Here is a 144,179-nt window from a genome sequence, read left to right on the forward strand (position 1 = left end):
GAATAACAGGAATTGTCCAAGTCTGCAAAACAGCTATTAGTTGCAGCAATCACCTCCTTGTCTGAATGAAATCTTTGTCCCGCCAGCCATTTCTTCAAATTGGGGCATAAATAGTAGCCCAGGGGAGCCAAGTCTGGAGAATAGGGGGCGATGTGAAACGAGTTGGAATCCTATTTCCATTAATTTTGCGACCACGACTGCTGAGATGTGTGCTGGTGCATTGTCTTGATGGAAAAGGACTTTTCTGCGGTTCCAATCGCCGGCGTTTTTCTTGCAGCTCGGTTTTGAAACGGTCCAGTAATGATGAATAATATGCACACGTAATAGTTTCACCCTTTTCCAGATAGTCGATGAGGATTATTCCTTGCGAATCCCAAAGACAGGCACCATAACCTTTCCGGCTGAAAGAATGTGTAACACCATAGCTCTACTGCTCTACTGATTTATTTTGCCTTTTTGTTTTATTTAATATTACATCACTGAGTTTCTGTAAATGTTGTTAGATTGAACCCATACCATGAGAGTGTTTATTCTTTTCTCTGGTATAAATTTGAAGTCTTTTGGAGTGTAGGAAGTGTAATCTATGAGTAAATTATATGTTTTGTCTTCCTCATATAATCTATTTGGTTATCTTTAAAATTAAATAAATTTATTTAAATAATTTTGTTTAGAACTACCTATATGTGCAAATGATATGTTTTGTTTAAAATGATTATTTGCTGTTATGTAAACTGCTGACCTTCACTTAGGATTCTTAGTTATTCTGTATGGAAAAGGTAGTGTGGTTCCCCTCGAGAATGGAACTGTGTAGCGCGCACAAATTGTTGTTGGCTAGTTAGAAAAGGTAGAACCAAGAGTCAGTCGGGGACGAGCTACCAAACTGTGCACTGCCCATGTAAAAGTTGTATATTGTGCTGGTTCCGAGAGAGGCTTTTCCTGCTGCTTTCCAATGCCTCGGATGGATGGACAAATAGCTAGAACTATTCTAGAATTGGTATCTATCATCGCCACCAAGAAATTACAGAGTCCAGAAATTCTACCTGCAATTGCACCTATCAACATGTAATGGCCACCACATTGCGCAATCACTGTAATGGAGCACTATAGTAATGTACAGTGAAGGATCAGCTCATTGGATGGTTTAATGTGCACAAATATAAGATAACTTATAACTGAATTCATGTACCTACCTTGATTTTTTCCCTATCACAATACCTCTCAGGTTCCTCTCCATTTGAACTATGATTACCGAGTGTCCTAGTTTGTGGAAAAAATGAAAGCCTCAAAGCCAAATAGTTAATTCAGTAATGTTGTTTGATCTTTGGCAAGAAGGGATTATTCAGATTTACTGTGGATTTAGTGAAATTGTGGGAGGTAGTAAATGTAGCTTTGTGAAAGCCTCCCAGTGATGGAAACAGTCCAATTTAAAGTTTTGTGGAGTTTCAGAGTCACCTATTTAATCATTTTCTTGAAAGTAGAAGACTGTGGTAATAAGGACAATTTTCTGTTTCTTTTAAAAATTAAAAGTTCTTAAAACTGAAGCTTATAAAGTTTTGCTTAGTTAATGATCATAGTGCTGCCTGTAGTAAATTCTAAAAGGTGAGTCAGTTTCTTGCAAATTTGTCAACATTGTGTCTCACTGTAGTAAAAGTGGAAAACTGCAATAGTGGAAAGTTATATACTCATGTTTGCTAAGTACTTGTTTCTTTTGGGTAATGAAAGTGCATATTAATAGTGTAATAGGATCCACAGGTTAACCTTTATGCTCATGATAAATAACAATTAAATAGAAAGACCACTATTTATGAAATCAATAATTTCTGTATTCAAAAAATAGTGAGAAGTAACCTGTTAGTGAATTCCAATTAACTTTTATTTTAATTAGTAAAGTATTTAACTGAGAGAGACTTAACCTGTGACCAGTTCATAATTTTGCAGTGAACTACATTTATAATTTTATGTCAACTAGGAAAGTGTTTGGAAAATAATGCTTAACCTATGTCCAATTCATGATTCTGAAGTGAATATTAATAGTAATGTTATAAAAATGTTATAAAACTTATTCGGTTTGAATAAGCCCTGAAAGTAATAGTGTGTTCCGTTATCTGTTACATTTATGCAAATAGTCTGTCCTGCTCTGTCAGCTTCGAATCTTAACCGTGAACATATGCAGGTGTCAGAGTTCATTTCACTCGCGTGTGGCAAAATATAGGTTGTGTTTGTCCATTGAAGTTACTCATACCTATTTTCTTAAACAAGAATGTTAATCATTCTCTTGCCTAATTAGGCTGGCGACCGTTTTCTTTATTCTTTAAACAGTGTAGACAGGCAAAATATTGTTTGTCACTGTTCGAATATTAAGTAATTCTGACTTATTTTCGATAAGGCACCTGCGTTAGGTACAACACGGTCAACATAACAAAATTCCTCTCAGAGGGTAACACTGGTCTGTTGCTTTATACCGTAATTACTCTAATAAAATAGTTATATTTTACAAACTGCCTCCAGCTTTGAGGTTATGGTATAGCAGTAGTGGACGGAAGTGTTGCCGTGTGACAGGACGTTGTTCAATTTGCACCTACAGACGGAAAAAAATTACAAGTAGTTAGTATTTTACAAACATAGAGTGAACAGAAAACGTCCAGCGGCACTAACTTGTAACTTACTTGACAGAACTGGTAGTGAAAGTTCTGCTTAAACTGAGAATAAAAGTTATCAGTATTTAACAGTAACTAAAATGGACAGGACACTAGAAATGCAACCGAGAGCAGCTCAGACAGCACATCAACAGATGGCACTACGCGCGAATTAAATTACGTACGATATCATGCGGACGTCAATAAACAGATTGCAGCAATGAATGTCGCGCGTACTAAACAAGACAAAATAGGCGATGTTGTCGAAAACAGTGGCTATTCTAACGAATCGAGGGATATGTTTGAATCACCAAAAACAGAAAGGGGTGTAGGATGTGAACACGAAAATGCGGTAGAATCTAAAAGTGAAAAGACACTAGACCTGACTGACTTGCTTGCTCCCTGCCGCCGTTGGATAAGCAGCTGAGCAGCAAGTCGTATACTCCTAGCTCACTCATTTGTTACATAGTTTAATTCTTAATTTCTTTGCGTGTTTTTGGTACTTGCATTGTTTAGTTCATAAATTTCGGGCGTATTATAGTATTTGAGAGTGTAGCATCGTGTTTTAGTACCTGAATAGTGTAATTTCGCTTAGTCTCCTTCCGGCGCCGAGCAGTGTCAGCAGTGCGCAAGTAGCAGCATTACTGCATTTACTAGGCAATCTTGTATTTTAATAACCGTTTAAATTTTGTCGATTTGTTTGCGCTCTCTGTAGATTAGTTCAGACGTTCTTAGCAAAACAGTTTTTAGCATGGATAGGAACTGCAACTGCTGTGTTCGGATGCAGGCTGAGTTGGCATCCCTTCGCTCCCAGCTTCAGGCAGTGTTGGCTTCGGTCACACAGCTTGAGGCTGTTGCCAATGGGCATCACTGTGGGGGTCGGGATGGGGGTTTGTCGGGGACGGCCAGCTCGTCCCACGCATCCCCTGATCGGACTACGACTGTGGTTGCCCGGGATACTGCCCGCATTGAGGCTGATCCCTCACCTGTGGTAGAGTGGGAGGTCGTTTCAAGGTGTGGCAGGGGGCGAAAGACATTCCGGAGGGCTGAACGGAAAGCCTCTCCAGTTTGTCTGACGAACCGGTTTCAGGCTCTGTCTCAGGCTGATACTGATCTTCGGCCTGACATGGCTGCTTGTCCTGTTCCAGAGGTTGCCCCTCAGTCTGCAAGATCCGGGCAGTCGCAGAGGGTGGGCTTACTGGTAGTTGGGAGCTCCAACGTCAGGCGCGTAATGGGCCCCTTAGGGAAATGGCAGCAAGAGAGGGGAAGAAAACCAATGTGCACTCCGTGTGCATACCGGGGGGAGTCATTCCAGATGTGGAAAGGGTCCTTCCGGATGCCATGAAGGGTACAGGGTGCACCCATCTGCAGGTGGTCGCTCATGTCGGCACCAATGATGTGTGTCGCTATGGATCGGAGGAAATCCTCTCTGGCTTCCGGCGACTATCTGATTTGGTGAAGACTGCCAGTCTCGCTAGCGGGATGAAAGCAGAGCTCACCATCTGCAGCATCGTCGACAGGACTGACTGCGGACCTTTGGTACAGAGCCGAGTGGAGGGTCTGAATCAGAGGCTGAGACGGTTCTGCGACCGTGTGGGCTGCAGATTCCTCGACTTGCGCCATAGGGTGGTGGGGTTTCGGGTTCCGCTGGATAGGTCAGGAGTCCACTACACGCAACAAGCGGCTACACGGGTAGCAGGGGTTGTGTGGCGTGGGCTGGGCGGTTTTTTAGGTTAGATGGCCTTGGGCAAGTACAGAAAGGGCAACAGCCTCAACGGGTGCGGGGCAAAGTCAGGACATGCGGGGACCGAGCAGCAATCGGTATCGTAATTGTCAACTGTCGAAGCTGCGTTGGTAAAGTACCGGAACTTCAAGCGCTGATAGAAGGCACCGAAGCTGAAATCGTTATAGGTACAGAAAGCTGGCTTAAGCCAGAGATAGATTCTGCCGAAATTTTTACAAAGGTACAGACGGTGTTTAGAAAGGATAGATTGCATGCAACCGGTGGTGGAGTGTTCATCGCTGTTAGTAGTAGTTTATCCTGTAGTGAAGTAGAAGTGGATAGTTCCTGTGAATTATTATGGGTGGAGGTTACACTAAACAACCGAACTAGGTTAATAATTGGCTCCTTTTACCGACCTCCCGACTCAGCAGCATTAGTGGCAGAACAACTGAGAGAAAATTTGGAATACATTTCACATAAATTTTCTCAGCATGTTATAGTCTTAGGTGGAGATTTCAATTTACCAGATATAGACTGGGACACTCAGATGTTTAGCACGGGTGGTAGGGACAGAGCTTCGAGTGACATTATACTGAGTGCACTATCCGAAAATTACCTCGAGCAATTAAACAGAGAACCGACTCGTGGAGATAACATATTGGACCTACTGATAACAAACAGACCCGAACTTTTCGAATCTGTATGTACAGAACAGGGAATCAGTGATCATAAGGCCGTTGCAGCATCCCTGAATATGGAAGTTAATAGGAATATAAAAAAAGGGGGGAAGGTTTATCTGTTTAGCAAGAGTAATAGAAGGCAGATTTCAGACTACCTAACAGATCAAAACGAAAATTTCTGTTCCGACGCTGACAATGTTGAGTGTTTATGGAAAAAGTTCAAGGCAATCGTAAAATGCGTTTTAGACAGGTACGTGCCGAGTAAAACTGTGAGGGACGGGAAAAGCCCACCGTGGTACAACAACAAAGTTAGGAAACTACTGCGAAAGCAAAGAGAGCTTCACTCCAAGTTTAAACGCAGCCAAAACCTCTCAGACAAACAGAAGCTAAACGATGTCAAAGTTAGCGTAAGGAGGGCTATGCGTGAAGCGTTCATTGAATTCGAAAGTAAAATTCTATGTACCGACTTGACAGAAAATCCTAGGAAGTTCTGGTCTTACGTTAAATCAGTAAGTGGCTCGAAACAGCATATCCAGACACTACGGGATGATGATGGCATTGAAACAGAGGATGACACGCGTAAAGCTGAAATACTAAACACCTTTTTCCAAAGCTGTTTCACAGAGGAAGACCGCACTGCAGTTCCTTCTCTAAATCCTCGCACAAACGAAAAAATGGCTGACATCGAAATAAGTGTCCAAGGAATAGAAAAGCAACTGGAATCACTCAATAGAGGAAAGTCCACTGGACCTGACGGGATACCAATTCGATTCTACACAGAGTACGCGAAAGAACTTGCCCCCCTTCTAACAGCCGTGTACCGCAAGTCTCTAGAGGAACGGAGGGTTCCAAATGATTGGAAAAGAGCACAGATAGTCCCAGTCTTCAAGAAGGGTCGTCGAGCAGATGCGCAAAACTATAGACCTATATCTCTTACGTCGATCTCTTGTAGAATTTTAGAACATGTTTTTTGCTCGCGTATCATGTCATTTCTGGAAACCCAGAATCTACTATGTAGGAATCAACATGGATTCCGGAAACAGCGATCGTGTGAGACCCAACTCGCCTTATTTGTTCATGAGACCCAGAAAATATTAGATACAGGCTCCCAGGTAGATGCTATTTTTCTTGACTTCCGGAAGGCGTTCGATACAGTTCCGCACTGTCGCCTGATAAGCAAAGTAAGAGCCTACGGAATATCAGACCAGCTGTGTGGCTGGATTGAGGAGTTTTTGGCAAACAGAACACAGCATGTTGTTATCAATGGAGAGACGTCTACAGACGTTAAAGTAACCTCTGGCGTGCCACAGGGGAGTGTTATGGGACCATTGCTTTTCACAATATATATAAATGACTTAGTAGATAGTGTCGGAAGTTCCATGCGGCTTTTCGCGGATGATGCTGTAGTATACAGAGAAGTTGCTGCATTAGAAAATTGTAGCGAAATACAGGAAGATCTGCAGCGGATAGGCACTTGGTGCAGGGAGTGGCAACTGACCCTTAACATAGACAAATGTAATGTATTGCGAATACATAGAAAGAAGGATCCTTTATTGTATGATTATATGATAGCGGAACAAACACTGGTAGCAGTTACTTCTGTAAAATATCTGGGAGTATGCGTACGGAACGATTTGAAGTGGAATGATCATATAAAACTAATTGTTGGTAAGGCGGGTACCAGGTTGAGATTCATTGGGAGAGTGCTTAGAAAATGTAGTCCATCAACAAAGGAGGTGGCTTACAAAACACTCGTTCGACCTATACTTGAGTATTGCTCATCAGTGTGGGATCCGTACCAGGTCGGGTTGACGGAGGAGATAGAGAAGATCCAAAGAAGAGCGGCGCGTTTCGTCACTGGGTTATTTGGTAACCGTGATAGCGTTACGGAGATGTTTAATAAACTCAAGTGGCAGACTCTGCAAGAGAGGCGCTCTGCATCGCGGTGTAGCTTCCTCGCCAGGTTTCGAGAGGATGCGTTTCTGGATGAGGTATCGAATATATTGCTTCCCCCTACTTATACTTCCCGAGGAGATCACGAATGTAAAATTAGAGAGATTAGAGCGCGCACGGAGGCTTTCAGACAGTCGTTCTTCCCGCGAACCATACGCGACTGGAACAGGAAAGGGAGGTAATGACAGTGGCACGTAAGGTGCCCTCCGCCACACACCGTTGGGTGGCTTGCGGAGTATCAATGTAGATGTAGATGTAGATGAATACTGTCTGCACAGAATGACAATATTAAAGCAAAAATCGCAGCACAGGATAATGATATCAATCAACAAATGCAAGCGCAAAGCAACAATCTTAATGAACAAATCGAGAAGGTTGATGTAAAAGTAGACATTGTGAGTAATGAAATTAAAAACCTTAAAAGCGAAATTACTGCCATCAATGGCAATATTGCCAACATACAAGGACAGATTGATGACATTAATGAGAGATTTGACACTGAAGTATTTAAAATTAAAGGTCAAATAGAACCCTTAGTCTGTACCAAAGTGGATGAAAAGGTATTCGGTATTAAATCCGAAATACAAACAGAATGTAACGCGGAATTTGCACAGATTAAACAATCTGTAACAGAATCAAGGAGAGAACTAACCAAATAGATTGTTACTTGCGAAAAGAAGTGTGACCATAACACTTCACAAATCCAAGGCAAAATGTATGACTTGGAAAGAAAAATACAATCAGGACCTACACCTGTGCCTTGCATACATGGTATTGAAAACAACTACTTATCGTCAGCTGAAGGGTGAAGTGACGCATAGCTCCCATTACACGTTCGTGGTAGTGTTGATGGTATGACTTTAGCTTCGCGTCATTATGGAAATGGAAACTGAACCAACGTGTGAAACAAAAGCATTACCAAATTACTTATTTTTGAAGTAGTGCCTAGAAATGATCTGAGCCCCACGAGAAACGTTACCTTACTGATGAAATTCGTGATATGGTTCGTCTTGCGGCTGCTTGTCGCCAGCAGCGTGTGGAATGCGGCTGCAGACGGTCGTGAAATTTTGCGTGAAGCCAGTGCAAACCTTTGGAAGGTAGGAGAAGAGATTCTGGAGAAAGTAAAGCTGTGAGACTATCACAGCTTGCGAAAGATTAAGGTCACAGGTTCAGATCCCGGTTCAGAATACAGTTTTAATTTGTCAAGAAGTTTCAAATCAGGGCACACTCCGTGGCAGAGTGAAAATTTGTGGTGGTATGATAATTCTAATGTGCCAGAGTCCGCACTTGGTAGCTGATTGGTCAGTACGACGGAATGTCATACCTAACGGCCCGGGCTCGATTCCCGGCTGGGTAGGAGATTTTCTCTGCTCAGGGCCTGGGTGTTGTGTTGCCCTTATCATCATCATTTCATCCCCATCGACACTCAAGTCGCCGAAGTGGCGTCAACTCGAAAGACTGGCACCAGGTGAACGGTTTACCCGACGGGAGGCCCAAGCCACATGGCATCTCCAATGTGCCAAAAATACATTATGTGCACTTGAATACAAAAGTATGAGAGGAGGTGGTGGTAGTTAGGTTAGAAGAGAATATTCGATTATTTAGACACTTCGTCATACCTACAAATCTTGTATTTTAGTATTATTGGCGACAGTACTCGCAAGTCATGTGAATCATGGATGAAATTCTGTTTGAAGTTAGTTACGTTGTATATCTCAGTAATGGTGCTCAGAACGTCTGGCGAATATTTCACTCGCTCCATGCCAATAAAGAACAAATAGTTAGGTTTGTTCCCTTATTTATGGGATATGCTATAGAAATCTCATATATCTTGCAGTATTCACATGTAATCCAGAGTAGAAATTCTATGAGAAGTAACATATATTGGTACTGTGTCTAGAACAAACATCGGAAATGCAAATGAAATTTCAATTTGTCTTTTTTGAATTAAAAAGGATACATATTAACTACTGACAGCCAGGCCTAACAAAACTCTACCATCTAGTGAGCAAGATGTATGAGACAGGCGAAATACCCTCAGATTTCAAGAAGAATATAGTAATTCCAATCCCAAAGAAAGCAGATGTTGACAGATTTGAAAGTTACCGAACTATCAGCTTAATAAGCCACGGCTACAAAATACTAACACGAATTCTTTACAGACGAATGGAAAAACTGGTAGAATCCGACCTTGGGGAAGATCAGTTTGGATTACGTAGAAATGTTGGAACACGTGAGGCAATACTAACCCTACGACTTATCTTAGAAAATAGATTAAGGAAAGGCAAACCTACGTTTCTAGCATTTGTAGACCTAGAGAAAGCTTTTGACAATGTTGACTGGAATACTCTCTTTCAAATTCTAAAGGTGGCAGGCGTAAAATACAGGGAGCGAAAGGCTATTTACAATTTGTACAGAAACTAGATGGCAGTTATAAGAGTCGAGGGGATGAAAGGTAAGCATTGGTTGGAAAAGGAATGAGACAGGATTGTAGCCTCTTCCTGATGTTATTCAACCTGTATATTGAGCAAGCAGTAAAGGAAACAAAAGAAAAATTTGGAGTAGGAATTAACATCCATGGTGAAGAAATAAAAACTTTGAGGTTTGCCGATGACATTGTAATTCTGTCAGAGACAGAAAAGGACCTGGAAGAGCAGCTGACCGGAATGAACAGTGTCTTGAAAGGACGATATAAGATGAACACCAACAAAAGCAAAACCAAGATAATGGAAAGTAGTCGAATTAAATCGGATAATGCTGCGGGAATTATATTAGGAAATGAGATGCTTAAAGTAGTAAATGAGTTTTGCTATTTGGGGAGCAAAATAACTGATGATGGTCGAAGTAGAGAGGATATAAAATGTAGACTGGCTATGGCAAGGAAAGCGTTTCTGAAGCAGAGAAATTTGTTAACGTCGAGTATAGATTTAAATGTCAGGAAGTCGTTTCTGAAAGTATTTGTATGGAGTGTAGCCATGTATGGAAGTGAAACGTAGACGATAAGTAGTTTAGACAAGAAGAGAATAGAAGCTTTAGAAATGTGGTGCTACAGAAGAATGCTGAAGATATGGTGGGTAGAGCACATAACTAATGTGGTGGTATAGAATAGAATTGGAGAAAAGAGAAATTTGTGGCACAACTTAACTAGAGGAAGAGATCGGTTGGTAGGGCATATTCTGAGGCATCAAGGGATCTCCAATTAAGTATTGGAGGGCAGCGTGGAGGGTACAAAATCTTAGAGGGAGACCAAGAGATGAATACACTAAACAGATTCAGAAGTATGTAGGTTGCAGTAGGTACTGGGAGATAAAGAAGCTTGCACAGGATAGAGTAGCATGGAGAGCTGCATGAAACCAGTCTCTGAACTGAAGACCACGACAACAACAACGTATTTTATTTTAAATTGTGGAGGGTAAATATCAAAAGGGGGGGCACCGTGTTGAAAATTTCTACCTTCAACTACATCCACTTAGCAATGAAAAAATAATCTCATGTCATATCAAAGCTTGATGTAATTTGTTACGGAACTGCGAAAATATCATATGATATTCTCTGTTTTTCAATAACTTTTAGTTTCCGTAGAACGTGAGGGGCAGAGGTTGAAGCAAGCATCATGTTTTTGTTTCCCCGTGAAGGTATGTCAAAAACGTTAGAGAAGAAGAATACTTCCTACAGTAATGTCAAAACCTGATGACTGAATGTGTATATCAAGACTCTAATCTTTCTATGTGAAGCCAAAAACTTTTCACTTTCCACTCAGTGTACTTGATTCCTGGCTAAGGGAACTTAAAGACACCCGTCTCATATTCGATAATATGAAGGGACGGCACGACAGATCCTTAAGACCATTTTGAGTTGTGGTGCAATGATGCATGCACTTAAGCAAATATGCTTCATACTAATAAAGTAACTTGCAGAAAATTTGTATGAAAAGAACATGTATTCAGTTCATGAACAAACTGAAATGGAGTATGTGGAGGACATGTGTGGTTGAACGATGAAAATAGCGTGAGTAAAGTACAGTGGCTCTAGGATGAGAAACGAAAGATATTTGAGAAGAAAGTATAAAAGCATGTTTTTTCAAAAGCAGAACAGAGGCAAAAATTTGGGGCATAGTACTTAGAGTTCCAACTTTGAAGATATTATCTAGGTGAGTGGTAGTCTAAAGAAGACGAAGCAAGTTAAATACAGCGTTGGCAGTTTACCTGAGCAAAACATACGTCTTTCACATACTGGAATGAGATCTGACCAGAAAGAACCTACAATTCTACAACAACGAGCTCAGTCAAATGAAATTTCTAGTGAATGAGGTTAAACGGAGTAATATTTATCATTACAAGTTGAGTCTAATGCAGTAATGCGAGAGAAGATATATTTATATGCGTTTTGTACTTTGGAGGTCACTTTCTTCCCACGCACACCAGCATATGAACAGCGTTAAAACAAGTAGCTTAACGTGCCAAGCGTACTGATAGGTCTGATACTTCGGGGACAATTTTTTCGACTGTATAGGTCTTGATTCACAGCTATACTGTAATAGTCATTGTGAAAAGCAAGAGAAAGTAAACGCAGAAAGTGACTCAGCAGCAGATCTAAACCAGGGAGAGAATGCTGTCGCGAGTGTTCTGAGCAATAAGTGCACGAGATGTTCAACTGCTGATTAAGACGATCTACCAAATCGGGACACGGAAACGGGTTACTCTCACCAGAGGTCAACTTTCTCATTGCCTCAGCTGTCGAGCTAACAGCGTGTGATGTTAACAATAGGAATGTAGAAACGAGGATGTAGAATTATCTCATCACCCAATCAGTTTCAGAGGCAGAAGAAGTTAGAAAATAGTTACAGCGGTGAACAGTACACAAATGACACGTCGTGCTTGCCGCCTGATAAACTGAGAGTAGGTCGGGGAAAGATTTCATACTGAAGGTTTGGAGGATCAAAAGGAGAGTTAGAATTGGAGATTTAGGATCAGCAATGATATATTGTTCACTGATGAGATTTTTCTATGTAAAGGCCAGTTGGCGTTGCGAAACCATTAGTAATTATATGCGTATTTAATTTTTTTATGAACAGTGTCGTTTAGGCATCTCACCCCAGGCATCGGGATTAAATGACAGTTATATTGCAAGGAGATTTCAGCACTAGTTTTGTGCATGTATGATACAACATAACTACATAAGTAATTCAGAAAGCAAATTTATTACGTTTGTAAGGAATAGAATACAAAACAAATATATAAATACATTTAAGAACAAGCAAATGACAAGAAAGCATCCAAATGAAATCAGAATTCATTTGCAGAGTTATTGCACATGTTTTCTTCCTCTGTACAGGTTTCATGCAACCATTTATTGCAAATGACACACTGAATCCAATCCACCTGTGGTCCATTTTTATCATAGTAATTCTTGGCACACTCAGCACAATAATCACTGTAATTTGCTGAGTTACTTGGTTTGATAACCTTAGACCGACCTGGAGTTGATTTTTTGCTTTTAATTCCCTGTGACCTAGCTCTTGCTGCTCCTTTTCGACTCCCTTCTGTGAGAACTTCAGCAATTTTCTTTCTGCGCCTAGATGGTAATGGATCCAAGATAGGCATAGGAGTAATTTCTTCGAACGATGTTCCGGGCATCGGCTCATTATCAACCTGTGCTTTAAGTCTTCTATTGCCTTTCTGTGGGAGAACAACCTGAGCAGATCCTCTACAGTCGGTGTTATACCCTGCATTCTTGTCTGCCACAGCAGTAGCAACCAGCTCAGAAATTTGAAATGCCTCCTCTGGAATTCTTTCCGGATCGTATGGATACAAGCCACAAGCTTCGAATACAGATTGAGCATTGGATGGAACTGCAGCTTTCTTCCAGGCTTCGCTGAGGACTGGGAACTGTGCTCTTGAGACTTTACGTCCAGAATGACACAATGTCCAGTTTCGCACTGTACGGTAAAAAGCGTCTTTCAGTGATTGGGTAACACTCCTGTCAAGACGCTGAAGGTAGTGTGTTGAATGCGGAGGTAAACAAATCATGGTCACATGATTTTCAGTTGCAAGATCAAGCATATCTGGATCAGTAGAATGTGAGGTGTGCCCGTCGATAAGCAGAACTATTTTTCCTCTGGGAATAAAGTGGTCTTTCATCCAACTCATGAATATATCAGAGTTGGCATACCCTGATCTCTCATTCATAAATACAATCGTACCATTCAGAAGTCTATCCTCCCATTCAGACTTCTTTCCTTTACCTTTTAAAATGCACGCTGGAGGAATGAAGTTGCCTTCAGAATTGCAGCAAGTGTTTCCGTTATGGTTTCCCCTTTCTCTTGGGAAGTTACTTGATGCAAAGAAGGAGAACCTTTTTCTGTTATCACTTTGTCTGGCCTAGGGTTCATCTGAAACCCAGTTTCGTCCATGTTGTACAGGCGGCCAGGCTTACTCAGTAAAGAATTTGCTGTTAAGACGTCCAGAAATAAAGAAAAATATGGTGCAATAGCTTCTCCATTCATTCCCATAGCCCTGTCAATAGAGAGACCTTGTAGCTTCTTCGTAGCTAGCTGTGAGTTACGTTTCAGAAAGGACTGTAACCAGTCCCAACCTGCCATGTGATTTTCTTTAGAAAATCTACGAGGAATTCCATTTCTTTCCGCAAACTGGAATACCAGCCTACGAAGAGTTTCTCCAGTTGGTGGAAATCCACACGTTTGCAACTGTCTTATGTAAGTGCGCAGTTGTTTCTCATTCTCTTCACCAAGGCTACCTATAAATAATAACAATAATTATAATGTGATAGTTATTCATCACTGAGAAAAGTTTGAGGAATTAAAAAAGTGTAATTCAAACATTAATATTTATGTGAATTAATTTCAGTTAGAAATTATTCTTTTTTTTGCTTCATAATCAAAGAAAACATTATAATTAATAGAATACTGCCTCTTTTGTGGGCCCATGCCATGCTTCCTTTCATCTTTCTTCACCAGACGTCATTTCCGAGTTCTATATGGGATCCCATATTCTTGGGAAGCTCTAATATTCATTGCACCAGTCGTCACATGTTTCATAGCCATTTTTAGGGATTTTTCAGACCACTGACCCCTGTTTGATGCTTTAACATACGTTCGAGGCATTTGCTACGAAAAGAAAGTCTGTGTACCTGAGGGATACGACTCGGCATCTTACCCCGAGAAAACAGTGGCGCCTCTCCCGAGGATCGGGGTGAGATAGCCCTTACGGTGACTGGCAAACATGGCCGTTGTGTGGCAACGGCGGATGGCAACTTGAACTACAAGGCAGGGCCGGTGCAAGCCCAATTGCCACCCCGTGCGAGCTGCTAAATTGCCGCCCCCCCCCCCCCCCCCCGTTCATTTTTTAAACATTTGTGGAATTTTATTGAAAAAATCTGTAGGATATGTCAGCAATCAATCGCAATTTTAGGTTTTTACTTTTCAGATCTACCTAGGTTTCGGCCACTGAGTGGCCAGTCTCAAAGCTTTTAATATGTGCTTACATCTAAACCGTCATGTTGACAGTTACGTTCGCCATGACGGTATAGATGTAAACATAACTCAAAGCATTGAGAATAGCCACACTATCCCTAAATCTATGTAGATCTGGAAAATAAGAACAAAAGCTGACATTCTCTGCAGATTTGTACAGAACAGTCGCTGGGCACCAGCTCAAAAATGGAGTCAAACCGGATCGAAGAAATATAGCTAATTTTAATAAGCCTTGTGAATTTACAGAAATGTTCAAATGTGTGTGAAATCTTATGGGACTTAACTGCTAAGTTCATCAGTCCCTAAGCTTACACAATACTTAACCTAAATTATCCTAAGGACAAAGACACACACCCATGCTCGAGAGAGGACTCGAACCTCCGCCGGGATCAGCCGCACAGTCGGCTCTGCTAATCCCGCGCGGCATGAACTTACAGTTAACGTAAATAGACATTTTTCAGTGGTTGTGAACAGAATGTATTCAACGGAAAACAAAATATAATTACAATTCAACGATAATTTGGTTTGAACAATAATATTTACAATAACTATATAATGTTGAACAAAATAAGAAACAACACCGTAAATAACCAAGACACAGACCGTTATACAAAAATTTAGAAAAATACTAGACAAATCGAACCTTCCTGGCTTTTGCTTGTGCAAACTCTTTCAGACGATCTGTGTAATTTAAGTCCTCTGCAAGCTCGTTCTCAATCGATATTGTTGCAAGATGATTCAAACGAGTTTGGGCTCATCGTTGATCGGAGGTATGTCTTTATCAATTCCAGTTTTGAGGAACCCCTCTCTCCACTCGCAACTGTCACTGGGAGTGTTAGGAGAATTCTCAGAGCAATGTTAACATTAGGGCAAAAGTTATGTCCTATGAGCGTCAGAGTCTCTTTTGGACCTATTCCAGGTTTCAACAATGTTGAAAGCACTTTTAGTTCCTCCCTCAACTCCAGTGCATCACTGTCGCTCGACTCATGATCCTGCAAAACCGCTGCGAGGTTTTTACACTTTGTGTCCAGGCTGTCAGGAGGTGCATTCTTCAGCTCGCCGGTGTCGTAGAGAGAATCAAAACAATCACAATGAGATTTCAGTTCATTGAATCTCTCATCCAAAGATGTGGTTACTGTATCCAAAATATAATAGTAGAATTCAGTCTTGTAACGTTTTGTTGGGTCATCTATTGTATCATCCCTTCCTACATAGGTAAAGTGTATTGGCTTCTTACTTCGTCGCCGGGAAACGCTTACCCACGGTAACGTTAGATCTTCTAGCTCTAATTCTGTAGCCAATTCTTTGGAATCCGTCAAGAAAGACACAAACTTTTCTTCTGTTCTGCAGGTCTCAAAATATGCTTTCGTTTTTTCAAGCATTTCCACAGCTTCAGAAACATTTATGTCAATGGTCTGGAGGGTCTTACTGACTACAATGATGTGAAGCAGAACGTCGTACCAGATTACCAGAGAAGTGAGAAAGGTGTAATTTTTTATTTGATTCGCAAGTGACATTGCTTTGTGAGCGGTCATGCCATCGAATTCTGATATCTGAACCAGAGCATCATAAACGCCTCCAATTTGAAACCTCAGGGGAGTAAGTGCATCGATGCGACTTTCCCACCTTTTATCGCTCAGTGGCTTCAGCGACAGGTTAGGCAGATACTTCTTCAAGACATCCCAACGTCGTACGAAGGACGAGAAGAAGTCATACGAGCTTGTCGAAAACATGGGAATAACATATTTAGAAGACATAGCAACATCGTTTACAACAAGATAACAAGATTCAATGCGTGACTGCTGCATGGTACATAAAATGCTCTCTTGTTCATATCTGAAATTCTTTTCTGGAGACCAGACTTGTTCCCTTTCATGTTAGCACCATTGTCGTGTCCTTGCCCTCTGATATTAAACAACAGGTTTTGTTTTTATCTTCCAAGAACTTGAGTACGACCTGCGTCAAAGTGGAACTTGAAGAATCGGGCACTGGAAGAAATCCCAGGAAATGCTCCCGAATTCGGACGTCGTATACCCCGTCGAGTCTTGTCTCCTGGACGAAACGTACCACGACTGTCATCTGTGCAACTTTTGAAATATCTGGTGTGCAATCCAGAATTATACTGTAATATTTTGCAGATTTCATCACTAATAGAATGTTGTTGGTTATAGATGATCCAATAAGATGAATTATTTCATTATGTGTTTCTTTTCCAAGACAATGATGACCCTTGTTCTCACCTTGCTTTGTTCTGTGCAGGTGCTCCATCATTACAGTGTCGAACTTTCCGAATAATTCAACGAGTTTCAAGAAGTTTCTGTTGTCAGGCTGAAAGAGTGTATTTGTACTTCCTCTCAAAGGTATACATTGCCGACCCAGGAAATGAATTATTGCTATTAAGCGCTCAAGAACATTTAACCAATGTTCGCTTTCAGTATTCAGAAGCCTTTCATGATCGGCGTTGACAGTCCGTGACTTTTTCAGTTCCACATAAGACACGATCCACTTTTTATGTGAATTCAAATGCTCGGTAGACTTCCCGTGACTTTCGAGATACGAAGCAACCTGCCGCCAGTCGCTTACACCGTTCTTTACAAGAACACAGCATCCTTGCTCTTTGAGTACACCAACCAATCTCTATCTGCTTCTTCTAAATTCTTCAAAGAATAGCTGTAGTGCACAGGGCTGAAACGCCGGTTGTCCGAGTTTTTAGGACATTCTTCAGCTTCCTTAATGCACTCGGGAGGACCTCGCATGATCAAAGTCGTTCGAATGCAGTCGGTAATAATTTCAGGCCATCTTCCGGGATCAGAGTCCATTGTGTCATCCAGTTTAGACTCGCCTTCAATCCCTTCTCCGGTGGTGAGTGCCTCGGCTGATGTTCCTCCGGTATTTTCCGAATCGGGTCGCCTAATTTTAGTTCTGCCTGATGTTTCAATTTCGGAGCTTTCGTCACAAAGCAGGTCATGGGTCGAGACGACGTCTGTTGAACACGTCGTAGATGGCCCTCCGTCAGCATTGTTACTGTATGCGGTGGTCGCTGTACTGTGTTCGTCAACTTTCTGGTCATGTCCTGAAGATGAAGATGTAGCTGCAGTAGCTCCACTAGTTTCTGTACTTTCAGGATCTATTTTTCCACCCTCGCCGCTTGAAATATCGTTGTAGTGCATCCTTTTCCTTCTTACCGTCATCTTCCTTCAGCGCCCGTCTTTTCCTGTATTCACTGCCAGACAATCTTTTTCTACCGTCGAACATGTTTCGATCCAGCCTGTAAAGAACGATTACGTGAAACTAACTGTTGATATTAGTGTACTAACTTTATTTGCAACACACTTCGCAGACAATTTCCTGATATTCCACTTCACGTAAACGGAAAACTATATTACTGTAGGATACACTGTTCAGGAGATGAAGTCATAAGAACTAAGCCGCGTGAAACTGAATTTCAGGCCGAATTTCGCTACAGATCCAGGTGAAACGGTAAAGAATGGGCGGAAGACAATGGAGAGAGGAAGAATAAGGAGATGGAGTAACATAATAACGCAATAAATACACACCCGGGCATCGACGGTTACTAATGCTAGTCGAAATATATTAACTCACAGCACTGCGGTTGTTCATTTCAAGGAATTGGCTCTCGTCATCTGTCGTAATTTCCATGTGTCACTTCTTTCGTGTCTGATTATGGAATAAGGGCTAACAAATTAGTCATCGCCGTATCACTTCACTTTTCTTCGCTTTATTTTCATTCTAGCTATTGGGACGAGGCGTGTTTATTTGCCGACTTGCCAATTTTTGAAGTAACAGGTCATAAGAAAAATAAGTTTTCCTATTCTGCAATCTTGAAATAGAAAAATTCTAACTTATGAGTAACGTGCACGCGCAATACTAATAGAACGATATATGAAAAGCACTTCCCCATTACATCCCAAGTTGCAAGAAATTCAGACACACCAATTCTTCTGTTCTTCCGAAACGCAATAAAAGTGCTTCTGACCAATCTTGACTCCCTCGGCCAACTACCGAAACGAATTCTGCAGTTTTCGTTGTAGAGAACGCAACAATGCCTATTGCCTGGAAAGGCGAAGGGGTGACGCGGCAGTGCCAGGATCTAGGTCACGTGACGAGGTACAGCGAGGCTACGGTTAAACTAGCGCCCAAGAAGAAGAAGCAAGAAACTCACAATAAGTATGCGACCGATGATATGGTTATAATGTATTATCAGGCAGCAATTTCTATGGCATTACGAACAATAGAAAGAAAGACGAACTTTGCGAAAACTGCACAACTTTTGTCAACAGTTGGCAAGGAATCCCTTAGAAGCAATGTTCTGACTATGGATTTTCGTTTTAGAAGGTGTCAAAATTAACCTTTTGTTTTATGGACCGGCCGTTGTGGCCGAGCGGTTCTAGGCGCTTCAGTCTGGAACCGCGCGACCGCTACAGTCGCAGGTTCGAATCCTGCCTCGGGCATAGATGTGTGTGATGTCCTTAGGTTAGTTAGGTTTAAGTAGTTCTAAGTTCTAGGGTATGATGACCTCAGATGTTAAGTCCCATTGTGCTTAGAGCCATTTGAACCATTTTGTTTTGTGCGGACGAGAGGGAATTGTTGCTAAAAGACCATACTTTCTCAGGTTTTCATCAGAGTCAAAGCGACCAGTAGTTTACTAATATGAAACATGGATTCACATGCAATTATACAGTAAATAAGTATTGGAGGAGGATGGAGGATATTAGTGTTTAACGTCCCGTCGACAACGAGGTCATTAGAGACGGAGCGCAAGCTCGGGTGAGGGAAGGATGGGGAAGGAAATCGGCCGTGCCCTTTCAAAGGAACCATCCCGGCATTTGCCTGAAGCGATTTAGGGAAATCACAGAAAACCTAAGTCAGGATGGCCGGAGACGGGATTGAACCGTCGTCCTCCCGAATGCGAGTCCAGTGTGCTAACCACTGCGCCACCTCGCTCGGTATAAATATTGGCAAAGTGATAGTGTGCGTGTAGTATTGCCAAACAAAAGTGCCGGTCAGAGTTTAATTATTGTTCATGCAGGCGGAGACAGGTGTTTTATGGCTCAAAAACCAAAACGTCCGACTATCACTCAGAAAAGGATAGCAAAAATTTTCAAAAATACTTCCAAACCCAACTTATGTCTGGCTAATTAGCAATGTCTTTATCCATTGTAATTACTCGCAGCGTATTTACCCATTCGGAATACTTCTAGCCATTGTAGGTGTTGGACAAGTTTGACTGTAGTAACGTTCAACCATTTTTTTTCCATAATTGCGGGAAGAATAAAACACTCGGAAATTGCCATTGAAGGGCTTAGCAAAATTGCTTCAGGCTTAACATGTAACCGCAGTATCGAACATTGCATTCGAATTTCGTCTTCCGCAAAATTAGTTGTGAGTAAACACACGGCGCGTAACAAGCTGGCAGCGCTCCACTCATACGCATAGTGGCGTGGTCGCCAGACTGCTTCCCCCTCTCTGCTCCACCGGTGTAAATACGACGGTGCTGCCACAGTGGCTAGGAAGAAATTAGTCTTCCTCCCTCCCCTTGTTCAACAGGGGCGGCCGGCAGTTAGTCGAGGCGCCATGCCACAGTTCCCGAAGCTGCTCTCTCCGAGGTTTGGTTTCAAATCCCCTCTTGGGCATGAATGTAAAAAAAAGGGGGGGGGGGCGGTAGATTTGCCGCCCCTCGGAAAGTGCCGCACATTTCGCACGTGCCTTGCGCCGGCCCTGCTACAAGGTATCTTCTACACTCAACATGTGCAGCATTTGTCTCTACTACATAATTTAGACGCTCGAGCGGTCTTGAAAATAGCTGTGCACTAATAAGAAGGCGTCAGATTTAGCTCTTATCTCGTATTTGTTGCTTCCAAAGCGGAGAAACAATTACCACAGCGATACACAGAGCTGCCTTCGCCCCATACTACAGCTAGCGATTGCCGTGCTTGTTGGTGTCGCGATCTGTTGAGAGCCGGCGGAAGGACCAGCTTTAGGCATCTCACCCCGATGGGCATCTCCCCCCGATCTACTCTATCAGAAAAATGTGGCTGATGTGAAATACACTGGATCAGTCTAAAACTTTTGTATTCGGATCTTCTCAAAATCATTTGCTCTTCGTGTTGTGCAGCACTTCCTTGTCACAACGAGACTGCGGATCTTGATCAGGTATTGCTGTCTGAAATGGATCTGGTACTGAACGTGAATCGCACACCCAGGCGAAATTTGAGAAGGGATGCCTGTTAGCGTTGTTTAAAACAACAAACCCATCATCAGAACTTCTCGTGTTCACTACCAACAGTGATCTATAATCCAAACGCAAGTTTATCCATAGATGTTCCAAGAATACGCTTCATGCACAATGAGCACTATGTAACATTCATCATACGCTGTTGGCTTACGACTCGCTCGAACACTCAACCACTCTACTGCCGGCGAGGCGCACATCCTACGACTGCTAGGCAACGCTGTCACCTCTTGGCACATTGTCAGTGACAAGTCAACAGTGCACAAAGTCATTTGGCATATTCAGATTTTCTCTTGTGTTATAAACGTTGTATTATTTTGAGGAGGCAATGATGTACGGCTTCTAAAACTTTTTTTTGAAAATTATGATCTGCACAGAGTAGTCACTTTATTAAACAACCAGTATTGGTCAGAAACAGCCCATAAGTTAAATATCACGAAGAAGACGAAAAATTAGCCACAATTAGTAATTACAAAAGCGACCGTTTACAGTGATCACCTTCCTTGACTTATTGTATACTTTCAAACTGACATTTTTTATCAGATGCATCACAAATCGTTAGCTATTGAAAGCATCATTCCAAGACCAACACGTCAAATCAAGCTGTGTGCTGTCTCATCGAAGTGGCAGCGAATGGTGTGACTTCACAGTCAAAAGACTTACTGGCCCACATGGGACCGACGCTGGCATGGAGAACGTCTCGGCAGCAGCTGTTGTCAATCCAGGGTACTGCTAGGGTCTGAGTAGCAACTATTTATAGCTGTTTCAGCCAGATTTTTAGTCAACGGTCTCATCCTCGGTCATGTAGTGGACTAAGGCAGTGAAGCGCAAGGCCGTGGCATGCTCGCTGCTGCGCCGGACTGCGCTAATGCGCCATGCTATGCCAGTAGTATTCCAGCCTCCGCAATAGGTTATCAGAGGCAGCTTGCTTGCTCGCCTCTGCAAGGATTGTTATGTCTGTACTGAGGAATGTTGCCATAACAGCACTCTTAGAAATTATATTTAGGTACCAGTCTGACATATTGTTATCTTCCTGTTATTCAATCAGTCGCTAAACTAACACAACTAAGTACAACAATGAAGACAAATACCAACAGGAAAACTGAACATACAATTCTGCCAAACTAAACAATATCTGCATTCATGCTATGGCCATATTACAGTATCTCCTTATCAAATGTCCAGGAAACTGAGCACGTCATGATGTCAAACCACACAAACTTTTGTAAACAGTTCGTACACGCATTAAATTATTTTGTTTTTATAATACACGAGATATCTGATGATGCAAGAATTAAACACAATGCTAACTCATTGATGTTAGACAAGCGTAACAGCATTCGTAAACATTTTTAACTGTCTTAATTTAGAAGCTTTATACCAAGTAATCTAAAATTTTGACCTTATAAGTGTTAAATTCTGAAGGTGGGAGGGGTAAAATACAGGGAGCGAACGGCTATTTACAATTTGTACAGAAACCAGATGGCAGTTATGAGTCGCCGGCTGTTGTGGCCGAGCGGTTCTAGGCGCTTCAGTCAGTCTATAACCGCGCAACCGCTGCGGTCGCAGGTTACACTCCTGCCTCGGGCGTGGATGTGTGTGATGTTCTTAGGTTAGTTAGGTTTAAGTAGTTCTAAGTTCTAGGGGACTGATGACCTCAGCTTTTAAGTCCCATAGTGCACAGAGCCATCTGAACAATTTTTTAGCAGTTATGAGTCTAGGGCAGGGCTTAACAACTGGCCGGTTTTGAGCGCGAGTACTCGCGTCTGCTCAGGCACGTGCTCGCGAGCAGGTGCAAGGTCGCTGAGTAGGGAGGGCGGGGAGGGAGGGGAAATGCGCGCGCACGTATGAATAGGACCGCAGCGTGCCTATTGAATTCGCGCCGACTGTGTATCGTTGAAAGACTACGATCTGCTCTAACAGTCACTTCGCAGGTTAAGAATTATGTCAAGTCACCGTTGTGTAACCCCAACCATGCTTTCGCAGTTCAACCTCCATTGGAAGTAATTGTATCTGTTTACAGTAAAAGATGGTGTTGCAAAATGTTTAGTATGTCACAAAACGCTGAATTGTTTTAGGAAATTTAATTTGCAGCGACGTTATATGTCGTACCACGCGAAAGACTACGGAAGTGGAAAATGTGATGGACCAGATCGTGCACAGGAAGTTATTAAACTTAAAAGGAAGCTATCCGAAGAAGATCTGGATGACGAAGAAAAGTCAACTGAGGCAGCTCTCAGAGTGAGCTACAAAACTGATTTGTTTTTAGCAAAATCTCTGCGCCCCTTCACTGATGGCGATTTAATAAAAGATATTTGGTAGTTGCAGCGGAACATTTGTGTCCATCTGAAGTTGAACAGTTTCGGATTGTGCCATTATCTGACATGACCATTATGCGTTGCATACAGGACATGGCAGACGACGTCCAGAGCCAGCTTGCAAATATCTATAAAGATTTTATGGCGCATTCTCTAGCTCTGGACGAAAGTGTTGATATCACTGGAACAGCGCAGCTTTCCATATTTATTAGAGGTGTTAATAGAGATCTTCAGGTGAGGAAGGAGCTCCTCGATGTAGTAGCCATGAAGAACACTACAACCGGAGGTGATATTTTAAGTAGTGTTGAAGAAAGCGTTGAAAATATAGGATTGTCGTGGAATTCTTTAGTTTCACTGTCTACAGACGGTGCACCAGCGATGACAGGGAAAAAATCAGGTTTCGTTGCGCTGTTGAAGGAGAAAATGCAAAAACTGACCGTGCCGAATGAAATAAGAGGCGTTCACTGTGTGATCCACCAGGAAAACTTATGTGCAAAGAGTATCACTCTAAAAAATGTGATGAGTGTTGTTGATCGTACACCAATTATATAAGGAAGCATGGGCTACAACACAGGCAATTAAAAGCTTTCTTGAGGATGTAGAAAGCCAGTATGGTAGCCTGCCTTATTACAGCGAGGTCCGCTGGCTTAGTCGTGGCGAATTATTAAATCGAATTTTTGCCTATTAGATGAGATAAATATGTTCATGGAAATAAATAATATGTGTGTTCCTGAATTGAAAGAGCCTTCATGGAAATGTGATCTCGCGTTCTTAGCAGATTTAACAAGCCATCTGAATGCTTTGAACATTTCACTACAAGGTAAAGATCTGCTAATTACTCATTTCATAGATCGAATACGAGCTTTTAAAATGAAATTGACACTTTGGGTTAGTAAGCTGGAAATAGAAAATCTAGCTCATTTTCCTAAATTATCATCCATGCAAGTTGTTCATAAAGACTGTGAACGTTATTCACATAGTTTAGTTGCCCTTAAGGAAGAATTTGATCAACGCTTTCAAGATCTGACAGCACTAGACAGTGATTCTGATCTGTTCTCCTCTCCATATTCAGCGAATATTTAAGAGATTCGTCCTGAGCTGCAACTAGAAATTATTGACCTGCAGTGTGACAGAGAATACAGAGACAAATTTCAGAACAAGAAAAACATTTTGGAATTTTACAGACACTTCCCTCAGGATAGATTTCCTCATTTGCACAAACTGGTGGCTACAATAATATCAATGTTCGGTTGCATGTATGTTTGTGAATAACTGTTCTCTGCAATGAAATGTAACAAGACGCGCCTGAGAAACGCATTGTCTGATCGAAATTTAAACTGCACGCTGCGCCTACGATGCACAAGAACAATTACTCCGAACATAGACGAAATTGTAAAGGGCAAAAAGTACAAGATAACAAGAGAATCCCACACTTCTGTGACACCTTTTATTGTGTAACAGTTCACAAATTAATACGAATGTAGAGGCACTAAGACTAAGCTAATAAAATTCTGTGGCATGTGTACATTCTCCTTTATTTGTTTCATTTGTCACAGTAGTAATTCGTGAGTGATATCCCTGCAGGTGGCCGCGGATTTACATTGACTGGCGGCAGCTGTTGTGTGCCCCACGTGACTCTCCCCACTCTCCGCTCTGGTCCGGTAGTGGGGGTAGCGTGCTCGCGCTGCTCCATGCTCGCGCCTTGCTGCTCACAGCTTGCTTCGCGAGCACGAATGTTGTGAAGCCCTGGTCTAGGGGCACGAAACGGAAGCAGTGGTTGGGAAGGGAGTGAGACAGGGTTATAGCCTATCCCAAATGTTATTCAATCTGTATATTGACCAAGCAGTAAAGAAAACATAAGAAAAATTTGGAGTAGGAATTGAAATCCATGGAGAAGAAATAAAAACTTTGAGGTTCGTCAATGACATTGTAATTCGGTCAGAGACAGCAAAGGACCTGGAGGAGCAATTCAACGGAATGGACAGTGTCTTGAAGGGAGGATATAAGATGAACATCAACAAAAGCAAAACGAGGATAATGAATTGTAGTCGAATTAAGTCGGGTGATGCTGAGGGAATTAGATTAGGAAATGAGTCACTTAAAGTAGTAGACGAGTTTTGCAATTTGGGGAGCAAAATAACTGATGATGGTCGAAGCAGAGAGCATGTAAAATGTAGACTGGCAATGGCAAGGGAAGCGTTTCTGAGGAGGAGAAATTTGTTAACATCGATATAGATTTATGTCTTAGGAAGTCGTTTCTGAAAGTATTTGTGTGGAGTGTAGCCATGTATGGAAGGGAAACACGGACGATAAATAGTTCTGACAAGAAGAGAATAGAAGCTTTTGAAATGTGGTGCTACAGAATAATGCTGAAGATTGAATGGGTAGATCACATAACTAATGAGGAGGTATTGAATAGAATTGGGGAGAAGAGAAATTTCTTGCACAACTTGACTAGATGAAGGGATCAGTTGGTAGGACATGTTCTGAGGCATCAAGGGATCAACAATTTAGTATTGGAGGCCAGCGTGGAGGGTAAAAATCGTGGAGGGAGACTAAGAGATGAATACGCAAAGCAGATTCAGAAGGATGTAGATTGTAGTAAGTACTGAGAGATGAAGAAGCTTGCACAGGATAGAGTAGCATGGAGCGCTGCATCAAACCAGTCTCTGGACTAAAGACCACAACAGCAACAACAAATTTTAAAAAGTGTATCTACAATAAGTGCATCGTACGTATAACGTTCTTGCTTTATAAAAATATTCACGACCACAAATACACTACGTTTTACAAAAGCTAAAAATACTGAATTGCCCGTCAGTATGCACATTATATCAATATATCTACCATACACACATATATAGCTCGGCGAGAACGCTGTACTGAAGCTACAGGTAACAATTAGGAGTTCCATAAATAGCGTAAAATAAACTTATAGTATGTATCTGCAAGAATACGTTTACATTGTTATATCACTAAGGAAATTCATCACAAAAATTGAAAACACTTGCTAACACACGAAAGAATGTATTCTGCTCTGTAGCAGTTCCGGACACTCAAGCTTGTGAAAGGAGGTTTTCTGATTTTTGCCAAAGGTTTGGTGAAAATGGTCAGGAAATTCGGAAAGAAAGATTCTTTTGATGTGCGGTGTGAAAGAGGGAGGAAAACTATTGATCAGACGTCGAGCGGTGGCGTGCAAATATGCAGCGCATGGAGAAATGCCTGAACTTCGGACATGCCTGCGAAAGCGATGTAAAATGTTCTGCCAAACATGCTGCACTGCTATAAAAAACGGTTCAAATGGCTCTAAGCACTATGGGACTTAACATCTGAAGTCATCAGTCCCCTAGACTAGAACGTTTTAAACCTAACTAACCTAAGGACATCACACACATCCATGTCCGAGGCAGGATTCGAACCTGCGACCGTAGCAGCAGCGCGGTTCCGGAATGAAGTGCCTAGAACCGCTCGGCTACAGCAGCCGGCTGCATTGCTATCCACACAAAATTAGTCGTGTTCAGGTGTTGTTTCATGCTGACCTGCCATTAAGACAAACGTTTGCTCTATGATTTGTTGCTCGCATGGAAATGGACAATAAATGGCTCCCGGACCATACTATGGACAGGCGAACCGCCGGCCAGCGTGGCCGAGTGGTTCTAGGCGCTACAGTCTGGAGCCGCGCGACCGCTACCGTCGCAGGTTCGAATCCTGCCTCGGGCATGGATGTGTGTGATGTCCTTAGTTAGTTAGGTTTAAGTAGTTCTAAGTTCTAGGGGACTGATGACCTCAGAAGTTAAGTCCCATAGTGCTCAGAGCCATTTGAACCATTTTTTGACAGGCGAAGCCTATATTAATCTCCAAGGACATGTCAATACGGAGACCTGCAGAATGTGGACAACTGAAAATCCGATAGAATTCTCGAGAGGTAACTCTGTGGTGCGGGTTGACGGCACAGTTTACCGTAGAGCCACATTTTTTCGAGGAGATGGCTCCTACGGGTTCTGTTGCCTATACTGTCACCGTTGGACGGTTGGAGAGTGTTTTGTGTAGCAAAGTCATTCCAACCCTTCAGCAGCACGGATATGTTAGTAGGATCATTTTTATGCAAGATAGCACTCCTCCACACATTTCACAGCCAGTGAAACAGCTGCTTGTCATTTGTAGCCGAGCCCATTCACATTACGACACTCACAGCCTCTTTTAGTGGGAAACTTTTCGTTAATTTGTTTTTTTGTTTCCCTAACGTTTCCCCGTCTTCGACAATATTTCTTTCAAATGTGTAATTCTCAGCAACGGTTCTTTTTAACAGCGTTTTGAACCTGGAATTTGAATTATAATTTCCTTACACAGCATCACAGAAATTAGGTATTATTTTATTTAAATAAAATGTTTGATGCGGGGAAGCAGGAGCATTTGAGTTAGGATTGTTTATTTGGCGTTGTTATCTGTAGCGCACGAGCCCTCGATCCGTCGGCCACTTTGAGAAGCGCGTCCTGTAGGAGCAGGCGTCGCGTCCCGCTGTTCGGTACGAACCGGTAACACCGGCGGCGCCACTTGCGAGACGGGAAGAGTGAGGGCGCGCGTGGCGAGCCGATGCCACGTGCCTCGCATGGGGGCGGGTATGCCACCGGCGCGCATGCGCATTGCGACACGCGCGTCCTGAATTATGGACGGCGTCGCGCCGATTGACTCGTAGCCGGTGGCAGCCGCTCGCCCGATACAAATTTATGATCGGCCGCGCCACTGGGACGCGCGCAAGGAACAGCGGAACAGGGAAAAACTGGAGGTGCAACGCGGCGGAGCGGCGGCGGATGCGGTGGTTTACCCACTCATTCCGTCCACAGGGAACGCTTATGTCCGCACTGTACTGCTTTCGTTATCTCCGAAGATGCCGTCAGGAAATTCCGTAGCTTTTTACGATGGTAAGCGTTTGGAATTCTCTAGTGATTACCGCAGCATTGGTTTAGATGCCTTATGAAACATGTAACGAAACAATGTTTTCTTTGCCCTGAGAATTATCGGCATCGAAATGGAGGAAAATTTATTCGAAAAGCATGCGAGGGGCGGCATTTTGCCTTTACTGGAACAGCCACAGCAGTAGACAGGTCTAATTTGACAGTAGTGCTTTGTCATTAATTTACATGAATAGGGAGGCAACATCTCAAACCCTCTATCCGATCCAAGTATTTACCACAGATGCCGCTGCAGTTGCGTCTGGAAAGCGAAAACGACGACAACTAAATGGCAATACCGGGCGGTTAATATTAAGCATCCCCTATTTAATACGTTACAACACGGAAACTAATTACCGTTTCGAGTACCAAAACTGGTAGCGTTAATGTAAAGGACATGGGGAAGATAAAGAATGCAGAATCAATTCAGCTGAAGCGCTTTGTAACTAACCTGTTTCTACGGGTTATTACGTTATTATTGGGACTGTAAATACTTATTGCTTGAGAAGTTGACGTGAGAAGATTAGGGTCGCCACCGACTCTAACCATACAACTAATCGAAGGTTTGGTCGAGTCGGAAAATAAATTAACTTGATCACAGACCAAAAACACACAAAAATGCATACGTTGTGATGTCGCTCATAGCGGATGCAATGTAATTAATAGTATTGCCCGTGCACTGTTCACGACAATCATTTAAAATAAAATAGAACATGCAAGAACACTGCATAAGATCAGCTCCCAGCAACACACCTGAAAATAAGACTGAATCTAAAACACTAGTTTTAAAATAAAAGAGGAAACTAATCACTGGACCTGTGCGTAAGTAAACGCGTTGGATATGCTAACGGGAAAGCTATGAAGTGAGTGGCGTAGGTGCAAAAACGTAACCTCGGAACACAAGAGAAAATTGTGGATAAAATCATTTATTCCTAAGACATTAAAGAAAAGCATCGATACATTCACCGTTATAATCTACACCTAAAATCATTGGTGTGAATCATTCATACCACTGCTGTTGCCTGATCGCAGTAACTAATAAAGCGGCACACGTTTCGCAGTACACCCGCGTGCCCACGTGGTTTGTGGAGACACACTTTGTAGGTATCGTGTTTAAGTTGCAACAATATCACATCACACAATCATGAGCAGTTAACGTTCTTTAAAACAAACATGAGACCGGACAGTTAGTAATGACGGTAGCCCAACAAAACTTTAATCTTCAACCACGTGGTCGGCTCCCCACGGACGAAAGATACATAAAGCAAGGAAAATTTACGAGAAGGCAAAGCTATTAATATTTAGAAAAATGAAAGCTTATACAGGCACAGCTGAAGACAGACATTCATACAGAAGCGAGTGCTCTCTTCTTATCGACACTTTTGTGTGGCGCTCTTCCGGTGGATCCAAGTCTGCTATAGAAATTTACTAAATGAAACATCTGCCAAAGTCTTGCATTCCTTGCTGCGACAAGGCAAAGCAATCTTTCAGAGTTGAAAAGCGAGGCCAAAAGCTAACAGCTCTCCCCTCGCCAAGTAACAACGCGCCACGCGGTCAGTCTAACTCACCCTTCTTCGACTGGAGCACAGCTGTGGACGCTTCCCGTACCGGCGGCAAACTGCCTCCCGCTTCTCCAGCCTCTTCCACGCTCCGCGTGGCCCGGAAAACCCAAAGATGCCATTTCCGCCACCAACCTAACGCAGGTGGATTCCTCACAAGTAGCGAAAACCTCTTTGCCGACTTGACCACTACGAGAGTTGGCTATTCTGTACCACTGCTGCTGAATCTGTACGACTATCGCAGACTTTCTGCAGCAGACTACGCCACAGTCTGGCAACGTGACACACAACCACATTCATTCAATCACACCACTATGATAATTGTGGGAAAAGAGAAACAAGGAAGGAAAGAGAAATAGTAATGAAAATGGGCTACCGGACGGATGAAAGGTGGCTACAGGACCCTTTCAGCTTTTAATGTGCTGCTACGGTACATCATACCATCATATACCGGTATCATTACTGCTATAGAAGGGGCTCAATATGGCGCCCATCAGTGTCCATAAGAGTCTGAAAGCACAGGATTGGGTTCCTCGCAGCAGAACGAAACGTGACTGTAGGTATGCTAGCTACATCTCTTGATATGCTGCGCTTCAGATCAGCCCATGTTCCTCTAGTTAACCTTGTCATTCAGGTAGTCCCCACAACCAGAAATCACATGGAGTGAGATCAGGTGATCGTGCCGGCCAAGCATCGTTTCCAAACGTGTTTCGGAGAAGCAGGTGAACTTCACGAGCGATGTGCGATGGGGCCCATCTTGCATGGAAACTGTTGAGTTCATCGCGTCTCTGTCCTGTAGGACGGCTATGACATGATGGCGAAGCATACCGCAGTAACGCTGGACTGCCGCACTGCACGTCTTTGGTCCCTGAGTGCCACCCTGTTCAAACAAGAATGGGCCAATGATGAACGAGCCGTGAAGCCACTCCATGCGGTGACACGTCCACCATACAGAGGAACTTCATGCACAGTGACTGGAGGTGAGGATCCCCATACTCGGCAATTCTGTGGGTTCGCCTCACCCGTAAGAGAAAAATGAGCTTCGTCTGTCAATAGGATGGTCCAGGGCCAGCCCTCATCAACTTCAATCCTTGCGAGAAAGTGGAGAGCGAAGTCAACACGTCGTTGTGCGTCCTGTGGTGCAAGCTGCTGCACGATATGGATCTTGTACGGATACCATTTGAGAATAATTCGAAGCACCTTCCGCACAGTGGACCACGGGATGTTCAACTGTCGTGACACAGCACGCGCACTGCCTCAAGATCAGAAATTGCGCCCAGCGTTGCTGGCACAGCAACAGCGATTTCATGAACCACCTGTGGTGCAACCGGTCGCCGGCCTCTTCCCGGAGAGATTTGAAGTACGTCATCATGCTCCGCACAGCAGATGGAGAAAGAGGAGCCTCCCGTTATCCTTTAAGCCTCCGATATTTTCGAAGTGCAGCTGCAGTATTATTGGCATTACTGTTGTTTCGGTATTAGAGCTTCACCAATAACGCCCCGTTCATTTGACCAAGCTCATGTTGACACGTCAGTAAGTGCACTGCGACCGGTCAGGTATGTGAGACTATGAATCACGATGGCTGATCACGGCATCTGGTGGCCACTTTTGGAACTGGACGGTGGCACTGTGACGCATGGAAATCGCGCACGTCATACTCTGGGCATTAATGCTACCAAGGTTGGTACACGTACGGTAATTAATTCCCGCGTTATAACGTGTTAAATGTCCACCCGCAGTAGCAGAGTGGTCAGCGCGTCAAAATGTCAATCCTTAGGGCCCGGGTTCAATTTCCGGTTGGGTAGGAGATTTTCTCCGCTAAGGGACTGGGTGTTGCCCAGTAAATGCTATAACAGCATACAGCCAAATCTGTGCTCTTAACGCGCTACATTAAGAAGATGAAATATGACTAAGTGGTGTATATACCATGATGATGGTGATATCTCTACTACTAGTTATGGATTGGGTTTTGCTATATGGGATGTATTAGAGTAGATGTTATATGGGCAGGGACGCGTGAGACACGTTCGGGAATGATCCGACAGAGAGTATGTAGGTGTCAAATGAGCCGGATGCCATCTGGGCAAGGAATCGATGCTTTAGAGCTTTCGTTTGGGGTGGTGGGACAGATCATAGTTGAAAGACAAAGTATATTTCATGGCTTAATTCATGTTCTGGGAGGAGAAGACTTTTGAAATTCTGCCGGATGAGAAATTTGTACCGTAATGTCAGTCGCATTACTATGACGACCCTCGTCATAGTGAATGAGCGAACTATAAACACTAGGAATTCTTTCACAAGTGAAGAAAGCGGTGCTTGGAAAGCCTGCACTGACCATGCAAGTACGCGGTCCAGCCACGTTAACGTGATCACAGCCTATGTTCGACGTCAGGTGGCAGGACCAGCAGTGGAGGTTACACAAAAAGCGTGTCGAGGGGCCGCGGAAAACAGTGTAGAGGTTGTTCAAATGAGGAGAAGCCCATGTCCAAAGGCGCATGATCATTAGCTTTCAGGCTGTGGGATGAAACGTTTCCGAAACGGCTAAGTTTGTAAACTGTTCGCTTGTCGCCGTGGTTAAAGTGTACTGTAGAGGACAATATGGCGCCGTCCAAAACTGGCACTGCGGCAGCTGTCGTAGATCATCGGTCGGTCGTAGATGATAGCGGTGAGCGACGGCTGAGGAGAGGTGTACGGGGAGTACAGACGTGCAACTGATGAGCAACTGGCCGCCCAGATGAAACAAAAGGCTACGAATAGCGTCTCCTCAACAATCGTTCAGTGACCGTTGTTGTGTACGGACCTCTGCAGCAGGCGTCTGGTTCATGCACCCATGTGGATTGCTGTTCACCGGCGATGAAGGCTGGAATCTGAACGCCAGTACCACAAATGGACATTCACTAAGTGGCGACAAGTGATTTTTGCAGTTGACTCACGTTTTTATGTCCCATCGGATACATGGCCGTTGGCGAGTACGACGCGAAACGTCTGAAAGGAAACACCCTGCAATAATCGTCAGAAGACTCTACGCCGCCGGCCGCGGTGGCCGTGCGGTTCTAGGCACTGCAGTCCGGAACCGCGGGACTGATACGGTCGCAGGTTCGAATCCTGCCTCGGGCATGGATGTGTGTGATGTCCTTATGTTGGTTAGGTTTAAGTAGTTCTAAGTTCTAGGGGACTGATGACCTAAGATGTTAAGTCCCATAGTGCTCAGAGCCATTTGAACCATTTGAGTCTACGCCGCAGAGCATTCCCTGCATGATCTCGCCATTCTGGAGGGTACAGTGTGTCAATACGAGTACGCATCTATCCTTGGGGACCATGTCCACCCTTACGCGCAGTTTGTTTTTCTTCGGCACGATGTCATCTACCAACAGGACAGTACGAAGTGCCGCACAGCTCACAGTGTACGCGCGTGGTTCGAAGAGCATCAGGATGAGTTTACCGAGCTTCCCTGGGCACCAAACTCCCGGGATTTAAGCCCAATCGGGAATCCTTGGGACCACATCGATGGGGCTGTTCGTGTCATGGCGACGCGTCTCGCAGCTTTCCGTGCAGCAAAATGTTTTTGACAGATGGTGATATCAATGTGACTAGACAGTGTATACACAACACAGGCTGCGATCAGAAATGTTGTGCTACCACATGATCATGTGGTGGCTGTGTCATGCTCATAGTTGTATTGTAGATAGTAAAAATGCAGAATAAGGTATGAGGGTTAAAATTAGCAGCAAAATATTGTTGTTTATTAACTGCTGAAATCTGGCACTAATTTCATGTAGGTATGTACCTGTATGTATGAGACGACCGACAAGTAGCGGTACCGCAACGGTGTTACTCAGGCATAGGAATACTGCTCCCCAACTTCCCAACTTATGGGGGGTGGGTCAGTAAGTATTGACATTACTAGCTAAAAAGTATCGCCAAGATGGAGCTACGCTCAATCGCGGGGACACGTCTGCCTGGTGAAGCTGATGGTAAGAAGTCGACAAAGCCTGGCAACCTATCACAGGTTTGTCCCTTCAGAACTTCCGGAAACATACCTATGTTGGTCACAGAAAGTAGTTTCACTGTCATCAGTCGGCTGATATTTTCTGGTTAGAAGTATTTGAATAGGACTCAGGGAGAACAGTCACCATCACTTTTAAGCTGGACATTGAGGAGACAACTCGCACTTCCACGGTCGGTATAGCCTGCCGCCAAACATAATGGACCTTCTCCGAGTAAGGCGGCATATTGGTACGAGAGGACTTCCAAAAATAAATTGCACATTATTATACCACGCTAGGTAACTTTTATTGAATGCTGCACTACACTTCAAAGGGACACTCATAAAAGACAACATTTTTCAACGTAATCACCAAGTTTCTGTAATCGATGGTCAGAACGTTCTACACATCGTTCGGTACCTCGAAGATCTAAATCCGCCCCTTCGTCGCGGAGAACCGGTGTGTAAATGTCCTCATCGTCGGAAAATCTTTTTCCTTCCAGACGTTCTTTCAGACTGCCGAAGAGGCGGAAATGGCATGGAGCTAGAACTGGACTTCCCGATCAGCATCACGTATCTCTGTGTCGTCTTGATCAGATTGTTGTCATCATTTCTCTAAGGCTGAATACGACACTGCATTTGGTCCCTAGATCGACAAAGTTTGACGGCGACTCGGTGTGAAATTTATACTCTTTGCTCAAAACAACGTACTGTCCCGCCTCTTCCAGATTAAGTTTCCAGTGGCTGCGCTGGTTAATATCGCACAGTATGATGCATTGCGGTCTGTATCACAGCAGAAGTGTGTCTGCAGGAAACTCGAGACACGTACTTTCTTCTGAAATTACGCCACTCTTGTTGCACGGTGGTCTTAACGTGGGACGAAATGGGTAACGTACTTTCTGAAGTTCCTGATGTGAAATTGCGCTGACTGCTGAATTCGAAAATAAGCAGTCATTTCGTTTCGTTGTTCGATCGTTGTATACTCGTTAGTAGCAATACACACTGGCTAATTTAAGGAAATTAACACGAAAGGTCGTCTCTGTTCATAGGGAAAAATCTGGAATTATAAACACTTCTGTTAGACCAAAATAGGATCCATTCGTAAGGTCACACAGCGACCTTACAGAGCAACTGATGAACTGTGTGTGAAATCTTATGTGACTTAACTGATAAGGTCATCAGTCCCTAAGCGTACACACTACTTAACCTAAATTACCCTAAGGACAAACACACACACCCATGCCCGAGGGAGGACTCGAACCTCCTCCAGGACCAGCCGCACAGTTTATAGAGCAAAAAATCAGTAATAAATACAATTGTAGTAAAGTGTGTTTCAAGTGTCATGGCAGGAGATTCCACATGAAGGTGGAAGACAAAGACGCCACTCCAGTTAAATCAATTTTAGTGCGTGCCATAATTGTTTTTAGCAACCTAGATAGAACTATAAAATCCAATATTACTATGTGTCTAAAAGGGAAATTTAGTAATCAGTGTGTGCCATCAGTTTTCAGCTATGGCAGACATAGACATTGAATCCGGAGACAACTCTAAAAATGAAGGTCGCCCTGTGGGCAATGGAGAGTGATACGTGATAGGACATCCTTGGAGATGAGGTAAACAAACAAATGGACCAAGTAACAGACTGGACGGAAAACTCAGCTATGGTTGTAATGGCAATAAAATGATAACGGACAGGACCCGCACCACAGAGGATGGGTTGAAGATAGACGGCAAAGTCTTTGCTCGATTCCAAGAGATAAGGAAAGTCCGAAAGGATGATCTGTTGGGAGGCGGTTAGTAGCTTTAGAGAATGTGACGAGGAACGTGATATCCATAGACCAAGAGTATAATGAGTGGAGAAATCTGGAAAAGGCTTTTGTCAAACGTCTGATCATGATGTATGCGCACGAGTAAAACATTCTGGAAAATCCTACAAAAAAGCAAACTTCCCTCCAGTTCTGTATGTAGTAACATAAAAAGTCCACTCGAAATAGAACTGGCAAACATTAAAGTCCAATGTTGAAAATGCGGTAATTTAAAGTGTGGTCTCACCGCCAGACACCACACTTGCTAGGTGGTAGCCTTTAAATCGTCCGCGGTCCGTTAGTATACGTTGGACCCGCGTGTCGCCACTATCAGTGATTGCAGACCGAGCGCCGCCACACGGCAGGTCTAGAGAGACTCCCTAGCACTCGCCCCAATTGTACAGCCGACTTTGCTAGCGATGGTTCACTGACTACTTACGCTCTCATTTGCAGAGACGACATTTTAGCATAGCCTTCAGCTACGTCATTTGCTACGACCTAGCAGGGCGCCATATTCAGTTACTATTGATATTGATATTGCGAACCATGTACCGTCAAGAGCGACGTTCGTCATTAATGGATTAGCCGGCCGCGGTGATCTAGCGGTTCTGGGGCTGCAGTCCGGAACCGCGGGACTGCTACGGTCGCAGGTTCGAATCCTGCCTCGGGCATGGGTGTGTGTGATGTCCTTAGGTTAGTTAGGTTTAAGTAGTTCTAAGTTCCAGGGGACTTATGACCTAAGATGTTGATTCCCATAGTGCTCAGAGCCATTTGAACCATTAATGGATTAAAGTTAAGTATGAAACTAAATACGTCCGCTTTCTGAATTCCAATTCCTTGTCATGTTATAGACCTCACGTCAGTGTAGTTCTTCCCTTCTCACGCCAGCCTGCGTGAGTTAAAACGCGTGCATTTCGCCCTCCTCTAGTAACACGGTGTTAGCTCTTCTGCCAACCCAACATAAAGTAATTCAAATTTAAAATAACTAGACGATACAGAATTAAGAATGAGACAAGGGAAGCGAAAATAGTGCATTGAAATGACAGGCGGTTGATCTTTCGTTATCGGTACTGGCATATCATCCCTATGTTTGGAAGCTTGACGCCCTGTTATGCTAGTACGTTTCAGAACGTTTCAAACAAAATAAAAAAAGTAAGTATTCGACATTTCCGTTCACTCTATTTCTAATTACGATATCGCAGTGCCTGTGCTGATTGGTATACAAGGTTCCTTTGGACATGCATGCAACTACCAGCTGCAGAATGGAATAAGGATTATGAAAATTTGTGCCGGACCGGGATTCGAACTCGGAATTCCCGCTAATCGCGAGCAGTCGCCTTAACACTTTTTTTTAAATCTCATTTTGTTCGTTGCATTTGTTCGGGGCGGACATCACATGGCACCCGTTCAAGCCCATCGTTGACCCGTACACTCAGTTTTTTTTATTACAGAGGCCAACTAACCCTCTGCCCGAACACGCAGAGCTACCGTGCCGGCTAACCATTTGGCTACCCGTGCACGAGCCACAGCTACAATCAGACTTCCATATGTCGTTGTCCCGATGCCCTCGATCAGGAAGTAAGTGATATTGATGTGATCTACCAACACAAGTACAAGGATAGCGTACCAATAGGGGCAAGAAAGGAGGCATTAAGGGCGCCAAAACAGAAATAACAATCATCCATTTATTACACCATTACACACGCACATCATGATATATGAGACATTATAATTGCCATAACCAATCAATAAACAATATGTATCACAAAGGGCACACAATGGAGTTTAATAAATTACAATGGCATATCAACTCCGCTATGACAAACAGTGTGCATAATGAAGGCCGAGCAATTTTACCAATGTAAGAAATAAAAATACTAGCATAAAATTAACTAAATGCGTTGAAGGAAATGTTTATGAGAAGAACACGACGGGTCCGCAAGGGAGGAGGCAACACAATACTTAACTCAGGTGCACCAAACCAAACAACGGACACCAGGCCGCGCCAGCAACGGACACGTAAGGCACGCGGTTCCGCGCGTTCCACCCAAGTAACAGCTACCTGAATCATTTTAATACTTGGAACAGTACACCAGTGATCAGCAAATCAACAAAACAATAACATGACATAAAAATAAAATAATTTAAGAAAATCACATCATATGACTATGAGGTTAAGGTCTTCCGGTAATTAACAGATTAAATTTCTCAGTACCCAATTTGCAATTAACGCAACAACAATTAAATCATTTAAGTGATAATGTTACTTTAAAATAATATACAGCAGAGGACCAAGAATGGCCCGATCAGTACTCCCAGTGAAGCAGTTCACACAAATGGTACTCCACGGCTCCGAGCACATAGCCTCATACAAAATGCAACATAACCACAGCGACCCGGCGTACTACCAGAATCACCAGGCAGTAAATCAAAATCGTACTAAACCAAGGCAAGGACCAACCTTTAAAATAACGAGACCTAGTCCGGGCCGGACAATAGACCAAATCCCGGGAAATCCATAAGAAACCTCAGCCAACTTAATACCAAAACAACAATTTAAGAACACTATGCAAAACACAAGACCTCTCAGTCCAAAGGCTTCCGTTTAGTCGCGAAGTAGGCTCCGACCCGCCTGCTGAGGTGCTAAGCGTCGTACGGAGTGCAGAATCAAGCTTAACCTTCGTTGACGGAAAGAGGAAGCACCACAAGACAAAATAAACTCAAATCTAACTGCGCAAGGCAGACTCTAAGGAGTGCCACTCGAAGACTATGCACTTGAAGATCAGACATAAAGCACCCAAACTAACGTGCCGCTGAACGACGCACTTCCATCAACAGCGTCTAGTAGAATACGGAGAGCAGCGTAGCCCGTCGATATACATCCATGGGACGGTAAACGAGGATAGCAATCCCAGCGACGGAGAGACAGGAGGACGAAATGACATCCCGCCGCACATAGAAGGTATTTCAAACTCACGCGCGACAAACTACAACAGGCGAGATTTTGCTACCCTTGCGAATCAAGTTAAACGGCACACCACACCGCTGTCCACACTACTCGCCGTAAAATCACGGTCCGGTCTTCCCATCGGGCCCCAGTCGACGTCCAGACCCAAACAACCCCAGCCGAGCCGAACTGTCTTCACGCCAAGGCAGTCACCTTTTCCTTCCTCACACGCCTCCAGCTAAACCCCGGCCAGCGATCACACACGGGAACAACCGCCTAACGCCAAAACGCCATCTGAGTGAAAACTCAGCACTAGGATCGATACGGACTTGGAAATAAGGAAGTGATGGCCAAAATGAAATCACGGCCAACAAAGCAGGACAACAGAAATTTCGAAGGCGTCTGCTGCTGCTCCAGATGAGCCGCGAAGTAAAATAAAAACGCAACCAAATGTGAATTTAGCTAGTAACCAAGGGAAGGGAAAATCAGGAAAGGGCGACCCAAGCCCAAAGAATGTTTGGTTCGAAACGGTCCTACACGAATCACTGCAGGAAAAATCAGAAAGTTTACAAGGAAATCAATCTGCTAGCGGTACAAGAGAAACCTCAGAAGTAGAAAAAAAATCGGGACAGGAACTAATAAATTGACCGAAGTGTTATTCCGTGTTCAGCCTTCCGAGAAAACTGTTAATAGTTTAACTGAACCCTGAACCATAGGAAACTAAATTAGTTCTTCGAAACAACTATATAGTGACAGCGCAATGGCGCAAGCTTATTCTGTCACCACTATAGACATGAATAAAATTACGTCCGGTTTGAAATTATCGGCACTTAAGGAATTTTTGTACGAATCCGTGACTGATATTGCCCTGTTACAGGAAGTTCTAATGTCAAATTTAGTAATTACCGGTTATGTCAGTTACATAAATGTGTCTCACGAAACAAGTATTTGAACAGCTGTTTTGGAGAGGGAAGGGATTCCAGTAAGTGAGGTGGAACGACTGGGTTATGTCAGTTACATAAATGTGTCTCACGAAACAAGTGTTGGAACAGCTGTTTTGGAGAGGGAAGGGATTCCAGTAAGTGAGGTGGTACGACTGGAATCCGTGAGGGAAATAGGACTAAATATGCCCCTTCAGGAAGTTCTCACCGAGCTGACAGGGCACGTTTCTTCAAAGATGAACTTATATACTTGTTAAGGAAAGTTCCAAGACAGTTATTACTTGGAGGTTATTTTAATTGTGTTTTAAATCGAAAAGATCAGTTACCTAATTTTAATTTCTCAAGTGAACTAAAACAACTAGTTACTGGTTTAGAATTAAAGGGTATATGGGAAATCAAATACCCCTCCATTGTTGAGTTCGCCTTTGTCACGGCAACATCTCGTAGTAGGATTGATAGATTATATATTTCTAAAAATCTTGAAACTTCCGTGACAAAAGTAGAAACCATTTATTCGTACTTTTCAGACCGTTCAATTGTCTTAGCTTGCATAATGTAACAAGACAGCCAGTTCACCGATTCAAGAATCATTGGATTTTGAACATTTCCTTGTTAGTAAATCATGAATTAGAAGACCTGGTTAAAGAAGCATGGGCCATATACATGTGTACTCGTAGTAGATATGCCACTGCTATCGACTGGTGGGTTAAAATGGCGAAGCCAAACTTGAGGAACGTTCTTATTCAGTGCAGTGCCCAGAGCGCAATTCTGATTACAAATTAATACCTAGACTAGTAAACAAGAGAATTTCATGACTTACAGACAAAATTATTAGTACACATCAGAACTGCGCTCAAGGCAAAATCATTTTTGAAAATGTAGCAGAATTCAGGGATATAATTGCAATAACTTCTGTAACGAACATAAAATGTGCCTTTTTTTAGATTTTCATAAATCCTTCATTATAGTAAATCATGAATATCTTCTAGAGACGTTGAAGAAAATAGGTTTCAGTGATAGGGTCATACAGTTGATAAGGAACATAGCAATTGGAATAAATGCAAAAATAGCGGTGAATTGTCAACAGGCCAGGCCGATACAAATAAAACAAGGTGTTCCTCAGGGAAGTCCTCTGTCTATGTCGCTCCTCGCCATTTCACTGGAACCTTTCCTCCGACATGTCCATGCTAGTTTAAAAGGCTTAACATAATCAGGAAATAAAACAGTTATAAGCGCCTATGCTAATGATATAGCGGTCATTATAAGGAATAATGAAGAGGTAACCACGCTAGCAACTGTGATTGATTCGTACTGTAGAGCGTCTGGAGCCAATGCAATCGAAAAAAAGTAAGATGTTGAATCGCAGAGGTTTTGATAATATCAAAAACGGCTTTAAATTGGAAAGTTGCAGCAAATAAAGTGCAAGTAGCCATTATAGAGAATTTAACTCGATATCTGAACCAAGTTCAAAGAACAAAGTATATCAACTCATGCATCCTTGCTAAAGCTTATTATACTGCTCAGCTGCTTCCAGTAGACTACCAAGAATGATACGGAAAAAATAATGTTCAAAATCACAAACTTTATGTGGAAAGGTGAAGTGTTCAGAATATCTGCTAAAGTAACCACTTTAGATCCTAAAAATGGTGGACTAGAATTAACCGATATTACGGATAAAGCCTCAGTACTTTTTATCAAAAGGCAAGTTAATTTAATAAGAGACTCGCGAGAAAGCGTAACCAGCCAACTTTTCGAGATTATTAAACTTCAAAACCTGCTTCCCCCAATTGACGTGCAGAATATCAACAGTCGTTTACAGCATGTGAGGATTTTCTATGTTGATTTCAGTTATGTAAGTGCCAAAATCAGTCAGTCACTGTCGGAACGAAAGAAAAGCGAAGGAAGGAACAAAATAGAACGACAGTTTCCAAACATTGATTGGACTGAGATTTGGAAAAAAACATTAGTTCTAATGTGCTCACGTCTAATATAAAAACTTCATGGTGCCAGACAATTAACAACATAGTTAGCACCATTGAAAGACTGTACCCAATCGGACTCTGTGAAACAAATTTATGTCAACAATGCCATCTAGTTGACACAATAATTCATAGATACACTTGCAGCGGTCATATTAATAGTTGGATGTGAATCCGAGAGCAAATAGCTCTGATTACAAGGACATCCCCTGAGAGTATATCGCTGTCATTGATACAAAGGCATGAAGCACACTATTTACCAGAGGCAAAAAAATAACGATGTGTACTGGTTGCTGGGAAATTTTGTTAATTACCTCATTAAGAAACTAGGATCCTAGAGCACCATAGAGATCAAGATACAAATGCTGTGTGAATGCCACAAAATTTGAAGGTATTCGAATCACAAGATAAAGTTTGGTAATATGTTAAAATTTATATTTGAAAGAATGTGCATTGGTTAATATAAAAAAAGAAGACTGTGTTGACAGTGATGTATTGTAGTTATCTTAAGTACATTATTTAAAATTTTATTGTACATTTTGGTGTGTGCTTTTTCTACTTCAGAAAGTAGTTTTTGAAATTTTATAAGCTAATGTACAGAACTTATGTGACTGTCAGATTGCGTGTCTAATAGTATCAAAACACAAAATATTACAGCTGCGTTATTGGTTTATGGTATAAATATGAAAATTGACAGTTTTTATGGAAATGTCTTTATCGATTGGTCAAAACCATAAGGTTGTATCTGGTATAATTTAATATTCAATGGCTGGAAAATTGCTCTGTTCATTTTTGCACTGTGATGTATAAGTCAGTTTTCCAGTGAAAGATCTATTATACAGGTCTGATCACTTCAGATAATTAACAATCCATTAATGTTCAGAAAGTGTAGCTGGAAGGCTAGTCAACTTTATAACATATCTTTTCAGCCATTCTCAAGTATTTAAGAGATTGTCTGATTATTAAATTGTTTTTTATGTGCGAAGGGCACAAATGTTCCATATTATGTATAAATTTTGGTGACTTCCATACAATTGTGTGAAATGCTCATAACTAGTCTTAATGAGCAGAAAAGGTTACAGATCAGTTTCTTTCCTTAACCTATATCTCACGGAGACGACTTCCTTGTATACATTAATATATTAAAAATTATTCCAGAAACTTGCTGATGTCCTTCATAAAGTGCTATTTACGCTTAGATCGGAGCACATGTAATTCAATGAGCACTTTTTTATTTATTCATGTTTGAAGAAGTTTGCATATCTTTAAAAAACTTTTCTTTATGTTCAAATTAATTCTTTCTGGTAATTTAGTCATTAACACATTCTTCTGTTGTATTTCTTTAACATCAGCATAACTGCAATGATCAAACAGTTTTTGTTTAAATCGTTTCATGTATAATATGTGTGCATGGTTAATACGTGTACTTATTATGTATTTGGAATGTGTAACATTGTTCTTTAAATAAATGTTTAAAAACATGGTAAGGTGAGCGTACGCGATAAGCGTGAGATCCGGGTTCGAGTCCCAGTCTGGCACAAATTTTCTTTGTCCTCATTCCAGTCTACAGCTGATAGTTGTCATTATTCGCAATTGCGAATATATTTAACACATTTCTATTTGGTCTATTTGTTTCACGCCTTTCTTCCTCTGTACAATGCTGAAAGCTGTCATAATAATGACTGTTAACTGTCTGCTGTCGGTAACGAACCAAGTTTCATCATTTTCCATTGTTGTTTGTTGCTGCTTCTCGGACGTCTATCTCTTGTTTTTCGCAGGCCTGCCAAACATCTGATGGTGCTGCAATTGCGTCAGTCGGAATAACTGGTTAAATCCCGTCAGGCGAGCGAAGCGACTGCGACGGGTCGGCTTTCGCCGTGCCCTCTGAGCAGAACACGAGACCGCGATAATCCCTTATATAACGGGGCTGGTGTCCTACTGGCGGCTGGCCAGTTCGCCTTCTAATCTCGCCGCTTTATGTGATGCGCTTCGCCTCCGAGTTTCGTAACGCTGGCGAGAACGACGATCTAAAATGTGTTCAGATTTTCACGCTTCGAGCGGCCGTTGCATTCTGCCCCACCATCTTTACTTCGCAACAAACCGCAAGAAGTGCGAGCCATTTCATCACCAACAGTTCCTCAATCACGCGATTAAGGAGTATTTATCTGTTACCAGCACTTTCAGCCCAACGTTGTTGTTGTCTTGAGTCAGAAAACTGGTTTGATGCAGCTCTGCACGCAAGACTCTTCATCTCTGCGTAAATACTACGTGCCCCCTCCCCGCCCATCACCCGTGCACTTCTCCCCGTCGCCAATTTTACTAGTCCCTGATGCCTTAGGAAGTTTCCTATCATCTTATTCCTTCTTTAAGTCAAACTCTGTCGTAAAGCACTTCTCTCCCCTGTCAAAAACCATCATGGGAAGGTAAAAGTTCCGATACCCGTTATGACAAATCAATGGAAATAACGCCGAAAACGCATGAGGTTCTGATTCTGCGTGTCTATTTACCTTGAGCACAGCAAATAAATTTTTATCCCGAAGCAACATAAAAAATGCGTCAAGCAAATATTGTTTAGCTAGCAGTGGTACACTAAGCGGCAAGATTACTTTTCTTGTAAGTTCTTTTCTTTAAGAAGACATACAGGCATATGGAGAACGCGCCCGGATGATTTCCGTCTGCTTCCACTGGAGTACAGCGCCTGGTTACGGACAGGTTCGACCGAGCCGAAAAAATCGACCGTGGACCTCGATTGTCAAAGGAGAGAGCATGAATCGAGCGTAGAGACGCACACGACAAGATGGCGGTGTCATGGGTGATTGAAAAACGTAATAGCGAATGCTAGAGACAGCGACTTAAAATGACTGGAATAGTGTTTTTCTTTGACTGTGATACTCTGACAGGCCACAAATTTATGTTGCTCTAATCTTACTCTTGTCAGATGACCGAATACGAATCTCAGTTAACTGGGGAAAATGTTGGTAATTTGAGTTTACAGGTTTCCCAGTACTGTATCTGTAACACACACACACACACGTATATATATATATATATATATATATAATTGGGTTGCATTACATTAAAAGTGTCTTATTCCAGTTTACAAACGGACTCCAATGCTTTTGAAATGGAAACATCTACAATAAAAGACAGTTGGCGACTGTGTCGGCAGTGACTGTGAGTAGCTCATTTATTCAGTCTATAGCCTTCAGTGGATTGAAATATTACTGTTTACTGCGACCATTATTATTGTGAAAACTAAAACACGCTGTATGTGCAATAGTATAGTTCCTACATGGAAAGCGAAAATTAGATGCTCTCAGAGGTGGTCAATGTTCGTTGTTTAGTTAATGGCGATTGCTTACAGAGAAAGGGTGAGAGTTGAATTAGATTTATGGTGGAGGAACTTGGCGCTTGGGTTGGGTGTCAGACAATTCAGTTGACTTTTGCTGTTGGCAAGAGTGTTTCCGTTACAAGCAGAACGTCTTGTTTTAAAAGCATCAACTTCAACTTGTGGACGAGTTACATTACTCTGAGAACTTGCATTGTTTGCTAGCGCAGAAGAACAAAAATTACTTTCGTGTTATGTTCTTAATAACGTCAAGTTTACTTGAACAGTACACTGTGAAAGACTTTTAAATAGGTGTTTAGGTGTTGAGAAGAGGAAGTCTAAGAAATTATTTAAATAAGTCGTACTGCTGTTGATGTCTTTGCAACGAACAACGTCACTGCAGGTTAATATCCCTCTGATAAGTAAACATTTTCTTGATACTCTTGTTGTTTTCCTTTTAGAAATAAAATCATTTGCTGTGGTTAACATAAATGGGAAACCTGTACATTGGTTTGTGTGACTTACAGAAAAACTCAAAAACTATGTCGAAAACTAATTGCAAAGTTTACATTCAGATTTATGTGGAAGAGTGAGACAACGCCTTAAATGTTGATTATAACCGTAACTAAAGCTGTCCCCATACCGAAGGTTCTTCCGAAAACCGCCGTACTGTAATAGACATGATAGTATTAGAGATTGTACGCCCTTTCCTTCCTCAGTCCTTCGAACTAACTTACCTGGCCTGTTACAAAAAAGGAAGAGACACTAGGGTCAAAGTTGCGCCGGCAACGAGATAAGGCAACCATGCCCTTTCGAATGAACTTCTGCCTTAAGTGATTTAGCAAAACTAAATCTGAATTTCCGGAGGGTAATCTGAACCGCCGTCTTCCCGAGTACTGTTCCAGCGTCGCACCATTGGTCAGTTATAGAGGGACCTGCAGATTAATATACAGTCTGTACCTCAGTAGAACTCGGCATTTTTCAGATTCATAAATCACTGTCAGGGGAAAACGAGGAGGCAAGCGATAGAAATAAAGTTCTAAATACGGATGGTAACAGAATTCTGAATCTCTGGATATGTGTTTTGACAGCTGCCCATAATTCAGCAAGCCAGTACGCTCGTGCTGCGATAGGAAGAAAAGAGAGTGAAATAATGCTTTCTGAATAATTAATAAAATTTGCCCCAAACGTTTAATCAATGCTAAAAGACATTAAGAATACATTTTCTTTCTGTAAATAAATCTAAAGGAAGGAGAAAAGATCATGATCTAATATAGGAGACGCATTTGTGTGCTGTTCCGATAAAGAATGTTCCAGAGGAATGTTTATATATCTAAACTTGATAAAAGACGCTTTGTAAACCAAGTTGAAGCCAGTCGCCGTAATTTTGTTTGACTGTATAAAAGCAGGATCTGTGCTCCCTCCCTCTCTCTCTCTCTCTCTCTCTCTCTCTCTCTCTCTCTCTCTCTCGTTTGTTTTCGATGGCTGTTTAATAAAATGTAAGTGTCGCTCTCGTAACTGAAAGTTTTGGTTACATAATGACATTATTTTAATTATAATAGCCCTGTTTGAATCAAGAAACCTACTTTCCTCTTCATTTAATGTCCCATTTGAATTTATTATGTAGTATTTGAAAGTTTTTCAGGCTGCACCGAAGGAGGGTTGCCGAAGAATTGTTTGGTGGCCACACTTGAACGCTACTAGTGTTCAGTTGGCATTTACTTTATTAAGCTTCTATTTCAGCGTTCCTGAGATCTCTTTTACAAATATTTTTTATCAGTATCCGGGAAATGTAATTACGCTAATTGCAAAATTTTGAGATCGGTTACTGGCCTCTAAGCAATGCCGTCGGTCAACGTTCGCGTCGGTGTGATGGGAATCTGATGCTGGATGGCTGAATATAATTTCATTATTAACAAGTAAAAATTTTCTGTGCACCATCCTACCATTCCGGGTGCTTTGCCATCAGCAGAACTGATGAAAAAGTTATATAACATTATTTTTTTAAATATCAGTAATATTATAAGAGCTCGATAGGAAAGATGGAATGACTTCGAGATATCATTTCCCGAAGAATTTGTTATGGAGTATTTTTGGCCGTTTGGCGAAAGGATCAAACTCGATGTGGCAGAATCACTAAGTTGTAATATTCAGCTTCTCTTTTTCTAAAACATCTACATTTGCATCTACGTCTTTACTCCAAAAATCACATTACCATGCATGGTGGTGGGAACATTGTGCAAATCATCGATTATAATTCCTCACCAATTCGTGTTTTGAGAGAAGTATGATTGTTTGCATGCCTCTGTCCTTAAAACAGTGCAACAGTTCTCTAGGATTTGTCACACCAGCGTGTTATTCGCGATTTCCTTCACACACACGCCGCACTTTCCCAACAAACCTAAGTCTTCAATTCGCCTTTCTCACCTTACGTGGTCGTCCAGTTTCATAATACTTCTTTGTGTAGTTTGCCCTGTGCGCGCCTCTTCATCTCCGTTTAATTACTGCAACCTACATCCTTCTGAATCTGCTTACTGTATTCATCTCTTATCCTCCTTTTGCGATCTCCCCCCCCCCTCTCTCCCCCCCCCCCCCTTCCCACACACACACACAAACACTTCCCTTCCGTACTAAACTGGTGATTCCATGATGTTTCAGATTGCGTCCTGTCGGCCGATAACTTCTGTTGGTCAAGTTGTACCACAAAATTCTTGTCTTCCCAATTCTCTTCAGTACCTCCTCATTAGTTACGTGATCGGCCCATCTAATCTTCAACATTCTTCTATTCCCTTTTTATCTGCACTGTTTATCGTACAATTTTCGCTTCCATACATGGCTAAACTCCAGACAAATGCTTTGAAAAAGGCCTTTCTAAGACTTAAATCTCGTATATTCGATGTTAACAAATTTCTCTTCTTCAAAAATGTTTTTCTTGCCATTGACAGTATACATTTTATATCCTCTCTACCTCGGCCGTCATTAGTTATTTTGATACCTAGTTACCGAAACTCATCTATTACTTTAAGTGTCTCGTTTCCTAATCTAATTCCCTCAGCATCTCCAGATTTAATTAGACTACATTCCACTGTCCTTGTTTTCCTTTTGTTGATGTTAAACTTACATCCTCCTTTCAGGACAACGTCCATTCCGTTCATTGCTCTTCCAAGTCCTTTGCTGTCACTGCCAGAATTACAGCGTCATCGGAAAACCTCAAACTTTTTATTTCTTTTCCCTGAAATTTAATTCCCACTCCAAATTTTTCTTTGGTTTAATTTTACTGCTTGTACAATGTACAGAATGAATAACATGGGGAACACGCTACAACACTGCCTCACTCCCTTCCCAACCACTGCTTCCCTTTCATACCCCCTGACTCTAATATATGCTACCTGGTTTCTATACAAATTGTTAATAGCCTTTACCCTACTACCTTCAGAATTTCAAAGAGAGTATTCTAGTCAACAGTCTCAAAAACTTTGTCTTAGTCTCTACGTGCTACAAACGTAGGTTCGCATTTCCTTAACCTACCTTCCAGGATGAGTCGTATGGTTAGCGTTGCCTCGCATGTTCTTACATTTCTCCGGAATCCAAACGGGTCTTCCTTGAGGTCGGCTTCTACCAGTTTTTTCATTCTTCTGTAAAGAATTCGTGTTAGTATTTTGCAATCATTTGTAAACCAACAGTTAGCTAATCTTTAAACATGTCAGTATCTGGTTTCCTTGGAACTGGAATTTATACATCCTTCTTGAAGTCTGATGGTATTTCGCCTGTCTCACACATCTTGCGCACCAGATGGAAAAGTGTTGTCATGACTGGCTCTCCCAAGGCTGTCAGTACTTCTGACGGGATATCGTCTGTTCCCAAGGCCTTCTTTCGACTTAGACCTTTAACAGCTTTGTCAGATTCTTCTTGCAGTATCGCGCTTTCTGTCTCATCTTCAGCTACCTTCTCTCCCGTCTCTATAATATTACCTTCAAGTTTACCTCCCTTGTATAGATTCCCCATATACTGCTTCCAATTTTCAGCTTCCCCTTCTTTGCTTAGGATTGGTTTTCAATCTGAACTCTTGATATTCATACAGCTGCTTTTGTTTTCCCCATGGCCTCTTTAATTTTCCTGTAGACGTTATCTATCTTTCACCTAGTGAAATATGCTGCTAAATCTTTACATTTGTCCTCTAGCCACTCGTGCTTTGTCACTTCGTAGTTGCTGTGAATCTCACGTTTTAAGCGTTTGTATTCCCTTTCACCCGCTTCATTTGCTACGTTTATTTTTACTCCTTTCATCAATGAAAACCAATATGTCTTCTGTTATCCAGTGGTTTCTACTAGTCTTTGTCTTTTTACCTATTTGGACCTCTGCTGCCTTCACTATTCCTCTCTTAAAGCTACCCATTCGTCTTCCACTGTATTCCTTCCCTATGTTCTAGTCAACCTTTGCCTAACGCTCCCTCTGAAACTCTCAGCAACCTTTGGTTTTTTCGACTTCTCCATGTCCCATCTCCTTAATTTCATACCTTTTCCCCAAATTCCTCAGTTTTAATCTACAGTTCATAACTATTAAATTGTGGTCAGAGCCCACATCTGCCCCTAGAAATGTCACACAATTTCAAATCTGATTCCTAAATCTCTGTCTTACCATTATATAATCAATCTGAAATCTTCTGGTTTCTCCAGGTCTCTTCTACGTACACAGCCTTCTTTTATTGTTCTTAAACCAAGCGTTAGCGATGATTAAATTGTACTGTGTGCAAATTTCCTCTTTCATACATTTGCCCCAGTCCATGTTCACCTACCACTATTCCTTCTCTTACTTTTCCTTCTATCGAATTCCAGTCCTCCATGAATATTAAATTTTCGTCTCCCTTAACTATCTAAATAATCTCTTTCATCTCATCACACATTTCTTCAATCTCTTCATCATCTGAGTAATTAATAGGCTTATAAACTTGTACTGCTGTGATGGGTGTGGGCTTCTGTATATCTTGGCTACGATAATGCGTTCGTAGTGGCGTAGCTGGCATTTCTATTTTCTTATTGGTTATTAAATCAAACATTGCATTACCCTTATTTGATATTGTATAAAAAAAATGGTTCAAATGGCTCTGAGCACTATGGGACTTAACATCTGTGGTCATCAGTCCCCTATAACTTAGAACTACTTAAACCTAACTAACCTAAGGACATCACACAAATCCATGCCCGAGGCAGGATTCGAACCTCCGACCGTAGCGGTCACGCGGTTCCAGAATGAAGCGCCTAGAACCGCACGGCCACACCGGCCGGCGATATTGTATCTGTAACCCTGTATTCACCTGACTGGAAGTCCTGTTCCTTCTGCCACCGAACTTCACTAATTCCCATTATATCTACCTTCAACTTATCTATTTCCCTTCTTAAATTTTCTAGCGTATCCGCTCGATTAAGTGATCTAATATTCCACGCTCTGATACGTATAACGTGTTTTCTTTCTCCTGATGACGGCATAGTCTTGTATAGTCCCTGGCTGGAGAAGCGAATGGAAGACTATTTTACCTCCGGAATATTTTGCCCATGAGGACGCCATAGTCATTTAACCATACAGTAGAGCTGCAGATCTGGGGGAAAATTACGGCTGCAGTTTCCCTAGCTTTCAGGCGGTCGCAGTACCAGCACAGCAAGGTCGTTTCGGTTGATGTTAGAAGGCCAGGGCAGTCAAACAACCAGACTGTTGCCCCTACAACTACTAAAAAGGCTGCTGCCCATCTTTAGCAAAAGCAAACTTCTGGCCTTCCAACAAACACCCGTCCACTGTGGTTGCATCTACAGTACGGCTTTCTGTTTCGCTGAGCCATGGATGCCGCCCCACCGTCATCTGGGTCATTGGTTCATGGTGGGGAGTATTTCTTAATATTACTCCAGAATTTAGGTACGATGTGACGCGTCCAAAATAATCACAACTAATTTTGTTATCAGACACTATACAAATCTTTCTCTTTCTTCATGTACAAATTATGACCCATTTATAAGGCAATCTGACTGTAAGGAAAGCGTTCGGAAACGGTAAAACTTACCAAGTGCAACAAAAAGAGGGAACTAGAAAGTAAAACCGACGATATTACAATTAGAGCATTGACTGCAGACATAGTACGACGGCTATTTTATTTTACAATCTCCACTCGGTCGCGAAATTAAAAGCACAGTCAAAATACGTTGAAACTTTCAGTAGATGTGTTGCCCATTGTCTCTAATATGCCTGTTTTTCGCGTCATGTCGCATGTGAAGATGTTAAGTGTGAATTCCTGCTGAAGAGTTTCACCAGGTTGCATCCAACCTGCACAACGTAATTGTCTTGCGTTTCCTTTTTCATTACAAAGTTCGGTCGCAGACTGCGGCGTTCCCGATTCGAAGTGGCTGTTCACGCACCACACCGCCTGGACCTGTCTCCCCCTGATTTTCATCTCTTCGCTCACATGAACCGCTGGCTATGAAGACAACATTTTGGCCCAGACAACGAGCTGCAAACCAGCGTAGGGAATTGACGGAGATCACAGCGGCTAACTTCGTTGACGAAGATACTCGATAGTTGGTACCAAGCTACGAGCAAATGTCTGTCGGTGCGGCGACTATGTAGAGAAGTACTTGGAAGACTTAGTTAAATGTTGAAAATGAATCATTTTTGATTTTCACTGCAGTTTACATTTCGATACAGATCGGAGTTTGAGAAAAAAAGCATCCTTCATATTATACTGCTTCAACGTGTAATAATATGTGCCTCACAGGCTCAACTTGTGTAAGACAAATGTGTTTGTTATTTATAACGTACTCTGCTTAAGAACGTGTCAATCTATGAATTGGTTTGGTGGAAGAAATAAATTCCGATGATACCGTCTTCGCCGTCGCATGTCTCGGTTTACTGAAACTACGTGTTCTTATTAGTGATGCTGTAAAATTCTTACGTAAGACAACTCTAAGCACTGCATATTAGTGTTCTGTTACCCCAGAGTTAATTGTAAAGAATGTCAGTTGGGTACATCATAATGAAATAAATTTTAAATATATACATGCAGCGATTTGGGACATATTGTTGACATTTCTGAACAAAGCAAGAGGTTCAAAACAGCTAATTAGCGAACGGCAAACATTTGAAAATGTAATTAAATGTTTGTGTGAGAAAAATTACATCAAGTTATCCGTTATGGATAAGTACAAATTATCAGATCAAATCGTTTAATATTTCTAGCGAACAACATAGCAAGAGAAGATTAAAAAGTAAAAGCACTTGCGAGTGAGAAAAGCTGTTAGTCACTTCAATTCACGGACTGTTAAATCATAAACGGATACTAATAACGATGTGTTATTGCTAGATCAAAAAACAGGACAAAGGCATAACGTTTCCCACGGCAAGTTCGAATGCGAAATGCTACGCAAAAAGGAACGCAGTTCTGCATAACCTCAAAGTGTGCGTAATTTCCGACATCATAAATACAACTATAATACATGTCGCTTGCTACGACCTCACCGTAGTGCTAACACACTGACAGAAAAAAATCGCAACACCAAAAATAATTTATGCAGTGTAAAGAAATTTCGGGGATATCTTTGTGTAGCTAACATATTGAAATGATTAACTTTGCAAGATCACAGGTAAATACACTACTGGCCACTAAAATTGCTACACCACGAAGATGACGTGATACAGACGCGAAATTTAACCGACAGGAAAAGATGCTGTGATATGCAAATCATTAGCTTTCCAGAGAATTCACACAAGGTTGGCGCCCGTGGCGACACCTACAACGTGCTGACACGAGCAAAGTTTCCAACCGATTTCTCATACACAAACAGCAGTTGACCGGCGTTGCCTGGTGAAAAGTTGTTGTGATGACTCGTGTAAGGAGGAGAAATGCGTACCATCACGTTTCTGAATCTGATAAAGGTCGGATTGTAGCCTATCGCGATTGCGGTTTATCGTATCGCGACACTGCTGCTCGCGTTGGTCGAGATCCAAACACTGTCAGCAGAATATGGTATCGGTGGGTTCAGGAGGGTAACACGGAACGCCGTGCTGGATCCCATCGGCCTCGTATCACTAGCAGTCGAGATGACAGGCATCTTATCCGCATGGCTGTAGCGATAGTGCAGCCACGTCTCGATCCTTGAGTCAACAGATGGGGACGTTTGCAAGACAACAACCATCTGCACGAACAGTTCGACGACGTTTGCAGTAGCATGGACTATCAGCTCGGAGACCATGGCTGTGGTTACCCTTGTACGCTGCATCACAGACAGGAGCGCCTGCGATGGTGTACTCAACGACGAACCTGGGTGCACGAATGGCAAAATGTCATTTTTTCGGATGAATCCAGGTTCTGTTTACAGCATCATGGTGGTCGCATCCGTGTTTGGCGACATTGCGGTGAACGCACATTGGAAGCGTGTATTCGTCGTCGCCACAATGTCGTATCACCCGGCGTGATGGTATGGGGTGCCACTGGTTACACGTCTCGGTCACCTCTTGTTCGCATTGACGGCACTTTGAACAGTGGACGTTACATTTCAGATGTGTTATGACCCGTGGCTCTACCCTTCATTCGATCCCTTCGAAACCCTACAGTTCAGCAGGATATTGCACGACCGCATGTTGCAGGTCCTGTACGGGCCTTTCTGCATACAGAAAATGTTCGACTGCTCCTCTGGACAGCACATTCTCCAGATCTCTCACCAACTGAAAACGTCTGGTCAGTGGTGGCCGAGCAAGTGTCTCGTCACAATACGCCAATCACTACTCTTGATGAACTATGGTATTTTGCTGAAGCTGCATGGGCAGCTGTACCTGTACACGCCATCCAAGCTCTGTTTGACTCAATGCCCACGCGTATCAAGGCCGTTATTATCGCCAGAAGTGGTTGTTCTGGGTAGTGATTTCTCAGGATATATGCACCCAAATTACGTGAAAATGTAGTCACATGTCAGGTGTAGTATAATATATTTGTCCAATGAATATCCGTTTATCATCAGCATTTCTGCTTGGTGTAGCAATTGTAATGGCCAGTAGTGTATAATCGCGTTATAAGCCACTGCAAATGTGAAATGCTGGTACATTAATAACCGGTGTGACCGCTAAAATGTTGAATGCAGCCGTCGAAACGTGCAGGCCTTGTGTTGCACAGGTCCCGGATGTCAGTTTGTGGGATGAAGTTCAGTGCCTGTTGCACTTGGTCGCTCAATAGAGGGACGGTTAGTGCTCGTTGTGGATGACGCTGGAGTTGTCGATAGATTATGTCCCATATGTGCCCGATTGGAGACTGATCTGGTGATTGAGCAGGCAAAATCAACATTTCGACACTACGTAGAACATGTCGGGCTACAAAAGCCGTATATGAGCGAGCGTTATCCTGTTGGAAAACGCCCCCTAATGTGGTGTTCATGAAAGGCAGCATATAAGGTTGTATTATCAGACTGATGTGCAGATTTGCAGTCAGGGTATGTGGGATAACCACGAGAGTGCTCCTGCTATCACACTAAATCGCACCCCAGGCCACAGCTCTAGGTGTAGTTTCAGTGTTTCTAGGACGCATACAGGTCGGCTGCAGGACCTCAACTGGCCTCCTCCCAACCAAGACACGGCCATCACTGACACCGAGGCAGAACCAGCTTCCATCAGAAAACACAACAGACCTCCACCCTGCCCTCCATTGAGTTCTCGCTGAAGCCGAAACTGATGGTGGTTTGGGGTCAGTGGAATGCACGCTAGAGGGCGCCAGGTTCGGAGCTGTTCTTGAAGTAATCGATTTGTAGCAGTTCATTGCGTCACTACGGTGGCAACTGCTGCTCACATTGCTGTTGCAGATGCAGTAAGATAGCGCCAGAGCCCATTCGCAGAACACGGCAGTCGTCTCTCGGTAGTGGCACATGGCTGCCTACAGGGCGGTGTTCCGTACATTCCCGTGACCACCGCTGCCAGCAATCATGTACAGTGGCTACATTCCTGCCAAGTCTTTCTGCAGTGTCCCAGAAAGAACATCAAACTTCTCGTAGCCCTATTACACGAACTCATTAAAACTCAGAGAGATGTTGATAATAGCATCTTTGTCGGCTTAAAGGCATTCTTGACTAAGGCAACTCACCACGTTCGATCTCACAGGTAACCAATGTTCACGACCGATACACTGAGTATTTAACGCAAACCTGACTCGCATCCACATAGTAGCTTTACTAGAGACTGGCTCAATATTTGAATAGAGATAATCTTTCAGATGTAGAAACACACTCTTACCAACTTTCATACATGTTGAAGAATATGTTCTTAGTGTTGTGATTTTTTTTCGCCAGTTTACTTGTCAGTTACTTGCAGAGATGCACCTCGCTAGCAGACAGATTAGGCTAGCCTTCGATCGTCATTGATTTGACAAGTGACTTCCGTACAGCACTCGAGTGCAGTATTATCTAAGACGCTCGCGCGAAGGCCGAAGTGTTTCACTAGGAAAACGGAAGCTACCTGTTTACGTGAATCTGTTGTTTGCAAGATGTCGTGGTATGAATAAAACAGACTGTGTTGCACACGACTGATGTAGCGGTAGCACGTCACTGCTATTGTCCACGCCGTCCAGGTCTTTCCGACACACGCGATCCTACTACACGACGTAATTACATTACCGCTACTGGGTGAAATGATAATCCGTTTGTCCGTATCAACTGTTTGCCTTACTATATTAGTTCTCAATCTACGAGACAAAAACGAATAATAAAACTGCTGTTACAGCTTATTATTGCTCTGTAGCAGTCAACAGAAAAGTGCCGTTGTTAAATGGAAAAATAATTTCTTTCCGAACGAGAAAAATAGTCTACATTTGCACTATTGTGCAGATATTTTCAATTCAGTATATTTTCATAGGTAAATGATGATAAGAAAGCAAATGAAATGCAGTTACTCTGTAATTGGCAACGGGTACCTGATTATAAGGTACTCAGAAAATATTCCTAAACAATCTGCAAAGAGTTGCCCCTGGAGTTCGAGCTTAACTGTATAGCTAGTGAACCCATCCATACGACGTCACTCTGCTCTAAAGGGTGACCAAAGTAAAAATTACCGAAAAATATTTACAATAACATTGGCGTGCGCTTGACCCTGGTTGGAAATGGCCACCATTGACGTCCATGCCGCACTGTGCTCTGTTTATAAAACTGAGGCAGATGTAGCCGCTCTATCTGAGAGATAGCAGCAATAACGTTTTCAGTGTTCTGCTGCAGATCTTCCAGTGTGCGCCATCTGACCCTCAGTATTCCCCATTGATATAATCACACGGATAGAATTCAGGCCGGAAGATTTCAATACCTCTATTGGTTGTCCTTACAAAACACCGTCGTACTCTCAGGACAACGTTGTCAAGTTTGTGTCTGCTGTGTCTCTGTCATTCCGAAAATATAAAGTCATTTATCTTCTGTAGATTGATGCACGTATGGACTAAATAGTTTCTGGATCTGGAGACATTCTCCACGAACTGCGCTTCTCGTAACATTCGACAATGAGCTTAACGCGCTGTTTTCTCGAGTGCACCATTTCGAGTTGCATTCAACTGTCGTTTAAACACGTCTTCTCCTCTCACTCACTGAAACGTGATGACACAGCGAACTACTCGGGACAGAGTATGCGGGAGATGTGCATGTGACATATGACAGCAGAGCACTGTTACATCGAAATCACGGTTTCCAGCATTTTCTGTGTTGGACAGTTCTATTGTAAATCTTCCTGGCAGATTAAAACTGTGTGCCGGACCGAGACTCGAACTCGGGACCTTTGCCTTTCGCGGGCAAGTGCTCTACGTAAGTGCCCGCGAAAGGCAAAGGTCCCGAGTTCGAGTCTAGGTACGGCACACAGTTTTAATCTCCCAGGAAGTTTCATATCAGCGCACACTCCGCTGCAGAGTGAAAATCTCATTCCAGTTCTATTGTACATTAATTGCTGTGAAATCCTTTTCAGTTTTATAAATATTCTTCGTGCCAGTTTTATTTTGCCAACCCTATCGAAAAATCGCCTGCCAGATATTCCAGTGGACGATGTATTACAGTGTACCACACTTCCTTTGAAGGAGTGTACGTTACGACAAAATTTAAAATCAGCACCATTAGGTATCGATCTAGGGAACTGTAGCAGGGGAGGTTGGAGTGACCTCTCGGCCCAGATCTAGCCCTGAGGCACAACACAATTCGTTTCCTTATTCCTGAATCCACCTTAAACAACGAAACATTTCGAACATACACAGTTTTCCCTTTTTTGCACATTGATCTTAGTTTTTACTTTAATGACAGTTGGATTTTACAAGTTTGTTCCACTATTACACATCATAGCATTATTACTATGAAAAAAAGTGTCGTAATTGTTTCTTCAAACAATATGAGAGGATTGAGGATCTAACAATTATGTAGTTAAGTCTCTTTATAATCACAATCATCTCACCCTGATACGTGGTTCTGGAAAGACAAAACCTATTGCTAACGCTGCTACTTAGATCTGAAGATGATCCAGAGTGGTCGAAACATGTAATATAATTAAAATGTGTAACCGAGATGGAACAATAAATCAGAATTAAATTGCCTGCACGTGGCAAACGAACAACCAGTGAAGAACCCGTATCGAGAAGTTTCAGCCTGCGAATTCTGAATTTTTAAAGTTATGTTCCTACCGCGGTCAGGTAGTAGAGGCCAGCACAACCGATGTGTTAATCAGGGAAGTCAGTGGATGGTATTGTTAACATTATGACAAAACACTCCAGGCAGACTGGAGTTTGTGAGACAGATCAACGGTCGAGCGCATGGAACAGCTAACACGGTGTGACCGGGAGTACAGTAACCTTTTGTTAAAGGCACTTGGGTGATACCGAGAAACTCACATGTTGCAAATTTAACCGGACGTAGCAATTCGTGCTCGTTGCAGAGCGAGCTAGGGAAAGCTGACAGAACAAGTAATAGGAAACAAAGTTATTCCCCTCCAGTAGGCCGCAGCCATAAGGGTATAAATAATTGAGCTTACGTGCTCAAATCATGCAGTCATACCGCCATTTTGTCTGCGTCTTGCACCAGAGTGAATGAGAGGCTTTTGAGTTTCAGAGAAACCACGAGCCGCTCTTGGTGATGAAGACTGGCTCATCGAGTTCACGTGAGGCGCTCTTACCTGTGGCGTTGCTGCCAGAGGACTTGGGAAACTTCACCGATGTTGGGAGCTGGTGTGCGTTTAGCATCCATCCTCTGAAGGACTTGTGCCCTTGGTCTGCAAGCTGTCTACGGTCCACCTGGGAGAGGCGCGCCCTTGCGGCCTGCTAGCCACCTAGAAGTCATCAGCCATCGTCCCGGTCGATCCCTGGAGATCAGGGTGACCGAGACACTGCTGCTCGGCATCGGACATCTTGGGTCGGCCACTGCAAAGAATCGCCGACTACAAGACTCCTGAGGATTTGGGTGGGCCACGCTTGTTCTCCACCGCCGGCGGCACGCACGGCGTTCCTGCTGGTGAGCTGTCCCTCATCACGGTGTATGGACGCCAGACGACACCGGCGGACCGGGCCGTCATCACATTCCGTGGCCGGTGGCGTTTGCAAGGGCACAGCACATCCGTGAGGGCAGCGGGAGTGCTGTAAGACTGCTTCAACCATCACCTGCCAGTGCTACCACTGTTTGACTGTACCTCCTGACATAAATGTACCCTCTCCCTCACCACTTCTCTCAACCTTGTCACGTGTAGCGGCCCGGAACAGGTCCGGTCGTTACAAAAAAATGTTAAAATGTGTGTGAAATCTTATGTGACTTAACTGCTAAGGTCATCAGTCCCTAAGCTTACACACTACTTAACCTAAGTTATTCTAAGGACAAACTCACACACACCCATGCCCGAGGGAGGACTTGAACCTCTGCCAGGACCAGCCGCACAGTCCATGACTGAAGCGCCTGAGGCCGCTCCGCTCGGCTAATCCCGCGCGGCGCGGTCGTTACAGTATACTTACTTTTCCGTGGCTTGGGCCTTGGTGTCTATATACCTGCTCCACATTCCTCCTTGATCGTTCCCGGTTGCGAGCCTCCTGCCACGCTTGTGGAAGTTCCTGCATAATGTAGAACTCTGGTACACGTAGGTCACCCGCTTTAGATCTATTATACACTACCATAAGAAATTAGTTCTCCCTTTTAGAGGTTTTCATTTTATTCACGATTTATAGTGGCAACAGTGCATCTGGAGTTCATGAAATGATTACATTTGCAGATCAATAACACAAGAGGTTCCGAGATACCAAGTGTCGACCCATTCCGAAAACCCATATCTGTGTGTGGTGTAACCTCCACACGCAGTAACGCACGCGCTGACTGGCAACCCGATCATAAAGATGGCTAATACTGCCCTTGAATACCTTATGCCACGCCTGCTCGATCTGTTCACGTAGTTCTGAAGAGTTGTTGGTTGACGAATCGCATGAGTCATTTCTCGTCCCATCATATTCCCCATACGCTCGATTGGAGACAAGTCAGGAGATCTTACTGGCCAGGGGAATTTGCAGCATGTCTTACAGAGAACGTAGAGTTTCACGGGCAGTGTGTAGGCGGGCGAACATTATCCTGCTGGAACAACACATTACCTTCCTGTTGCAAGAACGACAAAAGAACGGGTCTAACAACATGCTGCGCATGCTGAGCGCTGGTTAGCGCCCCTTCCAGGAGCACCAAAGGTTAACGAGAATTGTATCATAGTTTACCGCGCCCCAGACCATAAGGCCTCGGTTGGGGCAATGAATCTTGGACGAATGCAGTCTACAAGACAGTGCTCACCAAGTCTACTTCGTACGCGTGAACGACCTTCACTTGCGTCTTGGCAGAATCTGGTTTCATCACTGAAAACCACGGAGCGCCATTCCATCTTCTAAGTGATCCTGTGACGGCACCAGTCGAGCCTTACACGTCGATGCTGTGATACGAGTGGGAGATGGGCTAGAGGTGTGCGTGTCCGTAGTCCGACTGCTAATAACCGGGTCGCAACGGTTCGCGTTGAGACATCTGGTTCGCAAACCCTACTATCTGTACTGTGGTATATGTACGATCTGCCACTGCTGCCCCTACAATACGAATATTCTGGCGGCCTGTATGGATGTCCAGAACCTCGTCCACAGGTTTTACACTACTGGCCATTAAAATTGCTACACCACGAAGATGACGTGATACAGACGCGAAATTTAACAGACAGAAAGAAGATGCTGTGATATGCAAATGATTAGCTTTTCAGAGCATTCACACAAGGTTGGCGCCCGTGGCGACACCTACAACGTGCTGACATGAGCGAAGTTTCCAACCGATTTCTCATACACAAACAGCAATTGACCGGCGTTGTCTGGTGAAACGTTGTTGTGATGACTCGTGTAGGGAGGAGAAATGCGTACCATCACGTTTCTGAATTTGATAAAGGTCGGATTGTAGCCTATCGCGATTGCGGTTTATCGTATCGCGGCATTGCTGCTCGCGTTGGTCGAGATCCAATGACTGTTAGCAGAATATGGAATCGGTGGGTTCAGGAGGGTAATACGCAACGCCGTGCTGGATCCCAACAGCCTCGTATCACTAGCAGTCGAGATGACAGGCATCGTATCCGCGTGGCTGTAACGGATCGTGCAGCCACGTCTCGATCCCTGAGTCAACAGATGGGGACGTTTGCAAGACAACAACCATCTGCACGAACAGTTCGACGACGTTTGCAGCAGCATGGACTATCAGCTCGGAGACCATGGCTGCAGTTACCCTTGACGCTGCATCACACACAGGAGCGCCTGCGATGGTGTACTCAACGACGAACCTGGGTGCACGAATTTCAAAACGTCATTTTTCGGACGAATCCAGGTTCTGTTTACAGCATCATTATGGTCGGATCCGTGTTTGGCGTCATCGCGGTGAAGGCACACTGAAAGCGTGTATTCGTCATCGCCATACTGGCGTATCACCCGACGTGATGGTATGGGGTGCCACTGGTTACACGTCTCGGTCACCTCTTGTTCACATTGACGGCACTTTGAACAGTGGACGTTACATTTTAAATGTGTTACGACCCGTGGCTCTACCCTTCATTCGATCCCTGCGAAACCATTTCAGCAGAATGATGCACGACCTCATGTTGCAGGTCCTGTACGGGCCTTTCTGGATACTGAAAATGTCCGACTGCTGCCCTGGCCAGCACATTCTCCACATCTCTCACCAATTGAAAACATCTAGTCAATGGTGGCCGAGCAACTGGCTTGTCACAATACGTCAGTCACTACTCTTGATGAACTGTGGTATGGTGTTGAAGCTGCATGGGCAGCTGTACCTGTACACGCCATCCAAGCTCTGTTTGATTCAGTGCCCAGGCTTATCAAGGCCGTTATTACGGCCAGAGGTGGTTGTTCTGGGTACTGATTTCTTAGGATCTATGCACCCAAATTGCGTGAAAATATAATCACATGTTAGTTCTAGTATAATATATTTGTCCAATTAATACCCGTTTATCATCTCCATTTCTTCTTGGTGTAACAATTTTAATGGCCAGTAGTGTATATATCTTAGAAGCTAGATTAAGGAAAGACAAACCTACGTTTCTAGCATTTGTAGACTTAGAGAAAGCTTTTGACAATGCTGACTGCAATACTCTCTTTCAAATTCTGAAGGTGGCATGGGTAAAATACAGGGAGCGAAAGGCTATTTCTAATTTGTACAGAAACCAGATGGCAGTTATAAGAGTCGAGGGCCATGAAAGGGGAGCAGTGGTGGGGAAGGGAGTGAGACAGGGTTGTAGCCTTTCCCCGATGTTGTTCAATCTGTGTATTGAGCAAGCAGTGAAGGAAAAAAAAGAAAAATTCGGAGTAGGTATTAAAATCCATGGAGAAGAAATAAAAACTTTGAGGTTTGCCGATGATATTGTAATTCTGTCAGAGACAGCAAAGGACTTGGAAGAGCCGTTGAACGGAATGGATAGTGTCTTGAAGGGAGGATATAAAATGAACATCAACAAAAGCAAAACGAGGATAATGGAATGTAGTCGGATTAAATCGGGTGATGCTGGGGGAATTAGATTAGGAAATGAGACACTTAAAGTAGTAAAGGAGTTTTGCTATTTGGGGAGCAAAATAACTGATGATGGTCGAAGTAGAGAGGCTTTAAAATATAGACTGACGATGGCAAGGAAAGCATTTCTGAAGAAGAGAAATTTGTTAACATCGAGTATTGATTTAAGTGTCAGGAAGTCGTTTCTGAAAGTATTTGTATGGAGTGTAACCATGTATTGAAGTGAAACATGGACGATAAGTAGTTTAGACAAGAAGAGAATAGATGCTTTCGAAATGTGGTGCTACAGGAGAATGCTGAATGTTAGATGGGTAGATCACATAACTAATGAGGAGGTACTGAATAGGATTGGGGAGAAGTGTAGTTTGCTGCACAACTTGACTAGAAGAAGGGATCGGTTGGTAGGACATGTTCTGAGGCATCAGGGGATCACCCATTTAGCACTGGAGGGCAGCGTGGAGGGTAAAAATCGTATAGGGAGACCAAGAGATGAATACACTAAGCAGATTCAGAAGGATGTAGGTAGCAGTGGGTGCTGTAAGATGAAGAATCTTGCACAGGATAGAGTAGCATGGAGAGCTGCATCAAACCAGTCTCAGGACTGAAGACCACAACAACAGTAGTGTATAAGTTCACGTGACCATTGATACCAGGCGCTTTGCTCAACTGACGCTGCACCACCAGCTTTTGAGGCAATTATCCGAATGGACTATCCTTCCACTCGGAAGGCTACAATTTGATTCCTTCGAACTCGCTCTCTTAGCTGTAAGAAATACTGGTGTGTCTCCGTGGTATGGTTGGCTGCTTGCTTCAAACGTTTGTACCACACTAAGCCTTCTGGCTGTAATAATCCCCTATTAAAGGGTAGACAGAGATGGCACTCTTGTAGTTACGCCACCACACTCTCTGTTGGAGGAAGAAGTAGAAACAATTATCCGTACATCTATTATCCTCCAGGTGGCATATACCAAAACGAGATCGAAATCGGCGACGCCATCCAAGTGACTATTTTTTTCTGGCAGTGTATATTGGTTTTGATCAAATTCCACCTGTAACGAACAAAATAAACATATGTGAACTGTGTCTATGAAAGGCTTGAGTCGTGCTGGGAACATTGTCAGCAGACATGGGTATGAGTTCCCAACATCAAATTATTTATAAAACACCTGCATAATAAATATGAATTTAAGAAGATAGTGCCCTATAAATTTCAGTCACTGTTGGAAAATCCACAACTATCAGTGTTTTTTTAAATCATTCCGATCTAAGTAAACGAGATCATATTCTCAAAGAAGGTCATGAGCATTTGTGCTTGTCATCCTTCGTTTCACAATCATTGTTTTGACTGTTTCCTAAAACCTCATAAAAATAGAAAACAAAAGTTGCCTGATAAGCACAGTACGTTGTTTCGTGCTTAAAATGAAAGACTGCCCTGAGCGCGGAGTGACGTGTATCAATGTTCCAAGCACTGCCCAAGCACAACACAAAGTGAGACGTATCCGGAACGACAACTATTCAGTTACACACATGCAACAGAATGTTTGCCGGCCGAAGTGGGCGTGCGGTTAAAGGCGCTGCAGTCTGGAACCGCAAGACCGCTACGGTCGCAGGTTCGAATCCTGCCTCGGGCATGGATGTTTGTGATGTCCTTAGGTTAGTTAGGTTTAACTAGTTCTAAGTTCTAGGGGACTAATGACCTCAGCAGTTGAGTCCCATAGTGCTCCGAGCCATTTGAACCATTTTTTGAACAGAATGTTTGTGAATATTACAGAGCAGTATATCAACGAGTAATACAGTTTGTCGAAGACGAGTTTTGATAGAATTTTATTAATGTCTCAGTGCAGACATGGCAATAAGCAGAGCCGCGCGATAGTTTCGGTTCAGCCAGTATGGAGAACGATTGTTATACCTTCCGCGTAGCCTGCAGATGAATAATCACTGCGCACTGATGTGCACCAGCTGATGCTGGAGGCCAACGTCAGAACAAAGTGCCCGTAGAAAGCAGCTGTCGATAATCGACGTCTTGCTGCAATTTCGCTAATGTAGTACTGTGCAACTGCCGAAGCCGCCATTGCTTTAGTCATAGATTGGAGTCGACCACATATTGGGGAATGTGTATGGGCCCACTGCCAAGGTAATTGCTCAGTCGTTCGATAACAAGCACAAGTCAATGACAGCAATAACAGTCCACGAGAGATGATGAACCGCGCCAGAGGCAATGAATCGAGTTGGGCGAAATGTTGCCGACCAGCTGCCTCTCATTCCACTGCACAGACAGAAGTGGGGGCCAGCGAACAGAGTCCATTTAACGCGCGTACATTACGTACAAAAGACTCGCAGAACATATGCAGAAAATTACAAGCCTATGTCAGTGACGCCAATCTCTTGCAGAGTTACGGAACATGTTTGCTTCTCAAGTATCATAACACGACTGTAGATCGAGGAAAACCTCCTCTATAAAAATCAAACTGGATTGCTCAAATAGAGATCTAGCGACTCAGCTCAGTCTGTTCACATCTGAACATCGAAGCGCCAGCTTGATTCCATGTTCCTTGACTTCAGGAACGCATTTGATACGGTTCCGCACTGTAGTTTGGTGAATAATGTACGAGGTACCTAGTATCTGACCAGTTTTATGACCGAATTCAGTACTTCCTTCCAGACAGAACTCAGCTCGTTGCTCTGAAGAACCAGTATCGACAGATTTAAAGTAATTTCAGAATTATTCCAAGGAAGTATGCTCACCGAACAAGAAAACAGTCACCCAAGTACACACGTGCAGGTGAATCATTAAGCCTTTACAGATGGCGCAGCGATCGATTCACGTGCTCGACCGCGCGAACATTGCCTTTACGTGAGCGTAAAGAAACGGCGATCAGTGGGGCATTTATGTTCCAAACGGACACTGCACTTACACATGCACTTACAATGTAAGGAGGTGACAGAAAGGCAGAGAGGGAAAATCGTATTTGGCCGTGCCAATGGCCGTAGGGTGTGTCAAGATGCTGGATTTGTTGGTGTTTCCCGGCGCACTGGTGAGCGTGTCTACAAGCACTGCTGTAACAGTACACGTGGCCACGAAACGACGTCAGAATCTGGTCGGGAATAGATCCTCATTCAGAGGGACCGGAGGCGCGTTTCACAGATTCTTAATCGAAATCAGTTCCCAACACGAGCAACTGAGACTGTGTTAAACGTAACTTGGACTTTTTTAGAACTGCTTGCCATTTTTAGACTGTTTCCATCCTTCTTTATCTTCTGAAAATTATTTAAGAAACTTCGAAGTTCGTACGCGTAAAAATTTAATCCCAACTGTCTTCTGATATTAGTACAACATTGCTGCAGTTCTTCAACAGCTTTATTTTTAGGAAGAGAGAGAAAAAAGGGGTAAGTGGGGTTAAGTTCTCTGGTCATGCGAAAATGTAGTGCACAAAACTATATGTAAGCCTATGCTCAGTCATGCGCATGGGCATCTTCCCAGAAATTAATGTGCAAATCTTATTCGATGAAACTGAGGACCATATCATGCTGCCCGTTGAAAACTTACTATCTGCTATTCATTGAGCCACTATGGTCTTTATCAGATAAATAATCAAAGAGTTGTAGTATTAATTCTCAGTTTTTATGAGATAATTGCGAAACGTGTCAGGAAACTCTCCGACTGCCTCTTCATCTTTTATTAAATGATTTGACTTAAATCGGGATGTAATCAAGTCCACCTTGAGTAATGCTCGTCATATCATATCTTTCAAATTTTATTAGTACTTATGGCAGAGATATTACAACACGGGATTATGGGTCATCCTTGTCTCTTGCACTACTAACGTCTTGATTGTCATATTATTCATTTTCATTTAGCATTCGATTCTTTATTTTTGTGGTCTTCAGTCTTGAGACTGCTTTGATGCAGCTCTCCACGCTACTCTACCCTGTGTAAGCTCCTTCATCTCCCAGTACCTACTGCAACCTACATCCTTCTGAATCTGCTTAGTGTATTCATCTCTTGGTCTCCCTCTACGATTTTTACCCTCCACGCTGCCCTCCAATGCTAAATTTGTGATCCCTTGATGCCTCAGGACATGTCCTACCAACCGATCCCTTCTTCTAGTCAAGTTGTGCCACAAACTACACTTCTCCCCAATCCTATACAATACCTCCTCATTAGTTACGTGATCTACCCACCTTATCTTCAACATTCTTCTGTAGCACCACATTTCGAAAGCTTCTATTCTCTTCTTGTCCACACTATTTATTGTCCACGTTTCACTTCCATACATGGCTACACTCCATACAAATACTTTCAGAAACGACTTTCTGACACTTAAATCTATAGTCGATGTTAACAAATTTCTCTTCTTGAGAAACGATTTCCTTGCCATTGCCAGTCTACATTTTATATCCTCTCTACTTCGACCATTACCAGTTGTTTTGCTCCCCAAATAGCAAAATTCCTTTACCACTTTAAGTGTCTCATTTCCTAATCTAATTCCCCCAGCATCACCCGATTTAATTCGACTACATTCCATTAGCCTCGTTTTGCTTTTGTTGATGTTCATCTTATATCCTCCCTTCAAGACACTGTCCATTCCATTCAACTGCTCTTCCAGGTCCTATGATGTCTCTGATAGAATTACAATGTCATCGGCGAACCTCAAAGTTTTTATTTCTTCTCCCTGGATTTTAATACCTACTCCAAATTTTTCTTTTGCTTCCTTTACTGCTTGCTCAATATGCAGATTGAATAATATCGGGGAGAGGCTACAACCCTGTCTCACTCCTTTCCCAACCACTGCTTCCCTTTCATGCCCCTCGACTCTTATAACTGCCATCTGGTTTCTGTACAAATTGTAAATAGCCTTTCGCTCCCTGTATTTTAACCCTGCCACATTCAGAATTTGAAAGAGAGTATTCCAGTCAACATTGTCAAAAGCTTTCTCTAAGTCTACAAATGCTAGAAACGTAGGTTTGCCTTTCCTTAATCTTTCTTCTAAGATAATTCGTAAGGTCAGTATTGCCTCACGTGTTCCAACATTTCTACGTAATCCAAACTGATCTTCCCCGAGGTCGGCTTCTACCAGTTTTTCCATTCGTCTGTAAAGGATTCGCGTTAGTATTTTGCAGCTGTGACTTATTAAACTGATTGTTCGGTAATTTTCACATCTGTCAACACCTGCTTTCTATGGGATTGGAATTATTGTATTCTTCTTGAAGTCTGAGGGTATTTCGCCTGTCTCATACATATTGCTCACCAGATGGTAGAGTTTTTTCTGGACTGGCTCTCCCAAGGCCGTCAGTAGTTCTAATGGAATGTTGTCTACTCCCGGGGCCTTGTTTCGACTCAGATCTTTCAGTTCTCTATCAAACTATTCACGCAGTATCGTATCTCCCATTTCATCTTGATCTACATCCTCTTCCATTTCCATAATATTGTCCTCAAGCACATTGCCCTTGTATAGACCCTCTATATAGTCCTTCCACCTTTCTGCTTTCCCTTCTTTGCTTAGAACTGGGTTTCCATCTGAGTCCTTGATATTCATACAACTGGCTCTCTTTTCTCCAAAGGTCGCTTTAATTTTCCTGTAGGCTGTATCTATCTTACCCCTAGTGAGATAAGCCTCTACATCCTTATATTTGTCCTCTAGCCATCCCTGCTTAGCCATTTTGCACTTCCTGACGATCTCATTTTTGAGACGTTTGTATTCCTTTTTGCCTGCTTCATTTACTGCAGTTTTATATTTTCTCATTTCATCAATTAAATTCAATATTTCTTCTCTTACCCAAGGATTTCTACTAGCCCTCGTCTTTTTACCTACTTGATCCTCTGCTGCCTTCACAACGTCATCTCTCAGAGCTGCCCATTCGTCTTCTACTGTATTTCTTTCCCCCATTCCTGTCAATTGTTCCCTTATGCTCTCCCTGAAACTCTGTACAACCTCTGGTTTACTCAGTTTATGCAGGTCCCATCTCCTTAAATTCCCATCTTTTTGCAATTTCTTCAGATTTAATCTACAGTTCATAAACAACAGATTGTGGTCAGAGTCCACCTCTGACCCTGGAAATGTCCTACAATTTAAAACCTGGTTCCTAAATCTCTGTCTTACCATTATATAATCTATCTGATACCTTTTCGTATCTCCAGGATTCTTCCATGTATACAACCTTCTTTCATGATTCTTGAACCAAGTGTTAGCTATGATTAAGTCATGCTCTGTGCAAAATTCTACCAGACGGCTTCCTCTTTCATTTCTTAGCCCCAATCCATATTCACCTACTATGTTTCCTTCTCTCCCTTTTTCCTACTGTCGAATTCCAGTCACCCATGACTATTAAATTTTCGTCTCCCTTCACTACCTGAATAATTTCTTTATCTCATCATACATTTCTTCAATTTCTTCGTCATCTGCAGAGCTAGTTTGCATATAAACTTGTACTACTGTAGTAGGCATGGGCTTCGTGTCTATCTTGGCCACTATAATACGTTCACTATGCTGTTTGTAGTAGCTTACCCGAACTCCTATGTTTTTATTCATTATTAAACCTACTCCTGCATTACCCCTATTTGATTTTGTATTTATAACCCTGTATTCACCTGACCAGAAGTCTTGTTCCTCCTGCCACCGAACTTTACTAATTCCCACTATATCTTTCTTTAACCTATCTATTTCCCTTTTTAAATTTTCTAACCTACCTGCCCGATTAAGGGATCTGACATTCCACGCTCCGATCCGTAGAACGCCTGTTTTCTTTCTCCTGATAACGACGTCTTCCTGAGTAGTCCCCGCCCGGAGATCCGAATGGGGGACTATTTTAGCTCCGGAATATTTTACCCAAGAGGACACCATCATCAGTTAACCATACAGTAAAGCTGCATGCCCTCGGGAAAAATTGCGGCTGGTGTTTCCCCTTGCTTTCAGCCGTTCGCAGTACCACAACAGCAAGGCCGTTTTGGTTAGTGTTACAAGGCCAGATCAGTCAATCATCCAGTCTGTTGCCCCTGCAACTACTGAAAAGGCTGCCGCCCCTCTTCAGGAACCACACGTTTGTCTGGCCTCTCAACAGATACCCCTCCGTTGTGGTTGCACCTACGGTACGGCTATCTGTATCGCTGAGGCACGCAAGCCTCCCCACCAACGGCAAGGTCCATGGTTCATGGGGGGAGGATTGGTTTCTCACTGCACGTTTAATCCTCGAATACTGGTCTGGGCTGGGCTAAAGCCACTGGAATTTCCGCAGGGCGAGAGCGACTGTTGCCTTGTTCGACGGCGCGGCTGGACACATTATAAGAACCGGCTTAGTGGACCAGAGAACAACGCTAATGTACTTGCCCAGGTCCTCCTCTTTTGTTAAAGTATCGCAGAACTATCTTTCCATGTTGTCCGCCTTTTGAAACATGGGGTGCGGTTGTTGAGGCAGAGACATGATACGGGATTTAGTCTATTTGAGTATGCTCGTCAATGGCCCAGTATTGTCCCGACTTTTTCACTTAGGAGCAGAAGTCTGCAGTATCGCCGATCACCCTCACGCAGTGTGAAAAGAACCGGATGCAGAAAGAATAAAACTGGATGAGCTGTCGATAAACATTTTAGCCAGCTCGTGGGAATGTCACTTTAAAACTAAAACTAAACTCCTCCCGAACAGGCCATGAAGGCCCAACGGTCCCGACCGACCGCATTGTCATCGTCAGCCCACAGGCGTCACTGGATACGGATATGGAGGGGCATATGGTCAGCACACCGCTCTCCCAGCGGTATGTCAGTTTCCGAGACTGGAGCCATTACTTCTCAGTCAAGTAGCTCCTCAGTTTGCCTCACAAAGGCTGAGTGCTCCCCACTTGCCAATAGCGCTCAGCAGACCGGATGGCCGCCCATGCAAGTGCTAGCCCAACCTCACAGCGCTTAACTTCAGTGATTTGACAGGAACCGGTGGTACCACTGTGGCAAGGCCGTTGGCGGAATGTCACTTTGCAATTGAGAATTAGGTGTTGGATGTTTGCCGACACACCTGGCTGCTGCAAAGTCTGGAAATTTTACTTCACACCGTGGGAAACCTAGAGCTCAGCAGCGACTGTCTGACAATCCTTTCCCATGTGCCTCTTTATGGGGCAGCATTCGGCCCTTTCTTTTTCGGTTGACAATGCGTGACCATTTCGAACAGCGCTGGCAGACAAGCTCCGGAATGACAGGATATTTTGTAGTCTGACTGGCCTGTCTGTTCCGCCGTCTTAAATCTCATAGAGCAAATTGGGGTTGTACAGCAAAGTATTCACATGCACCAAAGACCATCCAGCAGCTGTCAACAGCGCTGATGTAATAATACAACTCTCTGCCACAAGAACTCACAGCCTATCTCTTGGCCAGCATGAGGGCACCTTGTTCAGATTGAGTGAATTCCTTCAAGGGCAGAGTAGGGAATTAGCGATTCAGATCCAGCACAGAGACAACACTGTTGCAGATGCTGCTTGGTAAAGCACCCTCGCGCATTAGGCCGCAGTAAATGTTTAGTCTAGATTTTGCTCATTCCAACTTGCGTATGCTTTGACCACTGAACATCAAAAGCTAGGACACTAACCTACACTCACATTGAGTATTTCATTGGTTCAAAAAGTAAATTTATTCTCCACCAAGTCAGTGCATTGACCAGGTACAACAACGTAGATTTAAATGAGCTAATGGGGATTTTTAATAATCATTCTGTACTGTGATAAAAAATTTTCGTGTGTAGAGATAACGATTTTAATAATCGTCATTTCAATATGTCCAAGAATTAAATATTTTTTTACTGAGTGTTAAAAGTAATTGAACATGATTGTTGTTTATCACTTGACCCCTGAAAGCAACAGTTGATAAATTATATGTAGAATAAAATAGGGAATAGCTGTGTTGTTTTTCTAGAATAGACCCCAAACTTTCACTTTTATTAATTCATGCATTCTGGGTACACGACAGCAGAATTTCTAATGATTTTTATTATGATCCGCACCTCATATTACCTGCCTTACAGGGGCAGGTTTATATTTGCTTAGAATGCCTGTTCGACACCCTGGGCTTGAGAAGACACTTCACATGTTTTGTCCATTTGCGCACTAAGTGGTAAGCTTGCAGTGCCGTCCGTGGTGCTCATACGCCCTGTTAAAAACCATGTTCCGTCTTTTCTAACGTCCAGGCGACGATAATCAAGCACTGTGACTTCAATGTAATTAGTGTCTTTGAATGAAAGTGTCATTTCTGTTCGTCTCATTGCTTATGTCTTTCAGTCACTAGCTACGCTATATTATATCAATTCTTTCTACGTGTTCTTCAAGTTTCATCGAGCTATGTTACTGGGCAGTGACACATCATGAGACAGTTACTTTCGTCCTTAAGTGTATGATACTGGTGTAGGTAGGAGTAACGCCCTCGACACACCGTTTATAGGAAAAGGTTGCGCAGCGTGTTTCTCATTCAAAACCGCATGTGAGTGTTTGTCATTGGGAGAAACGACTACAGACAAGTGTCGAAATTTGGAGTGACAGGACCGTTGCCTATGGGGATTGCAGTTTATCGTTCCGCGATATTGCTGCTCTGGTCGGATTCAAAGGATATGGAAATGATGGATTAAGAAGAGCCATACTCAACACCATGCTTGACATCAGTGGTCACACCTGACTAGCACCCAAGGGGACAGATATATTGTTCTCTCTCCCGTGTGGGCTAGTATGGCTATGGGCCAAATACCTTGAGTAAGGAAATGGACTTGGTATGGGAATACAGCTGGAGCACCACGGAGTGTCAGCAAGTCCATCATTGTAGCAGCTCCCCTTCACGTGACGCCAGAGAGAGGATCATGGACGGCAACCCATCCATCGTGTAGCGTCATTGAGGGCGAATATTGTGTGGGCCCACTAGGAGGATGACGTTGCCTGGTGGCATTCGTCATTTCCTCACTGGCCCAACACGTTGCCGGCATGACACTGTGGGACGCCACTGGCTACCCAATAAGGTCATCTTTGATTCACAAAGTCGGTAATTTGGAACGTGTTGCATTTCTTTTGTGCTAAGGGAGTTACCAGGGTAGAAATTTATTCATCCTAATTTTTATTGGCTTAAAATGTTCCTTAGTTAGTCTATTTTAAAAATTAATTCATATGATGTTAGCTATAAATGTTAAAATATGTTGAAACCACCACCTACTGCATGCGAGTCTGGCACATTCGAGTGCTCGAATGCAATCGATTGAATACTATAATAGTTAAGGAAGGAATAGGCTTCTTGTTAGTTTCGGACAGTATCACACAGGGCGTTAGTATCAACTAAAATACTATTCTCATCAAGATTTCTCTTCGTAACATGTTCCGTTTATGGTAATAAATCTGAAAGCACGTGCTTGTCTCGCGTCTGCATAACTTGTCACTTCGCTTGCTTTTTATACGAAGTAGAACGTGAGTGCTTGAAAGTGGCAAACAAACTTTTTTATACGGATAGGAAAGGTTCGAAAGGTAATCCCAATAGCGCAAAAAGAAAAAAAAAAAACGCTTTGATTCGTAAGTGGAAGCCAGTTGTTGAAAAAGATTTCGTCAAAATGATAGTGTTTCAGCATCGGCTATAAAATGACCAACTTTACGATGCTGGCACTGCCGATGAAAGGTTTGTTCGATTCCAATATTAAAAAACACAAGCTGGTACTTTAAACGATTTTTCAAGTTGACGGAAGTTATAACTAATAAAATATGCAATTATAATGTGCCTTTTTGTAACTCGTGAGTCGGTGTTATTTTCTCTACTGTAGTAGGTAGAATTTTTGCGATATGTTTTAATTTCTGTTTTTGGTGCACTTTTTCATAGCGACTTATTGTGGAAACAGTTGACTTTTATTTCAGAGTGCCGTCATTTATTTAAAAACCATTTTTTCTGTATATTTCTGCGTACTATTTTAGATGATATCATCAGTTTCCAAGCAGGATTTGAAATTTTGTTCCAGGTTGAAAATTGTAGCGTCCAGTGTGCCACCAACCGCCTTTGCACTCCGCTAAGGACTTTCATCGATGTCGTCTAGTGTGCTCTGGGTGCAAGTTTCTTACTTATAAAAAACACTTAATGCAATGTTCATGATGTACAATAAAGGTCTATTGTTAGTTTTATAATTTGTTTATTATTTTACTGAAAAGAACTGCATATTGGTTCCAGAATCGAGGATACGTAGCTTACCTCCTTAACACTGGTGGAGTAGCCCTATCTTCACGTATGCGTGGCGTTGTATTTCAACAAGATAACGCAAGATAGCATGTTGTCATTGTTTTCCTCACCCATCTCGATGAAGAGGGTGTTCGATTGTGGCCCTGGTCGGAACGTTCTCCAGATGTCTCACCCACTGAAAACGTCTGGTTATAGGTTGCCAAATCTCCTACAAATTTAGTCGCGTGTTCTTCCTGTTACATTGTATGCGCACAGTAAGTAAAATGTCGCAATTTGCTATAGTAGCTGGAGCTGTAGTTTTAATGGCCACCAGTGTAGCACCACATAAGAAATAAAAATAAAAAGAAAGCAAGTGAAATTAATACGAAAGTAATAAGCATAACATTATGGATAATGAGTTCATTTCTTAAGAAGATAATTGTTTTTCTGGTGAATTAGTAATATTTACATTATATGAGGCAGTTATTCACAATAATCAGTCTATAAATTACTATAATTCCCGTCTTCGGTTGCATCTGTTCGATGCAGCATGCTTCCAACCGCATCAATTCACTATAAAGACTGACGACGGAGCAGGTACAGCCGGTCATAAACAAGTCGATTGCTTTTTTGAACAGAGGTGAACGCCATTCCGCAGTACCGGCCGTATGCGGGTGATTTACAATGCGGGAGGATCAGCGATCATTTCCCGTTTCCATTGTGCAGTAGTCCGGTTGCGTCAGGAGCGATTTCACATCTCCGATCAGAGAACCAGACTTTGAGATGGCGGTGATTTCCCGTCGGGCTGGCCAGCGTCCCCTTCTTCACTCCCTAGGACACAAAGTGCACGAAAATACGGCAATTCATCTTTTTGAAATACGACCGAGTTCGTAGGTAGACGCTTCCATGTCTGCTGATCGACTTGGCGGGGCGAATAAGGCTTCCAGTGTCCGCATTTACGCCCGGAGAACCGGTTGCTGGACGTCCGAGTGATTCACGAGGGTGCGTCGATAAAATGAGTGTTCCTTTAAGCCTCATACAAAAGGTAGAACAACACGACGTCCGCAGAACGGAGCACAGTCTGCAAGATGCGACGCGATGCTTTCTTGCCAAAATCCACAATGACGCCAATTGCTCACGTTTTGAAGTAGAGCCGCGTAACATTAACGTCACTTTTCTTTCAGTAGAACGGAAAGAGAAACTGAATCCTTGCTGCGAGCGATCAGTTTGCTTGCAGTGGAAGCACTGGTAACCGAGAAGTTCTGTACTCATGGTATTTATTTTCTTCATATTTGCCATGATGTCAGAGAGAGCTCATGGCTCTTTGACGTCGACTACAATGTTTATACCAGTCAATAATCACACAATTTTTGCTTATTATATATACCGTTTACAATTTTTCATTTATTGTAAACGACTTGAGAAAATAAGAAACACAGTAGATAAACATTCTTTTCTATAAACACCTAGCTACACTACACTACACTTAATGTTTCCTAGCCGATGCGTCAGGTATGGGAGGGGGTGATCGATCATACGGTGAATGCTCCTACGACTGAAATGAATGGAACTAAGTGTACAGCTTCATTACCTTAAACATTGTTCATGTGTTTATTGAAACGACTGCTTTCTTGGGCCATAATATTGCTTTAAGAGAGTGCTTGTGACCAGTAGTAGACTTCTCCTGATATCTTTGATGGAAAAAGTGGCTTTTCTTAATAAATATTTATTAAACAAAATCACTTGCTTCACGCCAGGATAGGCGTCTTTTCCTTATGTATCATGCACTGATGTAACTCTCTTTCTCACAGATACGCACAGCTTCTCATCCCTTCGTCTACTGATAACGCCAGTGGGTCCAGCAGCTGCTTCAGCCAGCATGGGAACAGTAATATTACTCACTGCTACGCGTTCTACAGTACTGTCTGAGCTCATTGAATGTTACTGATATGTATGGACGCGTTACAAAACGTAAATCTAAAAAAAAAAAAAAAAAAAAAAAAAAATGAAAAAAACGTGGTTTTAAAATAAGGCATCTCTACGGCTCTTACACTGTTTGCAGATGATGCTGTCATTTCTCGTCCAGTAAAGTCAAAAGACCAAAACTAGTTTCAAATGACTTAGACACGATATCTATATTTAAAAAAAAGTGACAATTGTTTCTTAATAAGGAAAGTTTGAGGTCATCCACATGAGTATGACAAGAAGTCCGTTAAATTTCGGTTGCACGATACATCACTCAAATTTAAAGGCTGTAATTTCAACTAAATACCTAGGAATTACAATTATGAATAGCTTAAATTGGAATGATTACGTAAATAACGTTATGGGAAAGGCAAACCAAAGACTGCGTTTCATTGAAAGAACACTTAGAAGATGCAACAGGTCTACTAAAGAGACTGCCTACACTACGCTTGTCCATCCTCTGCTAGAGTACTGCTGTGCGGTATGGGATCCTACTCAGATAGGATTGACAGAGTATATCGAAAACGTCCAAAGAAGGACAACTCGTTTTGTATTATCAGGAAATAGGGGAGAGAGTGTCATGGATACGATAAGTGAGTTGGGGTGGCAATCATTAAAAGAAAGGTTTTTCGTTGCGGCGATATCTTTTCACGAAATTTCAATCACCAACTTTCTACTCGAACGTGGAAATAACTGTTGCCAACTCTCATAGTGAGAAGTGATCATTGTATTACAATAAGAGAAATAAGAGTTCGTACAGAAAGACGAACGGTAAAGAAATAGTCTGAGGTGGTTCAAAGAACAGTCTGCCTGGCAATTAATGCGAATTGCAGAATAATCATTTGGATGTAGACGTCACGTAACCTTTAATAACGCAGTATGCAGATCTGACTAGTAAATCAAATCACTTATGTTGCACGAAAGCTGCAACCGGTAATGACAAGTATCAACTATTGCAGATTCAATTTGTTCTAGCTACTGTCCTTTTGGTTTGGTGGTGTATTCTTGTAATATTCTGCAACCTAGGACTTTTAGCTATGTGGTGAAGGGTGACATTAATGAGGCGAGCTGCATAGGTCGTCAAAAATGTTTCTGTTCGAAGCAAAATCTCCGCCAGAAGTTGATAACAGTGCTTCGATAGACTAACGCAGTGAGAGTGACAAGTGGAGGCGTTCCTGCCTATCAAGTTTCATTCTGCGCAAAGTGCAAAGAATGACTTTTAGCAAAGGTAATATCTGAAGGACAGGAGAAAACATGACGAAAGGCTCGAAGAATACCAGTCGGAATTTTTTTCAAAATTTAGTAAGGAGATCCCTGACTGACTCATAGCAATTATTTTGGTACTGGGGTTGGGGAGTGGGGGCGGGAGGGGGGGGGGAGGAGTTCCCAGAGACGTGTATGTGCTCTCCTTCTCATCAATCATAATTAGAAGTCTGTGGAGGAGACTTTCTGCCTTCTACCCCGATTTAATGGAGAAATGTACTCCATTAATTAACCATGGTAGAATCTGTAAGAGTTGGGAATTTGTTAGCATGTTCATTAAATTATCATTGGCCAGAACTCGCAAGGTCTGTTGCAGTTGGCAGGTGAGATTCTGATGCTGGAAGAACAAGCTAAGTTTTGTAGAGGAGAATGAGAAATAGCTTACTGCAGGGTCTCTGCAGCGCAGGCATAATAGGGTACATCAGCGCTACAAAGCGAGGTATCTGCAACATAGTGCAGAACTCAGATGCCGAGGATGAACTAAGAATTCTCAGAGATTAGTCCAGCCATCCTTTCTTCTCGTAAATCACTAGAGTGGTAAGTATGGGGGATATTTGCATAGAACAAAAGGAGGCAACCACCCTGTCATTTATCTATCATCAAGATGGCGTTTTGCTGATTTAATTTTCACAGCCAGCTAGCTTCACCCACTATGCACTTAGACGAGAGTTCTAGTGTTTGCTCATGCTTTCCCGGTCTTTTGTTTGGTGCATTAACTTACTTTGCAATCATTGATCATACTCCAGAAAATAGCTGCTATATCATTTTTATCATGAATCCGTTCACTTGTGCCAAGGCTATCACATCTATCTTCAAGCCCTTGTTCCCTTGACAATTAAGTGTATTCTCGATTCAATGTATAAAACCTTTTTGATGTCTTTTAGCAATAAGTAACATTGCTATTGTGGCCTTTAGTTTCTTTTCGTAGTTTGATAAATCCTGTTATCAATACGGCTACGTGATGTGTGGTACCTGTGTGTCATGGGTAACTGGGCCACACCTGATAATTTAATCAAACAAGTGGGTGAGGTAAGTGACAGGTAGACATGTTCACTTTATTACACACTATACAGTAAGTGGTACGAAATGCAATTGTCTTACAGAAACGAGTGAGATCTTCAATTACAGGTCGGTAGCGAAAGTAATAAATATAATAAATATATAAAGTCAAGTGCAGAGAAGAAAACGTGTTAGCACACTCTTAACCTCCGAATACCCACTTGAGTGCAATCCAGAAAATGACAGTACAATACGACAAACTTATCAACCTTCAACTGCAACATGCTGGATGAGGCAGTGAACATTTAAAAACTATTTGTGCCAAAAGACGAAGTGATTACATGTTTTCTGGTTTGCCGTTTTGACCTGAACTGCGAAGTACAGGGCACCAGAAATGATATACAAGACAAGATTAAAATAAATAGCTTCCAACGTAGATTAATGGATGTCGATATTACCAATAAATCTTCAGCTTACGCAGTCACCATTGGAAAAATCGGTTAAAGTTATCAGAAATAACCATAACGAAATCCAAATACACTGCTGGCCACCGTATGTGCAACACCAAGAAAGACAAGAAGTAGCACAACAAAATTTATTTTGTAGATAACATGTTGACCAAGTATCAAATGATTACGTTTACAGACGTCTGTGACATGTGGTTCCTGCCAGAATCAGTAGCCAGAGTAGCCGCCATTGTTGGAGATCACCGCTGCCACACGTTTCGGCATTGAGTCAAAGAGACGTTGGATGTGTTCCTGGGGTATAGCAGCCCAAGCAGCTTCCACACGTTGCCAAAGATCATCTGGTGTGGCAGCTGGGGATGTAATCTGGGTTACTCGTTGAGCAACCATGGACCACATGTTTTCTATCGGTGAAAGATCCGGAGAGCGAGCCGGCCAGGGAAGCAATTCAATCTGGTTATTGACGAAGAACCTTTGGAGAATGCGTGCCACGTGTGGTCGCGCATTATCCTGTTGAAATATGTCTGTGACCGAGCCCTGAAGGTAAGGAAAGACAACTGGCTCCAGCACCTCGGATATGTAGCGTCGGCTATTTAAAGTACCGGCAATGCCTACTAGAGGCGTGCGAGAGTAATATCCAATACCGCCCCATACCATAATACCCGGTGCAAGACCAGTGTGGCGGTGCATAATGCAGCTGTCCAGCATCCTCTCTCCACGGTGTCTCCACACTCGAATCCGACCATCGTGGTGCTGCAGACAGAAGCGTGCCTCGTCAGTAAAGACAACATCATTCCATTCTGCCGTCCACATCCGTCTGTCATCACACCATTGGCGACGGAGACGTCTGTGGTTCTGCGTCAATGGTAGACGAAGGAATGGACGTCTTGCGGACAGACCACTGCTGTAAACGGCGTCGAATGGTACGCGCAGACACTGGATGATGCGTTACAGACGCAATGTGCTGTGCTATGGTTCGGGATGTCACTGAGCGATCCGTCACTGCCATGCGCACAATTTGCCTATCAGCACGTGAAGTGGTGCACCGAGGTGAATGCGATCGACCACGTCGGTTCGTCGTACCCTCCTGCATCCAACGGTCACATATCCGCTTTACAGTTGTTTGGTTTCGTCCAACACGACTACCGATTTCTCTGTATGATAATCCACAATCTAGGCAAGCCACTATCCTTCCTCTGTCGAGCTCGGATACTTGATCAAACGATATTCGCTGTTGTCTACGAGGCATAACTGATCGTCTTGTGAAACAACCACAAGGTAAACACACGTGCCGAACGTACACTCGTCGCAATCGCCAAGCCTTAAATGGCGCTATGAGGTGGCGCCACAGGCGCGCGTGATGTGCGTCTGCGCTGAAATTCTAATCAGTTGCATATCTCATAGCTGCAAACCCATGGTGTAAATTTCACTTGATTCGGATGCTTCCTTTAGGGTGTTGCATTTACGGTGGCCAGCAGTGTATATAGTATTTACCTGTATCAGTGGAAAACGGGGAAGTTACTTCGCCCTATGCATCTGAGGATACTCCATGTAGGCAATCCATCGGTGGAACTCGTCGACTGGGAGAAAATTAATCTAGTTGCATAATCAGATCGATTATGTTTTGCGATTTTTAATTAATGATCCATTCGGCGTGAGAGTATTATCAATAAGCTCGAAGTTTTACAAGCAACGCGAACCTGCTATTTTCTATTTTCTTTTTATTTTTTGAATTATCAAATTAGTTTGATTTGGTTCTCTTCCTTTGTGACAGGATCTTTCCCGGACAGCCATTGTGGTCGCGCCATACTCGTTGTATGCCCTCGAGAAGTCTCCGTTTTACAACCTGCGTGTGGAAGAAAAAAGAACCCTTTAAAGCTGGAAGAGTTTTTGGTGGCTGACACCATATTGAGTATATCAAAAACTTCACTCAAAATGACCGCAGCCGAAATCCATTTCCGTATTTTGCTTCCTCCATATTTAAGCAATAATTACAAACGTCTCCTTTCTCTCCGAATCTTTTTTAAAGGGTTACACCGTATCTGAAAAGTAAAGTAACATACTTACATATATATCCTAAAGGCTAATGCCTTGTCGATGCAATCACTCTCTCCTGTCTGTAGCTGATCGTTTCAGTTACATTTAATTGCCTCACCCATCCCCTTATCGACGCCTTGCAAATGCCTCATCCTAGGCCGTCCTCTTACTTTCTTTCCCAGCATTCGTGCTTGAAGAATATTAATGATGAAGGGGTTGAGTCCGATGATGTGTCCAGTAAACCTTTTCCATTTCCTTTAATAATCACTCTTCTTTGACTTTCCTCAAGACTTAAACAGTTTGGTTTTTATTTCTGTCCAGCTCGTTCTTGTCATTTTCCGCTAAATCCACATTTCAGGAGCTTCAAATCAATTCCTTTACAATTTACCTAAAATTCATCTTACATTCCCATAGAGCGATTTACTCCATAAAAATGATTTTGCAAAAGATTTTCTGATATCGATGTTCGTATGTTTGCAAGTTAAAATGTTTTTGTTAGTGATAAATGGCAAGCTTTGCCAGTACTATCCTTCACTTCCGTTAAGCATATATCATCCTCTGTCATTATACAACCGAGATAACAATATTGTTTCTCCAGCTCAATTCTGCTATCATCAGTTTTTATATTGGCTTTCATTTCTCCTTTACTTTTCCACACTGCCATTACCTTTGTTTTCCATTCGTTAATGGATTTAAGAACATTCCGTTCACATCTTTTTGCGAGTCTGCCACTATCACGATGTCATCAGCAAATCCAATACAACATATCCTAACATGAGATTTCCTGGCAGATTAAAACTGTGGAACCGAGTTCGAGTCTCGGTCCGGCACACAGTTTTAATGTGCTAGGAAGCTTCATATCAGCGCACACTCCGCTACAGAGTGAAAATTTCATTCTGAGAACGTATCCTTTCACCATTCATTTTTATTCCCTTTGCCTTTTCGTTTATGATGCGTATACTTTCCTCAGCGAACACATTAAATAGATGTAGGGATAGGGGACATCCTTGTCTAACTTCTTTTCTAATCTTGGACTCTACCTCTATGTTACTAATGTTTATTTTTACTCTTTGGTTCTCATATAGTTCGTTAATCATTCTTCTGTCCTTCTATTCAAGTCTTATTTTTTCATAATGATAAAGAGTAGTCCCAGTTCACACTGTCAAAAGATTTTTCTAAGCAATGTTGGTTCTACTCGTTCTTCTGTCCAGCTGCACACGCAGAACCAATGTCATTTCCCTTCATCCTCTGCATCTTTCCAAATTGGTCTCCTCCAATACCCTTATCTACTTTCCCCTTTATCCTGCTTTTAACTATATTAATGAGTATTTTTGAGAGATGTAATAACATTGATTGTGTTATATAATTTCCTATTTAAGGTGTGGTAATGGTTCATCATTGTGTGAAGCCTTCTGGCATGCTTCCCCTTTCATAAGTCATTTATTACTCTGAATACTTGGTCTTTCATCACGTTACCTTCCAGCTATTCTGAGGATTTTAATCGACAACAGTTGCTTTTTCTTGTTTAAGGCTTCAGAGAATATGTTGAGATTCATGTCTCATGACTGGAGGACCTTGCACTTCTCTTTCACACTCGTTGTTTTCAATTAGATGCATTCTAGGAGTCCTTACTATCTTACAGATCTTCTGTGTATTGTTTTCAACGAGCGCGTGCCTCATCATTGTAGTTCCGTAATTTTCCATCCATACTTTTAGCTACTGGTGATTTCGTTCTAGGTTTGTACTTTGGGACTATGGATTTCTCATAAAATTAGTGTTGTTTTCCTTTTTTCTGATCTTCTATTTCTTCAGTAACGCTTTCGATATAAAGAAACTCGAAAGAAAATTTATAAAATTAGATGAACAAATCGGTGGGTTGTTCATTATCAGACGGTTCTGAATTGGTAATCAGACTGCGTGATTTGTGATTATTAGGATTTGCTTTCTTTGTTTGCAGGCTAGATCGGGTGCACATACGTACGCTCCGCCATGCAGCGTTACAAAGCCAAATTATTGTGTTCACAATACTGTCGAAAAGTGAGACGTGCACCATATGAGTTACAAGGAAAGAGTGGCTGTAGCAAGTGGTATATGCACAGTCTTTAAAGAGAAAAAGGTGTGTGTTCGTAGAGTATCTGCTAAAATATTCATAAGAGATAATTTAATTTCTAAGGAGTGAAAAGATATAGTGCAAACAGATGACACAATTTTTAACCTCACCACTATATTTGTTTCCGTCTGAACTTAAGCCCAAATTTACCTGCCATTCTATAACAAGTCTACGTATTACCAAAACTATGTCCCCACAAACTGTTATCCGACTTAAACTTTCATGCTAACCTGTGGCTAAATACAAACTACTTTGAACTGAACTGTAACTGATCTGAATACAACTTCTCTTTATATTAGATGTACAACTGAAGTAAAATAACTACCTGGGCCTAATCAAACTTTCTACTTACGATGTGTCTTGACAACATTTTTGCAGATTTCTCGAAAGCACAACAGCAAATAGCAAGCAGGCAGAGGCTAAAATAAATTTCTATTTCTAAATAAAATTTCCAAACTGTTGTGTATGGGGCAATGTGGTAATGCATAATGATAAACTTGTAAACAGTGGGATGGGGAGTGTAACTATTCCTATGAAATGATGTTGTAAGACAACGATTTTAGAATGAAACATACCTTTAAAAAGACGGTAAAACTTCGCGTGAATCTCTCTCTCTCTCTCGCTCTCTCTCTCTCTCTCTCTCTCTCTCTCTCTCTCTCTCACACACACACACACACACACACACACACATACACATACAAACACACACGCACAAACACACACACACACACACACACACACACACACACACACACACACAACGAAGGTCTGAACAATACTATGCTTAGCAAAGAAAGGAAATCCTAATAATCACGAATCAAGCAATCTGATTACAGATTCAGAACCCTCTGATAAATAACAACCCATCGGTTTGTCAATTTTCTTTTATCAGCTTTCTTTCGAGTTCCTTTACCAAACGCGTTACTGAAGAAACAGAAGAAGGTCAGGAAAATGGAAAAATAGGACCAAGTTTATAAGAAAACTGAGCCCCGAAGTACAAACATAGAACGAAATCACTGGTAGCTAAAAATATATATGGAACATTACACAACACTATAGAATATGTGCATCACCTACCACACTTCAACTGAGAATGTATCAGACTGCGCAGAGGCGAAGACTGTGCCACGCAAGACCAAAGACTGTTTGACAGTAATTTAACTTGCTCTCCCTCCGATGTGCACATCGGTATCACACAAAAATCAAAGTGGCATGACCACCTTACAAGAATGCAAAGTAAGTAATGTGGAAATAAATTAGTTATAAATGAACTGAAAAAATGCACACGACAGATGGTAGGCGTTGTCGAAAACTGACAGGCGAACAGCCAGGATACTGACTAATATTTAATCTCTTACGTAGTATATTTCTACAAGAAACATAGCCTCAACACAGAGAAAAGAAACCAATACATTAGGCCCAACGACCTGACTGGAAATATGGCGGTAAACTACTTCCCCTTTCGCCAAAGCACTATTGTGTAGAAATTATAGGGAACTGTAATCTACTAGTAACATTAATGTATCTGTTAATTTTCATTTCATTTGTCCACAACCGCGATGACGGAACAGATTTACTCGAAATAAGCAGCGGTCAATGTAAACGAAAACAATTTACTCAAAATAGTAAGCCGTACTGCACAAATAAACTGCATTCATTAGAGGGAAATGGAATGATACGCGTCGTTTTCATACCAAACGCATATCGGATTACATACTACACGCGGACGCAGTTATCATAAAAAACTTCATTTAACCTGACCTTAATTTGCTTTTCAAAGGCTGAGTGTCGTTTTATGTGTTCTACTGTTCCAGTAGCCGGCCGAGGTGGCCGAGCGGTTATAGGCGCTACAGTCCGGAACCGCGCGACCGCTACGGTCGCAGGTTCGAATCCTGCTTCGGGCATGGATGTGTGTGATGTCCTTAGGTTAGTTAGGTTTAATTAGTTCTAAGTTCTAGGGGACTGATGACCTTAGAAGTTGAGTCCCATAGTGCTCAGAGCCACTGTTCCAGTAACAGCGTCGTGGCTGTTACTACGCTACAGCTTTGTTTGATAGGTAGTTACTGTGAAGTACATCCTTCGGCCAAAGTCTATCGATTTCTACGGGGCCAAGGTGAAGAAATGCAATGTGTGTCGATAGCTGTGCTCACAAGCATCAATTAAAAACGCTGTCATTGGATTTAACACTGTAAATATAAAGACTCGAAGTGAGCTTATTACGTCTCTCAAACTAATACTGATATCACCGTCCTTCTTAATATGATTTTAGCTAAACTTCACAACTTCCATAACCGCAGCATTATATTTTCTCGTTACTTTGATGTAGGCTTACATTTGGAAGGCAGTTTCCGTCTCCTACTTCTCAAAATAAATACGACATCAGGCTAATATTAAATTACTTTTTTAGGATTGACCAGATTATAATGATGTACTGATTTGGGAGCTCGGCAGCAATGCCTTTATCGTCGGTATAAATTTGTATAAGTGTGGATATAAAAAGTATAATAATAAAAATTCAACACGATTTGAAATATAAAAATGTTCTAAAACATGTTCCCACCCCACTCTCCGTGTCTCTGTCTGTTTCTCTCTCTCTCTCTCTCTCTCTCTCTCACACACACACACACACACACACACACACACACAGAATACAAAAATCACGAAGTTTGCCATTTCTAAAACTTGAGATAAAAATGAGAAGTTCAGTGGTAAAAAAATTAACACATTATAGTAGACAGCCTGGATGACTGCGTATATGAACATGATCAATTATCTGTTGTAACAAGAAATGTGATTCATCCAGCCAGACAACACGGTCCAGTTTCGATAATCCAGTGCCCGCTGGAATCGTATTTGACGATGTCGTTGGGCAAACATGGCAACCCATAGCTGCAGTCCACTATGGAGCCCCAAGTACCACAATGTCCGCAGAACTTTATGTTCCACAGCACTTGCCCCGGTACCAGCACTGTACTCTGTCGTCAGATCTATCACAGATGGTAATCTATCCTGCTATGCAGAGTAGCCAAGCCGGCGACCTCCACGCCCTGTGATGAGGCCTGGAGTCGAAAGCCCTGTCGTCTACTCGTGGTTTCACTGCCCATCAACCACTTCCCATACAGGGCTTCGGGAGTGTAAGTACAGATGTTTCTGGTGATGACTGAACACATTATATTGAACACCATTACACCTGTATTTATTTCATTTGCAGACTAATAATTGTAGCTATTACCAGTAGTATGTTTTTAGGTTGCTTAGCACCGCCAAGAAGGCGTAGCACGAAAAAGCGTTTAAATTTTATTTTCCCTGGGCAGCAGGTCAGATACTGAGATGTGGACCTATAGGGGCAAAAGGAAAGTCTATACTGACAGGCGTAGTCCACTTCCCAGTGCAGCTACGAACATGCAAAAAAACATAAAGTACTAAATTAGGTAATGTGTTTGCGAGAATACAGTTAGACGCAGAGGGGAAATAAACGCTTACACACTGAAGTGGGTATATATTAAGGCACCAACGATGACAACTGATGAATAAAATTCTCGGTACTGAGTTGTCAAAATGGTTTGGTTGATCAAGCTGTTTGTCATAATTATCTACTTACAATTTTAGGCCGTCGTCGTGTCACACATAAAACTGATCTGCCACTACAATGGCCAAACAGGCACAGCTGTCAGGACAAGATATTAAAAGCATCTGTTAGGAAAGAAAGGAGCAAACATACATAGCTCTACGTTTCTTGAACAACTACTGATTGCCAACCACACTCCGAAAAATTTGAATCATCCAACGATACTTCACAGAGAAGTCATTGGACGTAGGATGGACTTTTGGGAAGAATTAGAAATCTACAAGCATGTTGAGCGCACAAACGGGAATTTACTACACAGCCAGCTGCAGCTCTACTGTAGACAAGTTTTCGATGGCTTCAACCCCCCCCCCTCCCCCTCCTCCCCCCCCCCCCCAAAAAAAAATTTTTACGATTACTGCTAGCCTTTGCGAGTCTTTCATTTCCTCAAAATTCTATTATACAATTTTTGTGCATACAATTTCGCTTGTCAGTTCATGTTTATGATATATTAATTCCACCCACTCCTGTTACGTTTGTCACTATACAGACACCTATGAACTTTTGTTCCTTCCTGTCATAATGTTCAATAGCGTGCTTGTGCACTGGCATTATTACTATACGTACGATGATGTACTGGAGGTCACACTAATTTGTTTTTGTCATTATGCTTGTAATTACGTACTTAATCATAGATATCTCTTTTTTTCTTACGGTAATGTGCTGATGGTCCTATTAGGTCTTAACGTACGTTAGCATATTTTATTTTGTATTTGACTTTTTCAACGTTTTATTCTACATTCATTTATCCGCCTGGTTTATTTCTGTAATTCTGTTAGCAAATTCAATGCGCTTATGAGTATTGGCTGTTTATGAAGTTAAGCGCACATTTTTATCGCCGCATACACCTCAGGATCTGCTTTCACGGTATTCACGCTCTCTACTCTATTTCAGTCAGCACGTAGCTCTTAACACGGTGTGGCCCTTCATGTGATTGATTTTACTAGTGTGACAGACCCTTGATTTTAGGGGCCTTAGCCGGCCGGAGTGGCCGTGCGGTTCTAGGCGCTACAGTCTGGAACCAAGCTACCGCTACGGTCGCGGGTTCGAATCCTGCCTCGGGCATGGATGTATGTGATGTTCTTAGGTTAGTTAGCTGTAATTAGTTCTAAGTTCTAGACGACGTCAGAAGTTAAGTCGCATAGTGCTCAGAACCATTTGAACCATATTTAGGGGCCTTAACTTTTAAAAATGGATGGGCAGATCGTTGCCGACACATTTCATGTGGAGATGTTAGATGGCTTTTTTAGCGGACTGTTTGCTTTAATCATAAAATGCATGTCTGAGCGATGCTAAATGTTATTATTTTTACGTAAATAAAAGTATTATCATCTCAATAACCTTCAGCTACACCCATAATTTTTATATATAAATTAATGAATTTACTAATGACACTTCTGTTGCCTATGCATGTGGTCACTTTCAGAACGCAAATTAACAATCAAATTAATTAATTTAATAAGATTGAACCTTAAATTTCAGGTGTACTGATGTAACACCAAAATAAAATAAAAACAGTGACTAGTTGAGGGGTATGAATGAGAACAGTGGCGTACTTAAGTTTACAAAATAATGAAAAATTTTATTAATCCTCCTGTAACTTTAACTGGCTAACGTATTTTACACAAAAATGAGAAACACAAAACAGAAAAAAGAATGGTCTTTCATTGGCAAAGCATTCATTGGGGTGGAAACCATACAAAATTCTCCCTAATTACTCCCTTTTTCAACGCAATCTGAATTTGTTTACATAAATCCACTGTGAGGGTCAGTTCTATTTAAATGGTATAAACTATACAAAAAACTGTGGTCCATCTGAGGACAGGGCGTTGTGAATATCATTTAAAGACCATAAGCCGGTGCAGAAATACTTTACGCTCTCACTTCGATTCAGGCGGCAGCAGAAAACGGCGCGCTGTGGACGAGGAGTGGTGCGCTGCGGCAGTTGTAATGTTCTGACGCGTCCACGAAAATTTGCCAACTACGCGGTCTGGCGTTCTTATTACCAGAGCGCCGGAAGCTTCCCTGTAAGATCCCTGTAATCCCGGCAGAGTTCAGCGTGAGGTGCGCCCGTTCGCTGGTCTGGCCAAACCAATTTTACTCACAGGCACGACGGCGCATGTTAGAATTGTCAAACGTCAGACGGCTGGCTCATGACAAATAAGCTCACCCTCATGATACGCGATATGTCCAGATGATATGCAGTTCAACCTTCGGCACAGATTGCCACTGGCTCTTAGTTCACCAAAAGATACAGATTACAAGTCTCACCCACTGGAGAAAGACTTCCAAGTTCCCCATTAGGGGAGGAACAGAAAACGAAGAAGATCAAGAATCACAACCCCGCTTTCTATCAAGTCTCGATACGGGAGCCGAATTAGCGAAAAATAACCTGTCCCCACATTACAAAAACCAATTGAACTGTCCTCTGTTCAATGAATCTCCCCTCTTGACTGTTTCGCTGGCCTGGTAGCCAATCCATACACAGCACTGGGGTTCCTACGCCGGGGAGGGGGGGAAAGCCTCTACTTTAAAAAAGAAGATTTTAGACTAGGGAGGTATCGTTCTCGTGGTAAGCACGGCCATGTTTTGGCAAAAAATAGCTACCTTGACGGGACAACAGTCTCCCATTTACAGAGAGATCTAATCTTCCCAGGCCGACCATTTCCAGCTTCTAAACGAGTGCTGTTAAGCTTTCCAGACAATTATGTCCATGAAATATATGTTTTTGCTGCTCGCTAAAAAAACCTGGTGACTTTTTGGCATCATGGGATTTACAGTCTTGTCTCCACTGCACACGTGCAGCACCTCTCAGTCCGTATCATCCCAGCTTCTAACATAAGAATGCACAGAGTTTTATGACATTCCTACAGTTTGCACAAATGATAATCTTACAGCAGGCTCTCTTAAATGGCTTCGTCCACCCACTTTCCGCCAACTGGCTGCCTTCGTGATGGACTGCCGCTGGCCCAGGAAAAACGTTTTGTGAACCAGCGCCCTTCTCTCTGACCCTAAGTGGAAGGATGAGAGGGCATCTGCCGGAAGTCTCTGTGCAGGTATGATCCACGGAGTGCTGGTTGCCAGGATCACTGAGAAAACCAGGTCGCTGAACTCCGCATTTATGGCCTCCAAACCATCTCTCTCCTTGTTCTCTGTCACCTCCACTACAGCCCCTCGGGTACAAGTTCTCTACAGGTTCCACACGCAGCTGTAAGAAGATTCTGCCCACAACGTAAAAAAGTCATAAACCACACATACCAAATGTAGTACTGGGGAGCATCAAGATCATGACCCAAAATATGAATGTTAATCAGTTTAACAATGTTGTTAAAGTGAGAGAGTGGCATGCCACCTCTCAATATTACGTTTCTAAGTACTGCTTCTCCTGTGTTGGTATGTATCACGCTGTTTGTGACATGCCTGTTCTTGTTGTTGGTAGTAGTTTATGTATGACATGTAAGATTCACTCATGATGTTTTAATTGTAATTTATGCTGTCACGCTGTAAGCAGGTTTTTCTCTCTTCTGAAGAAGATGAGCCTAAATCCATTGAAACCATGATTAAGGTTAACTGAAAACCACCATTTATTGTTTTGCGTTTTCTCGTCACTGTAGGCTTGTACCATGGGAAGCAAGGAGAGGATGTGGCTAGTATTTTCTTTTTACAACAGAACTGCACGCTTGTATTAACAGGGTTCTTTATTAACGGAAAAAGAGAGCTACTTAAGATAGTCCAGGTGTTGTGGTACAAGCTCTTTCGTAATAGTCCACGTTAGCCTCACTGCTGGTGAAGTACAAGTCCGCTGTGTACACTACACTGGTGGCTAGGTACTGACTGACTCTGAGCTAGAGGCTAAGCTAACCGCGACTATGATTCCACTGGGCTGTGACTGATGACTCGACTCGTTGACTCACTGGATGACTGACTGGGTAGGCCCTCTGGTCTCCGGCGGCGATCTAACTACTGGCGGCCGAGAGGGCGTTGGCGGCACGTTTCTTGTGAGTTTGTCTTTAGCCTCTGTCCTGATAGGTTAGCTGGTTCCGGTGCCTTCTGTCGATGTTCTCGCAACCTCTTTATCGGCCTGTGTGCTGGAGGCAGCTTACACCAGCACATATTGCAACTGGCTGGGTATCTTACTCACCTGCTACTGTAAATTTGTCCACTCATTAATTACGAGGGTGAGTCAAATGAAAACCTTTAATATTTTTTGAATATTATTTATTGTGCAGAAGGGGTACAAAGCTGTATCACTTTTCAACATAATCTCCCCCACGCTCAATGCAAGTCCTACAGCTCTTACAAAGTGCATAAATTCCTTCAGAAAAAAATTCTTTTGATAGTCCGCACAATCACTCATGCACTGCGTGGCTTACCTCTTCATCAGAACGGAACTTCTTTCATCCCGTTGCGTCTTTGAGTGGTCCAAACGTATGGAAATCACTTGGGGCAAGATCTGGTGAGTATGGTGCATGAGGAAGACACTCAAAATGCAGGTCAGTGATTGTTGCAACTGTTGTACTGGGAGTGTGGGGCCTTGCATAGTCATATTGCAAAAGGACACCTGCTGACAGAATTCCACGTCGCTTTGATTTGATTGCAGGCCGCAGATGATGTTTTAGATCTGTGTATGATGAACTGGTGACAGTGGTCCCTCTAGGCATGTAATGCTCCAAAATGACGCCTTTTTCTTCCCAAAAGAGAGTCAGCATAACCTTCCCTGCTGATTGTTCTGTTGGAAACTTCTTTGGTTTTGGTGGTGAGGAATGGCGCCAAACCTTGCTAGCTCTATTCGTTTCCGGTTGGTGGAAGTGAACCCAGGTTTCGTCCCCAGTAACGATTCTTGCAAGGAAGCCATCACCTTCTCGTTCAAAGCGTCGAAGAAGCTCTTCACAAGCATCAACACGTCATTCTCTCATTTCAGGAGTCAGCTCCTGTGGCACTCATCTTGCAGACACTTTGTGAAACTGGAGCACATCATGCACAATGCGATGTGCTGATACATGACTAATGTGTAAATATGCTGCAATGTCATTCATTGTCACTTGGCGGTTTTCCTTCACTATGGCTTCAACTGTTGCAATGTTCAGTGGAGTCACAACTCGTTGTGCCTGACCTGGACGAGGAGCATCTTCCACTGAAGTCACTCCATTTGCGAACTTTCTACTCCATCCGTAGACTTGCTGCTGTGACAAACATGTATCACCCTACTGAACCTTCATTAGTCGATGAGTTTCAATAGGTTTCACATCTTTACTAGGCAAGAAAGAGGAAGCCACCTTGTAGAATTTTGCACAGAGCATGACCTAATCATAGCTAACACTTGGTTCAAGAATCATAAAAGAAGGTTGTATACCTGGAAGAATCCTGGAGATACTAAAAGGTATCAGATAGATTATATAATGGTAAGACAGAGATTTAGGAACCAGGTTTTAAATTGTAAGACATTTCCTGGGGCAGATGTGGATTCTGACCAAGATTGAAACTGAAGAAACTGCAAAAAGGTGGGAATTTAAGGAGATGGGACCTGGATAAACTGAAAGAACCAGAGGTTGTACAGAGTTTCAGCGAGAGCATAAGGGAACAATTGACAGGAATGGGGGAAAGAAATACTGTAGAAGAAGAATGGGTAGCTCTGAGGGATGAAGTAGTGAAGGCAGCAGACGATCAAGTAGGTAAAAAGACGAGGGCTAATAGAAATCCTTGGGTAATAGAAAAAATATTGAATTTAATTGATGAAAGGAGAAAATATAAAAATGCAGTAAATGAAGCAGGCAAAAAGGAATACAAACGTCTCAAAAATGAGATCGACAGGAAGTGCAAAATGGCTAAGCAGGGATGGCTAGAGGACAAATGTAAGGATGTAGAGGCTTGTCTCACTAGGGGTAAGATAGATACTGCCTACAGGAAAATTAAAGAGACCTTTGGAGAGAAGAGAACCACTTGTATGAATATCAAGAGCTCAGATGGCAACCCAGTTCTAAGCAAAGAAGGGAAGGCAGAAAGGTGGAAGGAGTATATGGAGGGTTTATACAAGGGCGATGTACTTGAGGACGATATTATGGAAATGGAAGAGGATGTAGATGAAGACGAAATGGGAGATAAGATACTGCGTGAAGAGTTTGACAGAGCACTGAAAGACCTGAGTCGAAACAAGGCCCCGGGAGTAGACAACATTCCATTAGAACTACTGCTGGCCTCGGGAGAGCCAGTCATGACAAAACTCTACCATCTGGTGAGCACGATGTATGAGACAGGCAAAATACCCACAGACTTCAAGAAGAATATAATAATTCCAATCCCATAGAAAGCAGGTGTTGACAGATGTGAAAATTACCGAACTATCAGTTTAATAAGTTACAGCTGCAAAATACTAACGCGAATTATTTACAGACGAATGGAAAAACTGGTAGAAGCGGACCTCGGGGAAGATCAGTTTGGATTCCGTAGAAATGTTGGAACACGGGAGGCAATACTAACCTTACGACTTCTCTTAGAAGGAAGGTTAAGAAAAGGCAAACCTACGTTTCTAGCATTTGTAGACTTAGAGAAAGCTTTTGACAATGTTAACTGGAATACTCTCTTTCATATTCTGAAGGTGGCAGGGGTAAAATACAGGGAGCGAAAGGCTATTTACAATTTGTACAGAAACCAGATGGCAGTTATAAGAGTCGAGGGGCATGAAAGGGAAGCAGTGGTTGGGAAAGGAGTGAGACAGGGTTGTAGCCTCTCCCCGATGTTATTCAATCTGTATATTGAGCAAGCAGTAAAGGAAACAAAAGAAAAATTCGGAGTAGGTATTAAAATTTATGGACAAGAAGTAAAAACTTTGAGGTTCGCCGATGACATTGTAATTCTGTCAGAGACAGCAAAGGACTTGGAACAGCAGTTGAACGGTATGGACAGTGTCTTGAAAGGAGGATATAAGATGAACATCAACAAAAGCAAAACGAGGATAATGGAATGTAGTCAAATTAAGTCGGGTGATGCTGAGGGGATTAGATTAGGAAATGACACACTTAAAGTAGTAAAGGAGTTTTGCAATTTAGGGAGTAAAATAACTGATGATGGTCGAAGTAGAGAGGATATAAAATGTAGACTGGCAATGGCAAGGAAATCGTTTCTGAAGAAGAGAAATTTGTTAACATCGAGTATAGATTTAAGTGTCAGGAAGTCGTTTCTGAAAGTATTTGTATGGAGTGTAGCCATGTATGGAAGTGAAACATGGTCGATAACTAGTTTGGACAAGAAGAGAATAGAAGCTTTCGAAATGTGGTGCTACAGAAGAATGCTGAAGATTGGATGGGTAGATCACATGGCGCGAAATTTCGATTTGTTGTTACAAATTGAAGGTTTTCATTTTACTCACCCTCTTACTAAGGTTTCTGAACCAATTTTTAGCTCCTAATGCTTCATTTTCTGTAGTCTAATTGTAAAGTTTTACTGCTGCCTCTTGAGGGTCAGGGCAGTGTCTCACGTGTTATCTGTGTCGTGTGGACGACTATGATAAAATGTACTATCTAATTTGCCGTAGCTAATTGACACTGCAATGCTTCGAGCACGGTAGACGTCAAGTAAACAGTAATTAATGGCGTCTCCTTGTATTTGATACGGCAGCAGACATGAGACTGTGGAGCACGCGTGGTGTGGACGCTCTCGGGTGTGCCAGGGCTGTTGGGAACCGTCGGTCCCAGGCCTCTGTTGGGCTGTTGTGACGGCTCTCCTTAGACTTTAGAGCCACGTAGCGGAGTCGTCCGCGCCGTAATTGTGGGCCTGGATCGGCGCCGCACCGGCTATCCGCGGCGCTTATGTCCGCCCGCCTGTCGAGTGCGGTAATTTTCGGGCGCGCATGCGCGTTACACGAGGACGTGCCCGCCCCCGGGTGTGCTGTATCCGGTGCCGCCTCGCATACCGCCTCCCCGGCTATTATGCGACGGCAGTGGGCGAACCCTCCCACCGTCTGCCCCCTGCGGGCGGCTGCCCAGCCCCGCGTCTCGTGTTGTGGCCCCCGGGCTCTGGGTGCGTCCAACCACTGCTTATACACCCCACTCGTACCCACCTTTTATCACCTTCTTCACGATTCCACTCAAGTGGGTATCTCCTGTCATCTTATCGTCGACAAGTCGCTAGCTCGAACATTAAGATTAAGTGCCTCAGCTTGGAGCCGATCTCTTTTATTGAACGCTGTTAATACATTTATTATGGAAAATCCGTTTCAAACGGAATTTCCGTCGTCTCACGGAAATGGCGCCGACCTGACGTGATCAATTTCTTCTAATTTCGGCTGTAATGTCTGTTGCTGTATTTAGAGAGTCACCTTTGACTTTCTGTCCAATCGATAGTGTGTATTCACTTTCAACAAGACTGTAATAATCCTAATAAAAATGAAGACAAGTGGTGACAGGTTTCAATATCACAAAACCATTAGTTTAATAAGTTCAAAATGGTGAAAATGGCTCTGAGCACTATGGGACTTGACATCTGAGGTCATGAGTCCCCTAGAAATGAGAACTACTTAAACCTAACTAATCTAAGGACATCACACACATCCATGCTCGAGGCAGGATTCGAACCTGCGACCGTAGCGGTCGCGCGGTTTCAGCTGACCATACGACTTATCCTCAAAGCTAAGGCTGAAGGGAAGTAAATCATCATTAATAGAATTAGTAGACCCGAGGGGGAACCTGTTCCCCTACCGGGCGCGTCCCCAGGTGGCGGATAGGGGAAAGCTCTACAGATATGTAGGGTAGGTGGGAAATAAAATACCACCCGTGGACCAACACAGGACCAGAAATCCAAAGGCGACTGTCTCACATTGGGCGGTCTTTGGTCAGCGTCTGTTCCCCAGGTTAGGGGCGGCTGGGAAAAACCTCCAGGGCTAACAACCGTGGTTGTAAATTTGTGGCTCGAAGAGTCACCCCTTACATAATACTATCAATCATGGAAGAGTGTAATGTGAAACAAATTACCCCAGGTGGACAATCCACCGCACCAAGGTGCGCAAGCAGACTATCGGATTCTGGGGAGTCTGCAGCATTGCACAGAGATGAATCGGGACATGATAAGACATCAAGCAAATTGAAATGTAAAAAAACAAGTTACATAGCTACTTTCAATGTAAACTCTCTTTTAAAAACAGGAAAATTAAAACATCTTACAGATACCCTCAAACATCATAGAATACTCATAACATCACTACAAGAAACTCGATACATAGATGAAAACAAGTTTGATTCCGGAGGTTTCAGAATATACAAAGGAAAGGTAGGCAAAAGAATAATGAAAAACACACCCCACCTCGGAACGGGCTTTATAATAGATAAAAGTATTTTAGACTCCATTATCAGCTTTCAATCACAATCGGAAAGACTCTCCACACTCACTTTTAAATCTGCTAATAGAGTATACACAATTGTGAATGCACATGCCCCCATAAATGAAGACAATAGGAAAAAAAGGAGAAGGTGGAACGTTTTTGGGAACAACTAGATGACGTGGTGCAAAAGATCCCAGACAAACACATCATACTTACGGGGGACTTCAATGCTCAAGTAGGAAAAGAGAAGAAATACAAAAATATTGTTGGAAACTACCCAGCGCACAATAGAACTAACCAAAATGGAGTCAGATTAGTAGAACTCTGCCAAGCGCATGGCTTGATCCTGAAATCCACAGCCTTTAAGAGACTACCCAGAAAACAGAAGACATGGACCTCACCAAACCCACACTTGGGTGAATTTCAACTTGATCATGTGGCGATAAAATGGAAACACCATACAGAAATACAAAATGTCAAAGTACTCAGAGGAGCAAACTTGGATTCTGATCACTATCTTTCTAAAATAAAACTCAAAATTATCCCCAAAAGGAAAGATAGAAACAGTAAACCCAAAAGCAGAAGATACGATCCAGAAAAGATAATGAATTCGAAGGAGTTTCCCCTCGCGACTCAAGATATAAGGAACCAAAATTGGGATCAAATGAAGGAAAGCCTACTAACCAAAGCTGAACAAATAGCACCAATAACCAAAATCAAAAAACACGCATGGTGGACAGAGGAATGTGACAAACTTATTGAGCAAAGAAAGAAAGCATGGCAACAGATGCAATCTCAGAAAAATGAATATAATAGGCAAAATTTCCTGAGTGTAAGAAAACTAGTGAGTAAAAACCTCAAAAGAATTAAAAAAGCACAAGAAGATCAACTCCTTTTGCAGATCAACGAAGACTTCAACAAAAACAAGACTAGGAGCTTTTACAGAACTTTTAAACAAAAAATAACCAAGTACAGCCCACCGACACTCCAATTACAAGATAAAAATGGTAATATTGCACACAACAACAGGGATAATTGCAAAATTTTGAGAGAATATTTCAGAAACCTTCTCAACTGTAAAGAACCAATTGAAAAAATGGATTTCAGCAACTCAACTTCAACAAGTCCTAACTCAGAACCACCCACCGTCGAGGAACTACAATCAATCATTTTGAATCTCAAAAACTATAAGGCTTCGGGAGAGAACCAAATTACAGCTGAACTGTGGAAAAATGTCAATAGAAATGCCATAGAATCTCTCCAAAACATATTTGAAGAAATATGGAAAACAGAAAGAATTCCGGATGAATGGAAGATGGCCCTCATTCACCCAATTCATAAGAGGGGATCCAGAACAGACCCCAACAATTACAGAGGGATTTCGCTCCTTGACGTAACATACAAAATACTGTCTAAAGTCCTTTTGAACAGAGCAGAACCTCAGCTAGATTGTCAACTTGGAGAATACCAGGCAGGCTTCAGAAAGGGAAGATCCTGCCCAGAACAAATTCTAAACCTCAAAAATCTTATGGCCTACCAAAAATCGAGAGCAAAAGCGTATGTCATCACATTCATTGACTTTCAAAAGGCGTACGACTCCATACACAGGGAATCTCTAATCTCCATATTAAAAGAATTGAACCTAGACAATAAAACTACAAACCTAATTAGAGAAACCATCACCAACACATACTCCAAAATTAAATTTATGGGAGACTCTCAGACCTATTTGAGATAAAAACTGGAGTACGACAAGATGATGGACTCTCTCCATTGTTATTTAACTGTGCCCTAGAAAAAATAGTAAGAGAATGGAACAAGAAAATCAATAGTGGAATCCGACTAGGAACAAAAAACAAAGGCATCAAGGTTAATTGCCTAGCATTTGCAGATGATGTGGCCCTACTAGCTGAAACATGGGAAGAAGCCAAAGAACAGATCCTCGAATTACAGAAACAAGCAGAGAAAATAGGCCTTAAAATTTCTTTTGAAAAAACCAAAATAATCACAAATATAAAAAAGCCAATGAAATATCTTAAAGTAAGAGACCAAAAGATCGAAATTGTTAAAGAATTCAAATATCTTGGTGAATGGATTAGCTGGAACGCCCTTGAGAAAAAAGCAATAGAATTAAGAAGAAACAAAGTTGAACTAGCCTTTCAGCTTACTAAAAATACTTATAATAAAAAGTCCCTCTCATGGAATTCAAAAATAAAACATTACAACACTGTCATTAAACCAGAAGCACTATATGCAGCTGAGACATTATCTATCACTAACCATGGCCCAATTGAAAGGCTAGAGATCAAAGAAAGAAAAATATTGAGAAAAATTTTAGGCCCCAAATTTCATAACGACAAACTAATTCATACCAAAAATGAAACACTCTACAAAACCACAGAAAAACATTCGGATACAATGAGGAAAAGAAGAATTGAGTTTTATGGGCACATTCTCAGAATGAACCCAAATAGACTTACAAAAAGAATGTTTGACTACTTCAGGAATAAAAAATCCAAACCAAATTGGTTTATCCAAACAGAGAAAGACTTAAGAGAACTACACATCACAGAAAAAATGCTCACAGACAGGACCGCAAAAATGATAAGCAAAGACAGAAAAGAGGGATACCAGCTCCAAAATAGAAAGAAAAGAACGATTGTCATCTCTGATGAGGAAAGAAAAGCAAGATCAGAACGAATGAAGCAGTACTGGGCGAAAAGAAAGGCACAGAACACACAGAAGTGATTAATTCAACGTACCCCAAAGTTGGGTGAAACGAAGAAGAAGAAGAAGAATTAGTAGACAAGAAAAAATTGGAATAATCAACGAAAGGGTAACATTATACAAGTCAGAACATGGAGTATCAGAAGATTAAACGTGGTAGAAATCCGAAAAGAGAAATACAGAGACTCGATTTAGACGTAGTGGAGATCAGTGAATGGAAATGTAGAGGGTGACGATCTTGCCAGTACCATCAAAAATATCGCTTTGGGTTAATAAGTAAATTTGGTAGTTTAATGTTGTTAACTGCGCTGAAGGAAAGTGTGTCCCTGATGCAGGGGTGAAAAGGTCCAGTGGCGGACTGGTCGCAGCGCTATGAATACGGGTTGGCTCCCCTGGTGGGCTGCTGGCTCGCTGAAGTACTGTGGCCGCACGTTGGCCGATTTCTGTTGTCCGCAAGGCAGCACGGTCTTGGAAGATAGCAGGGCGATCACAGATCCCCTGAGCGTTTCTGGTGTGACGAACCTACACTTTCTGCGGCGGTTGCAAATGTGGGGCGCTGACGTGCCGCGTTCAGTGTGGGAAAATTTTAGAATTGAACTGTCTGAGTTATGTCAGCCAAGCAGAAGTGTCATCAGCATGTATGTTGTAGTGTTAATGCTCGAAGCAATGAGGTGCGACGCAGCGTCTGCAGTGTACCAACCTCCGAGAAGTTAAAATTAGTGGAGAATTTGCCGGCCGCAGTGACCGAGCGGTTCTAGGCCCTTCAGTCTGGAACCGCGCTACCGATACGGTCGCAGGCTCGAATCCTACCTCGGGCATGGATGTGTGTGATGTCCTTAGGTTAGTTAGGTTTAAGTAGTTCTAAGTTCTAGGGGACTGATGACCTGAGACGTTAAGTCCCATAGTGCTCAGAGCCATTTGAACCATTTTTGTGGAGAATTTTTTCAGAATGAAAACAGTCTTCGTTTCGAAATTATTTAGGATCAATAACGCGTGTAGTGGAGAAGTTTTGGCAGGCTTCCACTGCGTTTCAACGTGTTAAGAGGGATTCGTGGTCGTCACTGCGTTGAAAGCTGTAAATCCGCCCCCCCCCCCCCCCCACACCCAATTCCGTAGTTTTCTAGGAGTGGAGGGGAATGTTAACCAGAATAGAAGTCAGCTTGGTGACGCGTGGCCGAGAGGTCACATCGACAGAGCGCCTAAACCTGTATACCGCTGTAGAAATTCATTTGATAAACTTTTGCAGAGACAAATTCTCTTTTATCTGAGCATCAGATGAATAATTGATCATAGATTCATTTCGAGATATTACCCGTTTTAATCGTTAAGTAATTAAAAAAAAGGGTCGAGTGTGTAAAGCAACTGATTTGTTTCCCTTTTTTCCATAGTCCAACAACAAATCACGTCAGGTGATCCCTAACTAAAAGTATGACCCATTTCTTCTCCAAAAATAAATTGTGGACTCACTGTGGAGCCACTCCATTGTAAAGCAGGTGCCCCTACACGGATCAGTAGATGTGTGGTAGGAAATTTAATTAATTTACATGAGAAACAATTGACGAGACTTGCTCTCCTTTGCATTCAGCACAGTCTGGATACTGCACAGCACTTTTCAATTACTGCGATTAGTAATTTCCCGGATGAAGGCAACATAAGGCTTATACCAGTTTGCATATCGTTTGTGTGATGAGCACGTTAAGTGTGGCAGGCAGGTAGAACTCTTCGCTACTGAGTCGCCGCACGTCAGGCACGGAGCAGAGATCCTATACACTTCACGATTTCTGGTCAGACAAAGGATCATATAAAACATCAGCAGAAAATGGTATAGCGGGTGTAGGATTCGTTATGAATGTGAAACGAGGACAGATAGTGAATTACTGTGATCAGTTCAACGACAGAGTAGTTCTCAAATGGTTCAAATGGCTCTGAGCACTATGGGACTCAATTGCTGTGGTCGTAAGTCCCCTAGAACTTAGAACTACTTAAACCTAACTAACCTAAGGACAGCACACACATCCATGCCCGAGGCAGGATTCGAACCTGCGACCGTAGCGGTCGTGCGGTTCCAGACTGAAGCGCCTTTAACCGCTCGGCCACTCCGGTCGGCTAGTAGTTCTCATTAGAAATGCTACCAAACCGACGCTGACAACAATGGTTCAGGTACACATGACGACGACGCAAGCAGAAGATTAAACGATACAGAAAGTATGTGGCGAAATTGAACAGGCAATGCAGTAAGTAAATGAGACGAAAGTATAATGATCATTGGTAAGGGGGGGGGGGGGGGGGTAATGGAATGCGGTTGTAGGGAAAGGAATAGAAAAATGAGTTACGGGAAAATATAGGCTTGGTAGTAGAACGGGAGAGGAGATAATCTAATTACGTTCTGCAGTAAATGCCAGCTTGTGATAGCGCATACTCTGTTCAAGAATCAGGAGATGGAGAATTATTCTTGAAAAAGGCTCGAAGAAACGGGAAGATCCCAGCAGGGTTACATCATGGTCAGACAGAGATTCCGAAATCTGATGCTGGATTGTAAGGCGTACGCAGGGGCTGATATAGCCTCAGATCGCAATTCAGTAGTGATGGAGAATGACTGAAGCGTACAAGAACTGTCCGGAAGAATCAGTGTGCAAGGAAGTGGGGTAGTTAAGCGCTGAGGAATGATGAAACGCATTTCAACTTTATTAAGAATGTGGATGCTGCGGCAAAGAATACAACAGTATGCAGTTCAATTGAACAGGAATGAAGATCTATAAACAGGGCGATCACTTATGTTGTACAGTTAAACATATGTACAAGGAACGTAACTGCGAAGAAACCTTGGGTAATAGAGGAAATACTTCACTAATGGGTGAAAGAAGGAAGTACAAATCTTCATGGGAAGACAGGAATACAACAATATAAATCACTTTGGAAAAAAATGAACAGGCCGTGTGCGGAACGGAAGGAAAAATGGTCGCAGGAAAAATGTGAAGAAATAGAAAAAGAAACGATCGTCGGTAGGACTGACTCAGTCTACAGAAAAATCAAAGCAACTTTAGGTAAAATTAAAAGCAAATCTATCAACATGAAGAGAGCAGATAGGTAGAAAAAACACACTGAAGGCATCAGCAATAGGGAGGAACTGTTTGGTGACGTGGTAGAAGAAGGAATGGGAATCGATTTGGAAGACATAGAGGAACTAATACTACAAAGTTTGACAGAGCTATGAATGAACTGGGAACAAATAAGGCGAAATACATAAATTACATTCTTTCGAAATTTCTGGAATCATTGAGGGAACTGAGAATCAAAGCACTACTAAAGTTGACGTGAAGAATATATAACGCTGGCGACGTCCATCAGACTTGTGGAAAAATATTAATCACACAATTTCGAAGATAGCCGGAGCAGGTAAGTGCGAGAACATCATACAATCAACTTAATAGCTCATTCACGTAGTTGTTGACAATTATAACATACAGAAAAATGGAAAAGAAAATTGAGGCTCTGTTAGATGGCAATCAGTTTGGCGTTAGGAACGGTAAAGGCACCATAGAGGCAGTCCTGAAGTTGCACTTCATAATAGAAGCGAAAATGTAGAGAAATGAAGAAACGTTGGCAGGGTTTGTCGACCTATAAAAATCCTTGGAAATGTAAAAGGTGCAAAATGTTCGAAATTATGAGAAAAGTGGAACTAATCTGTAAGGAAAGGCTGATGATATACAGCACGTGCAAGAACGATGGTACACGCGGTCTAGGAGCAATTTAGTCCCGGCTCGAGCGCCGAGCGGGAAGGTTACTGACTTACCACCTCACCGTAGTATCGCGCGCGCCCCTGGACATCTTTTCTTCAGTGTTGCTGGTGTTGTCGTGTGTGTTACATCGCCATTTGATCCGTAACATTTATCTGTTGTGTGTATCCCTTGGTAGCTACGTAGTCTGCTTATAATGTTGGCCATTAGTTCCGAGTGTGTTCCGAGAAAAGATACAGTCAGCTTTATTTCAACAAATCCAAGCATTCCGTGCCACCCGAATATTTGGAGATTCGTGATTGACTCGTTGATATCATTCTTGTAGCATTTGACCAGGTTCATAATGACTATTTCGATTCTGATAACTGTGTCTGTTTCGTTAAGTTTCTGAATCCACTACATGTAGATAGGCTGCTTTTGGGTTATGGTTCGCACGCTTTCTCTCAGCATCGTGATGGTTCAATATGTACGACGCTTCTTAATGACGTGGGACTGGATTGTATAAATGTCCGAGTGTTCAATCTCCAGGTCGAAGTTAATGACACCTTACTGAAAGGTGTTCTGCTTACTTATGGTGATGTGAGGTGTATACGAGGCGAACGCTGCTCCACTCAACACTGGTTGAAATGTTATAGCAGAATCCGCCCATTTGGGATGGTAGTCGAATGTAACATTCCTTCGCATCTACAAGTCTGTAGCTACCGCACTATATAACGTAAAGTGGTCAAGTTGGGACATGTTTTCCCTGCAGTGAAAGTGCCCACCTTAGATGTAACTGCCTGCTGAGGGTATTTGTATTGAATAACTCATTTGAATAGCACCGAAAATAGATATTAGTTGATCTCGTTTTCAATACTCAGAAGATAGGTGCCACGTTTTCCCTGTGTAAATGGATTAACAGTGGGACGCGCAGCTTACTGCTCCAGACTTTCCGTCTTTACCTTCGCAGCACGGTCGTGTTGCCATGACGGCAGTGTTGGCAGTGCAACATAAGAGATGTATTCACGATGGTGAGGAGTCGGATACGTCAACTCCTCACCACCCCTCTCTGAAGTACGTTTGTCGGTCCATGTGTCTTGTAGTGCCGAGTCTTGCATTCCTGATGGAGGTCGATGATGCGTAAAAACAGCTGCTGAGGTCTCCCGTGTTTCTCCTGGTAATACTCCCGCGGTTGATGTAACTCCCATGGAACCACCCGTCCGCAGCTCGTGGTCGTGTGGTAGAGTTCTCGCTTCCCGCGCCCGGGTTCGATTCCCAGCGGGGTCAGGGATTTTCTCTGCCTCGTGATGACTTGTTGTTGTGTGATGTCCTTAGGTTAGTTAGGTTTAAGTAGTTCTGAGTTCTAGGGGACTGATGATCATAGATGTTAAGTCCCATAGTGCTCAGAGCCATTTGAACCATTTGGAACCATCCAAGAGTGCGGATGACGTTCTTCCTTTTGGTGTTTCAATGATTCAGTGGTTCGACAGCAGCAAACGTAGGCGCCCCTAAATTTACCTGTTCACTTGATGTTACTAATTCAAAATGGTTCAAATGGCTCTGAGCACTATGGGACTTAACTTCTTTGGTCATCAGTCCCCTAGAACTTAAACCTAAATAACCTAAGAACATCACACAGATCCATGCCCGAGTCAGAATTGGAACCTGCGACCGTAGCGGTCGCGCTGTTCTAGACTGTAGCGCCTAGAGCCGCATGGCCACTGCGGCCGGCTCACTAATTCAGATGACGTCGGAACGACCTACTTTCGTTATCCCGGCGGAGGCGATTGGTGGCCACGAAGTCCCACTTGTCGACGCAGATGTTGTGATGACCGATCCTTCGCTTGTGCGTCGATCTGAACTTCAGGAATCCCATCCTGAGGAATGCGCCTCTAAGACTCCTTGCTTGTCACACACTTTGTTTAATATTCAAGCACCACCTACGTCCACGACTGGTGATGCTGTATTGTCTCGTAGTCTCTGTAGACAACGCATACAGCCTGAGTGCAGGGTGGATCGTAAAAAGAAGAAATATAAAGATTCCAGAGGCGAGGCTACAAGCCCCCCAGCATCTGACCCGTCAGTGGACTAGGCAGTCGACTCCGACGCACACTGACGAGCACACTGACGACGTTATTAAGTTGGTCAGTAGATCGAATGCTGGAAGGTTTCTTGGGCAATCACAGCCCATTCTTCACGGAGTGCTGCACTGAGAAGAAGTATCGATGGCGGTCGGTGAAGCCTGGCACGAAGTCGGCGTTCCTAAACACCCCAAAGGTGTTCTATAGTACTCAGGGCAGGACTCTGAGCAGGCCAGTCCATTAGAGGGATATTATTGCCATCTAACCACTCCGCCACAGGCCGTGCATTATGAACAGGTGCTCGATCGTGTTGAAAGATGCAGTCGCCATCCCCGAATTGCTCTTCTACAATGGGAAGAAAGAAGGTGCTTAAAACATCATTGTAGGCCTATGCTTTGATATTGCTACGCAAAAAAACAAGGGGTGCAAGCCCCTTTCATAAAAAAACACGACCACACCAGAACACCACCGCCTCTGAATTTTACTGTTGGCACTACACACGCTGGCAGATGACGTTCACCGGCATTCGCCATACCAACACCCTGCCATCGGATCACCAAATTGTGTACCGTGATCCGTCACTCCACACAACGTTTTTCCACTGTTCAATTGTTCAATGTTTACGGTCCTTGTGCTAGGCGAGGCGTCATTTGGCACTTACCGGCGTGATGTGTGGTTTATGAGCAGCCGCTCGACTGTGAAATCCAAGTTTTCGCATCTCCCACCTAACTGTCATAGTACTTGCAGAGGATCCTGATGCAGTTTGCAACTCCTCTGTGATGGTCTGGGTAGATGTCTACCTATTACACATTACGATCCTCTTCAATTGTCGGCGGTCCCTGTCAGTCAACTGACAAGGTCCACCTGTACGCTTTTATGCTGTACGTGTCCCTTCACGTTTCCACTTCACTATCGCATCGGAAACAGTGGACCTAGGGACGTTTAGGAGTAACTAAATCTCGCGTGCAAACGTATGGCACAAGTGACACCCAATCACCTACCTGACCACGTTCGAAGTCCGTGAGTTCCGCGGAGCGTCCCATTGTGCTTTCTCACAACGTCTAATGACTACTGCCGGCCGAAGTGGCCGTGCGGTTAAAGGCGCTGCAGTCTGGAACCGCAAGACCGCTACGGTCGCAGGTTCGAATCCTGCCTCGGGCATGGATGTTTGTGATGTCCTTAGGTTAGTTAGGTTTAACTAGTTCTAAGTTCTAGGGGACTAATGACCTCAGCAGTTGAGTCCCATAGTGCTCAGAACCATTTGAACCATTCTAATGACTACTGAGGTCGCTGATATGGAGCACCTGGCAGTAGGTGGCAGCACAATGCACTTACTATGAGAAACGTATGGTTTAGGGGGTGTCCAGATACTTTTGATGTCGGCCGGCGTGGCCGAGCAGTTCTAGGCACTTCAGTCTGGAACCGCATGACCGTTACGGTCGCAGGTTCGAATCCTGCCTCGGGTATGGATGTGTGTGATGTCCTTAGATTAGTTAGGTTTAAGTAGTTCTAAGTTCCAGGGGACTGATGACCTCCGGTGTTAAGTCCCGTTGTGTTCAGAGCCATTTGAATAATTTTTGATACTTTTGATCACATAGTGTAGCTGCGATTCCTGTACGAATGTCGCATTACTTCAAGACGTTCAATTTACTCATCTCTCTCTCTCTCTCTCTCTCTCTCTCTCTCTCTCTCTCTCTCTGGTTTTTGCACTGTGTTTAATGTGGCACCCGAGTGTTCCAGGAGGACTGCTTTCTTGTTTTAGAGAGGGCACTCCCTTTGAAGGGGTTGAAGTTCTTAATAATGGCAAAGGTACAGTATGCACCTTTCTTCGACTGACCTTGAGCCTCTTTTACGGCCGCTCGGTAGAGGGTGTACTTTGACCGTTCCAGACTTTACAGGGAAGAAGTTGTTTATTTGTTACGGAAAAGTCCACAGAGTATTTTGGTAGGTGGTGGTCTTAACTGTGTGTTGCGCCCCGTAGAGCAATCTCCCAGTTTTAATTTCCGTAGGGAACTGCAAGATTTAGTTCGTTCCTTGAAACTGTAAGATGTTTCGAACTGTAAACATCCGACATTTGTCAAATTTACGTATTTTACTGCTGCTTCTAGCAGCAGGCTTGAAAAATTTTTATTTATGTGACTGGGTGCGTGATAAGTTTTTGTCTGTCGATGTTATCTCCGCCATCGTCACGGACCATTGTGCAGTTACTGCAACTTTAAATCACACGCGACAGTCGGTGAAATTGTTACGATCGCCGAGGATGCTAAATGTGGCCCACTTGGAGGAGCCCTCTCTCCATGAGATGATCTGGAAAGGGTGTGACCGTAGACTCCGTTCAACTTTGCGGAATCCTTCCGTTTTGGAGTACAGGGTTCACATCGAAAATCCGAGATTCCGGTGAACATTGATACGTTTCTGAGCTGATAGAGCGCGGGAATTTCTGAGGACCTAAGATTTTTGCGACTCTGTCTTACGTGACCTTTGTGATAGCAGTCATTGGACTCCACTACTGACTGCAGACGTCAGGCGTGTAAAGGTGCAATTGTTGCGGTTGAAGCAGTCTCAAATGGAAGGATTAAGGATGTGTTCCAAACCACGTTTCTTAGTAGCGGATGAAATGACTTCTCTGTATCATCTGATTCGACATCAGACTGCGTCGGCAAGTGTGTATCACGTCTCTCTGAAGACGGAGTACGGTAATGTCGCGACGGCACGGAAGGACATATTTCATGTTCGACATTAATTCTCGATACGTCATCCAGTTTGTTTGTTTAGGTTCTAGATCGTAGACCTACACCTGCTCATAATGCTGCGTTTCTAGATAATTTTCAGTATGACGATGTCTGTTACCTTATTAGCAGATCACGTTCTCGTAAGTCGTCGTGGCTGGATGGTCTGCCAAAGGAGTTTCGTGTGCGTTTTTGGCATTTCTTGGGTATTACTTTTACTTTGCTTTTGAACGAAATGTTGAGAGGTGGGTTTGTGCCCGACTCGTTTAAAATTGGGGAAGTGGTGTTAATATCTCCAAAAGTGAAGTCAGGCAGCAACTGATGATTTTCGCCCAATCAACGTATTAAATTTTGATTATAAGACTTTGGCGATGGCGCTGAAAAGCTGGCTATCTGCGTTGCTGGAAATGCCGTGACTTTATTTGATTTTGACAAGCGTCCGACAGGGTCAGCCACAACTTCCTGTTGCCGGTACTGGAGGCCTTTGGGTTCACAATTAACGGTCTATTTTATCAACATGTACCCAAGCTTCGGTGGCTGTCAATAGTGAACTGACACCTCCCATTACCATCGTAGGGGTTTCCCTCGGGGAAGTTCGCTTTCAAAATCGTTACTGGTTCTATCACGTGAGCCTCTGTTTCGAGGAATCGTCGCCCAGTTACAAGAATGCATACTGATGCGCGAGACGATCTTGATGCGTGCATAAGTGGGCAATACGATGCTGTTACTCCAATTTCACGCTAAGATTCCATTGCTCAGGGCTACGTTAGATGTCTTTTGCCTTGCAGCTGGTGCCCGCATCAACGAAGGTAAATGAAACTACGGGGTTTTGCTAATGCTGTCATTTCGTGTGCGTCGATGGTCGATAGACATAAATCTTTGGGATTTATAATTGATCGTTCTCCTCTCTAAACGGCTATAGTTAACTGGAATTCCGTTACGGAGAAGACACAACGTGAAAAACCTGGAACATGAATGGCATTTCTTTAAATTGCTTCAGAAAGTTTGGATCTTGGATACATACGTCTTCTGTAAAGAGTGTTACATCGCTCAGATATTTTCTCTTCCCAGAATGATAGCTAGGAAACTAAAAGAGCTGTCTAGCCGTTTTCTATCTAAATATCACATTTTTCGATTACAACACGAGTTGGTTAGACGTGCGCATTCCCTCGGGGTTTAGGGGGCTTTCTAATATTCAAAGGAAAGCGTCTGTTTTATTTGCTCGGCGCATTGTATTGACTATCTCTCACGCAATCCAAACATTCACGTCTCGGTTACTTTATTGTCTGCATCTGGGCGGTTTTGACCCAACAGTCATTGTTGGTCGATTTAATTTCCAATGAAAACATGTCCGTGAATTTTATATTGCTAACACATACTTCGAGGCTGATTGTCTCTCACATTTTTTAATGCATTGGGCAGAGCTTTACTTTATGGCACCTGTTGAACGGTCATCACATCAAATTTCTAGGAAGACGGTGTGGGTTCATTTTAGCCTTACTGTTCAACCAATGGCTGTGGCGTCCTCGAGGTATCAAATGGCACACAACGTGCTATTCATCAATGATAGCCTATTTCGTACAAGACTTAGAGTCGTTGTCCCGCTATAGACGTACTACAACCTAGATTTACCTATCATTTTCACGAAGCGAACTCGCATTGACCTGAAAAACAATCACCATATCTGATTCGATCCGCTGAGACCACTTTTTCGGCTGAGATTCTGTTGCGTCCAGACTCCTATTTTCCGGGGGCAAAGTCCAATACAATTTCACGGCTGTTGGGACACTATGTTCATCACATCGTAGATAGAGGGGGTGATAGGACTATCTCGTCTTCCAACAATACATCGCCATTTGTTTTCATCAGTTTTGAGTAGCTTTTTCTAAATTAAAAGTGGTAAAGCGTGTGCTTGGAAGCTGAGAAGTCATTGGATGGGATTTTGATCACACCAACGATTCTTTTAGAAATACACGCGCACACAACAGGGAGAGAGAGAAAGGGGGGTAGGGGGTGGCGTATTTGACTAGTGATCGAAACATCGTGGGTCTCCGCTTCTAACATCGCCACTGCCTACATTTTGAATAAAATGCATCAGTAATGACACCGAATACTTTCGGGATAAGAAGTCAACATAGTACTGCTAATGGTCTTGTCAAAGAGTGGGGATGAGTCGACAGAGATTCAGGGCACTCTTGCCCTTATAGTGGGAAACTACCCCTAAAAGGCGGAAGAACCAGCAACGATTAACGGCATGAGCATGCAGAAGGCAATAGAAACCGCTGCATTACAGACACATTATGCGTATCCACAAGACAAGTAGTATGTGACTGAAGAAGTGTCATGAAGATCCCTCCTTTCTCTGGAGGGGGCTGTCAAGGTGCAGAAAAAGATTGAATAATCAACGAAAGAGTAAGGTTCAACGAGTCGGGGCGTGGAATGTCAGGTGTTTGAACGTGGTAGGCAACCTAGCAGATCTGAAAAGGGAAATATTAAGGCTCAGTCTATATATAGTGAAGGTCAGTGAAGTGAAACGGAAAGATGACAAGGATTTCTGGGCACATGAATATAGGGTAAAATCAACAGCAGCAGAAAGTGATGCGGCTGAAGTAGGATTCGTTTAGTGATAGGGCTCCTCTCATTAGAATTGAGAGCAAACCAATACCGACAATGATATTTCAGGTATACATGGCGACGCCGCAAGAGGAAGATGAAGCGAAAGGGAAAGTATATGAGGATACTGAATGGATAATTCAGTACGTAAAGGAAGATGAAAATCTAATAGTCATGGGGGATTGGAATACGGTTCTAGGGAGGGAGTAGAGGAAAGGGTTAAGGAAGAATATGGGCTTGGTAATAGGAACGAAAGTTGTAGGGAAGTGCTAAGGCTCTATATAGATATACTAGGTAACAGTGAAGTGGAATAGAAAGAAGATTTCTGTTTAGACGAGAACAGGGTAATATCAGCAGCAGAATAAATGGTATTACAGGTGTAGGGTAACAGTTCAGTGACCGAGTTGTTCCATATGAATCGACAACAAACCAACACCAACGAAAATAGTTCAGGTATTCAATGAGGTGACAAATGTCGTGAGATAGGGATATACATATAAACAGATCGCGGTAGTATTGCGTAGACAAGGTATAAAAAGGTAGTGCATTGGTGGAGCTATCATTTGTACTTAAGTGACTCATATGGTTGGTTGATTTGGTGGAAGAGACCAAACAGAGAGGACATCGGTCTCATCGGGTTAGGGAAGGACGGGGAAGGAAGTCGACCGTGCCCTTTCAGAGGAACCATCCCAGCATTTGTTTAAAGCGATCTAGGGCAATCACGGGAAACCTAAATCAGGATGGCCGGACGCGGGATTGAACCGTCGTCCTCCCGAATGCGAGTCCAGTGTGCTGACCACTGCGCCACCTCGCTCGTTGATTCATATGAAAAGGTTATTGCCACCCGACGGAAATTAACAAACTTTGGAAGCAAAGATGTAGTTGGAACTAGACGTATGGGACATTCCATTTCGGAAACAGTTAGGAATTCAATATTCCGAGACCCACAGTGCCGAGAATGCCAACTTCCAGGCACTATCTCTCACCACGAATAACACAGTGGCTGACGGCCTTCACACAACAACATACAGCAGAGGCGTTGGCAGAGTTGTAAGTGCTAACAGAGAAGAGTGAAATAATTGCAGAAGTCAATGTGCGACATACGACGAACGTATGCGTTAGGACAGTAACGCGAAATTTGGCGTTAACAGGTTATGGCAGCAGGCGATGGCATGAGTGTCTTTGCTAAGAGCTTGCAGCGCCTTTCCTAGCCTCGTGCTCGTATTGGTTGGACCCTGGATTACTGGAAATCCGTTACCTGGTCAGATGAGTCACTATTTCAGTTGGTAAGATCTGATAGTAGGGTTCTTGTATGGCATAGACCCCACGACGCCATAGACCCAAGTTGTGAATAAGGCACTGTGCACGCTGGTAGTGGCTCCATAATGTTGTCAGCCGTGTTCACATTGAAGTAACTGGGACTTCTGGTCTAAATGAGCTGAGCGTTGACTGGAAATGGTTTGCAGCGCCATAGTGTTCGCAAATAACGCTGGAATTTTTAAGGATGACAGTGCGCCATGTCACCGGGCCACAATTGATCGCGGTTGGTCTGAATAACATTCTGGATAATTCGAGCGAATGATTTGGCCACCTAGATCGCCCGACCTGAAACCCATCGAACGTTTGTGGGACATAAACTAGAAATCAGTTCGTAGAAAACATCCTGCACTGGCTTCAAATGGGTCTGAGCACTATGGGACTTAAGATCTGAGGTCATCTGTCGCCCAGAACTTAGAACTACTACTTAAACCAAACTAACCTAAGGACATCACACTCATCCATGCCCGTGGCAGGATTCTACCCTGCGACCGTAGCGGTCGCACGGTCCCAGATGAAGCGCCTAGAACCGCTCGGCCACTGCGGCAGGCCCTGCACTGGCCCAATTTCGCAATTATCCTTGTTGACTTCATGCGATGTCGAGTTGCTGCACTACGCCCCGGCAAAAGAAAGTCCCACTCGATTATATGAGGCACCCCATCACGTCTGTCTCCTCAGTGCACGTGTCGGCTTCGAGAGCAGAAGATGAAGAGACAGACAAAATACGTGGGGACAATGAACCGGTAACGCACTATGTAAAGGAGGAAGAAAATCTGATAGTCATGGGGGATTGGAATATGACTGTAGGAGAAGGAGCGGAGTAAAGGTCTACGGTAGAATGTGGGTATGGTAATAGGAATAAGAGAGGAGAAATGCTACTGTATGAGAAGCAATGCGCAAACAAGTAGGACACGGAAATACTAAGGAATTAAGAAAAACGCTTGAAGTTGTCTGAGGCTATGGATACTGCGTTAAATAATGGAGGAACAGGTCAGTACACAGCTCAATTGAAGAGTAATGGACTTATGTAAGAATGGGTTTCACAGCAATTGGAAAGAGAAACAAAGATCCAAAGGAAGTAACTGCGACGATACCGTGGGTAACAGAAGAAATACTTCAATTGACTGATTAAAGGAGAACGTACATAAATGTTCATGGAAATTCAGGAATACAGAAGTACAAGTCATTTAAGAAATAAATAAATAGTGACTACAGAGAAGCTTAGGCGTAATGGCTACATGAACAATGAGAAGAAGTCGAAAACGAAGTGATTGTCAGAAGCGACCTTCGATGAAATTAAAAGCAAGGAAAGTAACATTCAGTCTCCAATGGAAATTCCGCTATTAAATGGAGAGCAGAGAGGGGATAGGTCGAAAGAGTACACTGAAGTCCTCTGTGAGGGGGAGGAATCGTGTGATGAACTGTTAGAAGAAACTGGGAACGACAGGGAAGAGACAGGGGAGCGAGAGCGAGTATTTAAATAAAAAAAAAAAAAAAAAAAAAAAAAAAAAAAAAAAAAAAAGAAAGAAAGAAAGAAAGTTAGGATTACTTAAGATCAAATAGAGCAGAAAGGATAGATAACATTCCATCACAATTTACAAAATCATTTTTGGAAGTAGCAACAAAACCACTACATTCGTTGACGTGTAGAATGTATAAGACTGACGATATACGATCAGACTTGCGGAAGAACGTCTTGCACACAACTGCGAAGATAGCAAGAGCCGACAAGTGCGAGAATTACCGCAAAATTATCTTAGCAGCTCATGCATGCAAGTTTATGGCAAGAATAATACAAATAAGAATGGAAAATAAAACTGAGGATGTGTTAGATGACGATCAGCTTAGCTTCAGGAAAGGTAAAGCCACCAGAGAGGAGGTTCTGAAGTTGCGGTTCATAATAAAAATAAGACTGAAACAAAATCAGGACACGATCTAGGATTTGTCGATCCCGAATAACTGTTCGACAATGTAAAATGGTGCGAGGTGCTCTGTTCCTGGAGCGCGTAGACACTGACTGTCCCTCACATTGTATCTCATACGTAGAACTCCCTAAGGAACTAACCACATCCGTTTAGCGCTATTTAGACATTCTCTCGCAGGCACACTGGTACTTAGCTAAAGATAGTGAAAGCTTTATTTTGAGTCTTCTGCATGATATACTATTGAATGCTTGTTTGTGGTGCCGGCTGTGTTTTTATGTGTGGTATCTTAAAGTGATCTTTTGAGAAACTAATGACAGTAATCTGTGTTTCTACTCAAAATTAAACAAAATGGAACTTTAATATATTTAACTGCCAATCCCTATTGTCTTTTTATCACATCCACTGATGAAGGTGTCGCATCCTACAAGTACAACGGTCACACAGCAGTTAATTAAATTAGGAGGATTTTCTGCTCTGGACACACGTAAAACAATTTCTTTACCGTGATGCAATGGAGATGAACCCAACCTCATATATATATATATATATATATATATATATATATATATATATATATATGTAAATCGATTGCCTGATGCATCTGAAAATGGCCTGGGTGGCTTGATGTAAAAGACTGAATTGAAACCTCTGGATTTATTATGCGCTTACTTTATACATGAAGGAAGTTTAACTGCGTAACAAACAATGTTCTTAAATGCTACTCTGCCTTATGAAATGCAGACTTGACAGTAACTTAACAGACAAAGTGATCAGTATGAAGGGGAGTGTGCCTCTATGGGGCCAATGGAAAAGATTTTATAGGCTTGTGCATGATCCAACATGCTGCAACAGAGATAAGCATTGCTGAGGGCAAAGAACAAGAGGGAAAGTTGTTACTACTCATTCAGAGAATTCGTGGTGTTGATAAACTTAAAACGTCATTAACCGATTTGCACAAGTCAGGAAAAGGGCGAGACAAAAAAAAAGGGAATTTAGTTTACGACACATGTGGCAAGACATCAGCAATTGGGTAACAGTTTGGTGCAAAGAATTGGGACTTATAACTAGCTCTGATCACGAACTAACGGTATGCCAGCAAGTAGTTGCACTGCATCTCAGCATCATTGCCTCGTGGTACAGCTTCATAGGTCGTCGCCATCGGTCAACCGCATCTCCAACTGGTCCAGCCTGCAGCTCGCCCGCTCTTCAGCTGCCTCGTTCGCTCCATCACACATGCGAGAGGACGTCCTTCCTGGGGCGCCTTCCAGGTAATCACAGCTCTAGCTTCCGAGTGCAACACGACAGCTCAGTCGGCTAGTGTCAGGAGCACGCCGTATGGATTCCTTGTTGGCCTGTTTCAACGGACGGACTCTCTCGGAAGATCTCGAAACTTCTACAGCGAAAACCAGTTTTACTTACTTGCTTACTCAATGGCACTACGGTCCTCTGGGGGCCTCGGCTCCTCAGTCACAGATTTCGTCAGCACGCCTGCGCCACCTCCCCACTCCCACCGCTCTCAGGCCGGCTTCCACATCTTCCAGCCATCTCACACGCGGTCCTCCTTTCCTTCTTCTACCACCAGGATATCCCATCATCATTTTCTTAGGGAGCCTCTCTTCTGTCATCAGTTGGACATGTCCTAACCATCTTAGCCTTCCCATTTTGATGGAGGTTACCAAACCAAGTTCTTAGTACAGATCCCTTATTTCTTTACTAGTCCTGATACTCCACATACCTCGGTTAAAGGCGCTGCAGTCTGGAACCGCAAGACCGCTACGGTCGCAGGTTCGAATCCTGCCTCGGGCATGGATGTTTGTGATGTCCTTAGGTTAGTTACGTTTAAGTAGTTCTAAGTTCTAGGGGACTAATGACCTCAGCAGTTGAGTCCCATAGTGCTCAGAGCCATTTGAACCATCTCCATATACCTTCTTTTACAGGACTATAAATCTTTCTCAGCACATTCCTTTCCCACACATTTAGCATCTTCTCCAAAGCCTCCGTCAGTACCCGTGTCTCGCTGCCATACATAAGAACTGGTTTGATGACTGTTTTGTGAAGTGTCAGCTTTAGTTTCCTACTTAGGCTTTTACATTTGAGCATGGTATGTAATGGCTCTATATGATCTGTCGGCAACCTTAATTCGGTTTGTTATACCTGCCTCCACTCTGTGTTCTGATGTTATTACTGAGCCAAGATAAATAAAGCTATCTACTCTTTCAAAGTTGTACCCTTCTAAATGTAGATCATCTGTATTTCTTCTAACTCTCCCAGTTACCATATACTTAGATTTTGTCTCACTAATTTCTAAACCAAGGTTCTTGACAGTGGCTTCAAACTCTTTGAAGGCTGGTGTAAGCGCCTCCGTACTTCTAGCTCTTATTACTACATCATCTCCATTGGCTAAGATTTGCAGAAGTCCATCGTAAATATTGCCTCCTGCGTTTGTGGTCATTCATCTTACCGCATTCTCTAATGCCAGGTTTAATAGTGCTGGAGACAATGGGTCTCTCTGTCTTAGGCCTTCTTCCGTTGGGAACGACTTCGACAGACGTCCCTGAACTTTAACCTGGCTTTTGCTGTTTTCCAGGGTCATCTTAGTTATTTTATTAGTTTCTTAACAAATTTGAATGTCTGCATTGTTTCCCACAGTGCTGATGTTTTAACTCTGTCATAGACCTGTGTATAGTCTATAGAGACATGCTGTAATCCTACATTATATTCGTAAGTCTTCTCCAGCATCATACGTACTGTAAAGCTATGGCCAGCTCTAGACCTCTCAGATCTAAAACCTGCCTGGTACTCGCCTAGAAGCTTTGCAGCTCTTCTACTTACTCTCCTTGTTATAGCCGTAGAAAGGATTTTGTAGACGATACTAAGTAAAGATATTCCTCGGTATTTCTTATACTGCATGCGTGATCCTTTCTTACGTATAGGGAAGTTGGTCCAGTCGTCTGGGATTTTCTCTGTTTCCCAGGCCATTGTAATTATTTTATGTATCCTCCGTACTAACATTTCACCTCCGTGTTTTATCATTTGAGCCGTTACTAGGTCGTGTACAGGAGCTTTGTTATTCCTAAGCTGCTTCATAATTTCTCTTAACTCTTCTGTCGATGGTAGTTCTGTGTCCACTGCGTCGTCATCTCCATCCCCCTCTTGTTCTTCTTCAGTTTCTTCTCTAGCCCCTCCGTCTCTCTCTTCACTTACGATGTGTTTGTTTGACAGTGTTGTTGTTGTGATCTTCAGTCCTGAGAATGGTTTGATGCAGCTCTACATGCTACTCTATCCTGTGCAAGCTGCTTCATCTCTCAGTACCTACTGCAACCTACATCCTTCTGAATCTGTTTAGTGTGTCCATCTCTTGGTCTCCCTCTACGATTTTTACCCTCCACGCAGCCCTCCAATATTAAATTGGTGGTCCCTCGATGTCTCAGAACATGTCCTACCAACCGATCCCTTCTTCTAGTCCAGTTGTGCCACAAACTTCTCTTCTCACCAATCCTACTCAATACATCCTCATTAGTTATATGATCTACCCATCTAATCTTCAGCATTCTTCTGTAGCACCACATTTCGAAAGCATCTATTCTCTTCTTGTCTAAACTACTTATCGTCCATGTTTCACTTCCATACATTGCTACGCTCCATACAAATACTTTCAGAAACGACTTCCTGACACTTAAATCTATACTCGATGTTAACAAATTTCTCTTCTTCAAAACCGCTTTCCTTGCCACTGCCAGTCTACATTTGATATCCTCTCTGCTTCGACCATCATCAGTTTTCCTGCTCCCCATATAGCAAAACTCCTTTATTACTTTAAGTGCCTCATTTCCTAATCTAATTCCCTCAGCATCACCCGACTTAATTCAACTACATTCCATTATCCTCGTTTTGCTTTTGTTGATGTTCATCTTATACCCTCCTTTCAAGACACTGTCCATTCCGTTCAACTGCTCTTCCAAGTCCTTTGCTGACTCTGACAGAATTACAATGTCATCGGCGAATCTCAAAGATTTTATTTCTTCTCCATGGATTTTAATACCTACTCCGAATTTTTCTTTTGTTTCCTTCACTGCTTGCTCAATATACAGATTGAACAACATTGGGGAGCGGCTACAACCCTGTCTCACTCCCTTCCCAACCACTACTTCCCTTTCATGCCCCTCGACTCTTATAACTGCCATCTGGTTTATGTACAAATTGTAAATAGCCTTTCGCTCCCTGTATTTTATCCCTGCCACCTTCAGAATTTGAAAGAGAGTATTCCAGTCAACATTGTCAAAAGCTTTCTCTAAGTCTACAAATGCTAGAAACGTAGGTTTGCCTTTCCTTAATCTAGCTTCTAAGATAAGTCGTAGGGTCAGTATTGCCTCACGTGTTCCAATATTTCTACGGAATCCAAACTGAACTTCTGCCAGTTTTTCCATTCGTCTGTAAAGGATTCGCGTTAGTATTTTGCATCCGTGACTTATTAAACTGATTGTTCGGTAATTTTCACATCTGTCAGCATCTGCTTTTTTTGGGATTGGAATTATTATATTCTTCTTGAAGTCTGAGGGTATTTCACCTGTCTCATATATATTGCTCACCAGATGGTAGAGTTTTTTCTGGACTGGCTCTCCCAAGGCCGTCAGTAGTTCTAATGGAATGTTGTCTATTCCCGGGGCCTTGTTTCGACTCAGCTCTTTCGGTGCTCTGTCAAACTCTTCACGCAGTATCGTATCTTCCATTTCATCTTGATCTATATCCTCCTCCATTTCCATAATATTGTCCTCAAGTACATCGCCCTTGTATAAACCCTCTATATAGTCCTTCCACCTTTCTGCTTTCCCCTCTTTGCTTAGAACTGGGTTTCCGCCTGAGCTCTTGATATTCATACAAGTGGTTCTCTTCTCTCCAAAGGTCTCTCTAATTTTCCTGTAGGCAGTATCTATCTTACCCCTAGTGAGATAAGCCTCTACATCCTTACATTTGTCCTCTAGCCATGCCTGCTTAGCCATTTTGCACTTCCTGTCGATCTCATTTTTGAGACGTTTGTATTCCTTTTTGCCGGCTTCATTTACTGCATTTTTATATTTTCTCCTTTCATCAATTAAATTCAATATTTCTTCTGTTACCCAAGGATTTCTACCAGCCCTCGTCTTTTTACCTAATTGATCCTCTGCTGCCTTCACTACTTCATCCCTCAAAGCTACCCATTCTTCTTCTACTGTATTTCTTTCCCCCATTCCTGTCAATTGTTCCCTTATGCTCTCCCTGAAACTCTGTACAACCTCTGGTTCTTTCAGTTTATCCAGGTCCCATCTCCTTAAATTCCCACCTTTTTGCAGTTTCTTCAGTTTTAATCTACAGTTCATAACAAATAGATTGTGGTCAGAGTCCACATCTGCCCCTGGAAATGTCTTACAATTTAAAACCTGGTTCCTAAATCTCTGTCTTACCATTATATAATGTATCTGAAACCTGTCAGTATCTCCAGGCTTCTTCCATGTATACAACCTTCTTTTATGATTCTTGAACTAAGTGTTAACTATGATTAAGTTGTGCTCTGTGCAAAATTCTATCAGGCGGCTTCCTCTTTCATTTCTTAGCCCCAATCCATATTCACCTACTACGTTTCTTTCTCTCCCTTTTCCTACTACCGAATTCGAGTCACCCATGACTATTAAATTTTCGTCTCCCTTCACTATCTGAATGATTTCTTTTATTTCATCATACATTTCTTCAATTTCTTCGTCATCTGCAGAGCTAGTTGGCATATAAACTTGTACTACTGTAGTAGACGTGGGCTTCGTGTCTGTCTCGGCCACAATAATGCGTTCACTATGCTGTTTGTAGTAGCTTACCCGCACTCTTATCTTTTTATTCATTACTAAACCGACTGCTACATTACCCCTATTTGATTTTGTATTTGTAACCCTGTATTCGCCTCACCAAAAGTCTTGTTCCTCCTTCCAGCGAACTTCACTAATTCTACTACATCTAACTTTAACCTATCCATTTCCCTTTTTAAATTTTCTAACCTACCTGCCCGATTAAGGGATCTAACATTCCACGCTCCGATCCGTAGAACGCCAGTTTTCTTTCTCCTGATAACGACGTCTTCTTGAGTAGTCCCCGCCCGGAGATCCGAATGGGGGACTAATTTACCTCCGGAATATTTTACCCAAGAGGACGCCATCATCATTTAACCATACAGTAAAGCTGCACGCCCTCGGGAAAAATTACGGCTGTAGTTTCCCCTTGCTTTCAGCCGTTCGCAGTACCAGCACAGCAAGGCCGTTTTGGGTAGTGTTACAAGGCCAGATCAGTCAATCATCCAGTCTGTTGCCCCTGCAACTACTGAAAAGGCTGCTGCCCCTCTTCAGGAACCACACGTTTGTCTGGCCTCTCAACAGATACCCCTCCGTTATGGTTGCACCTACGGTACGGCTATCTGTATCGCTGAGGCACGCAAGCCTCCCCACCAACGGCAAGGTCCATGGTTGTTGGGGGAGGTGTTTGACAGTAACACTTCAAAATTTTGTGCCCTTGTTTCTATTATTTTTTCCTTCTCAACTATCAAACTACCCGTCTCATCTTTCAGCATATCCACCCTTGGCTAATATCCTCTCTTTATTTGCCCCACCCCATAAAAGAATTTCCTCCCCTGCTTATTTTCAAAGTGCTTCTGTATTTCATCCATCTTTTTTCTTCCCTCTAGTGTCTTTCTAATCCGCGCTAAGTTCTTAGCTACCCTTCTGTTCTCCTTAAAAATAGCCACATTATTTCGTGTAGGTCACTGTAACATTCTCTGTCGAGCTGGATTTCTATGATCTAGTGCCTGTGACATCTCCTCATCACAGCATCCGTTTCTTTTCTGCTTTCCTCGTTCTCCAAGTACCTCTTGAGCTGTTGTGTTTAAAGCTATCTTAGTTTCCTCCGTAGTACGCTGATATCCTTTCCCTCCATCACGCTGATCTCTTACAACTTCTCCTGCACTTTGTCCCTATAAGAGTCCCTTTTTCTTCTGATCTTTGAGCGTCTCCACATTGTAGACCTTACTTTTCTCCAACCCAGCCCTTTTGGCTTTAACTGCAATTCTTTGTAAGGTTCTGATTCTTATCAAAAAATGGTCTAAATCAATATCCGCTCCTCGGCGACTAATCACATCCAAGATATCTGAGGCATGCCGTCCACCTATCAGTTCATCACCTATTTGATTTCTCGTCAACCCATCTGATGATATCCAACTCTCCTTATGAATGTCTTTGTGTGGGAAACACGTACTTTTAATCACTAGTCCTTCGCTAAAAGCAAATTCAATCAGTTTCCAATCATTGTTATTTGATTCCAAGTGTTTACTAAGAAGACCTGCCACCGGTTGGTTCTCTTTCTCTTTACATACTTCAGCATTACAATCCCCTAGCTTAAATTTGACATCATGCTTTTGCGCAGCTTATCATATACTTGCTCCAATTTCTCATAAAATTCTTCTCTGTCTTCTCCAGCTGCATCTTCCGTTTGGGCACGCACACTAATCAGCGAAAAGTTGGAGAATTTTCCCTTCAGCCTCAGTTGACATAATCTGGGTTTTATTGTTTCATATTCCACCATGGCGTAACTGATGGACTTCTTCACCATAAAATCTGTTCCTAATCTATTTTCTTCTTTCCCGTTATTGATCGAGGCATAATGCTGAAGATCAACCACCTCTGTTTGTTTCCATCTTATCTCTTGGAATGCTGTAACATCAATTCGGTACCTCAATAATTCCTCCTCGAGCTTCCTACTGGCTCCTGCCTGAAAGATACTTCTTACATTCCATGTTCCGATATACCAAATTCGTTGCCATTTAACGTGCCTTGGTTGTCGTAAGTTTGAGACAGCTCGGTTCCCTCTGTGAACTGGTTGCTGAACAATGAGTTTTTTCCGATATGGAGTTGTTAGCCACACGACCAACCCCCAACCTGGAGGATCTGGATTTGTATATGGTTTACTCCGTTAGGGAGACTGGCTTCACTACACCTGTAGAACCCTATCTTCCCTAGGCTGTAGGGAATTGGAAATGACAAGGATAGGATAGGATAGGAAAGGAGACAGGATTGATAGGTCGTTGTGGGACACACCTTGTCTGGCTCCCTCCCTTTGGCCTGTCTGACATAGCCCTCTGGATCCAGAGCACAGTGAAAACCAGTAACCAGTAGAACACACGCCCACGAATTCGGCGAGAGAAATCATTCCACCTACACGCCCCAAGTCACGTACGCCAAGACAGAGAGGGCTAGTGTTCTCTGCTAACATCTTTCTCCTTGTGCTTCGATTCCTTGTGCTTTGTTTCAATGGCTTCTTTAATTACACAATCCCAGAAGCTCTTTGTGAGAACCACGACAGACGTTTCGTCAAAATTTTATCCGGTTTCCGTTTTTTAAAGCAAGCTCAGCTAAAGCAGATTTCTCTGGGTAGCGTAGGCGATAAAATCTCTCATGCTCTTCCTGCATACTGTTTGTCCAATATAGGAATGGCCATACTCGCAAGGTACGAGGGCTATTCGGATAGCAGTGTCCTATCGGTCGCGAAATGGATACCACACTGAAAATCAAAAATGTTTCATTTGCAACAGTTAGTTACACATTCCAGTAGCTTCTCTACATAGTCGTCGCTCCGACTGTGATATTTGTCGTGGCTTTGTAGCAGTTTTCCAATACCTTCGTCATAGAAGGCAGCCGCCTGTGCTTTCTGCCAATTCTGTACGCCGATCTGCAGCTTGTTGTCTGTGCCAGAATGTTGTCTTCATAGCCAGCGGTTCAAGTGAGCAGAGATGTAAGTCAGAGGGAGCGAAGCACGGCCTGAATGGTAAGTTATCAGACACCTCCCACCGAAAACGCAGTAGGAGTTCCTCATTGCCCGTGCAGTGTACGACGGAAAACTGTCATGAAGAAGGAAACGCATGACAATTACGTTGTGTGGACTGCGTGAAATCAAGCAAAATCTCTCACAGGCATTCATACTTGCAAGGAGACATTATTCTTCTAGTCATCTTTACGTGCTCACTGTGCACTCAGAACTGCAAAGAGCGAAGTGATGCGATCAATGGGAATACTAGAGACTATGTCTGACACATCTTTGCAAAGCTTAATCAGATATTCCCTGTGGTTTCCGTTTTGCGGTCGATCAGACCTTACTTTCTGAATAGCCCTCGTATCTTTTACACCCCCAGGTATTCTGATGTCCCTTTTAGACCGCAGTTGTTGTGAGACCACCAGTCCACTGGCAGTCGTGTCGCTTGACAATGGCCTGCGAGTACTTGGCTGAAAGCTCATGTAATTTTGATTACTTGACGCGGTTGGAAACCTGAGCAATTTTTTTTTCAAGGCAGGGAGTGTTCATGAAACAGACGCTGCTGATCATAAGGGAAAAGTTAGGGTTAAAATAAAACGCCTACTCCACTGATCAATTCTTATAGGCATCGGTCTGAGTAGAAAATGATAAAAGATGGCATATGAAAATGATCAAATACCTTAGCTAGCCGTTAGGCTATACTCTAGTGAAAGATGTGCTCTAATAAACGAACATCTTTCACCTGCTCAAAGGAAGTGTTACAGGCATCTGTGCCAAGACAGTGTTATTGAGATCCCATTGGACAGTGTTATTACAACTTGTGTGTTTGGGGAATTCTCTGGCAGATTATCGTTTAGCTCTTTGAGTTTCTGACACTTCTGTCTGATATTAGTTAACACATTCATGTACAGTGAATAAATTCTGTATATGTCCTCCATTTATACACTTGCATCTTGTACTTCATTTGTTCTGTTGTGGATTTTAAGTTATGATTTCAGCAGCCCTACATTCTTTTTTTTTTTTTTTTTTTTTTTTTTTTTTTTGTTTGGAGGATTTCGAGGGATTCGACTTAGAATTCAATTATGCCATGCATATTCTTTACGTATGTTGAAGTGTGATTTAATTCTACTGTTACTGAGTTATAGTAATTGGCATTGTACTCACCAAAGATTTTGCACAATTGTTGTGGCAAATTATTAATTGGAAAGCAGTTAAGGTTTTTATTGTTTTTGTGCTCATTTTAATTTATACTAGAATCGTTCTGCTTTATATTTTTGGTAATTATGTGCAGCAGGAGTGATGTTAATAAATGGTATCTGCTAATAACTGCTAAAATACATTTCTGCCATCAAGATCCCCAGTCTGTTCCACTCTATAGGTTATGTTGCTGCTATCCATAATTACAAAGAAAGCTTTGACACTGTTCACTGGAATACACTCTTTGAAATTCTGAAGATAGTTGGAATAAAATACAGGCAGCGGAAGGCTACCTATAATTTGTACAAAAAGCAGACTGCAGTTACAAAAACGATGGACATGAAAGGGAGCCAGGAGCTGAGAAGTTGGTGAAACAGAGTTGTAGCCTAATCCTCGACATTTTTCAATGTTTACATTGACAAAGCAGTAAAGGGAACCTCTAGAGAAAATTGTAAAGGGAATTAAAGTTAAAGGAGAAGAAATAAAACTATAAGATTGCGATGTCTGTGGTCATCTCAGTCACTCCAGTTGTCCTGATAACGCATTAAAATCTGACAACACGTACTGACTTGTAAGAGGTACAACTGGACCTACGTATGGCAGTTGGCTGTCACACACGTTGTAGGTGTTTTGGTGAAGCAAAATGATTCCTTTGAAATAGCCAAAGCCTCCTTATTTTCGTATTCTTATACGGTCCATCCTAGTGGGCCACTTCCAAATTACCGTATCTTCGATGAGGTGTTAACACCAGATCATAACAGCTCCCACGACCAGTGTCCAGCAGCTTCACAGGGTGGAGGCCCGAATCCATTGGAATCATCCCCACCAAAGCAAACTATTTTTCCTACGTCTGGGGATCTCATCCTGTTGAGCATATATTTGTACATGGGAGACTTAGTTAACAACGTACGAAGAGTTCCTAGCCAAAAAGCTGTCTTGTCGAAACTTTCTGATGGTATACAGGACCGTGATGCAAGTCCCGAATCTTGCGAGGTTCCGGGCTACGTTCTTGTCCACGGACAAAGTTTTAATCTGTAAGGAGGCCTCGAAACAACACTCGCTCCGCTGCGGAAGGGAAGATTTATTCTGGATCTCTTAAGTTGCTGGTAACTGAAGGACGCTCTATCCTTCAAAGCTTACTGTTGCTCGAGTGTAACACCGTTTGAGAGAAAATCAGCCACATCTTTGGCAAAAAATTCTCTGATGAATGCTAGCAGCAATAGTGGCCGAAACGCTCGACTTGGTGTTACATACGTACGCAGTCATATGCCAACGTGAATTCTAACGAATTTTACATTCCCATATTGACTACAGTAATTATTATATACCGAAAATAGTCATTTACTTATGACGCATTGGAGAATCTATTGAAATCCCACACTAGAGCCATAGTCTCAGCAGCCCCCTACTATGTCTTCAAACAGTTTCTTCACTATACCTGAAAATAAGCTCTTTTGGCTCTTATTTGGTAGTAAAGTTTATGATAAAAGGACTTTTGGTGTAAACAGTTTAATTTTGCATTTTGACAGCTTCTCAGACTATAGCATTGCAGACACAATAGCACCTTTCTTAGCAATCATATACAACCTCTCACTTGACGAAAGTTCTATTCCTAAAGACTGGAAAGTAGCACAGGTCACACCAATATTCAAGAAAGGAAATAGGAGTAACCCATTGAATTATAGACCCATGTCACTGACCTCAATTTGCAGTATGATTTTGGAGCATATACCGTACTCTGACATTATGAATCACCTTGAAGAAAATGTCTTATTGATACATAACCAACACGGACTCAGAAAACATCGCTCTTGTGCAACGCTTACTCCCATGAAGTAATGACTGCTCTCGCCAAGGGATCTCAGATCGATTCCATATTCCTAGGTTTCCAGAAGGCTTTTGATACCGTTCCTCACAAGCGACTGTTAGTCAAATTGCGTGTATATGGAGTATCGTCTCAGCTGTGTGACTCTATTCGTGATTTCCTCTCAGAGAGGTCACAGTTCGTAGTGATAGACGGTAAATCATCGAGTAGAACAGAAGTGATATCTGGCGTTCCGCAAGGTAGTGTCATAGGCCCTCTGCTGTTCCTGATTTACATGAACGATCTAGGTGATAATCTGAGCAGCCCCCTTAGATTGTTTGCAGATAACCCTGTAATTTACCGTCTAGTAAAATCATCAGACGATCAATTCCAACTAAAAAATGATCTAGAGAGAATTTCTGTATGGTGCGAAAAGTGGCAATTGGCACTAAACAAAGAAAAGTGCGAGGTCATCCGCATGGGTACTATAAGAAAGCCGATAAATTTTGGGTGTACGATAGATCGCACAAATCTAAGGGCTGTCAATTCCACTAAATACCTAGGAATTACAATTACGATCAACTTAAATTGGAAAGACCACATAGATAATATTGTGGGAATGGTGAAACAAAGACTGCACTTTGTTGGCAGAACACTTAGAAGATGAGACAAACCCACTAAAGAGACAGCCTACATTACACTTGTCCGTCCTCTACTCGAATATTGCTGCGCGGTGTGGGATCCTTACCAGGTAAGATTGACGGAGGAAAATGTTCAAATGTGTGTGAAATCTTATGGGACTTAACTGCTAAGGTCATCAGTCCCTAAGCGTACACACTACTTAACCTAAAGTATCCTAAGGACAAACACACACACCCATGTCCGAGGGAGGAATGGAACCTCCGCCGGGACCAGCCGCACAGTCCATGACTGCAGCGCCGTCGACCGCTCGGCTAATCCCGCGCGGCTTGACGGAGGACATCGAAAAAGTGCAAAGAAGGGTAGCTCGTTTCATGTTATAGAGAAGTAGGGGTGAGAGTGTCACTGATATGATACGCGAGTTGGGGAGGCAGTCACTGAAACAAAGGCGGTTTTCTTTGCGGCGAGATCTATTTACGAAATTTCAGTCACCAACTTTCTCTTCCGAATGCGAAAATATTTTGTTGACACCCACCCACTTAGGGAGAAATGATCATCAAAATAAAACAGCAGAAATCTGAGCTCGAACGGAAAGATTTAGGTGTTCCTTTTTCCCGCTCGCCATTCGAGAGTGGAATGGTAGAGAAGTAGTATGAAAATGTTTCGATGAACCCTCTGCCAGGCACTTAAGTGTGAATTGCAGAGTAATCATGTAGATGTAGATGTAGATGTAGGTTGTTTATGTATCCTATTAAAATCACTTAGCTTCACGAGTTTAAAATGATCATATTCAGACTAAAAAACTAGAAGCTACGGTTGTATAGTCGAGTACATAGTAATACAAACCTCTGCAATACAGACGCTTCTGCTTGTCATAATTATCACCCAAAAACTTTCTTCCGCGTTATGACGTTTGTGTAAGACAACTTTCGTTATCTGTAACCCACGACCTCTTTCGATGTATTTACTTTCTCTGTGACGTCCGATACGGAATATAGAGAGCGCTTCTCGGAAATTTCCGTCGCAGATAAAAATGAAGAGCTGCTGATAAATGCTTGCGCAAATAAATGTTTATGACCAATTTGTACCCACCATTCAGTGCAGTTTTTACTGCTACGTTTTAACTTGTAGCGGGCCGGTGTGACCGAGCGGTTCTAGGCGCTTCAGTGTGGAACCGCACGACCGCTACGGTCGCAGGTTCGAATCCTGCCTCGGGCATGGATGTGTGTGATATCCTTAGGTCATTTAGGTTTAAGTAGTTATAAGTTGTAGGGCACTGATGACCTTAGTTGTTAAGTCCCATAATGCTCAGAGCCATATGAACCATTTTTTAACTTGTATCTTCAAACAGTTGCCATCTCATCCTTCGTGTATCGGTCGAACGTGACTAGGCGGCTGAAAATGGAATAGGCAAAATTCGTATACAGTCGCATGTATTATTTCACGCAGTGGACAAAATCTCCAATTTAGTGTTAATGATATAATCTATTGCCATAGTTTGCAGCCCTAGATTGGTTTTCCAACTTAGGGTAGCGATCGTATCGTATCCTAATCATATGTCCTCGTACAGTCCGTGTCTACAACAGAAACCCTTACGTGTAGTACGTAAGTATCTAATAAGTAATGTAGCAGGGACCATAGTCCGACTCACATATTTCTTGCCTGAGTTTACTGAACATTCTTCAGTGATGTACTGTATTAAAGCTATGCTAGTTTTACAAGCTCGAAACGTTCTTCAAACTTTCTGCGTTTTGTTAAACACTCCTCTAGTTGACACATTAGATTATTACAACCATAATAACAACTTCTACTATCGTTGACCTTGACTTTAGACCACTATATACAAGACTTCGTCTTCTTTCTCATTTTTTTGTCCCGTGTGATATGATCTACAAATGATGAACAGTTACCCATCTGTGATATATTAATTAAATTACTTTTCACTGTGTCCCCGGCTGCCCCTCCTCTTGCTACAATTGCTGTCTTAAGGACCAAAGTCTCGTGAACTATGAATCAGTTACTTTCGTGAACTTTCTTCTGTGTATATATGTGTTCAAACAGTTGATGTGATCTATTTCTTTCGGAATATGGCGGACAGGTCTGAAGACGAGTGTGGAAAACATCCGGAAAGTAACCACTGGTTGCCAAGTGTACCAGAGTTAATTTAGAGTCCGTATTCACTCCGGTTCACTTGTGTCTTTGAAGCTAACAATGAAGTGCTCCTCTTTCCCGAGCTGTCGAAGCTTCTTTGTCGCCTTTCGACTCATAGATCGTACTCTGGTGGCAACATGTAGCCTCATGTCTGCGGTTCACTCCTTTTTCTATTTTGGATAATGGTTTTGCAACAAATGATCTTAATGATGTTAAAAAATGAGAACTAAACCCGCTAAACTAAATATGTTGACAACAGCGTGTCCGTAGAAAATTCAGATACAGCTTCCGTTGTAGGATATTGTGTCCCGCAAGGAGGTTTGGCATTACTCATTGTCGGAAGGGTTCCGTTGATTTAAAAAGAATTTTTATCGTAACGTACGTTTTCCATGACTGTAGGAATAGGTAGTTAGTGGAGTGACTACTCGAGTCAGATTTCATTCCAAAGTGGCATTTTACGTACATTAATAGCGATGAGGGGACTGTCATAGTTATTAAGATGTTCTGAATGGCACTCGATCTAGGAATATCTTTGTTACTTAGTTAGTTACGAAATTTCGTAGACCATATTCACATTAAGCTTTATAATGTGGATTATGTCAATTGAAAAAAGTAGGAAACGCATTTTAAAAAAGGATAAGAACATATTTATTTGGTTACATTCTGGTCATTTGCCGTTCTGTCTGTATAAATGACTAATTATTTATGTTCAAGAAGTCATGTGTTTTTAGATGGAGTTGTTAAAGAGAAACAGTTATACAAAGTTCAGAATATATCTGCTCTGTGTTAGATATTCCATATCCTTGATTAGATCGTCAAAGAGCTGTGCTAGCGGGGCTCCCGCTGCTTCGCTGGCGTAGACCGTATAGTCTGCAAGGTGTAAACACCATCTACACACACACACACACACACACATACACACACACACACACACACACTCCTCCCTCGCGTGCATCAATTGCGTAATGTGCTGGGCACCGAGCATGCTGAAACCATATATGTTGTCGAGCGTCCAGGGCAACATCCTGCAGTAGTACCGGCGGTTCCTGTTCCAAAAGCTTTCGATATTTGCGTCCATTCAACGTGTCGTCATTAAGATGCAGACCAATGAGTTTCTTCCCCATGATGCCACATCATACGTTAACCGACGAAGGACTTTGATGGCCAACTTGCCGTAACCAGTGGAGATTGTCTGCACTCCAGTAATGCATGTTATACCGGATAATGCTTCCATGGTTTCTGAATATAGACTCATCGGAAAGTAATACCTCGTCAAAGAAGGTATGGCTTGTTTACATTGAAACATCCCCTTAGAAAAATTAAGAATGACTGTACTGGTAAACCTCTTACGTTATTTGATTTTCAAACAGCTGGGCAAAACTGAACGTACTCAGACATTTCTCTCTTTACTTATTCTGATCAACACTAAACTGACACACAATATTTTCAGCGCAACGCAGTCTGACTTTCAATAGTCCCTATGAAAGAATGGCCCTGACTAATAATAACCTAGACCTTTCATGAATCATTTACCTGACAAAAATCTTCGTTACTCGAACTACTGCAATACAGCGAGCTGCCAGCTAAATAAAAGATTCAAACTACTGAAGGCACTAACTACTGATAGGCATAGTTAGCAAATGAAAGATTTTGATGGAGAACAAACAATGTATTTACCTTAATGGTGTTCAGAAGTTATATATATATATATATATATATATATATATATATATATATATATCCCCACATCCACTGCTGGCGGCTCACCTCCAACTGCGCAGCGCTACGCGCTTTTCACATCCAACTGCCCAACACCACAATAGCAAATATTTCAACAATGCAAATCAGCCACAGACTGCACACAGAACAGTCAGTGATTTTCATACAGAGCTCTATGTGGCGTTACCAACATGAAAACCTAAACAGCCTACTTACAACATTTGTTGACGTGCCCCGTAACAAAACACTACCCGGTTGTGGAAATCGGCTCCAGGAAGTTCTTAATGAAGTGACACGTGGCATGAATGATAATTACGACAATGCAGTATTTTTTACAATACTACCTACGGACATACTGGAATCGCGTTATAATTGTTGGGGCACTCATCCGTGGCTTGTGGTGACCTGCCGCTAGTACAGCAATTTCATCAGCTTCTCCTGCAACACACTTGCTTCGTTTCATTTTCCGGTCTATGCGCTGCCATCAGACAAAGGCATACACAAAATTGTAAAAGAACGAACAAGAGCGGTATTTCTCCGGAAAACGCTCAGCACACAAGGCAACAGCAGCCTCAAGATTTCTCCTACATTATCCGTAAATCAGGATCCTTTCAATTGTTTCTTTTATGTTAGCAATATTCATCGCCCACTTGCACACCTGTTCTCCAGATGACAGGCAGACCTGCAGGAAATAAGGATTGAGCAAGTATTGTAACGTTTAGAGTAGTGTGCTTCCTATTGTGATACGTCGTAGTTCGCTAATCGGCCACGGTGGCGCGTCGAGTAGTCCCCTGCTCGATATGTCGGAGGAGTGCAACGTTGCGAATGCGGTTTCCAAAATAAGTCATGAAGTACTGACATACCTCCCCTCACAGCATGGAGGTAGGGTCCCACGTGCCATTGGATATTCAAGGACCATTGACTAGCATGTTGTAAATTATGATTGTGTACCCATTTCTATTCCTCCAATTACAGTGCCATCTGCGACGAAACGAAGAAAATGCTTCAGACAAAACAACGTATGTCGATTTTGCTATAGAATCGTAATCTTCAATAAAATGCGTGGGTCCCCATTAAAGATTTCAAAGTTTTCTCCTGCCACTCACGCCCGGAGTCGGTCGAGTGTGGTATCATTGGATGTCCCCCTTCAAGACAAACAAATTGGAATTACAGATTTTTTTGATCCGTTGTTTAGTTTCATTAAGCAGATAATTTTTTTTTCTAGTGTTGTACTTCTAAATATACTGTTACTCTCGAACTCAGACAGACTTTGACAAGAAATTTCATAAGTGAATAAAAGTACCGTGAGGCTGTAGTCAATACTTGCAGTTGTTTGAAGAGATGTCTGCAGGATGTATGTGTGAAAAACGCACACGCATTTCTAATTATTTTCTTTCGCGGGATGAATACTTTTCCCTAAGTGAGGAGTTAACCCAGAATATTCTCCCTTAAGGCATCAGTGAATGAAAATACGCGAAATAAAGTTACTTATTGCTAGAGCCTCACAGCTGCTAATAGTTTTCATGGCAAAAGTAGACTAACTTAAATGTCTTAGCATGTCTGCTGTATGGATTTTCCAGCTTAATTTTTCATCAATTTGTGCAACTAAAATATTATAATTTTCTTATCTATTTACTATGCCTTATTGGTATAGAGGGTTAATAGAAGGTAGGATATTTTTAATAGTGAAAAACTGGGTGATCCGTGTTTTCATTATTTTCTTTGTTGATGTCACATTTCTAATTTTTTTTTCTCAGTTGCACAGTAGGGACCCGTATAGTGTAACAGTTACAATTTTTATAGTCCTTAATGTTAACCTACAGTCATTAGTGTCTACAATTTCATCTGCACAGTTTTTGCTGATTTCTGTATATTTGCATTCATAATCCTTTATCATGAACGTGACAATCTCAAAAGGACGAAGGGGGGAGGAAGCGACTATTACCAGATTTGACTACTATGTGAGACTCCGGGAAGCCTTCAGTGGGCAACAAATACGTTTTTCGTGTTTCTGATTAGTCTTTCGTTCGATCAGCATTGAAAAGAAACAGCAGAATTTCCTTAAACGTGGTTGGATGGGTAGGTCGTTGACACATTTCATGGTCAAAAGCCAAGGGATCATTAAAGTTTCGACTGGGTTTCAAGGCTAGTGATAATAAAGCAATAAGAATTATCGCGGAAGAGAACCAAGAACCTCATTTTGCAGCCGTTGCGCTGGCGTTAGTCAAAGGGGCTTAAGAATTTAACTAGTGTTGGGAGTTGCTCTGAATTCTCGAAATCGGGTAGACGGCCATAGAAGTTCGTGGTCGGAGGAGGCAGGTTGGGTGGATCCTGATCGTAGAGTCTTATCGAGAGTTCCGAGAGTTCTACAAGGGTTCTTGTCGTCTAACGCAGTCACGCTTGACTTCAGGCGCCAGCAACAGGCAGGCAGTTGCAACTTCCAGATTCGAGTTTACAGTGCCCTAACTACTACTATTCAGAGGTACTTTGCTCTGGATCATAAAACTAATGCCATGTTAGTTGGAGAAAGTACAGTCGAAAGCGTGAACTCGGTAACGATTCTTTACGTAGATATAGACTATGGTGTTTCTGCGAAATTGGAGCGTGTGATGTAGTACGATTCCTTTATATTCCTTTGAACTGTTCTCCTGTGAAACTGTAAATGTTTCAATTTCAGAATATGTTACAAGGAGCCAGTTAGTGGCTAAATAGAGACTGTTAGTGTTGTGTGTTCTCGGATAACTATAGCCCCGAGATGTAGAGAAAGAGCAGTATTTCGTTAAATATGGAGGAATGGATATATCGTTAACCGAATTCATGACCAAATACGAAGAAGTTATTAAAATTTCGTTGCGAAGTGCGCGTACGGCAAAGCATTAGGACTGAAAATGAGGGTTCACATTATTGGGTGGGTGATGTCCTGTTTGCAGCAGCTGTATGGCATTCGAGGTTGTACACAGGAAGAGAGGAGAAACCAGAAATTTATTAGTTGATGCAAATTGGGAGGGTAGGCGCGTGTGATAAGTGAGTAGGAGCATATGACGTTTGGGGATTGTGAGGGAGCGATACGATTTTAATGGAGCAGATATTCACGCGAGTTTGGCGACAGGTTGGATTACATCTTTGCAGTTCAGAAGGGTGATGGAGGAATGTAACCACATATTGCGCTGGTTACTAATTTTTGTACTCATTTGCATTGTTGATAAAACAGTGCACAAATTTTACGTTGCTAAAGAGTGTACGTATTACAGCGCATCATATGGGTGTCAGATGGATGTTGTTTTTATGGTCTTGAGTCAGCTAACTGGTTTAATGCAATTATCAACTATAGTCTATCCTGTACAAGTATGTTCATTTCTATGTGACTATCGCAACCTATACCCATTTGAACTTTGTCACCCTCTACTGATTTTGCGCCTCCCCCCCCTCCACATCCCCTAAACCAGGGCTTCACAACATACGTGCTCGCGGAGCAAGCTGTGAGCAGGAAGGGGCGAGCACGGAGCAGCGCTAGCACGCTACCCCCACTACCGGACCAGAGCGGAGAGTGGGGAGAGTCACGTGGGGCACACAACAGCTGCCGCCAGTCAATGTAAATCCGCGGCCACCTGCAGGGATATCTCTCACGAATTATTACTGCGACAAATGAAACAAAGAAAGGAGAATTTACACATGCCACATAATTTTATTAGCTTAGTGTATGGCTCTACATTCGCATTAATTTGTGAACTGTTACACAATAAAAGGTGTCACTGAAGTGTGGGATCCTCGGTTATCTTGCACTTTTTGCCCTTTACAATTGCGTCTATGTTCGGAGTAATTGTTCTTGTGCATTTTAGGCGCAGCGTGCAGTTTAAATTTCGATCAGACAATGCGTTTCTCAGGTGCGTCTTGTTACATTTCATTGCAGAGAACAGTTGTTCACAAACATACGTGGAACCGAACACTGATATTATTGTAGCCGCCAGTTTGTGCAAACGAGGAAATCTATCCTGAGGGAAGTGTCTGTAGAATTCCAAAATGTTTTTCTTGTTCTGAAATTTGTCTCTGTATTCTCTGTCACACTGCAGGTCAATAATTTCTTGCTGCAGCTCAGGACGAATCTCTTAAAACATTCGCTGAATATGGAGAGAACAAGATCAAAATCACTGTCTAGTGCTGTCAGATCTTGAAAGCGCTGATCAACTAAACTATGTGAATAACGTTCACAGTCTTTGTGAACATCTTGCATGGATGATAATTTAGGAAAATGAGCTAGGTTTCCTGTTTCCAGCTGACTCACCCAAAGTGTCAATTTTATGTTAAAAGCTCGTATTCGATCTATGAAATGAGTAATCAGCAGATCTTTACCTTGTAGTAAAATGTTCAAAGCATTCAGATGGCTAGTTAAATCTGCCAAGAACGCGAGATCACATTCAAACGTGCGCGCGCATTTCCCCTCCCTCCCCTCCCTCCCTACTCCGCGACCTTGCACCTGCTCGCGAGCACGTGCCTGAGCAGACGCGAGTACTCGCGCTCAAAACCGGCCAGTTGTTAAGCCCTGGCCTAAACACTTCCCAACGTTAGCAAACTAACAAATTTTTGATGCCCAGATTTCGCTCTACCAACCTATCTTTTCTTTCAGTCGTGTCATAAAGCTATTTACTCACCTATTCGCTTCAGTACCTCTCCATCGGTTAACGCATCTAATCTTCAGCTTTCTTCTGTAATATCACATTCAAAAGCTTCTTGACTCTTCATGTCTGTACTTTTTATCGACGAGGTTTCCTTTACGTATAAAGTTACATTCCAGATAAACGTATATTTAATCATCTATGTCGGCAGCCGCATTTGCAGATTAAATTGTGGACCTACAGGCACTCACGTCCACCTCTTATACAGACAACTGTTGTTTATAAATGTCCAGACATGTTTCAGCACTTACGTGCCATAGTCAGTACGTACGTTTATTTCGTTCTTTAAAATGCAAACATCATTGAATTTCTAATTATTGTAAGGAAATGTAGGCCTAAACGAGCTTTTCCTCTGTAGTGGCTATTGCCTTATCTTCTACATTGCTTGGTTCTCTAAGGCCTACTTTACCTTATTGTACACCGAAGCCGGCTGCGGTGGTCTAGTGGGTCTAGGCGCGCAGTCCGGAACCGCGGGACTGCTACGGTCGCAGGTTCGAATCCTGCCTCGGGCATGGATGTGTGTAATGTCCTTAGGTTAGTTAGGTTTAAGTAGTTCTAAGTTCTAGGGGACTGATGACCACAGAAGTTGAGTCCCATAGTGCTCAGAGCCATTTGAACCATTTGTACACCGAAAGATTGTCATCTGCAACTATATAATGTTACTTTGAGTTTGGCTGGCGTAAATAACAAGTCACTTTACCTGCAAACGTAATTCTGTTAAGTGAAAGAAAAAAAGATATTCGCGAAATATTTTCACGCAACAAAATTAGGTCTATACAGGAAGTGTTTCGTTCACTCGCCAGGCAAATTCACAGTAACATCAGTTAGTGGCAAATGACAAACCATCAGTATAAAATAATGTAAAGAATGTCCAGCAGAACTCAGAAATGTGTTACAACTGACATAAATTGTTCATTATAAGAATTAATACTTTAAAAATGCTTGCATTTTGGAAAACAGAATAAACCTACCCACTGCTGATGGCACAAAGGTTGAAAAATATGTTTGAAGATTTACACACAACAGTTGTTTGCATAGTGATACATGTTACGTAGGTAACCCGAACCATTCTTTATGTGGAGCGACGCAGTGTACAGGACACATGAACATGATTAGTATTAACATTAATGAACACTTTGCATTTTAGTTCTACTCGTGCAACCTCGTTTAGAAACGAGGTTTTCTTCAGGCCTCCAGTTTTTAAACTGAAATTCGTTTATGGAATAGAAGGAGTTGTCCAAGAGGAATGATTTTATGTTAGATTTGAAGCTTGCTTGGCTACCTGGCACATATTTTATGTTTATGGGGTAAATGATCAGTTTTTTTTTTGCTGAATATTTAATTCTTTTATGAGCCACAGACAGACTTAATAATGGCTAAAGAAGGATGGATTATTAATGATGAATTTCATTAGCCAATATACAGGGTGCTTCGTTAATGATGTTGCACACTTCTAAACGTTGAAGTGAATCTATGTACGGAAACGTCATCCAACAACGGTACAGAGCGACAAAGTTACAGGTGCCGGGGCCTGCAAATGTATTTATACACGGAGTGATTCCGTAATGATTTTACAGATTTTCAAGGATGATGGAGACGGATAAATTTGTCAATTTAAGGTAAGGATTCCTGGTTCGAAAACGAAGTTACATCATTCTGATAACTCTGAGAATGGAATAGATGTACTGGTACTGTTGTTGCTAAGAATGTGGAGTAGGCAACTTTTAGAGGTGCCAGCATGGTCCAAGACAAGAAAAAATGTCGTGTAAACATGGGCTGTTAAATGCATATCTGAGAAGTTATGATCACTTGCTCATCTTCGCTAGTGTGAAACACATCTCCTCTATTGGACAAGTGCTCATAGCTCTCAGGTTATGCTTTTTAGAGCCCATGTTCAGTAGACATTGTTTCTTGCCTTGGTCTCTGCTACCTCTGAAAGTTGCCTACCCTACGATCTCACCAACAACAGTATCGATACGTGTATTCCATTGTCAGAGGCATCAGAACGGTTTTCGTCCACAACTTCCAACTCATTCGTTTCTGGTATAGGGCCTTTACCTCAGACTGATACATTTATCCTTTCCCATCATTCCTGAAAGTTTGGAAAATAATCACGGAATCCCCTTCATATGCATACGTCTACAGGCGCCTTGGCTTACAACTTTGACTTTCTGTAGCGTTGTTGGATGATGACTTTCTGTAGCGTTGTTGGATGACTTTCTGGACATGGGTTCCTACGTAACATCTACTAAGTCCCGTCTACAAGCTGTAGAAATGTGTAACATGAATTGTGTAAAATCGTATATGTATTGTGACGATGCAGTTACAATGCATAACTCCTTGAAAAGGTACCTACATGACGCCCGCAGGTGAAGAGCACATATTATTCTTACTGCTCTCCTTTATACGATCAGTAGTATTTAAATAGTGATGAGATAGCACAGAATATTATTTCAGAATATGTTACTGACTCGGAATGTGCTTGTTTCAGTCCAAGTTTTCATCAATATGTACACCCGAAAATGTGTAGTACTTTACTCTGTTTACTGACTCTGGTTCATGTGCTGCATAAATTTTTGATATGACTTCACTTGTACAGAAACGAATATTGTGTGCTTTCTCAAAATTTAGGGAGAGTCCATTTTCAGCAGACCACTTACTAATTCTTTGAATAACATCAGTAACATTATCTTCCGTGACTTCTCTTGAATGGGATTTATTATAATACTACTATCGTCTGTAAAAGGTACCAATTCTGCTTTCTGAATCTTAAGTGGACGGTAATGCAGATACAGAAGGAGTTTCAGTGGAACCAAAATTGAATCCTGTGTGACTCCCTTTGTGATTTCTCCCCCGTCACTAAAATTTTCTATTCTTCCAACATTGTTTGAATTATGCAGCACTACTTTTGCCTTGTATTTGTTACGTGTGATTCAGACCAGTTGTGTCTAAAGCCATCGATTTCAAAAAAAAATCTGATTGTTTGTAAGAGTGTAAGGTGATCTACTCAATCAAACGCCTTGGAAAAAATCACAAAAAGTCCAGCTGGCGACTTAAATTCCCATAAACATACATTTCTTTTCAGGAGACATTATTTTAGAGTCTGTTTACTTTGTCCATTGTCAGTTACTTTGCTGCCTAAATTGCAGAACTGGTCCACCAACTTTAGCGGCCATTTCCGACATTCCATCACTGTTGTTTTGCTACTTTTAGCGTTCCGTATCTCATTTGGTAAAACCAGAACATTTATAGGATCACTTTGTTGTCCGGCCGTCCCTCTTTTTCTGTCTGTTTGGCTGTTAAAAACACTCTTTAGTCAAGAATTCGAAGTGAAATTTATGTCACTTACTGAGGTCGATAATCCCTCGGCGGTGTACAAAAATTAAGATTCCAAGTCAATGTAATCGAAAAGTAGGTCATTTATGCAACATATTTTGATATTCGCAAACTCACTCACTAAAACATGAAGTTTGCAAAAACAGACATAATGTCTGATGGGATAATCACAATCAGTGGTTTTACAATGTCATATGTGACGCAGCATGTGAGGGTTGCTGTGTGTGGACGGGCTACTCCTGTAACCGAAATATCAGATCAGAAGATGGTTCTAGAGGAACCGAAACCGGTCATATGAATAAAAATTTTGCAGTCAAGACGGATTATAAGTAACATTGTAAAACATGAAGGATACTTACTGTTGACTCAGAATCATGAAATTAGGCAAGAACGAACGTTTCAGGGTACAAGTAAAGGAAAAATCCGAAAACTATCAATTTGCAACTACACTGAAGAGCCAAATAAACTGGTACACCTGCCTAGTATCGCGTAGGGACCCGCGAACACACGACACAACGTGATATGATCTCGACTGATGTGTGAAGTAGTGCTGGAAGTAGCTGATATTATGAATATTGCAGGGCTGTCCATAAATCAGTAAGAGTATGAGGGGTGGAGATCTCTTGTAACAGCATGTTGCTAGGCATCCCAGATATGCTCAATAGTGTTCATGTCTGGTGAGTTTGGTGCCAGCGGAAGTGTTTAAACTCAGAAGAGCGTTCCTGAAGCCACTCAGTAGAGACTCTGGATGTGTGCGGTGTCGCATTGTCCTGATGGAATTGTCTAAGACTGTTGGACATGAATGGTTGCAGGTGATAAGACAGGATGCTTACGTACGTGTCACCTGTCGGAGTCGTATTTAGACGCATCAGGGGTCCCCTATCGCTCCAACTGCAAACGTACCACACCATTACAGAGCCTCCACATGTTTGAACATTCCCCTGCTGATACGCAGGGTCTATGGATTCATGAGGTTGTCTCCATACCCGTACACATCCATCCTATAGATACAATTTGAAACGAGACTCGTCCGACCAGGCAGCATTTTTCCAGTCATCAACAGTCCAATGTCGGTGTTGACGAGCCCGGGCAGGCTAAAACTCTGTGTCGTGCACTCATCAAGAGTACATGAGTGGGCCTTCGACTCCGAAAGCCCATATCGATGATGTTTGGTTGAGTGGTTCGCACGATGACACTTGTAGGCGCAGCACTGACATCTGCAGCAATTTGCTGAAGGGTCCTACTTCTGTGACGTTGAACAACTCTCTTCAGTCGCTATTGGTGCCGTTCCTGCATGATCTTTTTCCGGCTGCAGCGATGTCAGAGATCTGAAGTTTTACCGGATTCCTGATATTCACTGTACACTTCTGAAATGGTCCTATGGGAAAAATCGCCATTTCATCGCTACCTCGGAGATGCTGTGTCCCATCGCTCGTGCGCCTACTATAACACCACCTTCAAACTCACTGAAATCTTGATAACCTACCATTGTAGTAGCAGTAAGCGTTGTAACTACTCCGTCAGACACTTGTCTTTTATAGTCGTTGCTGACAAAAGCACCGTATGCTGCCTGTTTACATACCTCTGTATTTGAATACGCATGCCTATACCAGTTTCTTTGGCGCTTCATTGTATATCACACTGAATTAAATATTTTTTGTCATTTGTTATTCATCTGTCTGTCCGCCTATTAAAACCTTTTTTTTCTCTCAGAAATTACGACAGCAAACGCGAAATTATACAGAACAGTCAAAAGTTAACATTAGAACATTATCGAAAGACTTGGAATACCCGGAAACGATTATTTCCAGTATCGATAACGATAACAGGCGCAAATCGTCGAGATGTTCGATTTCCTTCATGGATGAACCATCTGTACACATAATTATGTTTCCACAGAATCCTCACATCGCTTGGCATTTTTTTATGACTATTCTGTAACCTCTTTTCGAGACATCACCTATGCATTTCAGCTTCTCGTCGAAGTTTTTCACCTTCGAAATTAAAATGCATTATACGAACTAGGTGTTTCTCGTCTCCAGTTGGATGATCCTGAAAAGGACGGTTATTAGTTATGTTTCCGGACATATTGTATATCACCTTTGACACTGTTGCTCGTTTAGCACCACCCAGGGGTCACATGTAGGGTAATTTAGGTTATACCTACGGACGTGAGCAACGATCGTCCCCCACACCCTCCTAAGGATTCGTTCACCATCTTCGAAATTACTGCTGTATGCCAAATTCCTCTATGCTAATGACATCGCACTGGTGGCATACAGCAGTAATTTCGAAGATGGTGAACGAATCCTTACAGAGGATCTGGAGAAGATGTCAACATTCTTTAAGACCTGGAGATTGTTCCCAAGCACATCAAAAACTGAAGTCTCTTGTTTCCATCTAGCGAATCGTGCTGCGAACTACAAACCAAGAGTTCTGCTCAATGGAGAAACGTTGAGGTACAATCCTTCCCCAAAATATCTTGGAATCTCTCTAGATAGAACCCTGAGCTACAAAGAGCACATCACCAAGCTTTCTCATAAAGTTGCTGCAAGGAACAACATACTACATAAGCTCAGTGGTACCACCTGGGAAACCTCTGCTGTCTGCCTGCGTTTAACTGGCACCAGTCTTGTGCACCCTGCTGCCGAGTACTGTGCACCTGTCTAGTTGGAAAGTGTACATGTGAAGAGGGTAGACACAAAACGTAACGACACAATGCGCTGCATTACTGGTTCCATCAAATCAACCCCATGCCACTGGTTACCTGTACCGAGTCACATCCTTCCACCTCATTTAAGGCGGAAACAAGCTCTAATGGGGGAGGCCAAGAAAATCTCTGCATCACCCTCTCTACCACTGCACCATCTACATCTACATCTACATCTACATACATACTCCGCAATCCACCATACGGTGTGTGGCAGAGGGTACCTCGTACCACAACTAGCATCTTCTCTCCCTGTTCCACCCCCAAACAGAACGAGGGAAAAATGACTGCCTATATGCCTCTGTACGAGCCCTAATGTCTCTTATCTTATCTTTGTGGTCTTTCCGCGAAATGTAAGTTGGCGGCAGTAAAATTGTACTGCAGTCAGCCTCAAATGCTGGTTCTCTAAATTTCCTCAGTAGCGATTCACGAAAAGTGTTGTGGGTTGGCAGGAGAGCCAACACCGTGTTACTAGAGGAAGCCGAAAGGCACGCGTTTTAGCTCACGCAGGCTGGCGTGAGGTCTGGAACAGGACAAGGAAATTAGAATGTGGAAAAACGGACGTAGCTGGTGGAATACTTAACTTTAATCCATTAATGATGAGCGTCGCTCTTGACTGTAGATTATTCACCATATAAATAGTAACTGAACATGGCGCCTTGCTAGGTCGTAACAATTGACGTAGCTGAAGGCTATGCTATCTATCGTCTCGGCAAATGAGAGCGTATTTTGTCAGTGAACCATCGCTAGCAAAGTCGGCTCTACAACTGGGGCGAGTGCTAGGAAGTCTCTCTAGACCTGCCGTGTGGCGGCACTCGGTCTGCAATCACTGATAGTGGCGACACGCGGGTCCGACGTATACTAACGGACCGCGGCCGATTTAAAGGCTACCATCTCGCAAGTGTGGTGTCTGGCGGTGACACCACAAAAAGAACGCCTCCTTTCCTGTAGAGACGCCCAACCGAGTTCCTGAAGCATTTCCGTAACACTCGCGTGATGATCAAACCTACCAGTAACAAATCTAGCAGCCCTCCTCTGAATTGCTTCTATGTCCTCCCTCAATCCGACCTGATAGGGATCCCAAACGTTCGAGCAGTACTCAAGAATAGGTGTTTTGAAATAGTATAATTACCACTACGGAATAGATAAAGTAGATTATCATGGACGCTAGCTATAGTAGGCATACATATACAGAGTGTTTCAAAGTCTCAGCGACAAACATGTAGGGGTCACAGGAAACAAGTTTTGTTACAGACAAAGTATTCGGCGACGCTTCCTTTCGATGTTAGGTGTGTCTAGTAATTGATTATGCCCATGAAAAGCATCAGGGCATAGATACTCTGTGACGCTCGTATGCAATGTGTGTCGTCTATAAGCCAGTTGTATGCCCCATGTGAAAGGTTATGCGCCGAGCATATGAAACATCTTTCTCCGCTTAAAGACACTCATTCTGAAGGTTTTATTGTTGAAAATAACTCAATAAAATTACTGTGCTACATAGTATGCAGGTGTGGCATACCTGGCTAGTAGGCCGTTGCAGTTCGATTAGATGTCGTGACCCAAGGACGGCGAATTCGATACAATGAGGTCTGGCGTCGCCGGGAACCTTAGAGAACGATTTGCCTTCAAGAAATGTTGTTCCCCATGATGCGATCTGTCACCGCTAGAAGTTTGTCGGAAAGACTTTCAAATGCCCTGTGTATACTTTAAACTATTGAACCTCTTGTTGTTGTGGTCTTCAGTCCTGAGACTGGTTTGATGCAGCTCTCCATGCTACTCTATCCTGTGCAAGCTGCTTCATCTCCCAGTACCTACTGCAGCTTACATCCTTCTGAATCTGCTTAGTGTATACATCTCTTGGTCACCCTCTACGATTTTTACCCTCCACACTGCCCTTCAATACTCAATTGTTTATCTCTTGATGTCTCAGTATATGTCCTACCAACCGATCCCTTCTTCTAGTCAAGTTGTGCCACAAATTTCTCTTCTCCTCAATTCCATTCAATACCTCCTCATTAGTTATGTGATCTACCCATCTAATCTTCAGCATTCTTCTGTAGCACCACATTTCAAAAGCCTCTATTCTCTTCTTGTCCAGACCACTTATCGTCCACGTTTCACTTCCATACATGGCTACACTCCATACAAATACTTTAAGAAACGACTTCCTGACACTTAAATCTATTCTCGATGTTAACAAATTTCTCTTCTTCAGAAACGCTTTCCTTGCCATTGCCAGTCTACATTTTACATCCTCTCTACTTCGACCATCGTCAGTTATTTTGCTCCCCAAATAGCAAAACTCCTTTACTACTTTGTCTCATTTCCTAATATAATTACCTCAGCATCACCCTGTTCCACTCCCAAACAGAACGAGGGAAAAATGACTGCCTATATGCCTCTGTACGAGCCCTAATTTCCCTTATCTTATCTTTGTGGTCTTTCCGCGACTACATTCCACCATCCTCGTTTTGCTTTTGTTGATGTTCATCTTATATTCTCCTTTCAAGACACTGTCCATTCCGTTCAACTGCTCTTTTATAAGCGGTCTCCTTTACAGATGAACCACATCTTCCCAAAATTCTACCATTGAACCGAAGACGACTATCCGCCTTCCCAACAACTGCCATTACGTGCTTGTCCCACTTCATATCGCTCTGCAATGTTACGCCCAAATATTTAATCGACGTGACTGTGTCAAGCGCTACACTACTAATGGAGTATTCAAACATTACAGGATTCTCTTTCCTATTCATCTGCATTAATTTACATTTATCTATATTTAGAGTTAGCTGCCATTCTTTACACCAATCACAAATCCTGTCCAAGTCATCTTGTATCCTCCTACAGTCACTCAACGACGACACTTTCCTGTACACCACAGCATCATCAGCAAACAGCCGCACATTGTTATCCACCCTATCCAAAAGATCATTTATGTAGATAGAAAACAACAGCGGACCTACCACACTCCCCTGGGGCACTCCAGACGATACCCTCACCTCCGATGAACACTCACCAGGAGTTCTGTCATCCGCCACAGAAACGATTGCGATCAAGATCAGCAAGTGTTACTGCAGGATAACTCATCGCGGATGGTTTTGATCTAAATGAAAGCTGGAAGCATGAATGGTCAACAAAAACATTGGGAACAAGAGCGCATCACCTTGATACCAAAAAGAAGCCAAAATGTTTTGACCTACCGAGGAACCTCTGGTGCCGGCTCAACAGGTTAAGGACTCGACATGGTTGTTGTAGCTACTTCAGGTGCAAATGGGGCTGGATCAGTTGACCAATGTGTGAATGTAATCAGGAAGAGCACAAAACTAACATCTTAAGAATCTTCAACATCGCAGTGCGTCAGCAAACGTTGGTTAATATATTAAAATACTAAAAAGCCCACCTCGATTGCGAAAAAAGCACCTAGTGGTAAGTGTTAACCCATGTTTCGGCGTAGATAACTACACCTTCTTCAGAACAACAATAAAACTCACAAGTGCCTAAGAATACCTTTGTCAATGATTAAAAGAACACCATAGCTATACATTTATAAACGAAAAACAAATGGAAACACAAACAGTACCTATGTACAAAGTCAAAACCACTACTTAACTTAATGGTATACGCTCCACCTCACACCGGTCTATGTTCGATGGGCAATGACCCGCCATAAACTGCAGCTACAAATGGTCGTTCACTTACAAGCCTGATCCGCTACCTATGCACATGCGCAAGACCGCACACGGTTGCTTATGCTTATACCTGCAGACTCGGCCCATCCGTACGCGCAAAGGATTTTTTTTTTTTTTTTCGTTCTAATATTCATCGAGTTACATCGAGTTACAGCTATCCCTCTTACACCAGATGTGGTAGAAACTGAAGTGGTCACACTCGAGAATATTGCTATAAATAATGGCCATAGGTAGTTGGTAAGACAGATGTATAACAAGAAAATAAATAAAAATAATATTACGTCTTCCAGCCTAGGGGATGCGTTAGATGACAAACTGGTGGCAACGATATCTATCCCTTACATAGGCAATATAAGTTACAAATTGGGGCGTTTACCCAGAGCCCATAATTTCAGAGTCGCCTGTTCTACTAATAATAGTTTACATAGGAATTTAATCCACTCCTTGCAGAGTAAGAGCGATAAACTTTCCCAATCAGGAGTATATAAAATTACATGCGGGGATTGTCCAAAATTTTACATCGGGCAAACGGGACGAGCTCTGGGTCTCAGGTATAAAGAGCATATTCCTACTAGAAGCGGTGACGGTATTAAGGGCTCTACTTATGCGGAACGCCTTGTACAAACGGCATATGCGCCGAGCCCTCCAGTTAATATCGAGTTACTTCATGCCGAGGTTAAAGGCTTAAAACTGGATGTTTTGGAAGAAATGCAGATCTTTGAGCATCTGCAACATGCTAAAGACAGTATCCTTAACGACCAACTCCAACTAAGAAACAGAAAATTTTTTGAAGGTTTCGCGCCCGCGCCTTTCCTTTGTTCTTCATACTTGTAAATCTGATAATCTGGGGATTCTCACATGGGTGCGCTGATTGGCGAGCGCGGTTGGTCAAGCTGGTCATCTTCTTTCTTTTTATCCTCATTTTCCGTTTACGATGAAGGTGATTTTAGCCCGTTGAACATCTCACGTTTTATCCCTATATGTTTATTACCACGACGTCCTTAGATTACGTCCCCCCCCCCCCCCCCCCCGCCCCAGGCTAACTACTGACTTTAGGTATAGTTTTTATGGGTTCCTCCTGTTGCCATAGGTAGCTTCGTATATAAGTTTCTTTACTAGCATAAGCAACCGTGTGCGGTTATCTTTAGGTTTCATGTCCTATTTAGCTCGTCTCTTGTTCTATCCATTCCATTTTTCGATATACGTTGATCCACGGTTGGGAATATATGGGCTATTTAGCCCCGACCCATGTATAAACTTTCTCGTATTCATATGCGCATGCGCATTCAAGTAACTTCCCTTGTCTTGCGCATGTGCATAGGTAGCGGGTCAGGCTTGTAAGTGAGCGACCGTTTGTAGCTGCAGTTTATGGCGGGTCATGGCCCATCGAACATAGGCCGGTGTGAGGTGGAGCGTACACTATTAAGTTAAGTAGTGGTTTTGACTTTGTACATGTGTACTGTTTGTGTTTTCCTGTTCTTTTTCGTTTATAAATGTATAGCTATGGTGTTCTTTTAATCATTGACAAAGGTCTTATTAGGCACTTGTGAGTTTTATTGTTGCTCTGAAGAAGGTGTAGTTATCTATGCCGAAACCTGGGTTAACACTAGGTGCTTTTTTCGCAATCGAGGCGGGCTTTTTAGTATTTTAATAAATTGAACATCTAGTCCAACGCTGTCCACTTCACTCATACCCTGGAATCCCCGACGACTTATTTACTCTCACACCCAGCTTAATTAATTGGTTGAAAAACACGGTCGTTAAGGATTAATCTTGGCTCATATCATATGCACAGGGTGATTCAG

The sequence above is a fragment of the Schistocerca americana genome, chromosome 3 (genome assembly GCF_021461395.2).
Source record: "Schistocerca americana isolate TAMUIC-IGC-003095 chromosome 3, iqSchAmer2.1, whole genome shotgun sequence".
In the NCBI taxonomy this organism is placed as follows: domain Eukaryota; kingdom Metazoa; phylum Arthropoda; class Insecta; order Orthoptera; family Acrididae; genus Schistocerca; species Schistocerca americana.